Genomic DNA, 144179 nt, shown 5'->3' with positions numbered 1-144179 from the left:
ACTTCCCAGGTCTGAGGCTGGGGCACCCTTGCCCCGCTCTACCAAAACCAGCTCTTCTCTGCTGCTGCTGCTACTAAGTTGCTTCAGTCGTGTCCGACTCTGTGCGACCCCATAGACGGCAGCCCACCAGGCTCCCCCATCCCTGGGATTCTCCAGGCAAGAACACTGGAGTGTGTTGCCATTTCCTTCTCCAATGCATGAAAGTGAAAAGTGAAAGTGAAGTCGTTGAGTCTTGTCCGACTCTTAGCGACCCCATGGACTATAGCCCACCAAGCTCCTCCGTCCATGGGATTTTCCAGGCAAGAGTGCTGGAGTGGGGTGCCATTGCCTTCTCCAAGCTCTTCTCTGAGGCGATGGCATTTTAATAGGTCTACTTAAAGTTCATTCAAATTAAACAAAACTAAAAACTCAGTTACGTAGTTGAAGGAGCCACAGTTCAAGTACTCCATAGCTGATCAAGCAGCTTCCATACTGGACAGGGCAGATCGAACATGCCCATCACATGGATTCTGTTGGACAGCCCTGGTCTGAAAGGGTGAGAGAGCTCCAGGATGGGAGTCAGGACAGCTGGGTTCTACTCCAGCTTAGCTCCTAGGTCATGCTGAGCTTAGACAACTCCTTTGCCTCTCGAAGCCTCAGTTTCCGTGTTTGGCAACCTATCTCACCCTCTATGCAAGACAGAGCACAGTCAGTGCTTGACGAGGACCTCTTGGTTGACTCTATTGGCTTGGCTTAGGACCACGTGGAAACAGGCCGTGGGTGGAGCCCTGCCCACGTGGAGGCGGAGGGACCCACCTGCCCTTCCCATGCTCTGGCAGAAAACACCCTGGAGCCACAAGCTGGTAGGGCCAGCCTCTCCAAGTCTCAGGGTCTCAGATGGTTCTCTCCAGGCCAGGCTAGAGCCAGGAGGCAGGCCATGCAGAGGGCCAGGGTTTCTCTCTCCATAGGCTTCCACAGGCCTGAAGGCCCCCAAAACTCACCCCTCCCAAACTCAGAGAGAGGCCCAGGCAGCCAGGGCCCTGGCCAGGAGGCAGCCGCAGAGGCTGGTCCAAAGGAGAGGGGAGGGGAGGCGCGGAGAGTGGAGAGTCAGAGCCCCGCTATCAGCACTGCCCGTCCTCCCCACTTCCTCTCTTCGAACGGATCACATCCTGTTATTGTGTGGACAGCGAAGGCCAGGAGCTGGGGAGGGAGGCAGGGCTTGGACCAACCAGTGGGGAGAGAAAGGAGGAGCCAGAGGAAATGTCCTGGTGGCCATGGGTAGCTCAGCTGCCCAGCCCTGCCCCAGGTGGCCTGGACAGGGAGTAGGCCCTCCCTCCTCCCCCGGCCTGGATGAAGGAGCAGCTTGCATCTGCCACTGAGAGAAGATGCTGGGGTTCAGGACAGGCTGTGCCGACCTGCAAAGGTACCTAGAAGAATAGAAATGACACCTCCTCCAGGAAGCCTTCCCCAGCCTCCTCCTCTGGCTCCTTCAATTCAGCAGACATTTACTCTGGGCCTCCTCTGCCAAAGCCACGTCTCCCACACCTACTGGGCCTCTCTCACACAGCACTTGTCTCCAGAGTTATCATATTCTGGATCTATTCCCCTCCATCCCACTTCCACCCAGCCGAAGATCCCTGGCCAGCTCCCCAGCACTGCCCAGCATGGAGTAGGTCCAGAAGAATTCCTGCTACTGTGGATGATGAAGGTCGCCACTTCCCCTCTGCTTTCTTCCCCTGACCTGTCATTCCAAATACAGCCCTGTCCCAACCCCATTTTCAGCAATAGTAATGGTTCTTTCTACAAAGCATAAGCACTTTACATATATGGCTTTGAAATCCCATGACAGCCCTGTAAGATAGGTGTGAATATCTTCATTGAACAGATGAGTAAACTGAGACTCAGAGAGGTTAAGTGATTTACCCAAAGTCACACAGCAGGTGCAAACAGTGGCAATCCTGGAACTTAACCCAGATAAGTCTGACCCCAAAGGCAAGGTTCTGTCTGTGGCCCAGCTGCCTTTCCTGCTTAACCCCACCCATGTCCTGGCCTCTCCCTCCCTGAGCTGCTATCACATCAACTGTCCTCACTGCCCACGAGCCTGTCCTTGAGCCATGCCTGTTGCTATGGGCAAGCTCTCCAGCGCCGTCATGATTGCTCACGGTCCTGGGTAGATTACTGGACAAGCCAAGCTGCTAACTGCTCCCAGCATAGCGCAAGCCCATCTGCTGTAAGAGTACCAACTACCTCGTGGTTGTTTTGTCTTCCTCTCCTGAGGGGCCATGAGCACTGGATCCAGATCAGACTTGAATTCAAATCCCGTGTGACCTTGGTGAAGTCCGTGTCCTCTCTAGGCCTCATTCCCTCCTCTGGACGACAGAGAGGGTGCCTGGTGATCTTGACTGACTCCTCTCCTTACTCTGAGTCATGACAGCTGAGCCTCTACTGCTGGACACTGTACCCAGCACCACCGCCTGTCCCCAGTGGACTGGTCACATGGGCCATAAAGCCAGAGGTAGAGAGCTGGCTCCTGGGGAGCAATCAATTGTTTTGCAAGCTTGGAAGAGGGGAATGGGCAGCAAGATGGAGGGTGGGTAAGGCTGCTCTGAGTGAACCAGATTATCAGCTTCCTCATCTTCATTACCCCAACCATACTCCAACCCAGGTCCAGCCATGGGGACCCAGCCTGAGAAAGCTCATACCCCACCTCGCTATTTACCAACCAAAGCAGCCCAAGGCCCTCTGCCAGCCCAAGGGGCAAAGTCGTCCGTCTACCTCTGACCAGCCCAGGACTGTGGTTTTAGGCGGAGGGCATTTTTTTTTTTTTTTTTCCTGCAGGAATGACCCAGCCTCCCACTCATCCACCCCTCTACCCTTTTATTCCACACTGGCCTCAACACCAAGCTGGGAGATTCCATGCAGGAGAACTTCTTCATTCAATAAATATTGAAAGGGCCCCATGCCAGGTCTGACGCAGGGCACCGGAGGTGAACAGACAAATCAGACATGACCTCAACCTCAAGGAGCTTGTGTTTTAGTGGGAAAGCGGACAGCAGAGTGGAGGAAGGCCTGTGGGATCACAAAGTGGGCAGCTGACCCCAGAGAGTCGGGACCATCTCCTGATGCTGAGGACAAATTAACAGGATGAAAGGAGGGTGGGAACCGAGGGCGGATAGAAACCCAAAGTGGAGAAACTGGACTTTTTTTTTTTTAATTGCAGCCAGAACAGAAAGGCTAGTGCAATAAGGGCAGAGAGAACGAAGGGTGGGGTGGTGAGAAACAAGCCTGGAGAGACCATTTGGGCGAGCTTCCGCGACCGTCCTTCCCCTTCACGGGCTCAGCCCTATCCTGCCTGCCAGTGTTCAGTGAGACATGTAGCCCTGGGAAGATTCGTCTCTGGCCTCAGTCTCCCCATCTGGAGATGGGGCACCAGGCTAGCTGATCCCCAAGGGCCTGGCCAGCCTGGGCAGTCGCTAGCCTCGTCATCTCTGCCTGGTGGCCACAGAGCTGATGGGCTGTTCCTGAGCTCTCTGGATGTGGACTGCCTTGCCCTCTCCTGGGAAAGGTCTGTCCGGAAGTGGGTGCTCCTCCCTTCCGCTTCTGTATCCATGACAGTCACACTGCGGCCTCCGCCCCTCCCCTGCGGCTGTTCTCACCAAGTCCACTTGCCAAATCCAGTCAACACTCTCAGACCTTTTCTTACTTGCCCTCTCGTTTGCCTTGGGCTTGGCTAACCACTTCCTCTACCCCCCACCCCAACACCCTTTGGCCTCAGCCTCTTGAAACACCGTACTCACCCTCTCCTGGTGGTTCTCTTCCTACTCTGAGCACCCTGCCCTGTCTGTCTGCCTCTCATGTCCCCTTCACTGTGCTGTTCCTCAGGTGGTGAATGGCCGCACCCACCCTCACCAGTCACCCCATCCTATGACAGAGTCTCACCGTATCTCTGCCCAGAGACCTCCTTGCTCTGGGCCGAAAAGAGGCACAATTGGCGTCTTTCAAAAGCCAAGGAGCTTCCCTGCAGACTAGAGCAGTATCCCCAAACCCTGCATGCCTTTGCCCTCCTAGCAACAGTTGGAAGCACCCCAAGACAGGGGACGCCAAGATCAGAGCCTGGCGGGATGGGCAACGCTCACCTCCAAAGGGCCAAACTGTGGGTCCTTTGAGTTCCCCTCTTGGCATATCTTTTTCCCTTAATACTAACCACCTTCTAACTTTCTGTACAATCCACATAGTTGTTAGGGTAAACATTGACTGAAACCATCCACCCTGGTGGAGCACCATTGTAACCATTCTTGTGAGTTTCACGACAGGAGGTCCTGGTAAGGACAGGGACCTAACAAGCCACCACCAACCAGAATTCGGTAGAGGTTAAAAGGAGATGCCACTGGTCCTACCACATCCCAGAATCCTTCTCGCTGGCACCCATCTTGGCCGAACAATGTGTGTGCTACCAGGAAGGACCCTGAGTCAGACTAATTGGCCAGAGACAACCTGGAAATCAATCCCATCACCATAAAAGCCAAGCCATGTGGCAGAGCAGTCCTCCTGGGTCCCCTGATCCTCCTGCTCTCTGCCCGGGCGCCCCACCACAATAACGTCTCTTGCTTTGTCAGCACACGTGTCTCCTCCAACGATCCATTTCCAAGTGTTAGACAAGTACCCCCTTTCCTGCCCTGGAAGGGGTACCCCTTCCTGGAATATATTCATTATGGTTGTGTGTGTCTGTGGGGTTACCACGGGAATTTAAGCAACAGGGATCTCCGTTTTCTTCACTGCTAGCTCTCCAACACCTAGAACAATACCTGGCCTATGATAGGGTCTCAATAAATATTTGTTAAATGAACAAAGGAAAAAAGGGTAAGTACTTTGTTGGAAATACCTACCAGACTGCTGAGGTTCCTGAAGATCCAGCAGTCTACACGCAGAGGCCTCCCCAGAACCCAGAGTCCCTGCCTCTGTATGGCAGTCTTATCCTGAGCCTTCACTCACTGCTCCCTCAGCCTCAACCTCTGTCCCTGAGCCCCCCATAAGACTTGCACCCCCAGTCAATCTTGAGGGCAATCAAGAGCAAGTATACAAGCATCAGCCTCCTTTGAGTCACTGGGGAACCTGGGACCCTTCTCTGGTGGGACCTTAATCTGTCCTGAACCTACGAAAAAACCACTGCCCCAGCCATGGAGCTGAACCCAACACACGGAGGGAATTCTCCACCCCAAGGCCTGGTGCCCAAAGCATAGGTACACAGTGCTGAGAAGAGCCCCCCACCTCCGTGGGGCCTGGCAGAAGGAAAAGATCAGAAACCCTAAGTGGGGACCCCCGGGATAGAAGGTGGGATCGCACCCTGGGAGGACAGCTGAGTCCTGGAACCTTCATTCCAAGGGAGACAGGTTCATGCCATGGCTTTACTTTAATGTCCCAACTCTCATCCTGGGGATGCAACACGCAAGCATGGAGTCCAGAGCCCTCTGTAAAACTTTTATTTAGAAATCTTCCCAATATATCCTTATATATATACACACATCATCACCACATGGGTTTTGTCGCTAAGAGTCACACGCCCACAGTGTTGGCCTCTGGGCTGTACAAAGGTCAAGGTACCTGGAGCGGTTACTCCTCTTCTGCAGAAAAATGCAGAGACCAACGCAACGCATCACGTACAGTACAACATTGACGGAAAGTGCTGGGCCCGCCCACGGGAATGATGCGCTATGTACATGGGCTGGGGACAAGCCTTCGGTGGGGGCCACGTACCATTGAAATCACAAGTACGACGAGACCACCCCCAAAGGCCAGGACAGTCGTGGGCTGACTACAGATGCTGTGCCCTTTGTTTTGCTTTCAGAAAAGGATAAAGGTTGTACCATCTTGTCGTTTGCCACTACAAATAAAATATGAATGTTTCTTAAAAGACATGATTCCCTCCGGTCACTTAAAATCATCTTTATCCTCCTCGTGTTTTTTACCATTTTTCCTTCTTTGACAAATATTATTCTTGGATGGGGAATATTCATGGGTGAAAAGGAGGCAGAGGAAGAAGAGCATGGTGGGGAGAGATGCTGGAAATGAAGGTGAAAATGATGGATCTTCTCTGGTTCTTAACAAAGTCACAAAGCTTTGCCTATCTCTCCCTAGGCCTGTTTTGTACTACATTTTACACATTCTGCCCACAATCCCGTATTTCTCTTGTAGACTCCCTTCTATGCCTTGCTTTGGGATGAGACTGAAATGAGGTCAATCTGGAAAGATGAGGATAATCTAGAAAATCCTGAAGTGGGCTAAAGTGGTTTAGAAGCTAAATTATCCAAATACTGCACAGAGAAGCAGTCTGGCCCACTGTCTAGGTCCTGGTCTCTGGGTGAGAAATCTCACTGCAGGAATGATACCGAGAGCAACAGAGTTCCTTATGGTCTCAAAATGCTTCTACTTCCATGATTCCATTCAGTCCATACCACAGCGATAGGAGACAGGCCAAGCCAGGGTATTTATGAGAAAGACATCCAGAGAGAGAACTTTACCAGGTCACACTGCAAGTCTGAGAGAAGAGGGAACCAGAAGCTCAAGCTCCTGTTAGAATGTATAATCCATCTCCTAAAACCCATCCACCACGCTCACTGTGGCCACTTTTCACTCCCAGGTAAATTAATCCACTGGAAGCAGACACAGCCTTAAGACCTAGAAGAGGTGTTCCATCTTTGGACAGATGGGATTCCTACAGGAGCTTCCAAGTATTGGAAAAGAACCCATCCAAATGTTTGTCAAAATATAATGGGGGTTGGTGCTGAAATGGGAGAGAGTGCTACAAGGGTTAACCATGCGGCTTCCATTCCCACGAACTGGACCTCACAACTTAAAAGGAAGAGGGGGAGTGCAGGGATCATCTCTGTGTGCACGTGACTGTCCCCGAGGCCCTGCCACAGTAAGGGCAAACCACCAAGCTGGAGCCCACAAGGCGTGAGGACCTTTCCCGACAGCTGCAGCGATGGTTCTTCCACGTCGCTATGGACAGGGTAAAGCCGGAGCGTCAGAGCCGGCCGGGGTGACTTGAGGACACAGTGACAGGTATACAGGACTCGTGTGCAGCTTGCTCCATGGGCCTGGGATGTGGGTCACAGGCAGGCCTCACCTGAAGAAAATCACATCCCACCATCTGGATTGACACAGGAGATCAATGAGGGGGCAGAGGTCCACTCTACAAAAGGATTCTCCACATTACCAAGGGACTTGCAGTAGAATTTCTTTAAAAGATGAAGGATAAGGATTTGATTTACAAAAATGTCATGTACAACTTCTGGCGGGGAGCACTCCTCATGTGTTACGCCAGCCTCCCATACACACTCGTGATGCCTGAAATTTGCAGACTCAGGGATGTTGAAGGTTCTGCTAAGTGAAAGTGAATGTGCGTGGGTCTCAACTGGTCTCTCACTGGGCTCCTCAGGGCCTAGAGGTGGGGCTGGATCCTGGCTCATATCAAGACCCTGAGGTCCCAAAGTAACTGAAGTCAAGCAAAATCCCAATACCAGGAATTCATAGGACAGAATTTGTCATCGATTCGGTTTCAGAACACAGCCCAGACCATTGGACAACAGACATCCTGCAACAGGGAGGTCCCTCTGCACAGCCAGAACACCAGACGGGGCTGCACATCTCCTGTCAAGACCAGCACAGAGCCCATCAGCACACTGACATCCATGCCCCCAACAAACAGCAACGTGTCACTGGGAATACAGGCAGGTAGCTCTGAGACACCGCCACGATTTGAAGCCCATGTGCCCCAAACAGCTTTTGCTCTATTTCACTATTTCTCCTTTGTCTGCCTTCAAACGAAACCTACAGGGCACTCTCACAGCTTCAGCCTCGGTCCCCACAGCCACAAGCATGAGGAAGGCAAATCTCAGTGGGAAGAAAGCAGAGCTTAGATCCCCAGGGCAAGAAGTAAGGGCTACTGGGTTTTCTGACCCTCTGGCCCAGCTAGGTGAGAGCAGGCTGTCCACTGGCCATCTTCTTCAGCCAGGCCCTGAAGAAGGCACCTCAGGGCTTGTGACTCTCTGCAGCAGCTGGCAAGCTGGATGGACCAATGTGGGCCTGGGTGAAGATGAGGCTCAAGAAATGGGGAGCTATTGGGTACCTATATATTTGGACAGTGTGGCCACAAAAGCCACCCCAGCCAGCTTGGGAGGGGCTAAAGGCAAGGCAGAGGCTGCCGGACGCCTCGGAGAGAGCTGACAAGCCCAGGTCTCAGCGAAGACAGGGCTCCTGTGCTCCAGGCCAAAAGCAATGCCCCTTGAGCCTCTTACTTGAAAAGTCTTAGGGAACTGGAAAAAGGGGAAGACTGTGCCGTCTTCATAAAAAGTACCTACCACTTTGCTCCATTTTACTGGTCTCCTACTGAGGCAGGAAACAGGAAAACCAGCCCCAGAGGGGCTGGGACTCCCCAGAGTTCAGACATCAAGGAAAGCTCATCAAGTCCATGTCCTACTTCAGAGCTGCCCAACACTCACCCCACCTGCCCTAAAGCCCATGGTCCCAGCAGCCTGAGGGCACCTGCCCGGCTGATCCCGCGTGGCCCCAGACCCATCACCGAGGACCGGCTCCATCCGCAGCAGGCAGCATGGCAGGATGGAGGCTGCGGGCTGTGTGCTTGGGCGCTGGCTCTTCTGTGTAGCTGTCCGGGCTGGCTGCCCCGTCCAGGGAGCTGCCACAGCTGGAGTTCGGGGAGAGCACGTCCTGCAGGAGATCCTCAGGAGGCGCGCTGCCCCCTCCTCCCCCACCCCCTCCGCCAGCCCCCACTACAGGGTCCTTGCCAGGCTTGGCCCGCTGGGTGCCTTCCTCCTCCTGGTCATTGAGCAGCTTGGCCAGGAAGTTGATGTACTTCATGGCCAGGCGGAGGATCTCATTCTTGCTGAGCTTCTTGTCTGGGGGATGTGTGGGGATCAGCTTGCGGAGCTCAGCGAAGGCCCCGTTCACATTCTGCTGCCGCCATCGCTCCCGGCTGTTGGTGAAGATGCGCCGCACAACTTTGGTGTGGGGACCTGGGGGCAGGAGGACAGGTTAGGAGAGTGGGTTGGAGATCCCCCAGGGCATATTCTTCTGTGGGGAAGAAGAGAAACCATCCATTGGAAAGCTTGGTAAACCCTGAATGCCTTCTATCCTTTTGCTCAGAAAACTCTTACTCATCCTTCAAAGCCCTCAGCTGTCTTCTCCCTCTCTGGGAATTTTCCCTAACCCCTCAGACAAGTCCAACCAACCACCATGGCCCTATAATCCCGAATCTCCATCACCCTTGACCATGACTGTATGTTTCCAAACTTGACTTCCCTGGTGGCTCAGATGGTAAAGCGTCTGCCTATAATGCCGGAGACCCAGGTTCAATCCCTGGGTTGGGAAGATCTCCTGGAGAAGGAAATGGCAACCCACTCCAGTATTCTTGCCTGGAAAATCCCATGGACGGAGGAGCCTGTAGGCTACAGTCCATGGGGTTGCAAAGAGTTGGATACAACTCAGTGACTTCACTTCTTCTTTCCTCTGTGAGCTGTGAGACATTTTAGGACAGGAACCTTTTATCACTAATTCATTCATTCATTCACTTGAGCCAAAAGGCCATATAGCACTAGTTAGATAAACTCTGGAGACAGACTTTCTAGGTTCAATTTCTAACTATTACTCCCTAGACCGTAACTCTGGGCAAATTACCTAAACTCTCTGTGCTTTACCTTCATCACCTGCAAAATGGAGAGAGTACCAGAGAACCAAGTTATAAGATTGTCATGTGTATCTAACAACTAACACAGGCAAAGTACTTAAGATGATACTTGCCTCCAGTTAAACCTTCACTAAATGTTAGTTTTATCCATTCATCAGTTATTTACTGACAACCAGGCACTGTGCATCAAAACTCAACATTCAGAAAACTAAGATTATGGCACCTGGTCCCATAACTTCATGGCAAATACATGGGGAAACAATGGAAACAGTGACAGACTTTATTTTGGGGGGCTCCAAAATCACTGCAGATGGTGATTGCAGCCATGAAATTAAAAGACACTTGCTCCTGGGAAGAAAAGCTATGATCAACCTAGACAACCAATTAAAAAGCAGAGATATTACTTTGCCAACAAAGGTCCATATAGTCAAAGCTATGGTTTTTCCAGTAGTCATGTATGGATATGAGAGTTGGACCATAAAGAAAGCTGAGTGCCAAAGAATTGATGATTTTGAACTGTGGTGTTGTTGAAGACTCTTGAGAGTTCCTTGGACAGCAAGGAGATCAAACCAGTCAATCCTAAAGGAAATCAGTCCTGAATATTTTGGAAGGGCTGGGGCTGAAACTGAAGCTCCAATACTTTGGCCACCTGATGTGAAGAACTGACTCATTGGAAAAGACCCTGATGCTGGGAAAGATTGAGGGCAGGAGGAGATGGGGACGACAGAGGATGAGATGGCTGGATGGCATCACTGGCTCAATGGATGTGAGTTTGGATAAACTCTGGGAGTTGGTGAGGGACAGGGAGGCCTGGCGTGCTGCAGTCCATGGGGTCGCAAAGTCGGACATGACTGAGCGACTGAACTGAGAGGCACTGTGCTAGGCATTAAGAAATAAAGGTGAAGAGGAGACAGTCCCTCCCCTCATGGAGCTCACACGTTAATGAGGATGACAGATAATAAACAAGCAGCAAACAAATAACAAACAGGCAGGAAGCTGAATGTAAATGAAAAGATGGAAAGGAGCTGCATGTTTTAGCTGAGGTGGCTGGAGACAGCCTTTTGGAAGAGGTGATGTCTGTAAGTGAAGTGAAAGTTGTTCAGTCGTGTCTGACTCTTGGTGGTCTCATGGACTGTAGCCCACCAGGCTCCTCTGTCCATGGAGGAGGAATTCTCCAGGCAAGAATTCTGGAGTGGATTGTCATTTCCTTCTCCAAGGGATCTTCCCGACCCAGGGAGGGAACCCAGGTCTTCTGCATTGCAGGCAGATTCTTTAGCGTCTGAGCCACCCTATAACGGAAGAACTTAAAGTCAAAGAAGAGCCAGCCAGACACAGGAAGGGAAGCTGGAAGTGCAAAGGCCCTGAGTTGAAAAACAGTGAAAGCTAGCCTGGCTAGATTAGTGTGGGTGAGATCAGAGTAGTCTAGGTCCAGATTCCACAGGGCCCTGCAGTAAGATACAGGGATTTTCTTCTAAGGGTGCAGAAAAGCACAGAATAAGAGCTTACTAAATATGTGCTGACTAACTGATCATGCTGACAGGTGGGGAATGGAGGAGACAGCAGTGGGAAAATGACTTCACTGGGGGCTCTCTCCCCCCTAGGACAGGAGTGGAGAGACAGCCATGCCCAGGCTAGGCCTGAGGCTCTGGGCAGGTGTCTGAGGGCTGCCTCCGTCTCCCATGTCTAGAGTGCACTGAATACACACTGGACCAGTATTCACTAGTGCTCGTGTACTAAGACTTGCAGAGCAGGTGCAGACACGAGTGTGCATGTATCGAGCACCTATGGTATACAAAGTACTGCACTAAGTGTCCCAGCCTGACCAGGGTGGACTTTCAGGGATCCCCAAATCCAAGAATGGCAGAGGATGGCCCCACTAGCTCCCAGGTCCCGGGGCTGAGGCAGCAACTGCCCTCCCAAACACTGAGGCACAGTGCTAGCTCCTGGCAGTCCTCAGGATGCTCTGTGCCCTGAAGGAACTGCCAGTCCTGGGATAGTTGTTTGCTTTCCTCTGATGACCCTGGAACCAGACCTCAGAACATGGAAAGTTAGGTAGAGAGAATGGGTCACCTAAGACCCATTACTCATTTCACAGCTAGGGAGACTGCGGCCAGAACAGAGGCAGACCTTGCCCCTGCAAACGAACTCATCAGTGCCAACACTTCCTGCTTGATCATCTCTTTCCTACAATCACACACACACACATACATGCACACACACACACACACACACACGCACGCACGCACGCACACCATGTGCCCAATCATTCATCTCTGCCTGCAGTGTCTTAGAAGCTGTCTTTCCAAACCCCAGCAGGCCCCCGCCCAGCTGAAAGTGTTCGTCACTCTTTTGTGACCCCGTGGACTATAGCCTGCCAGGCTCCTCTCTCCATGGGATTCACCAGGCAAGAACACGGGAGTGCGTTGCCATTTCCTTCTCCAGGGGAACTTCCTGACCCAGGGATCGAATGCACATCTCTTATGTCTCCTGCAATGGCAGGCGGGTTCTTTACCAAAAGCACCACCTGGGAAGCTGATTCTTCACCAAAGGTCAGACCCAGGCTGGGAAAAATACAACACTCCTGCTGGGCAATCCTACCCTGGCCTCCAGGCCAGACAGAGGGGAGTCCCTCAGCTGCGCTGTCAGAAGGATTGGTCCCTGCCCGTAGCTGACGACGAGGCGGGGAGAGGAGCGTTATGGCTGCCATCACAGCTAGAGCTACACAGACTCCAGAGGCAGCACCCTTCCCAAGGCAGGTCCTAAAAGCACTTTACCCCACTGGCTCAACAACCTGTGAGGAAGCTCTTATTCTCCCTAGTTTACAAATGAGAAAACCAAGGCCCAGAAAATTTCAGCAACAGGAATCCACATAAAGTCCTGACTTTAGACCTTATGTTATTAACAGCTCCACTTTATGGACTCCTTTTGGTTAAGTCTCTGATTTCAAAATCCTGTGGACATATCTTACACCCTCATCCTTCCCTTCACCTCCATCTCTGTCTATTCCTCTCAGGTCTTTTTCAGAGAACTACCAACCTCTCCACAGCTTCCTCTTGCCTGAGTCTATCCCTTGCTCCATGTCTTCTGTCTCATTCTCTCTGGGCACAGAGTAGGTGCTTGGTAAACCCTGGGCATCCAGAGTGCGCTGGCAACTGCAGAAAATCCTTGGGCTTTGAAGAGCCTGCTCTCCTGCCTCCTGGTGCTGGGGCCCCTCAACTACATCTGGTCAACCCTGGGAAGAGGGAGGGGGGGTCCTTCAAATGTCCCCCTCCTCCAGCTGCTTCTTGAAAGTTTGGGGCCAAAGACTACTCAGGTAGTTCACATTAAAAGTGCTGAAGCCCCTGGGATGGGGGAAGGGAGGGAGTAGGGTAGAATCTATGGTATCAGGAAGGGAACAGGGACAAGAGGGCCCCACTTTGCATGGACCTGGGACAAGACCTTTAAAGGTACAATTCCAGGCAAGGAGGAGACTCCAGACTCCAGACTCTTCTCCCAAGAGGACTTTGGAGAAGGTGCAGATAATCCCCGGAGGTTGGTGCTTAGAGTCAGGGGCACCATGTGTTTCTGCCCTCCCCAGGGATCCTTGGTGTTGGAGAAGACTCTTGAGAGTCCCTTGGACTGCAAGGAGATCCAACCAGTCCATTCTAAAGGAGATCAGCCCTGGGTGTTCTTTGGAAGGAATGGTGCTAAAGCTGAAACTCCAGTACTTTGGCCACCTCATGTGAAGAGTTGACTCGTTGGAAAAAACTCTGATGGTGGAAGGGATTGGGGGCAGGAGGAGAAGGGGACAACAGAGGATGAGTTGGCTGGATGGCATCACCGACTCAATGGACGTGAGTCTGAGTGAACTCCGGGAGTTGGTGATGGACAGGGAGGCCTGGCGTGCTGCGATTCATGGGGTTGCAAAGACTGAGCGACTGAACTGAACTGAACTGAGGGATCCTTGCCGAGTGGAGGATTGGAGCTAGAATGGAGACAACAACTAACAGTGGAGGTTTGAGCTAAGCACCACAGTGTGTCCCTCACTCCCATGGCCTCTATTCCCAGGACTGTGTGGCAACCCCCAGCTCCACCCATGACCTCCCCTAGTCCCAGGCCAACAGGGCAAGGACTTTGACAGTTAGGGGCTCCAAGACAGCTCGCCCATCCCTGTGAGACACCTAGGAGTTGTCCCTGATGGTCCCGCCTTCAGGGGCTCTAGCAGCTTGAGGGACTGAGTGCACAAGTTGGGGGTGGGAGTAAACTCACCATCAGTAATCTCCATTTCATAAGGGGAGGGCCTCCTCTTCACTCGGTTGTTGGTGGCGAACATAGGGAAGGCATCTGGCTCCCCAAAGAAGCCACTGTAAGAGGGAGCAGGCAGACCACCAGATCACAGACCCTCCCCACCTGTTCTTGAGCCCCCCAACCCCCGGAAAAACAAGGGCAATCCTGGTCCCTTCGCACCAGAATGGGGGCTACAAGGAACATAAAACAAGCACACACACACCCCTCATCCAGCTTTTCTCTATGGTTAGACAAGCAAGGGGAGGGGGGCCACATACCTGCACACCCTAAACACACACACACACACACACACTCAATGGCGAACACAGGGAGCAAACACGAAAATGAACACACATCCTGCACAGACATACTCCCCTCCCCCATACAAGTGCACAATCCATAGACACCTCTGCTCCCAAACAGGTGCTCACACAGACAGCCTTCACAGCTGGGACTGTGCAATTCCTGCGTCTCATAACAGCACCCTGTTCCCTACCCTCAGCCTCCCCTCACGTTCACCCCAGCCCCATGGGGCACATGGACAGACAACAGACAGGAAACCCTGAGCAGTCCTGCTGACATGCTCCCCCATCACCCACTCTACTGGACTCTGCCTAGCTTCTTTCTCTGGCATCCGGCAGACTCCCACTGCCCTGCACTGTCTCTCCCCTCATCTTCCCGTCTCCACCCCAACCCTGCCTCGGGCTCTCCACCACCTCAGTGGTCCCACCAGGGAAACGGACACCTTCACACCAAAGGAAGCACAGGGTCCAGGCCAGAGATGGCAGCTAGGAGAGGAGGGGCTCAGGAGAGGAGGGAGGGATCCATTCCCCAGGTGGAGGGGAGATTAGCAGGAGGGATCCCTCTCCAGCCACTCTCAGATGCTCGTCTCTCACCTGTCCACTGAGGGCTGCAGAATCCAGAAGAATTTCACACCGGAGCGCACTGAGACACACTCCTGCCCGGTACTCACACTCACAAGACTCCTCCAGTCCACCCCGCCACCACCACCACGCAGAACCCCGCACTTCTGCTCACACCCAGCCGCATGCCTGCACTCCCCCTCCTCAGCTTCTGCGCTCCCTGCATGCCGCAGACACAAACCATCCGCACACTCCCCCCTGCGTGCACACCCACGCACACACATACACAAACACATTTGCTGAGGGCTCCTTCCTCACTTGCACGGGGTCTCCAGCCTAGGCTTTTCCGTCTCCGGGTGTAAACCCCCTCTCCCCCTCTCTCCGCGAGCTCAGCCACTCGGCCTGGCCGGGAGGGGATGGCTGGCTCCCCACGTGCGGAAGGGGAGTCCCAGGGCCCGCGCCGCCTGCCCACCCGCCCTTTCCCGCGGCCCTGACCTGCCGAGCGAGGCCAACGGCTGGCTGAGGCTGTAGAGCAGCGCGCGGCCGGGGGCGGCGGGGGCCGCCAGCGCGGGCGGGCTCAGCTGCACCATGCGGCCGTCGCCTGGCAGTTCCGCGGGGGCCGAGGCGGGCGCGGGCCCGGGTGGTCTGCACAGCTCTGTGGTGGGCACCCGATGGCGCGCTTCGGCCGCCGCAGCCTCGCGGCCCTTTAAGTCCCGCGCGGCGCCGCCCCCACCGGCGGGGCCGCCCCCCGGGCCGCCGCCGCGCGTGCCCAGCTCGATGACCGGGGGCTCCGCCGGGGTCGCGCGGCTCGTCTCCTTGGCGACGCCGTTCAGCAGGACCAGGTGCGGGGGGGCCATGCGGGCCTCGGCCGCGTCCCGTCCCTCTAGCGGGGGGTCACTGTGTGCCGCCTCGCTCGGCGGCTGCTCCGTCATCCTGCGGGTAGACAGACAGACAGACAAGCGGACGCCCGCTCAGACCATGGCCCCCGGCCCACCCACACTGGGGGGCGGGATGGGGCGGGGGTGGGCAGCTGAGGGAGGGGGTGAAGAGCGGAGGGAAACTCACGCACGGAGACGTGAGAAAACGCGGACCAACTTAACGCCACGTGGACACACACGAGCCCGGGGTGCTGGGGCCGAAGAGAAAGGGGGGTCTCCGGTTTGGGAGAAGAGAGGAGGATACCTGGGAGACGGAGACTGAGGGCCGAAGGGACAGAGGTGGATAAGAACCACAGAGACATTGGAAGAAAAGGAATACAAATACAGCCAGCGCAAGAAAAACAGAGTTGGGGGGCGGGGGGAGGAGGAAGGAAATGCAGAAAGAGGCGAGAAAGAAATATCACCCGTGCCCCTTCTCGGGCCGCACGGGAAGAGGAGGGAACAAATCCCCGACCGACTGTGCTCTTCCCGCCCCCCCTTTTGGTTTTGGCGGGGAACCTGTCGCGCGGAGGTGGGGTGCTTTTTGCAATCCCCCTCTTCTTTCAACAATACGTGCCCCCAGCCTACCGCCACGTACGTACACCTGGAAATCTGGTGGGGGTGGGGGTGCGGGAGTGATCAGAGCTGGCAGAGAATTATCCAAAGGAACTCAGCTCTCCCTTTCAACACACATTCACCCCGCTGCGGGGGTGTCGGTCTACACCCAGCAAATCCACCTGTGTTCTGTGGAGCCGCTGGAATACCCAGTGACCCTTTACTGCCACCAGGACTGGAGATGGGTCATCAGGGAGGGAAGAAGATGATCCAGGCCCTACCTCCCTGCACACTGTGTTCTTCCTTTTGCTCAGATGGACTCAGAAGTGAGGTGGGGTCTAGAAGGGAGGCCTGGCTGAGGCGGTGTGGAGCCCGGACATTCGAAGAGTAGTGTTCTTAAGGCCACTGGGCTCTGGGCTCCCATCCACGAATGTGAGGAAGGGGTGTAAAGATGGCTGGGGAACTCCTCCAGCACTCACCCATCTCCCTTTCACACTTCGGTGTTGTCTTCTGGGGAACAAGAGGAATACCTCATATATGCATTTAAAAGCCCTGTGCAAATGCTCAAGTAAACATTATTATAGACAGAGAGACTGGGCCAGAAAGGAGACTGCCTTGCCCAAGGTCTTGTGACTCTTTGTAGAGTGGGACTAGAACTCCAGTCTCTTTGTAATCCTCCCGTGCATGCATGCATGCTAAGTCGCTTATCCTCGCATACACATATATCCATATATCCCATATATCCCCCATATATATCCCTCCCATATATCCCCCCATCTCCAACCAAGGACATTGCTCTCCTCCTCAACCATACTCCAGGGTGATTGCAGGCAGGGTGACTCCCCACTTCCATTCTCTCCCAGTTCTTCCATAACATGTGACAAACACACCCCCCCTACACACACACACACACACACAAACCAAAAACAGAAAAACTATGAGACTCTGGGTCCGGAGTGTGAAAATACTTGTCACTTTTAATAAAACAACAAAAACATAATCAACTCGACAGGCTTTGTAAGATGTTCAAAATAAAGTTTCTGCTATCGGAATTATATAAGTAGGGTATTTTATAACATAAAACAAATACACAAAAGTCCAACTCAGCCTCAAGCAGAGAATTCATTCCTGGCAGCCATTCTGCCCCTGCACCGCTCTGGACTAGATGGCCTGGGAGCCATCCTCCCACCCCAGAGGAAAGACGGGACCTTCTGAAACTTCCAGAGCTCACTCAGCTTAGTTGCCACCAGACACAGCTGACGAAGAATCACCATTCCGATTATGCTCCTGCCCTAAGTCTGCCAGCCCCATGGGCAGGACCCCGAAACGACAAAATTCCCCTAGACTTGGTATACCCTGGCTGCAAAGGCAGTAGGTCCGCAACACTTCATTGGAAGCGAGTTTATGATTATGGTGGAAACAATAGGTCTATATCCACAGAATGGGACTGCCAAGACATTTCAGTCACTAGAAATGCACCAGAGGTATACCACTAGAGACTTCCTGGCTCCCCTCAACAGTGAAATGCATTGGAAATATACAGTCCTCTGGCAAAACATACAAGCCCCAAGAGGCTGGCTCCCTACCTTACTATCCCCAGGCAGTGCACCCAGTGACACGTGCTTCAGTCTCAGCTTCTAAATGAGTGACGAACAATTCACTCTGCAATCGCCAAAATGAGCCCAAGCTCTCCTATTTATGCCTTCTGATTAATTCTGAGGCTCTGAGTATGATCAGATCTCAGGGGGTGGGGGTGGTGGGAACAAGTATTTCAGATGAGTTGACTCTGGCCCCGAATGCTCTCTCCAGATGCCTATAAATATCTGTATCTCTCAGACTCCCCCTGAGAAACCTATAATTGGTCCCCTGGGCTTTGTGGCCAACCTCTCCCCGGCCCTCCTGGGACCTCAGGAAAACCCTGCTTGCTCTCTGCAACCAGGAATCACCCAAGGCCAGGGATCCCGACTCTTTTAAGGAAGCCACCAGAGAATTCACTTTCTTTTTAGTGATCGGTGACTAAACCTGATCACTTGGCTTCGGTTAAGATTATCAAAATGAAAGCCTAGTGGTTTTTACTTGTTTTTATTAGGGAAAATGAAGAAGGGGAGTGCGAAGATTGCAGATTTTGAACTGAACAGCACTGGACTATTCGACCGTTACAACTCCTCTTTGTGCGACCAAATCCCAGCTCCAAGTCCCCTACCTCGGCTCATCTCCTGTTGCCAGGCTGGCAGCTGGATCATTTCCATATGTGTCTGAACAAGACCGGGGAACCTGAGAGATCTAGGGGCAGACACCTGGTCTCTGGCAGTTCCCCATCCCCAGCAGGGAAAATTTTTTGTGTAAAAGCAGCCTCCGCCATGCCCTGGGCTAGAGCCACTGCCTTAGACTCGGCCTCCAGTCCCTCATACTGCATCCACACACACCCCACCCCGGCATGACCCCCTGGGGGAGCCCCAAGCCTGCACACAAACTACAATCACCCCAGAACAGAACCACTTTCCCGCTGCTACTGGTATGGAGGGGTGTTCAAATGTAGCCCCACCCTAGGCCTGAGGCCCCTGCCTGGGCCCACCCAAGTTAGGACTGCATTAGCCAGGATGGCTGCGGCCTTCTTCCTGCCAGAGCCCCCCCACTCCCCACTGCACGCAACCTGACCTATCCGAATACAGCCGTCCCAAAGTTATGAGCCTTGTGAAACATCTACGGAACCATGGAGCATTAGGGGGACTACAGTCCAACTAACTGTTCTTACTCGGGGAAGGGCCCTCTGGAAGCCACAGTAGCAGAGGCCGCAGTCAGTGGCAGAGTCAGATCTCAGGATTCCCAGCTCTGGGTTCGTCCTCCTCCCCCTCTCCCCAATCTGAAACTGGACTGTCCTCTGTCCCCAGCTTTCCCCACCTCAGGCCAGATCCCAAGGCCTTCCTGGTGACTGTTTCCATCAGCCCTGTCATCCCCGCAAAAAACTCACCTGGGGCATATTTAGAGAGACGGGCCCCTCTGAATAGGATCTCCACTCCTCCGGCCAGAGAGAGGTGGGAGTCGAGGTCCAGGTTGTGGACGGGGGTCTTTGCTCTCCCCCTCTCTCACCGAGAGCCCGGCAGTTAGGCCGCGGTGTGGTCCTGGGCGGTCTGCCGCGCCCAAAGCGAGTTTCCAGGAAAGATGGGGGTGGAGAGAAAGGGAGGGCAAGAGGGAGGGAGAGAGAGAAATGGGGGTCAATGGCTGGGAATTACCTCATGTCCTCCTCAACCAACCCTGGGGATCGCCAGCAGCTTTCCACCCCCGACCTGCAGGTGTTTGAAGCCTCCCCCGCACCCCCAGAAAAAAGAACCCTACACCTGACCAATCAGGAATAACTACATAGTCCAACAACAACAGCTTGCCGCAGACTGCCCTGAACATTATCGGACCCTCCAACCGGGAGGGTTCAGTGTGGCCCGTTTGTTTTCTAAGCACTGACTGGTCTACAGCGGTTGGTTCGGTTGGCTCTGGAACCGAAGTCAGGCGGATCAGAGCTGCGGCCACAGCACCGGAGTCGTCCGCAGCCTGGCGTGGATGGGTAGGGGGATGTGTGTACCAAAAGGGGGATCCAGTCTTTAGACCGTGGAAGGTGGGACAGAACCTCTGAGAAGCCCCATTCTCTCTCTGACTCTCACCGCCCCACCTCCAGGCTAAACCGAAACCAGAACCCAATTCCAAAGACTACTTTCCCGAAGGGATACAACACAGTCTGAACCGCAAAAATCCAAGAGAATAGGGGGAAGGGGGCAGAGAATCTGATGTATCCAGGTCCCCCCTTTTTTTTTCTTCCTACCGATTAAGGGAAACAAACAGACAAACAAACAAAAAAGGCTGAGGAAGGGGAAAATAAGGAAAGCAATCAAAAAAAAAAAAAGAGAGAAGGAAGGTCCTTGCCTCTCCCTCGAACCATCCCTACACAAGATTTTCGATTCTTCCGTATTCAGGTCGGCAGACTACAAGAGAATTCTAGTAATTCTTTGCAGCAATAAACAAGGAAAGGGGAAAGGAGAGAGGGTAAAAATAAATCAAATATTGCTTCCCAGGGTGTAGTGGCAGGGAAATTTAGTTCGCCTTTTTTCTTTTTTCCCTCCCTCTGGAAGGTTTTATTTAATTCGTTTTGCTGAAATCGTTCAGTTTATGGCCACACATCGAAGTCTTGGATTAATAGCTAAGGCCACCTCTTTTTTTGCCCTGGCTTTAGTGGAAATACAGTAATAATTGTTCCCTGTAGTTTCAATCCAATGCAGGAGATTTTCTTTCTCCTCTTCTAATTCAAAAGGGGGGAGGGGTGAGAACAAGGGGAAATCCAGTTGTGCCCGGTGTCTTAGGTCGGGGTTAATTTTTGCTTTAGGATGGAGTCTCTGTGCTCCTCCCTCTCTCCATTTCTCTCCTAGTCACAAACCCAGCAACTTAAAAAACAGAGCGCTGGTGGGAGGAAACCCCCGCTGCTTTGTTATCGCCCCAAAGAAGCTAAAAGGGACTAGTAGCTCCTACATGATTATTTTAATTAAAATATGATGGTGATGACGATGACTGTGATGGTGATGATGACATTAGCAACCACAACCATTGGCAAAACAAAATCCTTTCTTTCGGAGCTAGGGCAGCACTGACCCCGTCCCTCCTTGAAGCCCGGCCCTGGTCATCGATGTGACGGGCTACCTGACCCACGCGGGAATGTCGCTCACCCGGGGAAGGGGTGGGAAAATGTTCCTTGGAGATGATCCCGAAGTCCCCACCCGAGGCGCGAGGCCTGGAGAATGCGCCCATTGTCTTTTCCGGGCCTCTCCCGCAGACCCCGGCGGCCGTACCCGTGAAACTGACCAGAAATGGACGAAGCCTGAGTGCCGCGGGAACCGAAGCTGGCGGCTACCGGCTTGCAGGCGCGGGCCTCCGCGAACGCTGCTCAGCTTCCAGCCTGGAAGAGGCTCCCACTCACTAACAAACCCCTCCAACACTGAGGCACAGACTGGCCCCCGGACAGAGCAGCCGCTGATCCAGCTGCTCATCCAAGCCAACACTGGCTTCCGAATACATCATAAATTGGAATAAAATGTGAAATCCCTCACCCCGCCCCCATGCCGCCTCCTCAACTTGCGCATCCATCCCTCGCTCGTTCGCCCTCCCCTCCACCCCCCAGCGATTTACAAATGCACTTCCAAAGGACACTAGCACACAGCCACACAACCCAGGGTGGACAAGGCCACTCGCGGACCAGCCGCATAGAGGGGAAGCAAAGTAAGCACAGCCCAACACTGCCCCACAAGCCGACTCGGTCAGGCCCAAACATTGTCCAGCAGGACACAACGAAACCGATCAAATGCAATCGCTCCTAGGCGCACGACCCAAGGTAGTCAGGATCACGCACGACCGACACAACAACGAGACCATCCAAACACAATCGAGAAGATCAAGCAACCCAACATACATGTCGAGAAGGCAAACGAGCATAATTGTATATACAACGATGAAAACGTAGAAGGGCCTCGGAGAATCCAAATCTATACACCGAACAGCACAAGCACCATCACACACAACCTGTCGCCTAGAAGACCACACTCAGAAGAAGTCAACACTGTCCATAGCTCACACACGCACTCTCAACAATTCCACTGCATGCCCACAACCACCAAGAAGAAACGAAAACCAACCACCGCCTCGCGCATTTCTGTATATTGCGTAAGAAAAAAGGGAAGGAAGGAAGAGAGTCTCCGAGACGGGAGGGGCGGCGACGGCGGCGGCGAGCGCAAGGGCGTCCCTGGAAAATGCCCCCCTATCGAAAGAAACTGAGGGAAAAGGAGCGAAACCTTGTTTTTGCGAGCGGGCAAAAAGAGAGAAGAAATTGACGGGGAATTCCGTGAGAGGCTGCAGGTTGCCTTCCCCTAGAAAAAGGCCAGAATGCTCACGTTTTGCCGCTACTGGGGGACGCGTGTGGCCATTTTGAGGCCTGGTCCTTAGTGCCGAGCCCTCCCCTCCCCCCGGCCCCGTCCCCGTTCCCCCGCCCGCCCGCGCCGCGCCGCGCCGCGCCCGGCTCCTCCACCGCCGTGCTCTAATCCCGCTCACGTTCTAGGCCTCGTTAGCATGGGCCGAGGCGCGCGGGGGCCGTGTGCGCCGCGGAGATAAGGCACTGCCGCGGGTCCGCTCGCCCCCGATAAGCGCCTCGGCCATTATGGGCCAAATGATTCATTTTAATTTGGCAATTTCACCGGAGGGGAGTGGGGACGCTTTGGGACCGGCCCCGGAATGCGCCACGGAGAGAGCTGGGCGCTCTGTGTAGGACCCGGCTGGTGCAGCCTCATTACAGATCCCGAGGCCTCCCGGGATCCCCCGGCTCCCCACAACCTCAGTCCCTCCTCTTCCAGACACATTTCTCCAACGACTCGCAACCCAGCCAGACCACAGCACCCAAACGGTCACATCTAACCCTTCCTTCCCTGACATCCATTCATTCTAGTGTCCTAGATACCCGAATTTCAAGGGACAGTTCCTCTTATCCCAGTAAGCTCCCCAGCTCCCACCTCTCCCACTCCCATCCCCCTTCAACCTTGTCTTTTTTCTGCTCTAAAATGGAGCCTGCTTGCCTGAATGTCTGGACTGAGGTCTCTCCAACGGGCTCTAGGGAGGAGGAACTGGTGTCAACGAAGAGTTTAAAATATCCATTCTACTGAGTTTCAGGCTGAGCCCAGAGCTCGGGAACATTTAACATTTTAATCTCACTACTGAAGCACTGTGGGCTTCCCTGGTGGTTCAATTGGTAAAGAACTAGAGACCCTGGATTGCAGGGTTCAGGTTGAGACCCTGGTTCAATCCCTGGGTCCGGAGGATCTCCTGGAGCACGAAATGGCAACCCACTCCAGTATTCTTGCCTGGAGAATTTCTTGGACAGAGGAGCCTAGCAGACTACAGTCCGTGGGGTCGCAAAGAGTCAGACAGGACTGAGCCACTAACACACACGGAAGCACTGTACAAATACTAACTTATTTAGTTCTCACAAACAATTCTAAGAGGTTGATGCTATGATCTTCACCTAACAGATAGGGAAACTGAAGCACAGAGAGTAAAAGTAATTTCCCCAGTGTTACAGATTTATTGAGTGGTGAAACCTGAGTTTGAAGCAAATTTGACATCAGAGTCCTCCAGAGCCCATCCAGAGCCTAGGCTTGGAGGACAGATCTGGGCTCAACTCATTGCAAGAACCCAAATCTGTACTGTGGCCTAGAAATCTGGGTTCTGTGAGAGGGTAGGCAGTGAAAAATCTGGCTTAAAACTCAACATTCAAAGAAACGAAGATGATGGCATCTAGTCCGATCACTTCATGGCAAATGGGGAAAGAATGGAAACAGTGACATATTTTATTTTCTTGGGCTCCAAAATCACTGTGGATGGTGACTGTAGCCATGAAATTAAAAGACTCTTGCCCCTTGGAAGAAAAGCTGTGACAAACCTTGACAGCATGTTAAAAAGCAGAGACATTACTTTGCTGACAAAGGTCCGTATAGTCAAAGCTATGATTTTTAAATAGTCATGTATGGATGAGAGTTGGACCATAAAGAAAGCTGAGTGACGAAGAATTGATGCTTTTGAACTGTGGTGTTGGAGAAGACTCTTGAGAGTCCCTTGGACTGCAAGATCAAACCAGTCAATCTTAAAGGAAATCAACCTTGAATATTCATTGGAAGGACTGAGGCCAAAGCTGAACTGCCAATCCTTTGGCCACCTGCTGGGAAGAACTGACTCATTAGAAAATACCCTGATTCTGGGAAAGATTGAAAGCAAGAGGAGACAGGGACAACAGAGGATGAGATGGTTGGATGGCATCACTGACATCCAGCTTGCTCAAGCTCTGTGAGATGGTGAAGAACAGGAAAGCCTGGCATGCTGCAGTCCATGGATTCGCAAAGAGTCGGACACGACTGAGCGACTGAACAACCACAAGGCAGTGGGCTCAGCCTATGGAAGGTATATGGATTCATTGTTTTACTGTGGAAGCTCAAATACTACAAGTCATGTAGATCTGAACCTCAGCTTTCTTATCTGTAAAATGGGAGGATAACAACCCCAGAGAACCGTTATGAGGATTATATAAGATGATTTTTAAAAGGTGGTGAGGGCAATAATTTATGGAACCTTGCCTAGGCTGACATCCTACGCACTTGCACATAGGAGTTCTGATTATCATTATAGAGAAGGAAATTAGGTCGTGAGGAGATACGACTTTATCAAAGCTTTCAGTGACCTAGAGGAAAAGCCAAGACCCAAACTCAGTTACCCAGTTCCCAGTCCTCAACTCTACCCACCAGGCCAGGCTTCTTTGTCCTTGTAGCATCTTGGTTGTGAGCTCCTTTTGGAACCTGAGAATTCACAGAACAAGTCCCATTCAAAGTCCAGAGTGTGTCCAAAGCCTGAGTCCAGCTCCTCCATGGCTATCAGGTAACTCTCTATGAAGATACAGTTAATTCAGTGCAGCCTGTTCCCTCTGTTCCTCTTGTGCTCTCTGGTGGAAGTCAGGATACCATGTGGACATGGGTAACTTTACAGAATCCTATGGAAGAGAGGCTACCCATGTCCTGGGGAAAACTCTTAATTCCTGGACTTGCCACAAGGGCTCTTCTGGCCCAGCCACACCAACTGCTGGGCAAGGGACTCAGGGGAGAGGTCTCTGTGGTTCACTCAGCCCCAACTCCCCAGGGCTCTAGCCCCGCTTCACCCATTGTTAGTTACCAAATTCTACCCCTTTATTCTTCTTCTCCTTCTTTTAAATATTTATTTACTTGACCACACTAGGTATTAGTTGTGGCATTGCAAGATCTAGTTCCCTGACCAGGGATTGAACCCGGGGCTCCCTGCTTTGGGAGCAAGGAGTCTTAGCCACTGGACCACCAGGGAAGTCCCTGCCCTTTTCTTCTTGAAGCCTCTCTGCAATGGGGGTGAGCTATCATCTCTCCCTTCTCTGGTTCCTGTTGCCTTTGCTTGGCTGCACCACTAAATAGAAAGGGTGGGATTCAAGTAATTCTGAATTTAAAGCCCAGCACTACCACCCTTGGGCTGTGGCACCATTGGGCAAATCATTTCACATCTCTGAGCAACTGCAAAAAGGGAGAGCCCAGCCAGGGAATGCTTTCTGAGAACTGATGCCTGGACTGAGATGGGAGAGTGGGCTGAGGGGTAGCTTAGAGGACTAAGCATTGAGAGCCTTCCAGGTAAACCAAGGGCTGGAGGAGAAGAACTTGAGGTTCATAAAAGAAACAGAAAATAGTCCAGTAATGGCTGGAGCAAGGCTATGGACAATTCAAAGGATTGAGGAGGGGACCATTTTGTTTATTTGGTTGGGTGTAGGAGCGTAATGTCCTATACAGGATCAGATTTGCATTTCTGGAAAGCTGTTTGGCTGCAAGGTGGAGAAAGGGTGTGCAGGGGTGGGAAGGACGTGGGGAGGTCAGTTCTGAAGACAATGCAGTGATCCAAGGAAGGGGGATTGGAGAGGGGACTAGGGTGTTGCCCGGAAAATGGCAAGAGGCAGATGTAAATGACATGTATTTAGAACACAAATCAGGTCTGTAAGAATTGGGTTGGCAGGGTGAGTGGCAAGGAGAGATCCGAGTTTCTGGCTGTATTTGCCTCGATGGGTGTGTTATTCCTGGTGATGGAGGTTTGGAAGCCAAAGGGAACGGGAAGGGATTCTGCATTTGGTTTTAAATGTCTCCAGTTTAGGTGTCTTGGAGGAACCGCCAGGCTGTTGGATTATTTTACCGGGCATTATACGACCCCGTCTGGCACCCCAAGGGCTGTGAGCAAGGAACAGGAACAGGTACGGCTTTTGTCAGCTCTGCTGCGCGGGGAGAGAGACGCGTGGTGAGGTGACGTTTCCCCATCCCCCTCTATTCGCGAAGCTCCAGATTCTGACCGTCTGGCAGCCATCGCCACCCGGCCCCCAGCCCCTCGCCTGGGGCTGGGGGCTCGTGACGTCTACACTCTCCCCCCTTCCCGGTTTCCGACGGTCGATGGAAAAACGGAAACGGCGCGCTGAACGGAGCGCCGCCCGAAATAGCATCTGGTGCCTGTCGGTCAGCTCACTGTCCGAGTGTCCGGGAGCGAGTGACGCTACCCGCGGCCCCGCCAGGAAATGCCACCCCTCCTCCGCCCGCCCCGAGCAGGGGCCTCGCGCGGGCGGGCAGGAAACCCGGAGCTCCTGGGCTGGGGATGTCGAGGTGGAGGGGACGTAAGGACCCAGACTTCTGCGTCTGGAGTCTGGTCCTGAGAAAAGGCCTGGAGTGAACAGCGAGCCCGGCCTTGGGCCTCAGGGCGTCGTCGTCGCCACTCTCTGACCTGTCCCCCACCCCCACCAAAGGCCGGGTTCCCCAAACTTGAGGCTTTAAATTTTTTGGAAGTGTTTCTGCCTACCCCTGTCTCTGGGTACAAGAGGCAGTCTCTGAGCTTTCTCCCCAGAGCTCGTTCCTTGGAGGGATGTGGTGTGTGTGTGTGCACTGTGGTGAGCAGCCAGTTTATTTTCAACACATGCACATGGGGTACTGTGTGTCAGGTGCCGGCCTTAGCACTTCAGAACTATTAATTCAGTTGATCCTTAAAACAGCCCAGTGAGGTAGGGCCTACCAGGACCTCCATTATCGTAGGTAGCCAACTGAGGCCCAGAGAGGTTTGAGCAACTTGCAGAAAACACCCATCTGCCAAGTGGTGGAGCCAGATTTCACACTTAGGACCATCTGCCTTCAGGCTCTGCTGCTTCCAAGGGCAGCAGAGCAAGTTCAAGAGTAAGGCAGTCTTGAGTTCCTGCCCTGCTCCCTCACTGGTCAGCTGTATGTTTCCAGGTAAATTACCTACTCTCTGAGTTTCACTTTTTCACTTCTTCTGTGGAATGGAGATGATAATTGTCTATACATCATCATACTGTTCTTCAATTCAGTTCAGTTCAGTTGGTCAGTCGTGACCCCATGGACTGCAGCACTCCAGGCCTCCCTGTCCATCACCAACTCCCGGAGTTTACCCAAACTCATGTCCATTGAGTCGGTGATGACATCCAACCATCTCATCCTCTGTCGTCCTCTTCTCCTGCCTTAAATCTTTCCCAGCATCAGGGTCTTTTCCAATGAGTCAGTTCTTCACACTGTTCTTAGGGTTTTACTTTTAACAGTGAAAAATCCAATTTGAGATGTCACTGTTTTCCTCTTTCACTTCCATATGACTATTGTCTCTATTTTGGTCCCCACTCCTTGCCTTGGAAGAACCCTGGCCTCTGCCCCCCAGTAAGCACATCTGAGCCCAGAATTCCAAGCTTGAGATGTGGGGAGAGTCATCTCTGTGCTTCCAAACCCAGTGCTGCCATCAGAATGCAAATGGAAAAGACCTCACTCATTCATTCAGTAGTTCTCAAAGTGGACCATCACCACAACCTGGGAACTTGTTAGAAGAGCAAATTCTCAGGCCTACCCTCATGCCTACTAAAGCAGAAACTCTGAGAGTGAGGCCCAGAAATCCGTGTTCTAACAGAATGTCCAGGGGATTTCTGATGAGCACCAAAATGTGAGGACCCTTGCTCTGGTTTATAAGCTTCATCTATCTCAAAGGCCGATGTGAAAGAACTGAATGTATCAAGAGAGCACTGTGTTTCCTGATGTTTTGAAGCCATTTCCCTTTCCCTGAACCCATGCTTCTTATGGGAGCATCCAGAAGACCAGAAGTGCTCCCCAAAATTATAGAGCCAGTAGTGCCTGAGTGGTGTCTGTCCTCATGAGGAGAGAATCCCACAGAGCTTTGTTAAGTGGTTTTGCTCCCAGAACTGTCAGAAAAGGACAGAACAAGTGTGTGGCCACCAGCTCTCTGACCAGCAAACAGTTGTTCTTGGTCACCCAGACAGGGCCCCAGCCTTCGTGTAACATAAATACTTATGGGTGGGACCCTTGGACAGATGAGAAGGACTTTAGGTGTTGAGCACCTGCTGTGTGTGCCTGTACAGCTCCTTGCTTCTGCTTCCCTTCTATTACTTCATCCTCCACAATAACCCTGGTGGGCCGCTAGCGTGACCCAACTTTAGAGATGGGAAAAACAGGCTCATCTTATCCAAGATGATTCAGCTAGGCATTTCAGCTTGGGTCCCATGTCAGCTTGGACCCAACATCCTTTCCATTCCTGCTGACTATAAGGAAATATTTGCTACATTGGGAGAACTACTTCAAAATCTTGTGATACGTCCTAGTTTAAATCCTTTGTGACACTAAAGAAGATAAACAAATAGCCAAAAATGTCATGGAAAGACGCTCAGGGCCAGCATATGAGGCACTGGTACATATCCGGGGACACAAGAGAAACTAAATTGATGGTGTTTAGGAAGTGGCAGACACATCTGCCAGGAAGTAGGGTCATTTCCTCTGACCCTCAGTTTCTCCATCTGTAATGGGAATGTAATGGGGTGAGGAAACCACAGAATTCCTCTCTCCATTTATCTCATCATTTCTGTCACTCTGCCTCTCATCCCTGCCACCTCTGTCTCAAGCTTGTTCTCTCTCTGTCCCTGTATCTCTCCCTGGGGCTGCTCTTTTTTTTTTCTGCCCCGATCCTTACTCCCCTATCACTTCATGGCACATAGACGGGGAAACAGTGGAAACGGTGGCTGACTTTATTTTTCTGGGCTCCAAAATCACTGCAGATGGTGACTGCAGCCATGAAATTAAAAGATGCTTACTCATTGGAAGGAAAGTTATGACCAACCTAGACAGCATATTAAAAAGCAGAGACATTACTTTGTCAATAAAGGTCCATCTAGTCAAGACTATGGTTTTTCCAGTGGTCATGTATGGATGTGAGAGTTGGACTGTAAAGAAAGCTGAGCACCGAAGAATCGATGCTTTCGAACTGTGGTGTTGGAGAAGACTCTTGAGAGTCCCTTGGACTGCAAGGAGATCCAACCAGTCCATCCTAAAGGAGATCAGTCCTGGGTGTTCATTGGAAGGACTGATGTTGAAGCTGAAACTCCCATATTTTGGCCACCTGACGCAAAGAGCTGACTCATCTGAAAAGACCGTGATGCTGGGAAAGATTGAGGGCAGGAGGAGAAGGGGACGACAGAGGATGAGATGGTTGGATGGCATCACCAACTCAATGGACATGGGTTTGGGTGGACTCCGGGAGTTGGTGATGGACAGGGAGGCCTGGCGTGCTGTGGTTCATGCGGTCACAAAGAGTCGAACACAACTGAGCAGCTTAACTGAACTGATCCTTACTCTCTGTCTCTGTGCTTCTCATCTTTGCCTCCTTCCTCTTTTTCAGTCTCTGCTCCAGCTCCCGATGAGAACTCCAGTTTCCCACAGGTACCTATACTAGCAGAGCATCCTGGGTCCCTTGTCATGTTTCTAACAAGTCAGCCCTGACAGTTATAAGCAGGTCTGTGAGCTCTCCAGGGCCAGGGTGATGGGGTGATGGAAAGGAGGATAGAAAGTGAAGGGGAAAGTTTGTAAACCCACCATTTAAAGACACACATGGTCCTACTAGACTCTGTCACCAGCTCCTGAGTCACCAGGAAACACCATGGCAGGAGCCCTCTGTACACATGGGCTGGGTCCTGTATGTCAGCTCAGAATGCCTCCCACACACAGGACAGAGCCTGATGGTGTGGTTAATTATGTGACTGATTGTTAGACCACCCTAAGCTAGACTTACTCCTCTGCTCCTCAGTAGGTGTTACTATGAAAGTTACATTACTTTTCTGTAACTCAGTTTCCTCATGTCTAAAGTGGAGGCAAAAATAACACATGATTCACAGGATTGTTGGAAAGATTATGAGATGTATATAAAAAGCTTTGCAAAGAGCTTACCACCATTTAATAAATAGAAGCTATTATTTTTTATGAGGAGTCTCTAGTCCACATCAGCTCTGTATTCATGCCTAGAGATCTTAAGATAGAGGCAAAGAATTACAGTGCAGTTTAATCGGTGCACTACTAGGGTGGGGTGTGCAAAGTGTGCTGGGAGCAGACTGTGTGTGTGTGTTGATTCAGCCTGGAAGGATCAGACTGCACATCTAGTTTGTGCCAAGCAATGTCTTAGGTATACTAATACTTTGACCACCTGTTGTAAAGAACTGACTCATTGGAAAAGACCCTGATGCTGGGAAAGTTTGAAGGCAGGAGGAGAAGGGGACGACAGACGATGAGATAGTTGGATGGTATCATCGATTAGATGGACAGGAGTTTGAGCAAGCTCCAGGAGTTGGTGATGGACAGGGAAGCCTGGTGTGCTACAGTCCATGGGGTCGCAAAGAGTCAGACACGACTGAGCAACTAAACTGAATGTCTTCGGTGTCTGGGTGACAAAAAGACATGCTCCCCTTTCTTGGACAGCAAGTCCCTGTACTAGGTTAAGAAACCTGGGTTCTTTCTCATTCTGTTATTAAAAGCTATGGTGGCGGAGCAAGTACCTTCCTTGTCTGGAACTCAGTTTTCTCATCTGCACAGTGGGCATAGCCTCTGCTCGTTTGTCCATCTTAAGTGAACACTTGTGGAGCAGTAGTCCTGGGCCCTGTGCTGGCTGCCAGGGATGGGAGAGGAGGCATACCCCACCTGGGCTACCCTCAAGGAGCCAAGGCTCACTCTTCAGAGAATGGAGAGGCATTGAATGAAATCACACCCATGACCGAGGGCCTTTGGTGGCATACAGCTGGGTGCTTTGCTTCTCCTGGATTTGTGCCTCCGCTGTCTTCTTTTCCCGGGACTGGGCCCTGGGGCCCTGCTGCACGGAGTGGCAGGGGGAGAGGAGACGTGGGTAAATTTACTTGGTGGGTAAAAACACCAAGTAAATTTCCCCGAGGGAGACAGGGAGAGCCAGGGACCCTGGTTGGCCTGGGATTTCCAGCAGACCAGGGGTTCCTGCCTCAGCTCTTTCTCCTATGGTCCTTAAACATCCCTTCATTGTGGTTCTGACCACACATGTCTGGGTTTCTGTGTTTCCTACTGAGGCCCCCAAAGACAGGGACCTTGTCTGGCTTGTCCACGTCCCAGCTTATCATGGAGACAGAGCAGGAGGCACACAAATGTATGCTGAAGAAACAAGAGCAACAGAAATGGAGCTGGAGGAAGAAATTGAGGGAGGGGGCGATGAGCTTAGAGCACGGAGAACTGACCAGTCCTCCTGGTTCTAGAAACCAATGCCAGAAAACGTGCAAGTGAGTCCTATACGGCCCTTGTAGGAGAGAGAAATTGTTCCGTGATTACGCAAGCTGTGGCTCGCAGCCCCTTCCTGGGTGGCCCAGGGAATGCTGGCCTTGATGGGGGTGGGGTGCTGGACTCTCCCTGGCTCCAAGGTACTGTCCATGCTGGGGAAGGGGAGGGGAGGGAAGAGTCACAGCACACCCAACCCCTGGGGTGATTCTGGGGGTTTGGAGCAAGCCACTTATCGGGAGTGACTCAGCTGTGGTCCATGGACCTGATCCCCTCCCAGCCAGCATCCATCAGCTAGTATCACCATATCAAGGTAGGAACTAGAGCTTTAGGGAAAGGAAACACAGGCTTCCTTCAATCAACCCTCTGCTCTTCGGGAGAAGGAGGAGAAAAAGGAGAGAAGGCAACATGTGCTCTGAAGCCAGACAGGCCCAAGTTTAAACCCTGGCTTCACCTGTGTGCCCTCAGCCACAGCACTTTAGCACCAAGTCTAGTCCCACATAATGCTTGCGTGAAGAGCGATTGTCAGGCTTCGAATCCTGGTTCTTCACATTGGCCGTGTGACCTCGGGGGAAATTTCTTAACCTCCCTGTTCTTATTTCCCACTCCCTAAAATGGGGGATACTAGGAGTATCTACCTCACACTGTTGTTGTTGTGAGGAAGAAGTAAGCTAACAATGTAAAAGGGCTTAGAACACAGCAGATGTAGTCAGTAAATGTTAACTATTGTTCTTCAGTCTCTGAGTCATTATGGTGATTAGATGAGAAAACAAATATAATTGTGCTTTCGTCTGTGACCTGAAGGATCGGCCAGGCAGCAGGCGAACTGTACTGACTCTGCAACAAGCAGTCTCTGATTTTCAGAAGGATCTCTAAGGATAATCCTGTCATCCTTTCCCCCTTCCCACAGCCCTGAAGCAGGATCTTGTCACTCGGGGCAGTCTTTTCCTCTGCTTTGATCCCACTTTTCTGTGATCCCGAGAACCTCTGTGAGTGTTTGTGTGTGAAGCTGCGGCCTTGGCCGCTGTTACCTTGCAGGGCTGGGTGAGGCCTGATGAGACTCTGAGTAGGACGAAGATAAATGTTTGATGAGTGTGATGCGGCACGCGCAGAGGCATGTTTACCATGGTGGGGTCTGCCAGAACTTTCTCTTTTTTTCCTTTTGTTTCCAGTAGTCCAGCACAAGGCCCCAGACAGAGCGGGGACATTCAGCAGACCTGGATAAGGCTAGCATACGTGGTCCTGGTCCTTAAGAACCTCCCAGCCCTGGGTACTCCCAACCAGCGTTCAAGCTGGCTGTCATCATTTGCAAGAGGACAAAAGGAAGACTAGAGAAAGGGGAATGGGAAGTCAAAAGGGGGGAAAAAACTCACTTTCCTGCAGGGTGGGGAGGAGTTGTGGGGCAGGGGTGCCTCTAAGCTGCGTTTTATGAGTTCATAGGGCTTTAAGCTCCTGGAGGGTGTAGCGGCAAAGGGAGCAGTTGGAGTGTGTGTGTGTTTGTGCACGTTCCCATGTGCACACATAGCCTTTTCCTTCCTTTATGGTATAAAGGGTAATGGGGCGGGGGAGGGGAAGCTAGGTTTGATTGTCTGGCACCTGATTTACTGACTCAAATACCACAGCATATGATGTGAACTCAGGCCGGAGTCCCGTGTTCCAGCCCAAGCACTGTGCTTCCTAAGCTGTGTGAACTTGAGCGAGTCCCTTTTCTTGGAGCCCCTGTGTCCTCATTTGTACAGTGAGGACCAAGTGGTTTCTGAGGGCCCCAGCAGCTCTGAAAACCTGACATTGCCGTTTCCATTGTGTTTTTAATTAGTTCCTCCTGTCCTCCTGGTCCCAGACCTCCCGTGAAGAGGCAGGACACAGGGCTCTTCCCCAAATCCATCCTTTTCCTGGAGCTCAGCCTCTTACCAGGAGGTGGGAAAGCAGGATTTCCTGTGAGGATGTTTTTTGTGATCCAAACAGTTCCGGTTTGGGGAGCAGAGAGGAGACAGGGAACATCTCCCAGGCTTCCAAACCCTTAAACCCCTTTCCCTGGGTTTGATGTTTTCACACTGGAATTTGAGCTCCTTAAAGGCAAGGAATGTGTTAATTCAGAACTGGAGGAAGACACATTAGTACCTCTTCAAACAGATATTATTACTCGACATTTTGTTGGTGAAAACAGGATTCTTTTTCTTTTTAAATTGTTAAATAGTAGGTATTATTAATAGTAAGGAAATCTTTTCCTCATCGACGATTGTAGAAACCCTTTGAAATACTTCAAGGCCTGGTTCTAACACTCTGTCTTTCCCTCCTTTCCCTCCTCTGGACTTCTATTTCTTTTTCTGCATCAACGCTTATAATCACAGCATGTTAGAGATACACAGCTAACCCCTTCACCTCAATAATTCTCGGAAACTAAAGCCTAGTGATGTGAGGTGACTTGCCCATGTCATGGAATTTGGAGCAGAGGGACAAGAGGAACCCAATTGTTGCTGACTTCTAATTCAGTGTTCTTTTTACACGTATATTTTTTTCCTTTCCTATCTTTGGTTTCCTGCCTCAGCCCCCTCTTCCAATGCCATACCTATTCAGATCTCCATGCTTTCCAACAAGCTGTTCCCTCTTTCAGAAACAGCACATCTTCCCCTACTCTTCCATATTGCTCCTGCAAGATTCTGGAAAAACCTGGAGCATTCTCAAGATAACCATCCCCCCAGCTTCTCTTAATATATCCTCACACATCATATAGTTTTATTATAAACTCTACGTCTCTGTATGGCTAATGGTTGCATGTGTCTCCCCATTAGATCAAGATCTTACAGGACAAGCTGTCTTGTTCATCACATTAGACTTGGCATCCAGCTCAGAGCCCAGCAGAATCAACATTAAACACCTGCTGAATGATGAGGGGTAAAAGAAGTGCAGGTGAGGAGAGGAAGAACAGACGGAAAGGCTGATGCTGGACTGGATGCTATGGAAGGACCAGGTTAACTCTCAAGGTGTGATCTTGGCCCAGTTATACCTCATTTGTGTTTTGTCTCATCATGTGTACAAAGAGGTAAATGATGTCAGCCACACATACTCCCGTTGGGTTTTGGTTGTGAGGATTATATGAGGAAATGTGTGGGAAAGCACTTTGAAGAGTGTGAAGCAGTCTGCAAACCTAAGACATTACCATTAAATTTATTTTGCAAGCATAAAGGTCTCTCGGTTAAACTAGGTTATGCTCACAAGAGTAACGTCTAGAAAACAAGGGCACAGAAAAGTCTTGCTCCTCTAACTTCCTGGGGCCCTGATAGTAGTACCATGATGTAAAATCATCGAACTCCTTATAACATTAACAGTGCTGGGGTTGCCTACTTGAGGACTTTGTCGATAAAAGCAGTGGTTTCTGGTCTTGGCTAAAGGGCAGGGGGACTTTTGGGGGCGGGGGGTGGGAAAATAAGGCCAGTAGCTTGGAGGTCAGCACATATCTGAAATAGCACTGGCTGTAGTATTTAAAAGCATTCATTCAAGATCTGGGTCTCGTAGGAAGCTCTTCCTGCAGTCCTCAGGCCTCAGATAAGTTGCATTTCTCAGTGGCTTAATAGGAGTTTGAGCTTGAATCTGATTACAGTTTACTTGTGTAATTTACTTCCCTAAGGTCAGTCCCTCAAGTATTGAGGGTTACCAGCTGGGGTCAGCCAGAAGGCTTAAATGCACTAAGGTGTGAAGTGCTCTGCACAGTGCCCTGTGAGCACGTGGTTAAGTCTTAAAAGATGGAAGCTATCGCGATCGCTCCACTGTGTCTCCTCAGTCTGGGTCACTGGTTATGGCATTTCATCATACGCTGTCTCATACTGTTGTGCCACTGTTTCCAGTGTGTATCTATTTTCTCTGAAGCCTTTACAGCTGGCAAAGGCAAGGCTTATGTCTCATATGTCTACATCCACTTCTGTGGAGCTTATTTAGCACGGGCAGGGCAGGTAGAGGACAAGAGAGCATGAAGCGTAGAGGGGGCTCAGAGATTGAGTGAAGGGACATTGGATGAAGGGGGGTGGAGGTGCCAATCGGCTAGGACCTAGACTAATAGGTTCCTTTCCCAGGTAATAGAAACTCCATTGTTTCCTTATTCCATTTGACGTAACACCCATATATCTATACACAGTGTTGTGTGGGACTGAATCAAAGAAATTCAGACAAATGTCACTTGAGAGGCAATCATCTCGTCCTTAATCCAATTTTTCCAGTACTAATACTTCTTCCAAAGATGCCAAAAAGCTATCATAGATACTAATTTGTCAAATAGCTTGCGAAGTGAAACATCTTCTTAGAGAACTTCTAGAGAGGCTTCAGTAATGGTCCCTCTTCTCTAGATGTGTTTTTAGTTTTTATTGTTGTTTAGGCGCTAAGTCATGTCCAACTCTTTTTGCAGCCCATGGACTGTAGCCCACCAGACTCCTCTATCCATGGGATTTCCCAGTCAAGAATACTGGAGTGGGTTGCCATTTCCTTCTCCAGGGGATCTTCCCAACCCAGGGATAGAAGTCACATCTCCTGCATTGGTAAGCAATTCTTTACCACTGAGCTACCTGGGAAGCCCATTTAGTTAGTATTTTGAATTAATCTTCAGTCTAAATTCAATCTCCAAAACTGCTAAAGTGTCTTATCAGAAATCCTAAATTAAATGTGGTAACAGAAGTGATAGAATTAGATTTTGCCTAAAAAGTCTCAGCTTCAGGACTTCCCTGCTGGTGCAGTGGTTAGGAATCCACTTGCCAATGCAGGGACACAGATTTGATCCCTGGTCCAGAAAGATTCTACATGCCGTGGAGCAACTAAACCCACGTGCCACAACTATGGAGCCTGAGCTCTAGAGCCCGTGAGCTGCAACTACTGAAGCCGGCCTGGAAGCCAACAGCCTGTGCTGCAAAACAAGAGGCACCACCTCAACGAGAAGCTCGAGCACCACAATGAAGAGTAGACCCCGCTCACTGCGACTAGAGAAAGCCCACACAAAGCAGTGAAACCTGGTTCAGCCAAAAATAAATTATTTTAAAAATAAAGTCTCAGCTTCAGTTTTCATTGTTCGGATAGTTTCTTGTTTCATGTGACAATTACAGGATTCCCAGTGATAATGGTAGAGTTAATGAGGCTGTCATAAATTAGCATTCTCTCAGATTTTAAAAAATAATATGCAATATAAATTGTACTTACACTCACTTCTTAGGTGAAACACTGATGGCTAAAATGAAACAATGCACTTGAAGTGGTGATCACAATTCCATTACTTAAAATTTTACTCTAGTGAAACCTATAAGTGGATTTTGAAAATATTTATTAAAATAACCGAAGTCCCAAATGATGACCAATGGGGACAAAACACTGAGAATCACGTGACATTTCTACATCTGAATTTTAACCTCAAAGAGCAATGCAACAGGAAAATGTGCACTAACTGGTCCCTGGCTCCTGTTGAGAGCAGCAGACAGCTGTCATGCTACCACACTTCTGCTGGCTAGCTAAACTGGCTCATCAGATTATCATCTCAGAGGGCCCAAGCTGGGTATTTAGAGACCGAAAGTCCATTTCTTTGCAGTTAACATCTCAAATTTTTATACAAGGCTATGATGTCTTAATTTAACTTTAGCAGAAGAATTTTCTCACTCAAGTGAATGAGGACATTTTTCATTTATATTCAGAAATAATTTAAAATTTATTTTGAAAGAAGGTGGGGGAAGGAAGCAACTATTGATGTACTCAAAAAGTTGGATGGATCTCAAGGACATTATGCTAAGTGAAAACCACCTTCAAGAAATTACATACTCTGATTCCATTTTTATTAGCATTCTCCAAATGACACAGCTCCGGTGATGGAGAACAGATCATTGGTTGTCAGGAGTTAGAGTTGGAGGCAGGCTGTATTTTAAGGGTAGAACTAAGGAATTTCTTTGTGATGATGGGATGGTTCTATATGTTGATTGTGGTGGTGGTTATGTAAATCTATGTGATAAAATTTCATAGTTATACACCAAAATGTAAATAAATGAGTGCAACAACTTGTGAAACCTGAAAGGTCTGTGGTTTAGTTACTGATATTGCACCAAATGTCAATTTCTTGGTTTTGATCATTTACTATGGTTGTGTAAGATAGCATTATTGGGCGTTGCTAGATGAAGGATACACCGGAATTCTGTGTATCATGTTTGGAATTTTAGGGGAGTCTACAAAGTTTTTGGTTTTTTTTTTAAGTGGACAAGGATATGCTATAACGGAGGACGAAGGAAAGCAGTCAATCTAGACATTTTTATTAAGTTCCATTAAAAAAATAGTAAAACATTTGAAAAACTCACAAAGTTTATAAAACACACTCATACTCATAATTTTCTTATTCTGTGACAGCTAGTGCTACATGTTGAAATGTTACATTAACATCAACCCACAAGAGTGCAAAAGTTTACTTCCACAGTATTTAACAAATGTGCATCTGAAGAGAATATATATATATACACCTTGTATAAAAGATTGCAAGTTATTTAAAAAAAACAAAACTTTTCCCCCCTTAAATTCAATAAGGGTTGTTTAGCTAATTTAGTCAGGGTCATGATAACTTTATGTTCTTTTAGGTGGTACTGGGTAGATGCAAAATGCTAGGAAAACACTTTTCAAAATGTACAGTATAAAAGGGCAACTCCGATTCATAGCTGGATAGCATCTGCTTATCTAAATTTCTTGAAATAACTGATCTCAGGATTTTTTTTTTAAAGATCCAGTGATGCTTAACAACTCTATCTGAACAAAGAACACTTAGGCCTCCTACCAGTTAGCCATCTCAGTCAGGCCACTTGTTCAGCTCTTTGCCATAAGCTGCTATCAACAGAGTGATCCCTAGAGTGATTAGGAATTCCAAAACTGTCAAAAGGCTCTGACTTCTGTAAGTATCTTCAGATGTCTCATCCTCTTATCAGGAGGGTGGGGAGTTAAAAGTTTAAAATAATTTTGGCAACTGCCTAAGACGCTTTACATCTAAGAAGGTGCCTACTGAATTCATACTATTCATTTGCTTTAAGGTTTCAGAAGGTTTCAAACTTTCAGGAAAAATTGGAGTGTCCCTTACATTTTCTTTCTCAGGATGCTGGGTAAATTCTGCTTTTCCAATTCGGAGATTCATTGCAGGGCTTGGTTTAAGGTTCTTTAATAAGAAAGTGGGGTTTTCATTCAACTGCTGTGTTGCTTTTGGCTGAACAGCTTCATTTGTGATGTTTCTCAATACTGGCGTACCTGTGTGGGTGCCCATGGAGTCACAGTTAGAGCAATCAGTTATCTCACCAGCATTCCTGGAAGGCTCTTTCTGACAATCAAGTTGTTCAGCTATGTATGTGAGGTTTTGATTCACTAAATGTTCACTCTTGCCATCTGTATTGTTTGGAGGCTCCTCTTCATCTTCACTATTGTCGCTGCTTTGTATGAGTCCGTATCTCTTCATGTATTTTTTGGTTGCAAATGACATGTTGTTTGGTGAAATTAAACTAAGCCCCACTGTGCTTCTGTCTGTATTAATATGTAGAAGGCTAAAAGGTGAATCACCATTATTTTGGCTTGATCGTGTGAGAGACAGTTGTGACAGCTGATTTTCATTTAAATATTTCAGAGCTATAGCATTTGCTTCCATGCTCAAGTCCACACCACTGGGGCTTAAGCCACTCATGCCAACATTAGCAAATGACATGTAGTTTAATCCAGAGATCACTGCTTCAGGGCTGATGCATGCCAACACACTGAAAGACAGAACAGGGCAGGCCATCATTTATCTTATTCCGAGTACTAAACAGTATTATTGTAAATATGTTTCACTTTATGAAAGTAACAAAAGGTCTTCAGCTTTAAGCTGGATGGTGCTTTTTTATCTGAGTGCTCGACATCTAAGTCTTGATGATACAGATACATTCAAGGGATAAATACAATAATCTAGAAGGTAATCTATGATTCAAAGACTAAAAGTGGAACACAAATTAATTTTCCTAAATTAACATGTTACGGTTTTAAGACCATATATAAGACCTTACAATGTAAAGCTTTTTAATATTGGTAAAGTAAAACAAAAATAAAATCAAACAGAAAACACAATTGACAATGTAACATTACAAGATTTGATGTAGCTCAGAATATTACATTTTCATAGAAGAGATTCCATTTGTAATGAATGAAAAATATTAACCAGTCTCTGGATATGAAGGTGTATGCACGCGTGCATGCATGCGTGTATGTGTGTACACGGTAATTTTCATTAGATATAATCCTCACTCTCTTTGGTTGGTGTTATTTTATTAACAGTAATTAACTGACTTGCCTTTTCCTTCATATCATTTATACTATAATAGCTGCTAGTTTTTTATTGGTGCCTTATGTGCCAGGCACTCTGCTAAACATTTAGTGCCTCATTTAGTCCTCTGGGAGGTTAATCATGTATTTCAACCTTATTCACCATTACAACAATTCACATTCCCCTTCCTCAACTTCTCTGTTTTCTCCTGGGCCCTTATGGCTATCTATATATTTAACTCACATTTTTTGTTTATTGTCTAGCTCCCTCATGAAACCCCGTGAGGACAAGGGATTTCTGTTTCTCCTGCCATTGCAGCATCTGTGGTGCCTGGCACAAGGCAGGCATTCAATAAATATTTACTGAATGAGTAAATAGGTATTATTATTATCATCTTTATTTTACAGTTGAGAAAACTAAGCAATAGAGACTTTAACAAATTTCCCTAAGTTGAACAGTTAGTAACTGGCAAGCTGAGACCAGGTCTGCCTTATTCTCTTGGCCTCTATGACCACTGGTTCACTGTACTGTATTCAGCAACTTGTATTTTGCTATCAGAGTTTTTCTATTCCCTTGAGTCTTCTGTGCACTATTATATGTTATAATATACTATATTATTATTATACCCTAGTCAGTGAATACGCTATGACTTTCCATAGCACCCAACGAAGCAGTTCGGCTGTTTTACATAAGTCAGACACTGCCTGCATCTCTCCTTTTGTTGTTGTTTCGTTCCTCAGTCACGTCTGACTCTGTGACCCCAAGGACTGTGCCCCACCAGGCTCCTCTGTCCATGCATGGGATTTCCCAGGCAAGCACAATGGAGCGGATCGCCATTTCCTTCTCCAGGGGAATCTTCCTGACCCAGGGATTGAACCTGCATTTCCCACCTTGGAAGCATGGAGTCTTAACCACTGGACAGCTAGGGAAGTCTGGAGACTGTCTTACTAAGATGGAAGAGGTACTACCAATCTATCTAGACATGTTCTTTTATGATACATTCATAGCATTAATATGAATATAAAGTCTTTTTTCTACTTTCTTTGCCCATTTCCTTTAAATTATAAGCTATTTGCAATATTAAATCAGATTTGTACATATTAAAAATATCTAAGTATAATATCTATAGATATCATTAATGTAAATACATGAAAAGGCAAATAAAAAGTTCTAATTCAGGCTTCCCTGCTGGCTCAGTGGTAAAGAACCTGCCTGCCAAGTCTGCAGGAGACACAGATTCAGTCCCTGGTCCAGGAAGACCCCACATGCCGTGGAGTAACTAAGTCTGTGTGCCGTAACTACTGAGCCTGGGAGCCGCGGTACTGAGCCCACGTGTCACAGCTGCTGAAGCCTGTGCGCCTACAGTCTGTGCTCCACAACAAAGGAAGCCACTGCAATAAGCCCGCACACCACACTAGAGAGCAGCCCCCGCCTGACACAGCTGAAGGAAAGCCTGAGCAGCAGGGAAGGCCCAGTGCCGCCAAAAATAAACACATCAAATTAAAACAAATTTCTAATTCAAAATGTTAATTATTGAGAGATTTCTCTGGTGGTCCAGCAGTTGGGCCTCCACACTTTCACTGTGGGGGGAATGGTTTGATCCGTGGTTGGGGAACTAGTCTCGCATGCTGCATGGCACGGCCAAAAAAAAAAAAAGTTAAATACTGAGAAATAGTAGATCTAATTTGAATGAAATCTTTTTTAAAAAATCATTTTCAAACTCAAGTATAGTTAATTTACAATGTTGTGCTAGTTTCAGGTGTACAGCAAAGTGATTCAGTTTTTACATATTTATATTCTTTTTCAGATTCTTTTCTATTATAGGTTATCACAAGATACTGAATATAGTTCCCTGTGCTGTACAGTAGATCCTTGTTGTTTATCTGCTTTATATATAGTAATGTGTATACATCAATGCCAAACTCCTAAATTCCAATTTCCTTCCCCCATCCCCTTTGGTAATCATACGTTTATTTCCTATGTCTGTGAGTCTGTTACACAAATAAGTTCCTTTCTCTTATTTTTTTAGATCCCACATATAAATGATACCATATGATGCCCGTCTTCCTCTGTCTGACCTTCCTTAATATGATAATCCCTTGGTCCATCCATGCTGCTACAAATGGTGGTATTTCACTCTTTTTTTAAAAAAACATTTATTTGGCTGTCAGGTTTTAGTTGCAGCCTGTGGGGTCTTCACTGTGTCACGCAGGACCTTTTGGGGTGACGCACAGACTTTATTTGCAGCATGAGGGCTCAGTAGTTTCGGCATAAGAGCTTAGTTGCCCCACGTGGAATGTGGGATCTTAGTTCCGCAATCAGGGATCGAACCTGTGCCCCCTGCATTGCAAGGCACATTCTTAACCATTGGACCGCCAGGGAAGTTTCTTCATTGCTTTTTTATGGCTGAGTAATAACAGATCTTCTTTTATAGAATGGTTAAAAGATCTATATAAATCCATGAAAACAATTGATATCAGTTTACAAGTTTCTTCAAGCTTCACTAACACAGCCAGCTAGTTTCAATTTGGGGGCTGGGGGAAACACCTTGACTTTGAAAACAAATCAATAATACGTGGAACCAACGCATAGAAATGCTAGGGTAATTAAGACGAAAAGCAAAAGTAAGACACTCCACTGATAAGTCCTAAAAGCCCTGATCACAGATATACTATATTAAGAATCTCAATAGATGTGCAGTTACAAAAGGATAAAGTCCATTTATGTTTGAGTATGAGAGTCACATGCCAACAATTAAGGGAATTATTCCAACTTACTTAAGGATGAAAACCAACCCTGACTTATTGTCCTATTTGAATCCCGATTAGTTATCTCCTACTTACCCTGTGTAGGGTATTCCACTAGAGAACACATATGGTTTCCAAGTAGAGAGCAAAGAAGTAACTACAGAGACTGCTTAAGATCTATTTTGAATTCAAAACGTCACTCCGGTTGGGAATATGCCCATAGAGCTGCTGCTGGTCCTCCATCTTCCCTACAATTTCTAGGTGGGTCTGGGACCCTCTTTTGTTTCCCTGCTTTTGGACCTTCTTAATCTGCAGTGTTCTGGATCTGGAAAGCTGAAAGGAAATCTTGCTTCCCCTGTCTCAGCTACTCTTGTGGCTGGAGGGTAATGCTCCTGGGGTCCAGAACTGGAACGTGAAGTAAGTTTTCACATAGGTACAATGACAAAGGCTAGCTGGTTTACGGAATCAGAAAAACAATGGGCATACAAGGATTCTAAGATTACTTTCCTGGAATACTAAACTACAATTTATACACGATTTCATAGGAAAAATCTATTGAACAACTGCCTTTTGAACTTTTCGCACATCAGCTATAGTACACCAATATGTGTTAAAAGATAACACAAGAAAAAAAAAAAGAAAAGATAACACAAGGCCGTAAATGCTGACAGTAAGTATTACAGAGGTATTAAGAGTAAAGCATTCATTGTAAACTTCAGTGATGACCCCAGTAGGTGGGATTTCATTCCTTTGGCAATCCACGAAGGCCCACCAAGTGTGACAGAGGCAATGAGGATTCACAGATAGATAAAAAACTCACCATCTCGCTGGAAAGGCGATCACAAGAACAGGCTGTATAATCTATTAGAAACTAGGTATTCTGAGATACAAACCATCAATAATCTGGTGAGAGGTCCTGGATACATTGACAAAGAAGGTGACATCTGAGTTCCACTTTAGTTTTTATTTTTTTTTGAGTTCCACTTTAAAGGATAAGGAGGACTGTGGCAAGCAGTAAGATGAAAAAGAACATCCCAGGTGAAAGTAATAGCAAGGAATTTTGCAGATGCTAAAGGTGGGTAAACTGGAATGTGGTAGGAGATTACACTAAAAAACTAAGCTCAAGACAGACCGTGAAACAGGAATTAATTAGGCGGGTTTTAGACAGTCTTACACCTGGAGTCTCCTCTCAGCCCAAGACTATCGACAATAAAATATGACGTATATGTTAGAGACATAGTTTCAGTGCAGTTTATTTTTAATCACAATAATATATAGAACCCACTTATAATCAATAAAATATAAATTAAAGATAATTTAATAATTATTGGTCTAAATTAGCACAAATCTTTAAAAATCATCAGTTTTAATATAGGATAATTATAAAACAGTATGAAAATATGCTAGGTACCTCTCCTATCAGAGTATGTTATAATTGACTATTTACCTATGCATCTTCTCTACTGAACTTTAAGGTCTTTGAGGGGAAAGACAGTTTTCCTAGGTTATCTTATATACTATGATATTTCTTATAGCTGGCTCACAGTACAAGCTATATATATATATATGTATATATATATATATATATTTACTGAAGTAAAATGAGTAAAATATAAAATATATTTACTAAAGTAAAATGAGTGAAAGTACTGCTGAACTGCTGCTGCTGCTAAGTCGCTTCAGTCGTGTCCGACTCTGTGTGACCCCACAGACGGCAGCCCACCAGGCTCCCCCGTCCCTGGGATTCTCCAGGCAAGAACACTGGAGTGGGTTGCCATTTCCTTCTCCAATGCATAAAAGTGAAAAGTGAAAGGGAAGTCGCTCAGTCGTGTCCAACTCTTAGCAACCCCATGGACTGCAGCCCACCAGGCTCCTCCATCCATGGGATTTTCCAGGCAAGAGTACCGGAGTGGGGTGCCATTGCCTTCTCCGATTGCTGAACTACTAATACATATATAGCTGATAGGACTGTAAATCTTACTCTTTCAGAATGCAGTATAGTGACAGCCTTAAAATTTTCCTACTATTTGGCTTAATCTTTCCATTTCTGAGATTCTATTCTGAAAAAATAATACTAAACCTAAAAAATGCAATCTTTACAAAAAGATGTTTATCATAGCAATATTTAATACAGTAAGACACTGAAAACACTTTGACTCAGTTCTGACAAGAGGGAAAGGGTGAAGTAAACAAATACTATGTTCCACTTACTGGTTTATTAAATCCCCATTAAAGATGATGCTTAGAAAACATTATAACAACTTTGAAAACATGCTTATTTTCCAATATAAGACCAATTTTTTTGGGGGGGCAGTATATACAGTATGGTCAAAACACAAAGCAGTAAAATGTACATACTGTAAGATCCTACCAAAGACTTAAACAAGCAGTAAGCATAGAGCAAAACAGTAAAAAAACAAAAACAAAACTATGGACTTTGGAGTTAGAAGAGGAGGTTTAAAATTACAGGTGTTGGGCCTTGAATAAATTGGTGCTTAATTTTTTCATTGATGTCTGTGTGTATGTGTGTTAGTTGGTCAGTCGTGTCCGACTCTTTGCGACCCCATGGGCTGTAGCCCACCAGGCTCCTCTGTCCATGGAATTCTCCAGCCAAGAATACTGGAGTGAGTTGCCATTGCCTTCTCCCGACCGAGGAATCCAATTCGGGTCTCCCACATTGCAGGCAGATTCTTTACCATCTGAGCCACCAGGGAAGGCCCTCTTCATTCATAAAACATGTATAATAAGAGTATCTATCATATAGATTATTGCAAGGATCAACTGAAATAATGCTGCATAAACCTTTAGCACAGTTCCTCACACTTTATGTGCACTCAATAAATGACTGCTGTTAAAATAATTTTAGAAAAATAAAAAGAAATACAAGAACAAATTCTTTAATAATAAATTACGTTGGTTGGTATGAATATGTTTTTTTGTTTGTTTGTTTTTTAGCCTCGAGGCTTGTGGGATCTTAGTTCCGCCATCAGGGAAGGAACCCAGGCCCTCAGCAGTGAAAGCAGAGTCCTAACCACTGGACTGCCAAGGACTTTCTCTGAATATGGTTTGTTGATTTGTTTTGGTCTACTTTTCTAAATTTTCTAAGGTGTCCAAAATAAACTTACATTACTTTGGTAATGGAAACAAAACAAATATCAAACTCTATTCCCTAAGCTCTATAATATTTTACCCAATTTATATAATAAAATAAAGTTTTGGAAAAAAAGTTTTCATGTGAAGATATAACTATGTTATTCTAACATTTAGCCAGCTTACCCCTCTATGGAAATAATTAATTTAACATATTGCTTTTGAAAACAATTTTTTTTCACCTTAGCTTTCATTTCCTTGAGAAAATCATCTTACATGAAACTAAAATCCTATCTATGGGTGTATATGGATTTTTCAAATCATATAGATAAATGAATTTCAAAAATGGGGATAGCCCACAATACTAAATGAAAATGTCTATTTTATAATGGTAAGTAAAGAAAAATAAACAAAATTATATATACAGTAAAACTTCAACTATGTTTCCTAATTTCCTTTGGGTGTTATTGGTTCAAATGACATTTTCTTCATTTTCTAAAATTCCAACCCTGAGTTTGTATCATTTTTATAGTATAAATTTATAATATGAATTTTCATTTAAGTAAAGGACAGAAGAATTGATTAAAACAATCTGACCACCCCATACTGATAGAGCAAATGGCTTTACTTTCCATTTCATTCTAGGCATGTAAAAACTGTATCAAGTTTATTGTATACTGAAAATTCATTAATTTCAATGTTTGACACTTAAGACATTAAAATAGGGTGGCCACTATGAAGAAATACATTACTTAAAAACTATTCCTCACAAGCAGCCATACCAAATGTTAAGGGTTCCACAAAGATAGCAGGTTGATTTAAGCATTCTAATCGATGTAATAAAGCCTCTATCCTAAGAGTACTGAAATAAGACCTTCAAAAATGCTAGCCTCACTTCACTGGTGGCAGGAATATAAACTTGTACAGCTATTTTGGGGGGCAATGGCAACATCTGCCAGACTTTCAGATGCATACATCCTTTGATCCCACCACTTATAGGAATTCACCCTACAAAAACACTTGTACAAGTGCCTATAGAATGATGTTCACTTAGCACTGTTTGAGATAAGGAATAAGAGATTCGGCCTAAAAACCCATTAGTAGAGAACTGGGGTTCACTGTATCATAGTACATGGGCACAACAGAATATTGTAGTCGTTTAAATGCCTGAGGAAGAATTGCATATACCCAGAAAGTATCTATGTTATGCAAAAAAAAACCCATAAATTGCAACACATCACACAGATACATACTTGAACATGCCTAGAGCATTTCTAGAAGAATACCAAAGAAATAGTTAAGAGAAATAACTTAGAAGGAGTCAGACTGAGGAGTTTGGGAAGTGGGTTTTTTTGCATTTTATTTGATATTCATGCATTTTATTTGATTTTTTAAAATCATGCTGCTGCTGCTGCTGAGACTGTATTAAAAAACACCAAAAATAATTAATAGAAAACATACTAGCCTTATTTTGGGTTCCCTGGTGGCTCAGATGGTAAAGAATCCTCCTGCAATCCAGGAAACCTGGGATCAATCCTTGGGTTGGGAAGATCCCCTGGAGGAGGGTGTGGCAACCCACTCCAGTATTCTTGTCTGGAGAATCCCCATGGACAGAGGAGCCTGGTGGGCTACAGTCCATGGGGTCACAAAGAATTGGACATGACTGAGTGACTAAGCACAGCACTAGCCCTAATTACTGGAGAAGGCAATGGCACCCCACTCCGGTACTCTTGCCTGGAAAATCCCATGGATGGAGGAGCCTGGTAGGCTGAAGTCCATGGGGTCACAAAGAGTCGGACACAACTGAGCGACTTCACTTTCACTTTTCACTTTCCTGCATTGGAGAAGGAAATGGCAACCCACTCCAGTGTTCTTGCCTGGAGAATCCCAGGGATGGGGGAGGCTGGTGGGCTGCCGTCTATGGGGTCACACAAAGTTGGACATGACTGAAGCGACTTAGCAGCAGCAGCAGCAGGCTTAATTACAGAATTTCCAGATTTTATGTTCTTTAAAAGCAAGTGTATATTGAGCTGATCTTTGATGAAGAGAAATCTGAACAGAAGAACATGGCCAGTTGGAACTGGTGAGAAATAAGTAAGGTTCACATAACTATAGTCTTCAAAACACAGTCCTACAAAAAGGAAGGGTTTTGCCTTCTAGATGACAACTGCATTAACTGTACGTCCAGTAGTTGACACAGACCCCGTCACTCCAGGAAAACTTTTCTAGACACCAAAAGTAACTAACAGCTCATTTCTCTTTCTCTAAGACTCCTAGAGCATTTTGTTGGCATCTTTACTCAGGAGCTATCCCTATGTCTCTCAAATTACTTAAGTATATAACCTACTCTTCTACTAAAATGGAACCTCTATAGGGTAGATATGATTTCTTCTTATTCACTACATACATATTAATATAGACCCTGAATAAATCATAAGCCAGTTGAATTGAATGGCAAGCTTATACCTTTTCTCAAGAGGAAGCTGCAATGCATTTACATTTTTTTAAAAATCTTTTAAAACAAATTTTAAACTTACCTTGCATGATCCACTTTATGTGCATTTTTCTTCACTTTAGTTGGAGAATCAATTTTTACTCCAAAGCTTCTAAGTTGCTTAAGAGTTGCATTAAGAACACATTCTTTGTCCACTGATCCTGGATCATGTTTTTTTTTCTTAGTATGGTAAACATTCTGGTTTTTGGTGCACTCATCACTGATAATTACTGCTTTGGTAGATGGCTCCTCAGTTACTTTGGGGGAGTTATTCAGTAGGTGGTTCCCTTGACTCTGATGAAAGAAGAAAAAGGACGTATTTGAAAATCACTATTAGGAAACAAAAATAGAAATAATACTGTTAAGTAATGCCAGAGTAAAAAATTATCGTGCTAAATTCTACAAAGTATCAAGTACATTTCCCAAGTTTTATGGAATTTTTATAAAAGAAGTCCATTCTAATGAATGAAGATCCTAGAGAAAACTTAGAATGTTTGTTCAGAACTTGTTCATTTTAAAGCCAACAGATTTAAAACCATTTGAGTAATATTTCAAGTATTTTCAAGGATTTATTGTGAAATCTTTATAAACAAAAGTTTAAAATCATGCTTTCATTTGAAAAAGGATAATGTTTTAGAGTTATAAGTGTAACCTTTATGTTACTTTCAGAATTTGACTCCTCTTTTCTCACTCTGAATGAGAATGACCTGTAATTCTGCCTTCCTGACATTAAAGCATATTTCATTCCCTTGAGCACATGGCTGCCAGCACCAGTGTAGGACCTAGCAGGCAAACAACAAATCTGAGTTAACTGATAAATACTTAGGGGCCTAAGTATGTTTAATTAGTCTTCAATTATAAATGGAGAAATCAAGTGTTCTAAAATCTACAATTTGATTGTAAGTGACAGCCACAGTCATTTGACCTCCAAGTCCCAGTCTACATTTTACAATATTGTGCGGGTTTCTGCCACACATCAACTCCTTTTTACTGTGTGCTGCTTTTGCTTACAGTACTATTCACTTTAGTCGTTTGTTACTGGTATGCATGTGTTATCTCCCTTAAGTTTTCAAAGGCAGAGACTGTCATGTTCATCTTTATATTACCCACTTTACTCAGTTCATTTTCTTAGACTAAGCTAAGTATTCCATAAAAATCTGCTTATATGAGCTGAAATCAGCAAAAATTATCATAAATATTCTATTACTTTCCAATTTTCAAACCTCCTGCAAGCTCTTGCTTATTTTTTCTGGTACTAACTTCGAACTTGAATTAGGGGAAAATCTTTTCCTAGCAAGGTCCCCATCAGTTTAAAGATGGGAAAGGCTTAACTAGTGTACCTTAGACTAAATCACCATCTCACAAAAGACAGAATGCTTTACATTTTCTTACCAACACGTCCTGGAATAGTTGCTGGTTATCTGATGGTTGATGAGGCAAGGGTTGCATTACTTGCTCGGTTTGGGGTTCCCCTGATGTTCCAGAGCTATTAGTGGCACCCTCTGTTGGTCCACTCTGGAAGCACATGCTTCCACACTCCGCTTGCAGGGGATTCGGAAAGAATACGGGTACATCAGGTTCTTTTCTCTCAAGTGGAGAAGAGCTGCTTGAAAGGACATAAAGTAACTGTTAGTTAATTCTGTTATTTTGTTTTACAACAACAAAACAAACAAATCGTAAATGGTTTATTAAAACAAAAACAATTCCTTATTATGCCAGTCAAAGCTCTCTGAAATTTGATAGTCAACCTGGCTTTTCAGCCAGTCCCTTTCAATCGGTGCTCCCTGTTTTATCTTCTGAACAAATTGGATTACGAACAATACTCTGAGTTCTTCTGCCCATAAATTTTGTCTACTATGCAATAGTTCTCAATCTTAATTACACCATCAATATTACTTGTAAAGTTTTTAAAAACACAACTGTTTGGACTTCTCCCCACACAGATTCTCAACTGGTGGAGCGCCCCAATTTATTGTATTTTCAAATGCCCTGGAGCCAAGAGTTACTGTTCTAATGCTTTTAAATTGACATACTCTTATCAAAATCCTATCCACTGTTCAAGGGACATTTTAAAAGTTTACTTCCTCTATGATGTTCTAAAACGTTAATTGGATATGTCCTCTTGCTTCTTTCAACCTCCATTAGCACTTTCTTTTATCTCTTAAAGTGAAAGTGAAAGTGAAGTCGCTTAGTCGTGCCTGATTCTTTGCGACCCATGGACTGTAGCCCACCAAGCTCCTCTGTCCATGGGATTCTCCAGGCAAGAATACTGGAGTGGGTTGCCATTTCCTTCTCCAGGGGATCTTCCCGACCCAGGGATCAAACCCAGGTCTCCCACATTGCAGACGCTTTAACCTCTGCGCCACCAGGGAAGCCTATACACATATAAAAACGTGAAGTCGCTCAGTCATGTCCGACTCTTTGCGACCCCATGGACTGTAGTCCACCAAGCTCCTCCGTCCATGGGGATCCTCCAGACAAGAATATTGGAGTGGGTTGCCATTTCCTTCTCCAGGGGATCTTCCCGACTCAAGGACTGAACTTGGGTCTCCCACGTTGCAGGCAGACTCTTTATCCTCTGCACCACCAGGGAAGATATACTCTCATTTATAATAAAGGTATCTGTGTGTTCATTATATCTTGGGCAAATATCTTAATCTCTCTTGGCCTCAGCTTCCTCATTCATAAAATGGGAAAAACAGCATCTACCACCCTGGGTTGAAAAACATGAGACAGGACTAAAGGAGATACAAAGTGCCTAGCACGGTACCAGATAAACCTAGTGGGGGTCTGTAATTGCTAGTTTTCTTCATCTCCTGCTGCTATCCCCTTACTTCCTAAATAGCACATTGAACCTTTATCTTCAATCATGTTAACTGATTGCACTTTAATGAAGACATCAAAACTCAAATGTAGAAGCAGAAAGCCAGGCTTCAGAGATTGTATGGCTTCTGGGGAAAGTACTTGTACCGAGCAGGATTTTTATCATGCAAACATCTGCAAAGCTCTTTATTTTTTAAAGAGAGTTCACGTCAGTCACTGAGTTAGACTTATTCTACCTTTAGCTAAATGATGACAATTAATTTTTAAGGTACTAATCTGGTACTATTCTATGTGTTTTACATATATTAACTCATCTAATCTTTACAACAATCCTGAGATAGGTACTTTCACTGTCTCCATATATAGAAAACAGAAGCATTCAGAAATTATGAGACCTGCCCATGGTCACACAGTTGTGATTTGAATCCAGGCAGTTTGGCTCCATGCTCTTAATCACTCTGCTATATTGCCTTTTCAAGAATTTAAAAATACCTGTTTTGGTGTCTAACCTACCAAACAAAAATAAAAGCTAAAAATTCCAGAAGAAAAGAACTAAAACATTAACAATTTCAAATTTTAAAAATTGTTTAAAGATGATTCTAATATGGCAAGTATTAGCAGGCATGTCCAAAGCCTGACTTCGTAAAAAAAGGGAAAAAGTATTGTGTCAAAAGAAAATCTATGGATATCACACATGGTTCTTCCCTGGGAAAAAGCAACCGATTACCATATATGCTGCAAGTCAAATCTACCTTTCACAAACTGCTTTAACATTAGACTAACCCAGCAACACATCCAAAGGGGACAGGGGACTCAGGTGGCCAGGTGCCATGTATGAATACTCAGCAGCACGAACCACAGCAGGAATCAGACCAGATGTTTGGGAAGAATCCTAGAAAAGCACTGAAACCACCGTACACAACACTGGAGATACTATTTAATCCGAATCATAATCTATGCAGAACAAAGATCAGATCTTTGTTATAGTTATATGTTGGAATCCACAGAGTTGGTTAATCACCCTGAAAAAGCAATTAATTGCATTCTATCAGTTAACTCAGATCTGTTTCTGAAATTAAGAACCACAATGGATAGGAGATTTTTAAAGTTCTACTTTCAGAGGGAAAAACTAATCCTTGAAAGTAGTCTACAATTTACAAAAGGAAATACAATAGAATAAATGTGGATAACCACAGGGAGAACAAGTAAGGATAACCACGGTTCATGTCTCTTTGTTCTCATTTTCTGTAACTATTCCAAGTGAAATGTGAACTTATCTTGGGGGCTTACCCCAAACTGCTCTTCCTATCACCAAACATCTGTGAAGTAGCTGATGTGGGGAACTAGACACTTGTTCAAGTCCTAAAGGTACAGAAATGAGTATGATCCACAACCGGAAGGAATTCAGTCTAGTGGGGGTTGAGACAGGTATACAGATCTTTTTAATATACTGTGGTACATATTATGAATACTTAATTGAATTTTAAGGTTAAAACATACTCTCTACTGAGCAAAGCAGATAAATATTTCTGGTTTTCTAGATGGGTGTGTTTCTTGTTCTAATCATTATTGTAATCAGATAATTTAAAATATCAAATATTACCAAAAGGCTTAAAATTTTAAAAAGTAATCAACTGCCTGCCCATGCCACCCCTACCACTGAATTCACCTCTTTTAAAACTATTTCATGTGATATTACACTGTGGTATTTTAACCCACCTTACTCCTTTACATTCAAAATTTATCCTATACCTGATCCCTGCCACCACTTCTAATTCCCAGGCACCTTCATCTCACTTGGTCTTCAGTCTACTAACCAGTCTCCTTACTTCTAATCTTAACCCCCTCAGTTCACTTGCCACAAAACAGCTGGAATGGCCTTTAAGAAACAAAAATGATCATACCACTATGTCATTTAAAAATCCTCCCTGATGTTAATGAATGCAGAATATATTCAGAACTTCTACATCCTCCAAAGCCCTACGTAATCTGAAGGCTTCTTTCACCATCTTACTTAATATACCCACTTCACTCCCATGCCACTCTCCTAGTTACACTCCACTTGGTCACCCTGGTTTATTTTCTTCAGGCAGTGGTCTTTATATGAAATTATGTTTCCTGCTGATGCGGTTATTGTCTCCAGAACTCATGGAAATTCCATGAAGTTAGGAGCTTTGTCTGACCTACTGCTCAATTTCTAGGGCTTAGTTTTTTGGCAGCATATACCAGAAGCTCAAAGAATATTTGCTGAATTTGTTTACAAATTTGCAAATGATCTGAATTACTTCAGAATCCTTATTTTTTTAATAGAAAATTTCAGAATGAAAAATTTCAAACACAAGAGAGTTTAACAAACCACTATGTACAATCAGTTTTAAAAATTATCTACTCAGAGCCTATCTTACTTCAGCTCTACCCTTTACCATTTCATCCCCATTAGCTTACCGAGTATATCTTGAATAACAGGTTACATCTCTCAGAAATAAAGACTCTGTTATTATACACATATAATTGCAGTATGTATCTTTATAAAAATTTAAAAAATTCAGGACCCTGGCTCCATCTGGGACCTAGTGTCAGACTCTCCAGTGAGGCCTGACATACATATTTCTGATCTTCAACTGTTCTGATTCAGTCAGACTGTTTCATACATCCAATGACTGACATCTGGGAATGGTCACAGAAGGCTCAGAATTGTCTTTTACAGGGAATTCCCTGGCATTTCAGTGGTTAGAAGTCTAGTGGTTAGGACTCCATGGTTCCACTGCAGGGGGCATAGGTTAGATCCCTGGTCAGGGAAACTAAGATCCCGTATGACGAGTGGTGCAGCCAAAGAACTGTCTGTTACATAGGAATCGCATTAGGAAAGACACCATGAAATACTTTTACAAAACAAACTTGTTTCTGAGTTAGAATACCAGAGGAATATTAGAATTTAAAAAGAAAAAAAGAAGATGAATACTGAATTGAAGAGATCTTACTTGGATATACAAAGTTGCTGATTAAATTCTTCTTCCACAGCAACGTTACTCTCTTCAAAACTGGGAATATCAACAGCTTTTAGCGAAGATGCACTACCTGGCGTACTTGTGACTTCATTATTAATATCGACAGAAAAATTCATGTCCTCACTGGAAATCTTGGTGTCATCTTGCCTCAGCTGAGATTCAGGCTCTTGATGGTCACCTGCCGCATTCCAAAACAAGCTGGCACCTGGAGAACAGATGATTTAACAGATGCAGAAACAGACACTCAATTATAGAAAATAATTCTCTGACAAACTTTTGTAAGTAACATTAGCTATATTATTTTAACACAATTACCTAGAACTGTTTTCAGATTATATTTTCTCAGAAATGCCATGAAGAAATAAATGACAAGTAAAGAGAGGAAACTGAGTACAAAGGGAAAGAGGACCTCTCAGGCCCTGACTCTCTAAGAGGTGTAGCTCTCAGGACGGGTTTTACCTGTCAAGGTTCTGAATATGATTTGGAGTATATGTGTGTTTTGAAAACTGCTGTTCTGAAAAACAGGAGAAAATATATAAAATGCAAATCCCTGGGCTCTTTGATTTTGATTCTTAAACACAATATGTATGAGACTATATCAGGGTTATATCAGATATATGTAATATAAGGCAAGTAAAAACCAAATATTTCCCAAATTTTATAGATCATTTGCACAATTATTTGCATGTATTATTATTTGCTTACTGATTTTCTTTAAATCAACTCACTGTTTTACTGAGCTGCATCATTTCTGTGAAATCATAGATTTTTATGTGCTGCTACTGCTGCTAAGTCACTTAGGTCGTGTCCAACTCTGTGTGACCCCATAGATGGCAGCCCACCAGGCTCCCCCGTCCCTGGGATTCTCCAGGCAAGAACACTGGAGTGGGTTGCCATTCCCCTCTCCAATGCATGAAAGTGAAAAGTGAAAGTGAAGTCGCTCAGTCGTGTCTGACCCTCAGCAACCCCTGCAGCCTTCCAGGCTCCTCCATCAATGGGACTTTCCAGGCAAGAGTACTGGAGTGGGGTGCCATTGCCTTCTCCATTTTATGTGCTAGTTATGTTTTTTTCTAATACTTATGGGAACAAACAAATCTACACAGTACAAAATAGTAATCTGTATACTACACCAAATCATCTTTTGAATCTGAGCAATATGCATTCTACATTTTGAGAGATATTGCAATACATACATGATTTAAAGAAATAAAGTTAAAACCAAAGACTAAATTCAAGTCAAAATTGTTTCCACTTTGAGCATCAACTCGGGTGATTTTATAAACATAAATTAATAAAAGGATGATTTATTTTTGTATTCACTAAGCATTTAAAAAAATCCCTGGTCAGGGATCCAAGATCCTGCAAGCCACACAGCACAGCCCACCCAAAAATAAAAGGACAATTTCGAAAAGTTATGTGAGTGCTGCCACTCTTCCTGAATGCCCACCAGTGTACACCCTTAGGAATTAAGTATTATCATAGAGAGCCTCTTAATTCAAATGACTAATAATTCATTTTTCTGCATGTAAGTCAAAGCTCTAAATATGACTCTATGAGGTTTCAAAATATTTGAAATATACATCATGCTTGAAAACTTGTTTCAAATAACTTCAGGATATCAGTTTGATTTAGGCATCAGGTTAGGTAATGAGATACAACAGTCAATAAAAGTTTACAGTCCAGTGACAGATACAGATGATGAACAACTGGAATATAGTAAGTACAGCACTTCACAAGAGGACATAGAAGGAAACTGTACTTTTTGGTTTGTTTATCTCCTAATACTCCTTTACCACCACCCTCTACAACACACATATGCAGGAAATTGTCATCCTTGCAATTAACAAAGACGAGACTCCAACAGATATGCCCCTATTACATGCTTCTCAATCCCCTTATCCCTGAACCAGGGATTAAAATCTAATCCAAACTAGACCATTCAGGTTCTCTGCATTTTGAAGTTGAGACTGAAGGATCATAATGTGTTTGTGTACATGGGTAGAACTGCGTAACAGAAACTCTGAGGCTCTGGGTGAGCTGTATTTTAAAATGTAAAGCAGTGAAGGCTCCAGATAGAGTTGATAAAACAGCCATGTGTAATAACTGGATACTCCAGTGATTTTCTAGTTTCTACGTCTAGTTTTTCTCTGAAGTCCAGCCCAATTCTTGGCCTTGGTTTTCATGAAACATCCCCATATCCTTCCAGTAAATTCCCCCTCCTTGCTTAGTTCAAAGTTGCTTATGTTACTTGCTGCTAAAAAATCTTAATATTGAGTAATACCTGAATTTAATAAACGTACATGAGGTTCCCGCTACCCTCCCTCATTGCTGCCCTCTTCATGAAGTTTAGATAACATCTGGGTACAGATAAAGAATACAGCAATCTTTCTTCCTTGTTAATGCTCTCTCTCAAATTTGTATTCTCCAGGTTCAAACCTTCATCTGTTACTTTCACAACTCTTATGTCATCAATCCACTCCCCTCTCCTAACATTTGAGTATTACTATCTACATTTCCAAAAGTAGCTCAATCTGAACAGATATTTAGACTGAACTCATCTCCTCTCCTCTGCTTCTCTAACTTGCCTCCCTCTGTCATCCAAGCTCAAAATCATGAAGTAACTTTTATTTTCACCTTTAATAAATGTTTAATTTTGGAATAATTCTAGATTCACAGAGAAGATAAAACAGAGAGTTACTGTGTATTCCTCACCCAGTTCTCCCTGTTGTTAACATCTTACATTATCATGGTACATTTTTCAAAATCAAGAAAACAGTGTTGGTACATTACTATTAACTAAAACTCCAGACTTTGTTTGGATTTCACCAATTTTTCCACTAATATCCTTTTTCTGTTTCAGGATCCAATCCAGGATAATAACACGGCATTTAACTAAAGTAACTTGAATCTTCCCTCTTCCAACTGCCATATCCAATTAGTTTTCAAATTTTATCAACACTGTACATGACTCTTCCTCTTCAGTCTTATAACTACCACCCTATATTCTAAACATCTTGTTAGATACTAAACACACGAAAATGTTCTGAAAGATCTCATAGTCTGATTGTGAGGAAATATGTAAACACATAGATGTCATTTATATTATTGTTTTTAAAAAGGCCTTCTATTTTGCTTATAAGATGAAACAGACACAGCTTTGTGAAAGATGTAGTAATGGCTCTCTGTGACATAGTAATGGGTAGAGTACTAGACAACTCAGAACTCTGTGTTGTTTCTCTGAGCCTGTATTTTCTCTACTTAATCTGTTCTGCCATCTCTCAATTCCACCAAGATCCTACATTCCCTTCAAGGCCCAGAATCAGTAACACTGCATGGATGAAATCTTCCCTGATCCCCTAAACCACAGATGACTTCTCTCATTAGAACTGGGTCCAGCTTGGAAAAGCAGCAAAAACAAACAACACATTACGTTATGTGGTTTCCAATCTGTTTACAGGTAGAGTTTTATTTCATAAAGAGTAAAATCACACACAGAGTTAAGTTACATACTCATCACCTTGGTTTAAATTCTATGTGTACTATGTACAAATTAAGAAAAATGAAATTACCTGTGCTCACAGCAATGCTTACACTTTTTCTCATGTGCAAAGCAGGGGGAGACTGTGCTTCCATGGAAACCAACTCCATTTGTCTTGCAGCTTGCGTTGTGTCTTCAACAGTGGTTGTCTTAGGGGAACAGGGCTGCAGAGACTGTGCTTCTAACAAACGCTGAATCTGTATCAATTAAAAACACCTTTTTATGTATGTTTATGACAGTGAAGTAAACAACCAAACTGACAGAAGAGTTTAAAAATGAATTACAGAGTGCCCCAGTTATAAATAACTGACTTTTAACTGCATTTTCTCACATTTCAACTAGATTATATCATAAAACTTATTCAATGCTGAAAATCATTGTCATTAGTTATTAAGAAGCATTTAAATGGGCTACCTATTAAAAGTAAAAACATTGGTGCTTAGATTAACATTCATAAATTGACACTCATGTAGAAAAGCCTTAATGTTAATACTCTGACATTTTATTTCTATTTCACTTATGAATCAAAAGTAAGATAGAGATTCTCTAATTCTACATACCAAATGTGAACAATTTTTTTACACAAGATTCATTTTATAAAGGTCACCCAGAATTGTCCATGTTTGGTCATGCTGAAACTGGAAATATTAATAACAATCTCTAACACTGAGTGTTTCCTGTTTACAAGACATTACAATAAGAGCTTTTATGTATGATTTTTACAACAACCCTGTGAATATGTACTACTAGTAAGCACAGTTTACAGAGAAAAAACCTGAGGCAATATAAATAAAGTTACTTGCCCAGGTCACATAATTAACAAGTAGCAAAGCTGAAGTTCAAGCACTAAAAGCTTCCCTTCCTACCATAAAACTTACCCCTTTATAGGGGGTGGGAGGGATGCTCAAGAGGAAAGGAATATATAGCTATGACCGATTCATGATGTTGTATGGCAGAAACCAACACAACATTGTAAAGCAATTAGCCTCCAATTTAAAAGAAAAAAAAAAAACCAACTTATTCCTGTATACAATTCCATAGTTTTTAGTATATTCTCAAAGTCTGCATCCATCACCACCATCTAACTTTACAAAATTTTCATTAACCTTTGCAAAATCTTTGGACCAACTAGCTGTCACTCTCCATGGCTCCACAATTTAGCCTCTGGCAACCACTAATCTACTTTCTATCTCTATACGTGTGTGTGTGTGTGTGTGTGTGTGTGTGTGCTAAGTCACCTCAGTCATGTCCAACTCTTTGCAACCCTATGGACTGTAGCCTACCAGTCTCCTCTGTCCAAGGGATTCTCCAGAGAATACTGGAGTTTTCCATGCTCTCCTCCGGGGGATCTTCCCAACCAAGGGATCGAACTCACATCTCTTATGTCTCCTGCTTTGACAAGGCAGGTTCTTTACCTCTAGTGCCACCTGAGAAGCCACTGTATCTCTATAGATGTGCCTATTCTGGACATTTGATAGAAATGAAACCAAACAACACGTGGCCTTATATCTTGCTTTTTTCATTTAGCATAACATTTTCAAAGTTCATCTGTACCTATCAGTACCTATAAGTACTTCATTCCTTTTGATGACTGAAATACTCCATTGTATATATAATGTCACATTTGTGTTCATCTATTCATCAGTTGATGGACCCTGGATTGTTCTCACCCTTGGCTATTGTAAACAATGTTGCTACAAACACGTGTGTAAAAGCTTTTGTGTGATCATATTTTTTCATTTCTCTTGCATATACACCTAGGAGTGGAAAAGCCTCCTTTTTTAAACACTGTAATCTTGTTTCCCTATAAGTTACACTTTATATTCAACTCATCTCATTAATTTTAGCAGATTAATTTCCTTCTCCAGGGGATCTTCCCAACCCAAGGATCGAACCTGGGTCTCCTGCATTGCAGGCAGATGTTTTACCATCTGAGCCACTAGGGAAGCCCATAAGTTACACTGCTGAATTCAACTCACCTCATTAATTTTACCAGATTAACTTTATTAATATAGGAAAATAAGTATTATCAATAAATTATTGACATCAGTAGAAATACAACCTGCATTAATAATACAAAAAGGAATATGTACTTATAGTGGTTCAGAGCATGGACTTTAGTGTCATGAGGACATAACTTAACTCCTACTCTGTTACCTTTTGGAAAAGCTATTTAGCCACTGTGAGATTCAATATTACCTAAAACTAAGGTAGTTGTAAGGACTAAGAGACAAATAAGATAATTGTAATTTGCTGACTGTTTACTAAAGCTTCATCCTACACTATGCACTTTAGATAGATAGACAGATGTATGTGTGTGTGTGTGTGTGTGTGTGTGTGTGTGTGTATACACATATAAATTCATTTAACTATCAGAGCTACATATATTAGTAACACCGATCATTATTCCCAATTTCAGAGAAGGCAATGGCACCCCACTCCAATACTCTTGCCTGGAAAATCCCATGGATGGAGGAGTCTGGTAGGCTACAATCCATGGGGTCGCGAAGAGTTGGACACGACTGAGCGACTCCACTTTCCCTTTTCACTTTCATGCACTGGAGAAGGAAATGGCAACCCACTCCAGTGTTCTTGCCTGGAGAATCCCAGGGATGGCAGAGCCTGGTGGGCTGCCATCTATGGGATAGCACAGAGTCAGACACGACTGACACGACTTAGCAGCAACAGCAGCATTCCCAATTTACGGCTGAGAAAAGTGAGGTTTAGAGAAATTGCATATGAAATACTTGATAAGACATTTACTACAAAGTTATAGAGATTAAACTAAATGGTAGTAGTGCTGGAATAGATAGGCAGATCAATGGAGAGTGCGGTATAGAAATAGATACAAACACAGGATACTGTCATTATAAAATAAAAAATACATGTTTAAATCATTAACAAAAAGATACATTATTCAGTAAATATATGGAGTCAGTCATCTAAGGATAAAAAGAAAAAAATATTTTATCTGGTATAACAAAATAAAATAAAGCAACAAATAAAACCCTGATTGTTGTTGTTCAGTCGCTAAGTCGTGTCTGACTCTTTTGCAACTCCATGGACTGTAGCCTGACAGGCTCCTTCCATCCATGGGGTTTCCCAGGCAAGAGTAATGGAGTAGGTTGCCATTTCCTTATTCAAATCCGCATTTCCCTAATGTGTAAAACATCAGGGACTAGAATCCAGTTTCCAGGGTCTCTTCTAATTCTGACATTCTGCAATTCCACTTCATAAACTATAGTTACTGAAGAGTTGCCAGTTACTTTTTAAAAATTCAAGAATTTAACAGAAGAAAGCTAGCAAACCTGTGCTTGAAGTAGTCGCAGCTGTCTGTCTTGCTCTGTGATGAACCTATACGCATCTGGAGACAGTCCCATCATCCCATCATCTGACCCAGTCTTGGGTGTGTGCATACATACTGCACAAGGCCATGGGCTACAGAAGTCCACGTGTGGAGGCAGTCTTGCCGCAGGTGATGGTTCTACATTGCTGTCGGAAGAACAACCCCTCATGTTTCCCTGAGGTCTCAAGGCTATAGGACTACTTGAAGAAAAGAATGCATTATGGTACTGAGCTGGACATCCACTTGGATGAAATAATGAATGTTTGTGCAGGGTTTCAGACTTGAGGTCTTGAACAGATCCTACTGTATTCATTCCCTGCCAAGAATTTATTGGACTATACTGAATATGGCCATGATGCTGGCAACAACTGCAAACATTCGTGGAATAGTAAGAGGGTGGCTGGGGAGTAGGTATTTGAAATTCCATCGGTCTTCCTGAATTATGGAGTGAAAAAACAAAATTGTGTGGGTGGGACTGTGGGGCAAGAGAAGACTGCTTGGAATTAAACGTGGAGGATCTTACAGGATACTCTTCTTTGTGTACATTTGCAGCAGAAACTGTTTGAAGCTTTTCAGATGTATCTGAAGACAGTCCATTAAAAGAGGGCTTACTACTGTTCCTGATATGAGAGTTCCCTTTCTTACAGGTAGACAGCTGTCTTACTTTGCAGTGTCTCAAAGGAGCAGTGTCTTGGTTTAATGGATTTGGTAGCCCTCTGAAGGAAGGCTCTCCAGCTTCTGCTTCTGGTCTGTGTTTCTCATCACAAAGCTGGGGTTGTGACTGCTCAAGGTGCTCAGCATGGTTAATCAACAAAGGAGGATTTTCATTATTCACCATTTCCAATGGGTTAGGCACAGGGGTTGGTTCTATGGAGTTTTCATCCAACACAAGTGAAAGTTCAGGAACTGATGGCTGGATCTTAGAAACCTATAAGTGGGAAAGAAATGAAAGAAGAAAAAGTGCCTTTCAGGAGAATGATATATGCTTCATTTTCCTTTAAGCTAGTATTTTCCAAATTGTATCCAGTTATTAATTAAAAAGTATTGATTATTTAGACAATTGACAAATATTTGCTGGGCATCTTCTATGTGCTAGTACCAGGAACACAACTGTGAACAAAATAAATAAGGTCCTTGCCCTCACAAACTTGTTTACCAATGAAACTCTTTTCACTGGAACACCGATTGACGTTGCTTAGGTTACAGAACTCGACATGGGAAACAGACTTTTTTTACCCTCTCTGCAAAAACAAAAAATCATCAGGCCAGATGCTTCAATACATCTAGCAAAGAATAGTGTTTTTTCATCTTAATAAGAAAGGGTCTTCCAGTAAGTATTTAAAAATATCATACTAAGTGAAATTATTCACTGCTATTCTTTTTATTGATATCTAGTAAAAGAGCTGGAGGAGAGCCAAATAGAGTAAGTAAAGTACTCGCTGTGGTGAATTTGGTTATAATATTAATTTAAGAAAACTTTCCCATTCCTTTTTCTTGTAATAAGTAATTAGTCCAATTAAAACAGAAAAATTCTAAAATAACCCACTAGTTTGCCTCAATAAAAAAAATAATGATGGGTTGCTAGCAATCTCCAAAAGCAAGTAGAATGTTTTCTCAAAATATGGTGATAAGAACAATGTCAAGTGCCGGTGATAGTATAGAATGTTGATTCTACATGGGTTAAAAGCACCAGATTCTGAAACTAAACCTCTTAAACTACTAGTCTACCAAATCCTAAACTTCCTGAATTCCAGCTTTACTACTTCCTAGTTATATAATCCTAGGGAGCTAACTTAACCTCTTTTCCTTGGTTTTCTCTGGAAATACTATACTTACTTATTACAATATGTGTACATATTAATATTATTACATATAATAATTAAATGTACCTGTGAGGAATATATGATATTTATCTTTATATATTATTGAGTGCTTTAACATGAAGAGACTTTTAGGTTTCTAATTACAAAGGTGAGTTCTAAGACCAGTGATACCTTCTGACTCACTGGATGAGGACTAGGAATTGGTCTTGGAGAAACATCTTCATCTTCAACACCAGAGTCATGATCATTCGTTGGCATTTTCCCTGGAGGTAACTTCTGGGAAGAGCTAAAGAACAGATGGGAGAAAAAGTAAGTCTTCAGTAATCAGTATTCATTTGTTCTTTCTATTTTTTAAAAAAATCTGGAACACTTCATGAATTTGCATGTCACAATTGTGCAGAGGCCATGCTAATCTTCTCTGTATCATTCCAATTTTAGTATATGTGCTGCTGAAGTGAGCACTCTTCTTTCATTTTGAAGCTGAATAAGGCATCCGGTCCCATCACTTCATGGGAAATAGATGGGGAAACAGTGGAAACAGTGTCAGACTTTATTTTTCTGGGCTCCAAAATCACTGCAGATGGTGACTGCAGCCATAAAATTAAAAGACACTTACTCCTTGGAAGGAAAGTTATGACCAACCTAGATAGCATATTCAAAAGCAGAGACATCACTTTGCCAACTAAAGTCCCTCTAGTCAAGGCTATAGTTTTTCCAGTGGTCATGTATGGATGTGAGAGTTGGACTGTGAAGAAAGCTGAACACCGAAGAATTGATGCTTTTGAACTGTGGTGTTGGAGAAGACTCTTGAGAGTCCCTTGGACTGCAAGGAGATCCAACCACTCCATTCTGAAGGAGATCAGCCCTGGGATTTCTTTGGAAGGAATGATGCTAAAGCTGAAACTCCAGTACTTTGGCCACCTCATGCGAAGAGTTGACTCATTGGAAAAGACTCTGATGCTGGGAGGGATTGGGGGCAGGAGGAGAAGGGGACGACAGAGGATGAGATGGCTGGATGGCATCACTGACTCGATGGACATGAATCTGAGTGAACTCCAGGAGTTGGTAATGGACAGGGAGGCCTGGCGTGCTACAATTCATGGGGTCGCAAAGAGTCGGACACGACTGAGCGACTGATCTGATCTGATCTGATCCGAAGGTACTTTATCACTTAATTTAGTATCTGACAACCACAAATTATTTTATTTTTCAAGCCAGGGTCAGATGATCAGGAAAGTTGAGCCAGTCAGACTCATGCTTAATAATGTATCCCCTTCTCCTGACCATGGCAAGTTTAACCCACTTATTCTTTTTTTTAACTTATTTTTTTTATTAAAGTGTAGTTGAATTACAATGTTGTGTTAATTACTGCTGTACAGCAGTGACTCAGTTATACATACATATATACATAGACATACATACACATTCTTTTCCATATTCTTTTTCACTATAGTTTAATCACAGGATATTGAATATATTTCCCAGTGCTATACAGTAGGACTGTGTTGTTTACCCATTCTGTATATACCTGTTTGCTCCTGCTAATCCCAAACTCCCAATTCAGCCCTCTCCAACCCACCTGCGCCTTGGCGAGCACCAGTCTATTCTCTATGTCCCTGATTCTGTTTCTGTTTCACAGACAGATTCATCTATTTCATATTTTAGATTCCACATATATCATACGGTATGTGCCTTTCTCTTTTTGATTTACTTCACTTAGTATGATCATCTCTAGTTGCATCCATAACCCAGTTATTCTTAAGCAAATTACTGAGCATTTTCTGATTAACCACTTTAAGGAGCATAGAAATACATAAGATACAGAATTTACCATAAAAAAAAATCTATCATCTGATGAAAGAGATGTATACTCACTATATTAAACATATTACATTAAACACTCACTGTGTTATAAAGAAAAATCAAGTAAGGAATTACCTTTTCCTATGTACTTATATCTGTGATGGTAATCTACTCTGAGACTAACTGAAGTACCTCCTCCATTTAGTCAGTTGTAGTTACTGCGTCACAAGTATCATGCCTCAATAGAACACAGAAAAAGTTTTGAGTGTTGGTACTGAATTTCAAATGCTGAAATTAGAGTTTAAGACTACGATTTGAAAGACTATATACATCAAGCTTTTGTGCATCTTAAACTAAATAAAATCTCAATAGGATGAGGTAGGGAAGATGACAGAAAAGCTAGAAGGAAGCTAAGAGAGCTTAGACATTAATGGAATTTTGAAGAAAGGGTCCTGTCTCTGTAGTAGGCTGAACAACAGAAACCCTTAGGCAGATGTGGAAGATCTGACAGCGAACAGACCTTTGTCCCAAACCCTGGCAGTCTGGAGAGGCAAACACAGAGTTCTTTCTGTGCCAAGGGGCTGCAGTGAAACAATCCCACAAAGCTCTCCTGCCATACCCGAGAAGGACATGGAGAATACAGAATGATATTCCATATGCCTCCGCACAGCATGGACAAGACACAGAGAACCAGTGACCTGAACAGGTTAAAGAGGCTGCGGCAGGAACCTGCACAAACCAACTGCCAAAGACCAGATGCAAAAGAAAACATCTCAGCAGGTGGCCGAGTGGTGTGGGTGGATGAGAATCACGTCACCCCACACCACCAGTAGTGGCACAGGGTTGGTGAAAATGTTAGTCACTCAGTCATGTCCGACTCTGTGACCACACAGAAGGTAGTCTGCCTATAGGGGAGCCTGGTGGGCTACAGTCCATGGAATTCTCTAGGCAAGAATATTGGAGTGGGTTGCCATTCCCTTCTCCAGGGGATCTTCCCAACCCAGGGATTGAACCCAGGTCTTCTGCACTGGCAGGCGGATTCTTTATCATCTGAGCCACCAGAGAAGCATAGGGCATAGCATTGAAAGTCAAAGTGAAGTCGCTCAGTCCTGTCTGACTCTTTGCGACCCCATGGACTGTAGCCCACCAGGCTCCTCCCTCCATGGGATTCTCCAGGCAAGAGTACTGGAGTGGGTTGCCATTTCCTTCTCCAGGGAATCTTCCCAACCCAGGGATCGAACCCAGGTCTCCCGCATTCCAGGCAGACGCTTTAACCTCTGAGCCACGAGGGAAGCCAGGGCATAGCATTAGTCCCCTCTAAATTACATGAAACCTCAGAGGAAACAGGATAAACAGACCTTGAATTGATTGAAATTTGGCTTCCATAACTGCGCATAATGAAGAGGGGCTCAAAATGGAAATTAAGTACATTACTTTTTTAATTTTGGCCATGCCATATGGCTTGTGGATCTTAGTTCCCTGATCAGGGATCAAACCCAGGCCTCAGCGGTGAAAGTGCTGAGTCCTAACCACTGGAACACCAGGGAATTCCCCCAATTACTTTTAAAAAGAAAACAAGTGGGCACAGTTTCGGTCCCTGGTTGGGGAACTAAGATCCCATATCCTGTGTGGTGCAGCCAAAAATAAAAAAAGATTCACTGTGAGCTTTTTTTAGCACTCAAACAAAAAATAAAAAAACTTAATGTATAATTTCAACAAAAGTTATCTAGGGATAAACATTTCACTAACATTCAAATCTAAAAATGACTGATCCTTATCAAAGCTTTGGTCAGAGCTGAAAACAGACATTGTTTTTCAACAATGTTAAAGAAATTACCAAGCGTCCCCTTAACTTGTCTTTTTCTTTCACAAATATTCAATAAAATCTTGAAAAAAGCCTTAAACCTTCAGTCAATGGTGGTGTTCCTGCAAGTCTATAAGAATATAGTTTTCTGGTGACCTAGCCTGTTTCAAGGATAACTTAAATGCCCAAAGATAGAGTTTACTTCAGACATCTTTCTAATCCCCAGAATCTGTGAATATGTTAGTGAACAAGGGAAAAGGGAGTTTACAGATGTCCTTAAGGTAAGAATCTTGAGATGTGGAAATTATCCTAGACGATCAGATAAGCTCAATGTAAACACAATTGAGTCCTTATAAGATGGAGTCAAGATAAGAGTCAGGGAAGGAGATGTGAGGAAAGAAACAGAAGTCAGAGAGAGATGTGAAGATGCTATGCTTCTAGCTTTGAAGGTGCAGTAAGGGACCACCAGACAACAAGGAATGCAGGCGGCCTCTAGAAGCTGGAAGAAGGAACATGGATTTACCACTAAAACTTCCAAAGAGAATGCAGCCCTACCATCACTTTTTTTTTTTTTACTAAGCAGGCCCAACCCTGCTTAGCTTCCAAGATCAGATGAGATCGGGCGCCTTCAGGCTGATATGGCCAGAGCCCCCACCATCACTTTTAATTTTAGCAGCAAAGGCCCATTGTGGACTCCTGACTCCTAGAACTAGAAGGTAATAAATCCGTATTGTTTGTCGTCACTAGGTGTGTGGTAATCTGTTAGAATAGCAACAGACTCCAATAACCAATCTCTCTATGCACTAGTTAGTTCTATTTCTTTGGAGAACCCTAATACAAAGGGAATATTTAGTTTATCACAAAAGTAGATATTGGACCCAAAAAGTCACAAGCCATTATTTAATATTCTCCTAGTACATTTGCTTTAAAAGTTTTCTGTTTTAGGTAGAAGAGTTATTTTTATAGTAGGAGTTATTTTTATAGTAGTTTATCTGATAGCCCTAGGTTTAATACTACAAGGAAGGGAAGACAGAAGGCAAACTAAACAAAAACAGGATGTTTCTTCTTAAGTAAGATAATTTCTTGACAAATACTTTTGTTCCCCTATGTAATAAATCAAGTCAAATGAGAACCACATTAGAGTTGTCACTTCATTAAAATTATCATCCAACTTACAAATATGAAGGAATGCATTTATAGTAAGGACACCTGTGGTATAAGATTTACCAACAGTTCCCTCAGAAATAACTGGGGACTTACTTTAATTATTAAAAACTAATGAAAGTAATAAAAAAAGTATGATAATAAAAATATCTTTTACCTCTTAATTGAAAGATTCTTAGAAACTTTTTTAAAAAACTCTCTTTCTGCATTCTGGTCTTCAGCGCTCAGTTCAAAACAGACTGGATTTTTGTCAGAAGGTTCAACATTCTGAAATAAAGTAGGTCATACTTTGAGATGTGACTTAAATAAACACCAGAGAACACTATATAGATGAAAAGTAGCTCTGAAACACTGGGTGGAAAGGGGAATTATGATTTCTGTAACTGTAATCTTTCTTTAAAAAAATATTTTTTAATTGAGATATAATTGACATACCATTATAATACTTTGAGGTATACAACATGATTTGATATTTGAATATATTGTTAAACATCCACCACAATTAAGTCTAGTTAACATTCACCACCATACAGATGATAAATTTTTTCTTATGATAAGAATTTTCAAAATATAATATAGTATTGTTAACTATATTCACCATGCTGTATATTACATCTCCATGACTCACTACTTTAAAACTGCAAGTCTGTGTCTTTGGACCACCTTTGGCCATTCTGGCCGCCCTCAAACCTTCCCTAACCCTTGTCACTCTCTTGCAAATCACCAATTTGTTCTCTGTCCGTGAGTTCAATAAAATGTTTTAATTTTTTTTAAATATTCCACATACAAGTGACATACGGTGTTTGTCTATGTTTTACTAATTTCACTTAGCATAATGCCCTCAAAGTCCATCTATGTTGTCACAAATGGCAAGATTTCCTTTCTTTTTTATGGTTGAATAGTTTTCCATTATATAAACGTGATATAATATAAATCATATTTTCTTTATCCATCCATCCATGGACACTTAGGTTATTTGAAGCCTTGGCTATTGTAAATACTGTTGCAATTAACATGGTGGTGTGGGTATCTTTTTGAGTTAGTGTTTTTGTTTCCTTTGGATAAACACCCAGAAGTGGAATTACTGAATCATATGGTAATTCTATTTTTATTCAACCTTTTAAAAAACTATCTGCTTACTATATAAATGAAAGTGAAAACTTAATTTTGCTATATAACTTACAACTTAATAACCAGGATTCAGTTAAATAGTAACTTTAAACTGAGGATACAATCTGAAGAATAAAATGAGTGAATGATATATGTCTCTAAAATGGAAATAAGTAATTATACCTCAAAGATGATTATGCTTATAATTAAAATACAAAAACTTGATTCATGAATCAATACAACCTATAAATGAAATTAAAGGCACAAAATAAGATCTGAGTAGAAACACACTGTTATTTAGGGATTGTCAATATTTTTGTAAAAAGATACATAATTTTTTTTTAGAATTATTTTTTATTGGCCTTAGAATGTTTTTCTTAAAAGAATATATTTCATTTAAAAAAACATTATATTTTTATTTATTCATTTATTTGGCTATACTGTGTCTTAGCTGTGGCATGTGGGATCTAGTTCCCTGACCAGGAAGGAGCACAGAGTCTTAGCCAATGGACCACGAGGCAATTCCCAGCCTTAGAATGCTTTTACATAATGATACTTATGGTTTCAAAGACCTACTTTTTCTGGGACTGTCACCTAAATGTATTTTTATGTATGTTATTGGATACAGCAACAATCCACTCTGAATCCAAGGATTACATATTATAGATGCTGATTTTTAACTATGAGAAATCATTTTTTATACCCATAATTAAAAAAGTAACTTTCAGGACAAAGGAAACACTAAGATCACAAATTAACTCTCAACATCATAAAATGAAACAATACATAAATTCTTGATATAGCCTTAAAAGGTTTTAGAAAAACAGGGAAAAGTTACTCTGTGGATAACATTTGATCCTGTATTAGAATTTGGTTCTGGAGGTATGTCCTAAAATTTACAAAATGAAATTAACCATAAATGAATAAAATTAATATTAAGTAAGACTGATCAAAAATAAAGAAAGCCTAACACTTTGAGTTACTATTTTAAAGGGTAGAGACCACTGGGTTTAAAAGGCCAATATACAGTAACATATAACTAAGTAGTCATTAGTGTGCTAGGTGGTCCAATCACACTTACTTTGAAAAGGCGTAATGTTTCCTTGCTGGTTAGTAGCTGGAATCGAAGGTCAGGTAACCTGCCATCACAAGGGAGGCATTCATAAAATTCAGGGTCCTTATGTGTCACAGAATAGAGAACTATGATGAAATTTCCAGATTCTGAAAAAACCCTGGACAAAAAAAAAATGCCATTTACTTAAAATTTATTGAAAATAACAAAAGCACATCAAAGAATTCTATTTGAGTCTCTCAACTTAGTTAACAGACTAAACAGTCCAATTTTTGGAAAAAAACTGAAGAGCACACCTATGCTTACTTTTCTCTGACCAGGTATTGAATCCACACCCCCTGCAATTAATTTTTACTGGAGTATAGTTGATTTACAATGTTGTGTTAGTTTCTGCTGTACAGCAAATTGCATCAGTTACACAACATACAACCCCTCATTTTCAGATTTCCTCCCATTTAGGCCACCACAAGCATTAAGTAGAGTTCCATGTGCTCTGCAGTAGATTCTCATTAGTTATCTATTTTATACATAGTAGTATATATATGTCAATCCCAATCTCCCAATCCATCCTACCCACCACTCCCCTTGATATCCAGAGGTTTGTTCTCCACATCTGTCTATTTCTGCTTTGCAAATAAATTAATCTGTATCATTTTCCTAAATTCCACATATAAGTAATATTATTTGATATCTGCTTTTCTCTTTCTGACTTACTTCACTCAGTATGACAATCTCTAGGTCTATCCACATCTCTGCAAATGGCCCAATTCTGTTCCTTTTAATGGCTGAGTAATATTCCATTATATTATATATATGTACCATGTCTTCTTTATCCATTCCTCTATTGATGGACATTTAGGTTGCTTCCATGTCCTGGCTATTGTAAATAGGGCTACACTGAACATTGGGGTGCATAAATCTTTGGGAATTACAATTTTTTTCCAGGTATATGCCCAGGAGTGGGATTGCTGGGTAATATGGTAGTTCTAATTTTAATTTTTTAAGGAACCTCCATACTGTTCTCCACAGTGGCTGTACCAATTTATAATACATCCGCACCAACAGCGTGGAGTTCCCTTTGCTCCACATCTTCTCCATCATCTATTGTTTGTAGGTTTTTTGATGATGACCATTCTGACCTGTGTGAGGTAATACCTCATTGTAGCTTTGATTTGCATTTCTTTAATAAGTGATGCTGAGCATCTTTTCAAGTGTTTGTTGGTCTGTATGTTTTCTTTGGAGAAATGTCTATATAGGTCTTCTGCCCATTTTTCCACTGGGTTACTTGGTCAATCCTAAAGGAAATCAGTCCTGAATATTCATTGGAAGGACTGATACTGAAGCTCCAATACTTTGGCCACCTGACGAGAACTGACTCATTGGAAAAAACCCCTCATTTTGGGAAAGATTGAAGGCAGGAGAAGGGGACGACAGAGGATGAGATGGTTGGATGGCATCACCGACTCCATGGATGTGAGTCTGGGCAAGCTCCAGGAGTTGGTGATGGACAGGGAAACCTGGCGTGCTGCAGTCCACAGGGTTGCAAAGAGTCAGACACAACTAGAGACTAACTGATACTGACTGCTTGGTTCCGATATTGAGCTGCATGAACTGTTTATATATTTTGGGGATTAATCCCTTGTCAGTCACTTCATTTGCAAATATTTTCTTCCATTCTAGGGGTTGTCTTTTTGTTTGGTCTATGGTTTCCTTTGCTGTGCAAGAGCTTTTGAGTTTAATTTGGTCCCACCTATTTATTTTTGTTTTTATTTTCATAACTCTAAGAGGTGGGTCAGAAAAGATCTTGCTACAATATATGTCAGTGAGTGGTCTGCCTATATTTTCTTCTAAGTTTTACAGTGTCCGCCCTTACATTTAGGTCTTTATTTTGAGTTTATTTTTGTGTATGCTGTTAGTTGTTGTTGTTTACTCAATCAGTCAGGTCTGATTCTTTGCGACTCCATGGACTGTGGCTAGCCAGGCTCCTCTGTTCATGGGATTTCCCAGGCAAGAATATTGGAGTAGGTTGCCATTTCCTTCTCCAGGTATGGTGTTAGGGAGCATTCTAATTTCAGTCTTTTACATGTAGCTGTTCAGTTGTCCCAGCACCACTTATTAAAGAAGGTTGTCCTTTCTCCACTGTATACTCTTCTCTTTGTCATAGATTAGATGACTATAGGTGTATGGGTTCATCTCTGGGCTTTCTATCCTATTCCACTGGCTGATATTTCCGTTTCTGTGCCAGTACCATATTTTTTCACACTGTCTTGATTAATGTAGCTTTGTAGCACAGTCTGAAGACAAGGGACCTGATTCCCCCAGATCAGTTTTTCTTTTTCAAGATTGCTTTGGCTATTTGGGGTCTTCTGTGTTTCCATAAAATTTGTATAATTTTTTGGCTCTATAATTTTTTGGTTCTAATTCTGTGAAAAATGCCACTGGTAATCTGAGAGGGATTACACTGAATCTGTAGATTGCTTTGGGTAGTACAGCCATTTTACCAATACTGATTTTTCCTGTCTAAGAACATAGCACATCTCTCTGTTTGCATCATATTCAATTTCTTTCACCAGTATCTTATAATTTTCTGAGTACAGGTCAGGTTAGACAGGTTTATTCCTAGGTATTTTGTTCTTTTTGCTGCAATGGTAAATGGAACTGTTTCCTTAATTGCATTTGCTAGTTCTTATTTGACAATCTTGGATTTCTTTCCATGTCACTATATTCTATACTATTCTATACTATACAGTATATTCTATACTATACCTTTGATATTCTGATTCTTTGCTAGTTACTATCCAGTAATATAACATATAGATGTGCTATTACTGATTCATGTAGACTTCTAAAAGTGGATATTTAAATTATTTATAGTATTTCACTATTGTAAACAATGATAAAATGAATATTCATTTTGTTCACTACATGACTCAACAAATATTTGTAAAGTAATCAAGAGTCCTTAAAACACACACCAAAACCCAGCATTTAAAAATACTTTTAGTAATTCTCTACTCTGTAAAATGTTGAATGAAAATGATTTGGGATATATTATACTATTAACAAAATAAGGCAGTGGGGATTCAGGAGGCAGAATGCCCATTCTGTTCAATTCCTCGCTTGAGAGTCAGATAAGACCACTGATCAGAATGCTGTTAAGTATCAACCTAAGCTATGTCAAGCAATACTGATGCCTCTTTGGTTAAAGGGTGGCATTACAGTCCAGGTATCAAAGAAATTGCCTAATGCTTCAGACTAACAGAGAGAGCTTCAAAACTAACTTTACCGAGCATTTACTATCAATAAGTAATTAAAGCAAGACCAGTCACTGATAATAAAACTTAATTGTACTAATATGCCAAAATGAAAATTTACTTTCCATTTTATTGCAAGGAAAACTAATTTTATTTTACAATTAAAATAAAATGTAAAAAGTAGAATTGTAAAAGCTTCTAAGGAGATTTTTAATAAAAATCCTTTCTAACCAAAGCAGAAAAAGGAAGGATAAATCTGACTTTAAAAAAACATCTATTTGGGAAAAAATATTAACCAAAGTCAAATAAAATGACATTCTGGGGGAAATAAACTTGTGCCTATGTATCTATAGAGAGCTCAGTCATATCTAACTCTTTGTGACTCCCACAGACTGGACTGTTGCCCACCAGGCTCCTCTGTCCATGGGATTTCCCAGGCAAGAATACTTGAGTGGGTTCTATTTCCTTCTCCAGAGGATATTCCCAACCCAGGGATTGAACCTGTGTCTCCTGCACTGGAGGCAGCTTCTTTACCACTAAGTCACCTGAGAATCCCACCAATACATATATACATATGCACTTTTTTGTAACACATTTATATGCATATATAAAATCTTTGTAGCGTATAACACATATATTTTAATAAATACATAGATCTCTGTGTGTGCATGTGTGGTTAGTTGCTTCACTAGTGTCTGACTCTTTGCAACCCTAGGGACTCTAGCCCGCCAGGCTCTTCTGTCCATGGGACTTTCCAGGCAAGAATACTGGAGTAGGTTACATGCCCTCCTCCAGGGGATCTCCCCAAGCCAGGGATCGAACCCATGTCTCCTGCACTGCAGGCGGATTCTTTACTGCTGAGCCACCAGAGAAGCCCATTTTCTCTGTATACTTTACATATTGTATAAATGCATACATACAGAGAATAAGAAAAAGAGCTGTTGTAAAGCAATGTGAAAAAGATGTACAATCCAATAGAATAAAGGCAAGAGACATGATTAGGAAGTTCCAAGAAGCTGATGTGATAAAACATCAGAAAAGGCCATTTTTCCTCTGTCAGTTCTGCAAAGATCAAAGTCCAATGACGGCCCTCCAGTTACCTCTCTGAGGTCTTATTGTTTTTCCCTTTCCTCACTCCTCTCCAGCCACACTACCTCCTTTCTGTGCCTTAAAGATGCAAGGTGATCTTTCACGCACAGCCTTTGCACCCATCTGTCTGGGACGCTGCCCCCGACAGCCACACGGCTTACTTCCTCATTTCAGGTCTTCGCCTGCCTGACTGCCTGTTTAAAACTGCAACCCTACCTGCCAGTGTATCAACACAACATCTGCCTCCCCTGCTTGTTTTTCTTCACAGCACTTATCACCTTGTAAACTACTATTTATTTTACTTTTCCTATTTAATGCTTTTCTCTATAGGGTCTTTATTTTGTGTACTGCTTACTGCCAATATCACAAATAGTGCTTGATACATAGTAGGCGCTCAACAAATACTTGTTCCACAGTGTTAGTGAGGGGATGGAGAAAACAGGCACTCTCAAATACGGTCAGAAAGATTATAAATTGGTAGCCTTTGAAGGGCAAATTGGCAATATCTACCAAAGCTTCCCAGGTGGCGCTAGTGGTAAAGAATCTGCCTGCCAACGCAGGAGATGCAAGAGACATAGGTTCCGTCACTGGGTTGGGAAGATTCCTTGGATAAGGGCATGATAACTCACTCCAGTATTCTTCCCTGGAGAATCCCATGGACAGAGAAGCCTGGAAGGGTCTCACACAGTGGGACATGACTGAAGCGACTTAGCACGCACCAAAACTTAAAATTATATGCTATTTCACCCAGAAAAAAAAAAAAAACACGTTTAGGTATTTATTCTACAAATATACTAGTATCTGCACACAAAGATGTATAACACAAAGTTATCTGCAAGCAAAAGGAGCAGTTTTAAAAATGTAGTATCTATTATTTACTATTCAGTTGTAAAACATACGTCTTAAATCTATATGTGCCAAGATTTAGTAATGATCTCTAAGTTGTAATGACATAAAGAAAAAAGCAACAGAGAAAAGGGTAAACAGTGTGATCTCATTTTTGATTTAACTTTTATAGGTCAGGAAGGGTGATATTTGTCTATGCTTCAAGAAGGAAGCAATCCTTGAACTGTGGTTGTCTCTGGGGATGGGGTATCTGGGGAAATGGGGTGGAAGAGACATTTTTATTATGCATCTTTATGTATGTCTGATTTATTGTCATGTACTTGCACTGGCTTTCCATTAAATTTTCTTTTAAGTGCATTATAGCCACCAAAGCAGACAGAAAGAGAATATGGGATTTTCATTTAATAGACGAAGAAAGTAAGAGGCAAACAGTGGTATCATGTACAAAATAAAATGAGGAAGTGAGGTCAGAAAGTTTATTACTTCCAAAGCTTATACTTTAGTTCCAAGAACATTAAACTTCAAGTGTTTCTTAGGGTACTATCAGTAGCACTGAGTAAATAAAACACTTGTAAGGTAAAAAAATTCTAACTTATTTTCAGTCACATCAGTGAAAATTAATCTTTTTTATAAAATAGAATGCTAGAGTAGATGATCCCAAGGGTTTTTTTCCCTCCACTCATTAAAAATGTATCTTTTGTGTTACAGTACTGTTGTTAGACAAGTGAATTTCTTGATATTTCCAAGTTTAGCACAACATCATCTTTTTTGTCTGGTTTTATTCCTACTTAATGTAAGGCTTGTTTTCCTTGGTGTGTTTGTTCTTCTGGTTTGTAAATAATATAAAAGGTTAAGGCATTGCATGAATCTTAAATGATACCAATTAAACATGAGTAGAGGAAAAGATCAAAATAAAACCCTATCAAAATAAAAACATCACCTACCTTTCTTGAATAGAAGAACTGAACATGTATCGCAAGCAGCAGGCCCATACCTGAGGACTATAGATATGTATAATTCCAGACAGCCAGCTAAAACAAAAAATAGAAATTAAGAACTATAGTCATTTACAAATTAGTATTTAACATCCTTTAGATTATGTTCTTCTCAAGGTAATGTGGCAGAGATTCTTGGCATTCACGAGGAATAAATTAAAGGGCTCATAATTAAGAAATCTATGAACATTAAACCATGGTGATAATTAAGGGGAAGACTATAGATATAGCTATAACTATAGATGGATACTTATAGAGAGAGCACTACTTTCTGTCCTTTTCCACCTGACATGGTAGTCAAATGGTGAGAGAGAAAATGGTTAACAACAGAGGTGAAAACAAGAATTAATCAATTAGCCTGCACTAGAAAGAATATTCTAAAATAAGGGAGGATGAAGTTAGCAGCCTAAAACCATAGTTATTGAAAGGACTGAATTCTATAAATATACAGGGTAGCCTGAAACACAGAAAATTCTTAACAAATACTCACTTAGCAGGACTAACACACAGCCACTGCCAAGACCAGAGTGAACAGACAGTAAATAGATTTCATAGTCCACAAAACATTTGTGCACTCTTATTTTTTAACTCTGCACATACCATTCCCACACATGGGTTCCTTACCTCATCAGTCCTTCCTTCTATTGGCCACACACGTAAGGTCCAGCTCAAGTTTGCCTTTCCCCATCATCTCTCTTAAAAACAGCAATAGTGCTCACTCTAAACTGTTTATTTCATAGTAAATTATAAATTCCTTGAGCTTTAAATCCCAACACAAGACTATGTATAGGGTAAGCACTCAATAAATACTGAATTAAGATAAATTTCTGACTGAATAATCTGCCAAAATGTCATTAGCCACTAACTTGAAAGAGACAGCCATAAATACTGAGAATTTCTGGAAAATTGTCTGGCATTTTAAACAAGGTTATATTCTGAGTCCTGGATTCTTCAAATTGCCTTAAGGACTGGAATAGTGAGTAAGATTAAAGAAACAGGGCTCTAGGGCTTCAGCTTCAACCAGAAGAATTCAGCTTTTCTTTATATACTAGAATTCTTCCTAAGATTGGACAAAAATCTTGCTTTAATTGGTTCAGCTATTAAAATAAGAAAGCTTAAGCATCATTGGCATTCACGATTTTATAAGGTAAAAGTGAAAGTCGCTCAGTTGTGTCCGATCCTTTGCGACCCCATGGACTGTCCATGGAATTCTCCAGGCCAGAATACTGGAGTGGGTAGCCTTTCCCTTGATCCAAGTATTAATGACATATTTATAGTACAAATGATTCACATGTTTATCATATATATTTAAATACATATATGGCTGAAAAGGTTTTTATAAATAATGCAATACTTACATTCCCACTAATGGTAGAGAATAGACCTTGGGATCAGATTCCAGCAAAAGTAACAGCTTGCGTGTCTCATCCATGGTGAGATATCTAAACAAGAGACATTCATATAAAAACAATTGGAACTATGTACTTTACCTAAAAGAGAATCATCTGAATGCTAAAGAAGTATATTTCAGGCAGAGAAAAGGATTCAAATGAATAATTTCTCTCACATACACACAAAGAAAAGAGTTCAAAGTGTAGAAAAAGACTCCAGCAATTCCAAGGACAAAATAGAACAGATTTAATATCTTAAAATTTCTATCTATCTATTAAAATGGTCAATGAAGATTACACATCTTTTGAAAAAGCTTGCTCTGAAAGTGTCAACTTTTTAAAAATCAAAAGTATTAAAATCAAGGCTGACAATTTCAGAACCAAATAGATTTCCTTGAGAGAAATGAACTTCCTGTTGCTGGAAGTGATCAAGCATCCAGGTGACTTGACAAGATTACAACAGATGTGACTTGTCAACGAAGGACACTGAATTAGGTGAGCGGTATTCAATCTTCCTTGTACTATATTCCTCCAACTGCTATCAAAGAATTTTGCAAATCATGATAGAACCCCAAAGCTCACTTTTCCCTAAAAGGACATTATACTACATTTATACTTCATTATTGTACTTATTTACTGACAATAAGTTTGAAGAATATGATAACTACAGTACAACTGTCAAGAGTTAACTTTATCAGGTACCATTTCACACCAGTCAGAATGGCTGCGATCCAAAAGTCTACAAGCAATAAATGCTGGAGAGGGTGTGGAGAAAAGGGAACCCTCTTACACTGTTGGTGGGAATGCAAACTAGTACAGCCACTATGGAGAACAGTGTGGAGATTCCTTAAAAAACTGGAAATAGAACTGCCTTATGATCCAGCAATCCCACTGCTGGGCATACACACTGAGGAAACCAGAAGGGAAAGAGACACGTGTACCCCAATGTTCATCGCAGCACTGTTTATAATAGCCAAGACATGGAAGCAACCTAGATACCCATCAGCAGATGAATGGATAAGAAAGCTGTGGTACATATACACAATGGAGTATTACTCAGCCATTAAAAAGAATACATTTGAATCAGTTCTAATGAAGTGGATGAAACTGGAGCCTATTATACAGAGTGAAGTAAGCCAGAAAGAAAAACACCAATACAGTATACTAACGCATATATATGGAATTTAGAAAGATGCTAACAATAACCCTGTGTACGAGACAGCAAAAGAGACACTGATGTATGGACCAGTCTTATGGACTCTGTGGGAGAGGGAGAGGGTGGGGAGATTTGGGAGAATGGCATTGAAACATGTATAATATCACGTATGAAACGAGTCACCAGTCCAGGTTCGATGCATGATACTGGATGCTTGGGGCTGGTGCACTGGGACGACCCGGAGGGAGGGTATGGGGAGGGAGGAGGGAGGAGGGTTCAGGATGGGGAACACAGGTATACCTGTGGCGGATTCATTTCGATATTTGGCAAAACTAATACAATATTGTAAAGTTTAAAAATAAAATAAAATTAAAAAAAAAAAAAAAAGAGTTAACTTTACTGTTATGGCTTTAAAACACCAAAGTAAAAACAATTCCATTTGTGATGTAAAGCCTTGACAATACCACAAAAGATACATTTTATTGCTATGCTGCTAAGTCGCTTCAGTCGTATCTGACTCTGTGCAACCCCACAGACAGCAGCCCACCAGGCTCCCCCCGTCCCTGGGGTTCTCCAGGCAAGAATACTGGAGTGGGTTTTATTGCTATAATAACCTTAAAACACAAAGATGATGAATGTATCAAACCATGATGATTAAGCCAGAGTTGGCAAGAGTTTTACATTAGTAAAATGACACTTACACCTGCTTTGAGAGCTCTTCTGCCTTGACAACCTGATAAATTTCTGCTTCACTACTAGATGGACACAGATATTAAAGAAAATAAACTAATTTTTTGGTTAATTTTAACACACATTTCTGTGTCCCCATTGAGAAGTACTTTATTCCTCCAAGAGAATTTAAATGTTCAATTTAGTTCAAACACTTAAAAATCACTTTGTCTTTTGACCATTCCATCATTTTGGAACACTTTTTCCTTTGTGCCACTACAACCAGAAAGGTGCTCTGATCAGTATGTAGGCATTTTCTTGCTATTTCAGGGACACTCAGAGAAGAAAAACCTTTTTCTTATCTTTTTTTGAAGAGGCATTTTGGTAGACAAGACTTGGAGTTGAGTTTACCTTGCCGAACAGTTTCAGCTCTGGAGACCTAACAGGAACTAGGGTGGAGTCAGTGGGAAAGGAAGCCAGAAAGGAATTGCTTAGACTTTAAAGCAGTGGGTGCTTACATTGTCTGACCTAGGTCAGCAGACAATGGTTAAAGAAAGTGGATGAGGATTCAGGGAAGCAGCCCTGCTGAGGACCAGAAAGCTAGCAATTTGGCATGCATTTCCTAAGAAACCAAGAGTGGCGGATAGGAGGCTGGAGAGGATGCTGCTGCAGCAATGTGAGGAAACTCCACCCTCAAGTGGTTGACAATTTAGTAGGCAAGAGTATGTAACATTTTAATTTAATTATCTCCTTTATCTGCTGTGCTCATTATCCACAAGTAAAACTGCATATTACAAATAATTCTCTAGCCTCCGTTAGGCTCATTATCAGAAAAATAATTAATTCAGCAAAAATTAACAATTTTAGGGACTTCCCTGGTGGTCTAGAAGCTAAGACTCTAAACTTCCAATGCAGGGAGCCTGGGTTTGATCCCTCCTCAGGGAACTAGATCCCACAAACTGCAACTAAGAGTTCGCGTGACTCAACTAAAGATCCTTCCTCCCGCAACAAAGATCGGAGGTCCCATACGCCAAAACTACCACCCGGTGTAGCCAAATAAACAAGCAAAAAAATTAGCAATTTTTAAAAAAATAACCACTTTATCACCTTCCTTGGTTATTTCTCTAGCCATCACATATCAGGCATGTAAAGTGACTGAACAATTATTTCATATTACATGAATAACATGAAAATATACTAATGTGACCAATATTTAAAATTCTGGATGAATATGTCTTTTACTTACCCATATTTATAGGTACCTTGAACTTGAGAAATATTCAGATTACTGCTCAAATTTCTTGCTAGAGCTGTTGGAATGATGGAGATGGGTTTCACAGGTGTGCACTTAAAGGTGTTTGCTAGAGTTACTGCTGCCCAATCCAAGTCGAAATCCACAGTGTCCAAACTCTCCTTGGAAGTGATATGAGCTCTCAGGGCAAGCAGTTTTCCACAGTCCAAGGGCTCTTTGCTACACACATGATGCTGCAGAGCCTGAGGAATCAACACCACACGATTATTTTAAAATTTTGAAATCTGTACACATCTCTAAAGTATTTGTTTCATATATCTTGCATTAACAAAAAAATTTCTGATTTGCAATATTTCAATTCTCTTATTTCTTCCATGTGACCAGAAGGTTACATGAAAAATGATGTTAAATCAAATAAGATTTACTATACTGTACAAGATTTTCTATACTCCATCTATATAAAGAAGTCCCATTCCTCTTTGATTATGTTCTTATTACCCCATATGGTCAAGTTAGTTCTTCCTCTGTAGTTGCTCATGTACACTGTCCTTTCTGGTCTCACTGCCACCACTCTACTTAGGCAAATACATCCCTGACTATTGCAAGGCCTAACTATTCTGACTCTATTCAGCCTGCCCTATCACATTAATCATCCTTGATTTAACAGTATCTCCTTTTCAGAAATTGTCAATGAAAAACACAGCCCATTAGACAAAGTTAAAATTCCTTAGCTTGGCAGACAGGGCTCTCTCTGATCTAGACACACTAGTTCTGAAGTCTGACTGCCCACAAATCCAGCAAAAATCTCCACCCTCAATGTTACCCTTGTACTTTGCTATCTTAGTCATGTTGCTTCCTCTTCCAGAATGCTACCCATGTTATCCACCTACAATTTCCATCCTCAGAAACTACAGTTAATTGCACTTTAGGTCAACAATCATTTAGTCAGAAATTTTTATGAATATCTATTAAATATGGGTTTATTAAAATACAACACAGTACACATAATTTGATTCTTTGCTGAATTAGGAATAATCACATTATCAACAAATCTTACCTTGAAAGATGAATTAAAGTCATCTGCGTTGTGAGTTATTATTTCTCTTGAACAAAGTCCTTGAGTATGAATTTTGCATGGGATTACAAAGTCCCCAGGAAGAGAAGCAGTAGGGATTCTTTCCAATAATTCAGGTACCTCTCGACCAGGATCAAAACGATCTACTGTCAATGTCATACTTTCTTCATCTGTAGAACAAAACAGCAGTTATTATGTGTGCATGCATGCTCAGTCACTAAGTCGCGTCTGACTCTTTGTGACCCCATGAACTGTAGCCTGCTAGAGTTCATGGGATTTCCCAGGCAAGAATACTGGCGTGGGTTGCCATTTCCTCCTCCAGGGCATTTTCCTGACCCAAGGACTGAACCCATGTCTCCTGCATTGGCAGGTGGGTTCTTTACCACTGAGCCACTAGGGAAGCCCAGCAGTTATTATTTAGAACGCCAATTATGAAATGTGAAATCAACCAAGCAAGCCCAGATTATAGGAAAGCATTTTGTTCATACTAACAGTACATTAAACTCTCATTTTAAATTAAAAAAAATTTTTTTTTTAACTTTTTATTTTGTATTGTGGTATAGCCCATTAACAAGTAATATGATAGTTTCAGGTGAATAGCATAGGGACTCAGCCATACATATATATATGTAAACTTGCATTTAAAAAAAATAACTTGCATATATATTCATCAACATGACCAGACTGCAACATCTATGATAAGCAGTGTCAACTTTAACTCATCTTCCTAACATTGCTATACAGCAAAAAAAGAAAAAATGGTCAAAGTGTATTACAATAATTGGCTGAAGCAGTAAACACAGAGTCTATTATAGTCATAAAAATAATTTTTCAAAGTATGTTACCTTCATCTACTGTGAGAGAACCAAGTAAAAAGCATGGCAAGTTGTTTTTATTCTGTTTAGCATGACGACAAGCAAGTCGAATGGTCTTTTCAGTTACCACAAGCCTTGGATTTCTGAAAAATAACAAGCCTTTTATGAATGTGATGGATCTGATACCTAAAAAATCCTTCTGTAGTGAAATGTTGCCTAAGGTACTTTATATATCTTTTAAAATGTACAGAAAGATCACTGCTGGGAAATCCTAGGGTCAAAGGCAAGGTGTAAGGAGGGCTGCCTGGAAAGCAAAACTGCAATAAGCAGACACTGAGGTTACAGTTATTCTTGAGGCATTTGCTTAATTTTATGAACCACAGCAGAGATCAAGAAACTATGAGGTCTCCTATTTTTGTAAATAAACTTTGATTGAAATAAGTCACATCCATTTGTTTACATATTATCTATGAACGTCAGTTACCAGCATTGCTGAATACAAAATGTAAATACAATTCACATGCTTAAATATCAAAAGGACTCTAAAATATGAACAAGGAACAAGATGCTATTAAAAAAGACCAAATTTATTATTCTATAAACTATGTATATATATTATATATTACCTTTGGCATGTATAGTATATACATTTAAAAACCTAAATGAACAGGTTAGACGGCAACTAATAAGTAGCACATCTAAAGAGTAAATTAGGAGAGCTGAAGAACAAAAGAAATACCCAAAATGTAGCACAGAAAGATAGCAATAGAAAACATAGGTTAAGAGACATGTAGAAAAGAATCAACAGGTCTAACAAATATTTAACGGAACTTCCACAAGATATTGTTTAAAAAATTATTTACAGTAATCATTGCCTTACATATTCAATGATATCACCCTTCTCTGCCAACTAGTTTAAAACTTAAAAACTTTTTGACATGTAATTTCCTTTAGTTCCTCTATTCAGTTGATCACCAAATGCTATAAAACGTTTCTTCAAAACACCTTGTTTCATCCTTTCCTCTTGGTCTCAATGCTGCTACACTGCTCTAAACCCTTATAATACCTAACATTTATTGACTACCTCTTATGCCCAAGCATTGTGCCAACTGCTGCTTTAAAACCTGTCTCATTTAATACTTATAAGAGTACTGTGAAACAAGTGTCACAGTCCCATTTTATTTTAGTTTAGTTTTGGCTGCAATGGTTTTTGTTGTTTTTTGCACTGGCTTTCTCTAGTTGTGGTGAGCAGAGACCACTCTGCTTGGAGTACCTGGGCTTCTCGCTGCGGCAGCTTCTCTTTGTCGCAGAGCACAGGCTCCAGGCATGCGGGCTGCAGTTGCTGCAGCACACAGACTTGCGGGCCCGAGAGCCTGGGTTCAGTGGTTGCGGCGCACAGGCTTAGTTGTTCCATGGCATATCGAATCTTCCCGGATTAGGGATCGAACCCTGTCCCCTGCATTGGCAGGCAGATGCCTATCCACTGAGCTACCAGGGAAGCCCCCCATTTTATAAATAAGGAAACTGATCCTTGGCTACTTTACTGAGGTCACTTAATAAGAAAGGGTAAATCAGGATCTGACCCTCCAGAAGTCTGGCTCTAGTTTAACACCTTAAATCACTATTGTATAAATCTATCACTTAGATTACAGAAAACCATCTCCCGCTTAGGGCTGACTCTAAGCTCTCCCCACTATGATCTATCCTTCTTAGAACTCTGCTTTTAACAAGTAACTCTCTTATATACAATATTTCAATGGATCTCTATTTTCTACTACTTGAAGCCTAAGCTTCTATGTCTTTCTTTCACAATCCTGGTCATAACTCTAATATTTTACATTCCTTTTAAATGGTTTATCCACTCAAAATTAGTTCAATTTTCTCAATGTTATTCAAATACCATGCTGAAGTATGATGAAAAACTCAGTTTTTATTATATTTTGCTTCTTGAAGTCCTATAATACTTAGTACCTTAGATTTACAGAATATTTTAACTGTGAAATTAGGACTACTTCTCAAAATCATAAGGAACAGGTTTAAGAAGAAGTAGAAAGAATATTTTGCCTCAGGGGAGCCTAGATGGAAACGTTAAAAAAATAATTATTCATAGTAACCACTGCCTTACATATTCTTTAGATTCCTGTTTATACTGGTTTAATTTGAAAATAGAAGCATCTTATACCTGTAGTAACGGAGATGTAAGTAGATGAAATCTCCAATTGGCACTGGGTTCCAAAGTGCACATTTTGATGGAGGAAAATAGAAAGGCACCATCCTGCTTGAAGAAAACCTTAAAAAAAACCAAAGCACAATGAGAAACAGACAAATCTTACAAGAAACAGTTTAAATAACAGGGCTTTTCTGATTACTTTTTTAACTTTAGAAGATTTGAAAAACATTTTTAAAAAGTAAAAGAAAAATCTCTTCTAACTCTACTATCAAGTGAATAAACACTCAAAAGTTATGTCCTTTTTTTCCTATTCACATATACATTTATATACACATGAGCCTTTTAAAAAAGAACTGAGTATAAATTCTATAAAATCTTCTTTAAGTAACAGAAAATGAATATAAACCGTGAATTTAAATTTTAAATTAATATCTGTCTTTCTGAACTAATTTCAGGGTAACACTTAAAAAATTATGAAAAACACAAAACCTTTTCAGGGCTTTCAAACTTGGTATTTTAGGCCCTGTCACATGAGGTCTTTTCTTTTTGCAGCATCACATGGCATGCGTGATCTTAGTTCCCTGACCAGTGATTGAACCTGTGCCTCCTACAGTGGAGTCTCAACCACTGGACTTCCAGGGAAGTCCCACACATATGTTTAATTACCGAAGCATCAGAAAAACATCAATAATTCCTCAACAAAGATCATGCAAGCAACATAAAGCAATGTTAAATCATATGGAGTACCATCACAGAGTTTTTATTTTGTATAAGTGAGTAATTTGAGAAAACTACAATAAGAAAAATAATGCAAAGAAAGCACTAGGAGAAAATATCAGCTAAAGTCACATGTAATTAAAGCAAGAAAGCTCTGACAGTGAGCTATGTACAAAAGTGCATTTGCATGGTGGTAGACTATTAAATAGTTGAATTGAAAAACTATTTATCATATCACACACTAAGAATATCTTGTTCTAGATCTTACTTTCAGGTATCACCTGATAAAACTCACCAACTAAAATACTGGCCCCAGTCATCTACTATGATGATCCATAGATCATCACAGATCCACAGATCATCTGCTATGTACCAGGCATCCTACTAGGCACTTTACATGTACAATATTTCTCACTAAAACTTTCTCAGACACTTTATTGTCCACTTTAGAGATAACAAACTCCAACTTCTACAACTTGATACAACAACTAAGTAGCAGAGCTGGAATGTGTATCTAAGTGTGGCTGATTTCAAAGCTTGTACTACTAGAAACTGAATGATGTAATGCTTTAGACCATGGTTCAGTCTAGCTCTACCACGATCTTAGCTGCTGCTAAGTCACTTCAGTCGTGTCCAACTCTGTGCGACCCCATAGACGGCAGCCCACCAGGCTCCCCCGTCCCTGGGATTCTCCAGGCAAAAACACTGGAGTGGGTTGCCATTTCCTTCTGCAATGCATGAAAGTGAAAAGTCAAAGAGAAGTCGCTCAGTCGTGTCTGACTCTTAGTGATCTCATGGACTGCAGCCTATCAGGCTCCTCCGTCTATGGGATTTTCCAGGCAAAAGTACTGGAGTGGGATGCCATCGATCTTAGCTATGTGCTTGCAAATCTTTATAAGGATTTTTAATCTCTCTTTATTTGAAATAAAGACACAATCTGAAATTAAGAAATTTGTTTAGGGACTTCCCTGCTGGTCCAGTGGTTAAGACTCTCAGCTCCCAATGCAGGAGGCCCAGGTTCAATCCCTGGTCAGGGAACTAGATCCCATATGCTGCAACTAAGACCTGGTGCAGCCAAATAAATGAATAAATATTTAAAAAAAAAAAAAAAAAGAAATTTGTTCAAAGTCACAAAGGTAGTTAAGTGACAAACTGTCAATTTATCTATGTCTCTACATCTAATATGTTTATTATTTACCAGTTGGAGAGAGGAAGAATGATTTAAGGGTTAAAAGCAAAGCCTGGCTATCAGCTGCTTAGGTCTTTGATTTTCGAACCTGGCTTCAAAATTTGCTGGCTCTGTGACCATGATCCAATCAATGTCTCTGTGCCTGAGTTTCTTCAACTGTTAAACAAAATAATATCAGTATCTCCTGGGAGAGTTATAGTGAATACTTATTAAATGAGTCAATATATATAAAATGCTCAGAAAAAATCCTGGCTTACAGTAAGTGCTCAAGGTTAGCTATTTCTTTTTGTTGTAAGTAGTCCATTTCTTTTCACTGTAAGCAGTAGTGCAGGTTTAAAATCCAACCTGCACTACTTCAGGTTTACTTCTTTATAGTGCACAGTAGAAATCATTTCAGCTGTAAATACTGGCTATACCAGTTACCAACTGTATAACTTTGGGTTGGTTAAGATCTCTATGCTAGTTTCTTCATTGAAAAAAAAAAAAAGAGGGGGATAATAATAGTACCCATTCCTCATGGGTTTGTTGTGAGGATTAAATAAAAATAATGTATGCAAAGTGCCTATTAGCACAGAACCTGGTTGTTATTAATTTTTTCCTTAATCTAAAGTATACAGGGAGACAGACTTGAGAGGCAAGAAAGATAAAAACACCTTGAAATTGGGTGCAAAGTTCTGCATGTATGTATAAAAGTACTTTTCCTTAGGGAATGAAATTCATGGCTATTAGACATTCAAAGGGGTTTGTAAACAAAAATAATTCAAAACTGCTGCCCTAAAAGCCCACAGATTACTGAAAACCAGAGTTCAATAAATGAATTATTTTCCCTAGAATGTAAGGAATGGATTTGACCCAATAATAAAATTAAAGAGAAGAACAAAGGCTGATAAAGTTTCAAAGAGTAAGAGGTAGCAACAGGAGAGAACAGAAGGGCCAAAATTAAGCAAAAGAATATGATAGCCTCTTTGGGTCATGTTTCCCATTGTCTTCATCAAGAACATCTGGCACAAAGAAAAATAACACAGAGAATAAAGGTAACTCATGGATGCAATTCTAGTTTAGAAGAAAAGAAATTTACATGTCAGCAATAATTGTTCTTCTCAAGGGGGAAAAAAGAACAATAAATGATCCAAAGAGCCAAATAACTCAAGCCATTTTGTCTGCTCCTCAAAGTAGTGACAGACTGAGAAAATTAGGGGACAGGTGGCAAGCTCCTCCTCCTCACACCACACTGAGTGGGAAAAGGCTTAGGTACATTCAGTGTGAAATTTTTCCGATCAAATAATTAGAGTTTATAAGAGGGAAGGAACTCAACCGTTTTCCCATTTGTCTAGGATGTAAATAAATATGTATGTGATCTTTAGCCTCAAAAGTTCAGGTATTATTTTTCATCAATACAAAGACCCTCTGTGAAACTAAAATAAGGAAAGGAGGAAATGAGACTAAGATTTACTGAATGTCTACAATGTCCCAGACCCTTTAGTTTAGTAGTCTTATTTAACCCTTCACAATAACCTTCTGATAGAGATTACTGTCCCCAATTTACAGATGAGGAAATTGAAGCTTAGAGAAGTTAAATAACTTAATCATGGTCACCCACCTAATAAATGGTAAAGCTGGGATATGGACCCAGATTTTCCTGATTCTAAAGATTATTTTTTTCTCCTCTCTTCCAACCCAAATTATGTGAGTAACTGTGAAAAGCACATTCTGTAAAAATATTTCTATACCTGGTATTTATCTGGGGCCCTGCAAGAGGATATGTAGACTCCATGATAGTTGGTGAATGATTTATTCAATTTCACATGCTCAGGAACCTAAAGAAATAAATAGAATATTACTAATGAGTGACAAAAAATAAAAAGAAACATGATTTAACCACATATTAGCAAAATAACAGACAAAATTAGGTTACTTATATGAAGTGTCTTCATCCATAGATGAATAAGATAAAGTGCTTATGAATTCGGATCACTACTTTGTAGTATTTGGCCTATAAATTAATGTTAATATTTATTCTAGGCAGCAAATCCCACCAACTATCTATTTATTAAGATTCTGCACCAAGATCCTTGTATTAATTTAGTGAGCTGGGTAGGGCAGGTAGTATTTAATACATGAGACTTTAACCAAAAGCTTCATAATAGTCAGAAAACCACAAAACAGCAAATAGGAACAATTTGGGCTAGATATTTATTTGGTCTATAATAAAGTCAACAAATTTTCAAGTTTGTGGAGATAGGAGACAAATACTGCATACCCACAAACTAACCTGTATTAGTGCCAAGTCAGTGGTCTTTTCTTGGCTCCTCATACATTCTCTGGGCAATCTCATCCACTCCCATTGCTTCCGAAGCAAACATACCAAACTCTGTCTGCCTCTCTTCCAAGTTTCACATCTGTATTTCTAATTGCCTACTGGATTCTTATTGCTGTTTAGTCACTAAGTCAAGTCTGACGCTGCAACCCTGTAGACTCTAGCCCACAAGCCTCCTCTGTCCATGAGATTTCCCAGGCAAGAACACTGGAGTGGGTCCCCATTTCCTTCTCCAGGGGATCTTCCCCACTCAGGAATCAGACCCTAGGTCTCCTGCATTGCAGGCAGATTCTTTACCACTGAGCCGCTGGGAAGTCCTACCCATTGGATATCGACATCTAAATATTATAAAAGCAAAACACAGACCCCAAAGTCCTTTCTTCACAGCTCATTATTTGCTATGTTTTTTTATCAAATCTTAGAGTTAGAATCTTTAGGCCCTGTGTATTCTACTTCAATCCTAACAAGAATTGTTTAAAAGCAAGGTAAGGAAGGAGAGAGTTATTCATTCTGGTGCAGAAGTCATTCAGAAAATTTTTTAAGTTAAAGTCAGAATCTGGAAATATTTACAAAAACCAAATCCTATTTAAAGTGCCCTTGTAAGGTTGATAAAATGTCCCTCTTAGAGGTATCTGGACTTCATGCAGCTTCTATGGAATGCATGTTTTAAACTTTAAAGTCCTTCTATGCTACTTGGTTGTCATGGACAACAATATTCAGATTGATAGTTGTAACTTTCAGAAGTAATAAAGTGCCGTTTTTCTTTATTAAACAAGAGTCTTAAAACTCCTTATCTGTCTCTTCTTCCTTTATGCATTAAGATAAATAAAAAATGTTGACCTATTATTTCTCATTTCAAAAAAAAACCCATAGGAGACAGTTAATTGATAGTAACACACAAGCAATTAAAGCTAATGTAGTGAAAGTAATATCATGTAACACTTATACCTAGCAAAACATATTCTCCCTGGATAATGGCATAGTTGTGTATCAAATGGAAACCATCAAGTCATCCTTATCTCTCCTTTCTCCCTCTTCCCCAATATAAACTGTCCATCTCCACTGCCTCAGTTCCTGACTTTATTAGCTCTCACCAGATTTACTGAAAAGTCTCCACAGTGCTACCAGAAGGGCTGCCTTTGTGCTCAGTCAAAAAGGGTTGAAAAGCATTAGTTGCTTAGTCGTGTCCAACTCTTTGTGACCCTAAGGACTGTAGCCAGCCAGGCTCCTCTGTCTATGGAATTCTCCGGGCAAGAAAACTGGAGTGGGTAGCCATTCCCGACCCAGGGATGGAACCTGGATCTCCTGCACTGCTGGCAGATTCTTTACCATTTGAGCCACCGGGGAATTATTGCTATATAAATCTGACCAAGTTATTCTCTGGCTTAAAGAGTTGATGGCTCTTCTTTCAATTCAGTTCAGTTCAATCATTCAGTCTGTCCAACTCTGTGCAACCCCATGAACTGCAGCACGCCAGGCCTCCCTGTCCATCACCAACTCCCGGAGTTCACCCAAACCCATGTCCATTGAGTCGGTGATGCCATCCAACCATCTCATCCCCTGTCTTCCCCTTCTCCTCCTGCCCTCAATCTTTCTCAGCATCAGGGTTTTTTCAAATGAGTCAGCTCTTCACATCAGGTGGCCAAAATATTGGAGTTTCAGCTTCAACATCAGTCCTTCCAATGAATATTCAGGACTGATTTCCTTTAGGATGGACTGGCTGGATCTCCTTACAGTCCAAGGGACTCTCAAAGAGTTTTCTCCAACACCACAATTCAAAAGCATCAATTCTTCAGCATTCAGCTTTCTTTACGTCTTCTTTCAATGTCCATCCAATTACTCAGTCGTGTCCGACTCTGTCACCCCCATGGACTAGCCCGCCAGGCTCTTTTGTCCATGGAATTCTTCAGGCAAGAACACTGGAGTGGGTTGCCATTCCCTTCTCCAGGGGATCCTCCTTGACCCTGGGGTTGAACCAGGTCTCCTGATTTGCAGGCAGACTTTTTACAGTCTGAGCCACCAGGGAAGCTCCGGCTCTTCTTCAGAATAAAGGACTTTCAGAACCTGGCCCCATCCTATTATCCCACACATCCCTTCACTCCTACATCACATTCAGTGGATACTGGCAGTATCCACGCACACCTACTGTCCCTTTTATTGGGAAAGCCCTGGTAAACTCTCATCATCCTTCACAATCCAATCCGAATATCAACTCCTCTGTGAAACCGTCTCCTAGATACCATGGTGGTGTTACTACCGACTGTGTTCACACCCACAGCATTTTCACGCTTTGTTATTTATAAATCACTTCCAGCCGACCACGAACTTTAAACGTTAACCGATCCCTTACTATGTAGCTGGAGAAGGAAATGGCAACCCACTCCAGCAATCTTGCTTGGAGAATTCCATGGACAGAGGAGCCTGGCAGGCTACAGTCCATGGGGTTGCAAAGAGTCAGGCAAGATTGAGCAACTATCACTCATTACTATGTAGCTGTCCGAGCATACTGGGCTTCCGTCCAGACATTTTTACAGTAAAAAATTAATATGATAGCATGTTATCGATTGAAAACTTTGTTCACATACCTAAGTACAAATGATTCCCAAGGAATTCATCGTCCCGATTCCCTTTGCGTCATTAGTCCAGGCTCCTAGTCCGCTGAACCCAAAACAGGCAGCAGAGGGTTGCCCACCCTCGTCCCCCAGGCTCGCAGAGGCCCCCGGGGGAACTGAAGCACAAAAATACTCACCGCAATCTCCGCCGAGTTGAGGTTTGTTTGCTGGGCCGGAACAGAGTCCAAGGAGAACCTCTGCCAACTCGCCCCGCCTCTGGGACGTTGAGGGTCGCGGGAACCGGGGCGGCAAATACAAGCTCGCGAAACCGAAGCCCGCGCCACGCCTGCTGACTGGTCGGAAGCCCAACCCATCAGGGAGAAGGGGCGGTGCCGGACTTGACACTCCCGGTCTCCGCGACGCTATGGTGCAACAGCCAATCAGAGCCCTGCACCGGTCCGACGCCGACCAATCCTAAACCTCCGTGGAGAAAGAAGGGCGCCACCCGCGCTCCTGGATCAGATTCCGGAGGATTTAAACACTTCAATTTCGTCAACGGTTAAGTTCCGGGGTGGGGCGGGACTTGCGCACGCGCAATGAAAAAGCCCCGCCGGGCGGATGAGATGGCAGAGGAAGCCGGAAGTACTGGCTTCTCTGGTTCACTCTCGGCGGCTAGAAGCGAACCAAACGCCTTGATTAAATGCACAAAAAGAGGGGAAGTTCCGACTTCTTCCAATTTCTTTCCTAAGAATCATACTCGCCTCTCAACATAAAAGATTTTAATTCCTTCCTGTTTGAACCGAAAAGAACGTGGCCATTTGTAAGCTATTTATACTTACCTTCACAATGAATGGGCTTCTCTGATGGCTCGGTTGGTAAGGAATGTGTCAGCAATGCAGGAGTCCCTGGGTTGGGAAGATCCCCTGAAGAAGGAAATGGCCACTTACTCCAGTAGTCTTGCCTGGGAAATCCCATGGACAGAGGAGCCTGGCAGTCCACAGTCCATAGGGTTGCAAGAGTTGGACACAAGTGACTAAACCACCACCCTCCATAATGAATATTGGTATTAGGTATGGTATTGGTATTGTATATATGACATATGATATTAGTATTAGTGTGATGATTTATAGTTATCTTCACAAGTGTTGATAATCGCGCCTTCACCGCCATTATCTTAATCGATTGTCTGAATAGCAGAAGTAGGTATTATTGTCCCTATTTAACAAGGGAGGACATGTAGAAGATCACACAGGTAGATAGTGCAGAGTCCAGATTTGAAATGTCACTTACATTTCTCTAGACTTTTGTTAGTTTCCTGAGCAATGTGGGAGTGTCTTAATGTCTGAACTGCACTTGTAGGCTGTTTTGTATGACTGTGCATCCACCCTTTTGAGAGAGTGAAAACACTATCTTGAAAAATGTATCAAACAAGCCAAGAAATATGTGCTCCAGTGTCAATCTCTGCTTTCCTGGAAAAATTCCTAGAATCTAGGGAACACATTTTAAGAGAAATGCTGGTGAGTTCCTCAGATCTGGTGTATGAGCAGGAAGAGCCTCAGACAGTGATGCATGTCTGACAAAGCCTTGGATGACCCAGTGGAGAACTCTACAGCAAAGATTGCCCATGAGAGGAATCCCACATTAGGCAGAAATGACCAGAACCCTTGCTGTACCCAGTCATTGCCTGGAACTTACCATAAAGAGCAAGCACCATCGTTAAGGCAGATCTGGAAGACCACAACAAGAGGCTGCCAGCCAAGTGTATTGTTTGCTGCTAATTGTCACGTTCTTTCTAGAGATAGATCCAAGTGACACACTTTGATGGCTGCCATGGTTTACATTAAGTGCAAAGGCCCTGGGGTGAGCATTTTCTGACATCTTCAAGGGAGGGTAGGAGACCAGTCTGTGCTGAGCAAAATGGGTTAGAAGACTGTCAACAGTTGAAGGACAGGAGGTGTTGGTAGATCATGGGGCATTTCAAGGACTTAGCTACAGTCTTGAGTTCTACAGGAAGCCAAAGGAAGATTTGAAATAGGGGACTGTCAAGATCTGATTTTAGGTTTTAAAAGCATCACTATGGAAGGGGACGAAAGAGGATGAAATGGCTGGATGGCATCACTGACTCGATGGATGTGAGTCTGGGTGAACTCCGGGAGTTGGTGATGGACAGGGAGGCCTGGCGCGCTGGGATTCATGGGGTCGCAAAGAGTCGGACACGACTGAGCGACTGAACTGAACTGAACTGATGGTTGCCACATAGAGAATAAACTGTAGGGGGCAAAGGCAGAAGCAAGGAGACTAGTTAGCTGCTGCAATGACATAAAGGAGAGATTGACAGCTTGAACTGGAATGGTGGCAATGGAGGTGGTGAGAGGTTACTGGATTCTGCATATATTTTGAAGGCAGATTCAAAATTTGATTAGAGATTGAACTTAGGATGTAAAAAATAACTTTGTGTGGGCTCCTTATGATTTATGTTTTTTTTTTTAAGAACTACTTTAAAATATCTGAAAGAGAAACGTAAGATGATATGAATTAAACAAAAAGGAAGGGGCAAGCATAACACACAACTCCCTATTCCTTAGGTGTAGGCTGGACATAGTGACATCTTTCCAAAGTGGACAGTATGTTAAGGAGTGGAGGAAAGAGTAACTTAACAATGGAGAAACCTGACCATTAGTATTTCAGCCATGTGATCAAGGTCAATATTAATAGTCATGCTGATACTGTATATACTTGATATGGTATGATGAAAATGGCACTTTACCTGTGTGGTCTTCCTTCCAATAACCTATAAATCCAAACTTATCTTGAGAAAAACATCATACAAATTTCAACAGTGAGGAACCCTAATAAATGTCTGACCTGTACTTCTCAAAACTCAAGGTTATCAAAACAAGGAAAGTCTGAGAAACTAACTAAGAGGAGCCTAAAGAGATAACTAAATGTAATGTGGTATCAAGACTGGAATCATGAAAGAGAAAAAGCAGACCAGGTTGAAAACTAAGAAAATGTAAATAAATTCTGGACCTTAAGTAATAATAGTGACCAATATTGGATAGGTAACTGTAACACATGTACCATACTACATATGACCTGTTAATAACAGGGGACTCTCAGGGTCGGTAATGAGAATCTGTACTATATTCTCAAGTTTCCTGTTAATCTAAAACTGTTCTTAGAAATAAAGTCTGTTTAAAAAGAAGAAAGGGGCCGCCACACTCGCCCTCTGTGATGGCCCACATTCTGTGGAGTGTGTTTCTCTCTAAACAAATCCACTTCTTACCTATCAAAAAAAAAAACTAAGAAAGGAATGGGCAAGAGGAGAATTGAAGTATATGCTAATTTTTTGAACAACAGCAATAAATAAATGCCTTCTTATATGCTTAATAATAACTCAGTTCAGTTCAGTTCAGTCACTCAGTCGTGTCTGACTCTTTGCGACCCCATGAATTGCAGCACGCCAGGCCTCCCTGTCTATCACCAACTCCTGGAGTTCACCCAGACTCACATCCATCGAGTCAGTGATGCCATCCAGCCATCTCATCCTCTGTCGTACCCTTCTCCTCCTGCCCCTAATCCCTTCCAGCATCAGAGTCTTTTCCAATGAGTCAACTCTTCGCATGAGGTGGCCAAAGTACTGGAGTTTCAGCTTTAGCATCATTCCTTCCAAAGAAATCCCAGGGCTGATCTCCTTCAGAATGGACTGATTGGATCTCCTTGCAGTCCAAGGGACTCTCAAGAGTCTTCTCCAACACCACAGTTCAAAAGCATCAATTCTTCAGTGCTCAGCCTTCTTCACAGTCCAACTCACATCCATACGTGACCACTGGAAAAACCATAGCCTTGACTAGACGGACCTTTGTTGGCAAAGTAATGTCTCTGCTTTTCAATATGCTATCTAGGTTGGTCATAACTTTCCTTCCAAGGACTAAGCATCTTTTAATTTCATGGCTGCAGTCACCATCTGCAGTGATTTTGGAGCCCAAAAAAACAAAGTCTGACACTGTTTCCACTGTTTCCCCATCTATTTCCCATGAAGTGATGGGACCAGATGCCATGATCTTCGTTTTCTGAATGTTGAGTTTTAAGCCAACTTTTTCACTCTCCTCTCTCACTTTCATCAAGAGGCTTTTTAGTTCCTCTTCACTTTCCGCCATAAGGCTGGTGTCATCTGCGTATCTGAGGTTATTGATATTTCTCCTGGCAATCTTGATTCCAGCTTGTGCTTCTTCCAGCCCAGCATTTCTCATGATATAATAACTCAGACTTCAATTAAACATTTTATTACCACTGGACTTCTAAGCAGGATATACATTCAATGCTATAGATTAAAAAAAATGCTATGGCTAGAGTGCTGCTGCTGCTGCTAAGTTGCTTCAGTCGTGTCCGACTCTGTGTGACCCCATAGACGGCAGCCCACCAGGCTCTGCTGTCCCTGGGATTCTCCAGGCAAGAACACTGGAGTGGGTTGCCATTTCCTTCTCCAATGCATGAAAGTGAAAAGTGAAAGTGAAGTCGCTCAGTCATGTCCAACTCTTCACGACCCCATGGACTGCAGCCTACCAGGCTCCTCTGTCCATGGGAGTTTCCAGGCAAGAGTACTGAAGTGGAGTGCCATTGCCTTCTCTGATGGATAGAGTAGATATTCTTAAAACTGAATTACAAGTAATTACTGACTTCATTTTTGAATTGGAATGATTCAGCTTCCTATTTAGGACAAGCTGGAGGAATCCAAAGGGCTTATTCCTTAGGTATTAAAAATTTTTTGGAATATGATACAATGTAACAAGCATTGACCCTGGGCATCTGGCCCCAGTTCTGTCATTTAAACTCTTTAAGATTGATTTTCCTTTTTTGCATATTGTACATCATCATAAAAAAGAGTTAAATCATAATAGTGTGAAAATTAATTAAAAGACTACCTATATATATTAAGTGTACCAGCTGTACTAACAACTGACAGTGTTAATAAATAAGCAACACATTGCTGTACATACATAAAGATGAAAGGAGTAATTTGTTAAATTAGAGAATAAGCTTAGTGAACTCAAATCTACAGATGCTCTACCAAGGATCTACTACAAATTAAGCTTTGTGCTAAATGGCATGGGGGATTGGAAGGATGTGTTCTTAAGCAAAGAACAAGGAAAGCCCAATTTTATAGGGGCGTGTAATAAGAGGTAATTATCCAAAGCAAATATGAATTATTGTTAGATTGCAGCCTATTAGATAGACTGAATACATACCGTGGTATTCTTTGATCCTTGTTTATATAGGCTGCTGCTGCTGTTTAGTGGCTAAGTCACGTCCAAGTCTTTGCAACTCCATGGACTGTAGCCTGCCAGGCTCCTCTGTCCATAGGATTCCCCAGGCAAGAATGCTGGAGTAGGCTGCCATTTCCTTCTCCCAGGGATCTTCCTGACCGAGGGATCAAACAAGTATCTCCTACTTGGCAGGCGGATTCTTTACCACTGATCCACCTGTTTTATGTCATTTCAGGACACCATGGAATTGCTACGGCTACTGGCCCCTACACAGAAAATCTATCAGTCTTATTTTTCAAATTTTAAGAGCTTTAATTTGCTTCACAGAGAATCATTTCCAGTATGTCATGCTTTTTTAAAAATGTGTTTTTTAAAGTTGTTGCACAAACAACACTATAAATTAAAAAAAAAATGTAAAGGGAAAAATTAATCCAAAGTTCTACATTCTAACATAACAATTGTTTTCATTTTTCCTATTCCCTTACAGTCCCTGAACATATGACATGGTCTTTAAGATTAGACCTGGTAAATGTTCAGTGTTATAAACCCTGATGTGCCTGCTAACAGGCTCGTCATGGGAATTAAAGAGCTATTGTTATCACCAGGAACAGGGAAGCTGGAATCAGTTACCAGTTCTGCCCTTATTTACAAAACACCCAACTTTCCCTGTCTCTATTTACACTTCTAAGCTAAGCTGGACTGGTGCTTTTAGAAAATGACTACAGCTTTGCTTTTAAGGAACATCATATTTTTAAGGAGGATTGTTAATCTGTCAATTTATGTAGAATTTCTTTGAGACTCAAACCTCTTGGGAGAGGTAATAATAACAATGTGTCAAGTCATGTTGACTCATTTTACTTATTTTTTGAAAGCTTGAAGTGTTTTGGAATAAAGACAAGAAAGATCAAATAACATATTGGTAAATTCTCTGTAAATAATGGCTCAGCTGATTTTTTTTTTAATCATCATCCTGATTTTGCAGGCAAAGAAACTGTGGGTATAAGCAAACTACCTAGGCTTGCAAAGTTGTAATAGGCAAAAAATGCTGGAAGACCTGCTGAAGACCATCATTTCCCTTCACTGGTTAGCCTGCCATTCTGCAGTATGCAGACTGAGCTCAGCTGACAGCATCACTCCCAGGAGGGTAGGTGAATTGTCTGTTGCCACATTTGGCACATCAGCTTTTAAAAAATCATGTTTCTTTTAACCAGTGCTCTCAGAATCTTTGATAAAAGGTACTTTGATAAAACATTACAGCAATAAGTGCAAATCTGAATAACATCGAGTCTTCCTTTTAGAACCTCCATTAAGCATCAGGTTATGTAATGGGCTAAGCATCCCTCCAGGAAATAGATCACAATGTAATAGATGGCTATGAAGGCCTCAGGGCAAAGCATATGGCCTGCCACCTACCCACCTGTGCCACCCACAACCTGCCCTGTCTTTGCTCCATCACCCAAACTGATCCTAGAAACCAGTTCCTAGCTATACTCAAGAAAGGAATTACAGGGCAGCAGTTGTCAAAGACCATTGTAGATAGAACTTGAGTGGCAAGAGCCAAGTTACATACTCTAAATTTTCCAAGAACCTTGGAGTTTCCTTAAGAGAGTAAATCACGTTGTAACAGTAACACGTTTGTTATGTTGTATAGAATCATCAGACATAGTCTCTGCCTTCAAGGAGCTCTAAACCAAGTGTGTGGATACACAGTACACCACAGTGCTACAACAGAAGTAAACATGGGATGGAGTAAGTGTGGGCCGGGTGGTGGTAGTGGGTGTAGAAACACAAAAGAGGGGCACCTAACCCAGTCTTGGGAATTTAGACAGCGCTTCCCAAAGGAGGTAAAATCTGAGCTGAATCCTGAAAAATGAATAGCACGTCAAACAGATGTTGTCAAAAATGGAAAAATCAAAGTATGGAACAGATATTTAAAGTGCAAGTATGATAAATAGGACATAAGTGGTGAAAAGGCCCTACTTCTTAAGACCCTTGAGAGTTCCCTATGAACACAGCTATACTCTGGTAATAGTATGCACATACTGAATATATGTTCCAAAGACTTAATGTACTTGATAAATAAACACATATGGGTAGGAGTGAGTTTTGAGGATAGCTCTTATTTTTACATCTTTCGAGATCAGTCTTCACATCTGTTACAGAACTTACTTTGAATGGATTTTGTGCCTATGGAACTTTTTACCTCCTAAAGGTTCAGTACTGTATAGGATGAATGCATATTTTGAAGCTGTACATTCTAAGTTTGAATTTGACTTTGCTAGCTAACTGCCTCTGTGTCTTTAAATAAAGTACTTCCACTTCCTGGCTCTTTTTCCATCTGCAAAATGACAGCACTAACTTCATTATGTGTATTTTATAAGGCAAGGCCAATATTCAGCCAACACACAACTGGTAATATTGTGTTGGTGGTTAAAAGTGAATTATTTCCATGTGAGTTGGATGTAGCTACTTCCCTGAGAACTTGGGACACCTAGGACTTCCTCATGATCCCACAACTAGAGGACTGACGCCAGCATAGCAAATCCTGGCACAGAAATCGCAACAAATATTCTGATTGTATTAATTATTGAAAAGTTTGAATGTCATCCCAAAACTAAGTAATAGAGTGAAATGCTTGGCACATAGTGGATATTCAATAGATATTAATCGAATGTATTTAATCTATGGATTCAATCTATGGATTTAAGTAGAGAATAGCTTCTATTAGGTGATAGCCATTTATTCAATATATACTCACTGGCACATTCCTATTGGGGGTCTGATTGTTTGCATCGAGGGGGAACTCACTGAATCTCTGCCACCTCCACAGATTAAGAGCACTGATATAAGGCTAAAGCAAAATGAATTCTTTGGGGACAAATTCAGGACTAAGGTGCCAAGAATTAGACCTTTCACTGTGGACAAGCAGACAGGTTAAATGTTCGAGCATCAGAGTAGCACAGTGTCTTTTATGAATGCTTGCCTCCTTGGCTTGGCTCCATGGGACCACCTGGTGTAATAAACAGGTGTTTTGGAAAACCTCTTCCATGTGTCTCCTCTCTACCCACAGCACTACTCACACTGAACACTCTGGTCACCAAAAGTGTGTGATATTTGGGCTGGGGGCAGGGTTCCCATACCAAACATTCCTTGTAATCCATTAACGTTTGTTATATAGCAAAAGATAACCAGAGTAGGCCCAAAGAGACAACAAATAATACGTTGTTTTCTGCTTAGCCCTGATCTTTCTGGAAAACCCTTGGTAGAGATGGGTATCTAGGTTTCACTTTTTTAATATCTTTCTTCTTTAGTTAATTTTCCTTAGTTGCCTAACATGGTTGGCAGGAGATGGGCACAGTGCAAGACACTAAGTACTGAGCCCTTGTAGTCAAATTCTCCAGGGAGTCAAAGAAAAGTTACTACAAATTGCTATAAGTATACAATGAAGTTTTGTACCCAGACTCCTTCCTATGTGGAATCCTTAGTTCTGGTGGTCTCTATCATGGGAGCTAGAATGATTATCTTTTTGTCTCTTTCCTAATTTATGTAAAAAGGGCACAAGGCCTTCATCAAAAACCAAAGAATAGCCTCCTAGACCCTTTTCCACAGATCCCATCCCTGTAACATCTTTCAGCTCTGGCAATTATACCAGATGAGATAGAGAAAAGTCATGCCCAAAAGAAAAGAGGCACATTTGCTTCAATATGGCCTTTTTTTGTACTCCTACCACCTCATAATAATATGACCAGTCATTCTCATTTCCAGCTGACATATATCCTACATCCTCCTCCCTGGCAGGTGGAAGATTGGGAGACTTCCTCTGAGCTTGAATTGGACTTTTACCACCAGGCATTCTGCCAGGCCAGAGGGCAGCAACTATAGCCTGTGGGCACCTGTTTTGGTATAGACTTACACCCTAGCAGTGGTTTTTACATTTTTAAGTGGATTTAAAAAATGAGAGAATAACATTTTGAGGCAGGTGCAAATTCAAATTTCAGTGTCCATAAAAAAAGTTTTTTGGAACATTATCACGTTCATTTGTTTATGTATGATCTGAGGCTGCTTTTTACTATAATGGCAAAGTTGTGTAGCTGAATGGAGATGCTAAGCCACCCAAGACCTAAAATATTTATTGTCTGGCTTTTTACAGAAAAAGTTCGCAGATCCCTATGCTAAGTACCAGGACGTACCTTCAAGAGGCACAGTAGCAGCAATTGGATAACTGTCCTTCTTCTCATCAAAAAACTAAACACAGTAGGATGGTGTGAGGTCATCTATACCAATGCTTTCATTTCACCCTTCTCTCCATTTCCTAGTTGGAAGATGAAAAACTGAAGTTCCAAGATTAGCAGGAGTTTCCTAAGGTTACAGTGATTTATTGGTAGCATAGAGACTAAAACTTAGGTCTCCCTATTCTAAGTCAGATGTCCTTGCCTATTAATCCTCCTTGAGTCCTAATATTTACTGTACTAAGTGGGAAAAGATCTTGGACCAGGAATGTACTTTGTTACCTGGCACCATATGGTAACATGAAGACTTTGGACTTAACAACTCTACCATTCCTTTCAGCCTTGATGTTCTCTGCTTTTAAAGGAGATAATGCTGACTCTATAGCAACAACAATGAAAACATCCAGCTGAATTCCAGCTCCTGCTGCTTACTGGCCAGCTGTCTTCAGACAACTTTTGGCTTTGGTTTCATTTGCAAAATGAGTATAATAGTAACATCTATGTCATTAAATCAATACAATAGTAACTATGATAGGGCTCAATAAACAAGGGAAAAACAAGGGACTGAAGGGAGAAGGGATTAGAGAGGCAAAGAAAGAGGGTGGAGAGAAGAAATGGAAAAGAGAAGTAGATAGGGAGAAGGAAGGGAAGTCAGAAATGGGAAAAGAAGGGGAGGAGGATTGGAAATAAGTAAAAAAAAAAAAAAAAGTGGACAAGATGGGGGAAAAGATGAAAAGAGGCCGAAAATAGTGTGTGAGGGAAGAGGAAAAGGGTTGTACAGGGAGAAAGAGAGTGGTGGTAGCCAGATAAGGCTGTGCCACCATCCTCCCCTCCTGTCTGTATCCCTTCCTGGCACTCTGCCCTCAAGAACTTAATTTCACTCTTGTAGTCCCTCTCTTCAAGCCAGTACTATCTCACTTAAACTTCTACCTGGATGATAAATTGAACACCCTGGCCTCTCAATTCTAATAACAGGGTGTGTATCTGCTTCAGTCTTCCACTCCCATGGGCTCATCCCAGATATCATCAGCAGCAGAAACTCACAACCTTTGATACTTCAGTTCCAAACATTCCACTCAGATCACCAGCTCATGTGCTCAAGTACTCCACTGCCACCATTCTTTGACATCAGTACTTCTAATATCTTCCCTGGTTCCTGTCCACTTCTCCATTGTTAGCCCTCACATGCCACCATTTGCTTTTCTGCCTGATTTTGATTCTGCATGTGCTGTGCTGGCTCAGTCGCTCAGTCGTATCCAACTCTTTACAACCCCATGGACTGTAGCCTGCCAGGCTCCTGGGTCCATGGGGATTCTCCAGGTAAGAATTACTGGAGTGGGTAGCCTATCACTTCTCCAGGGGAATTTCGAGACCCAGGAATTGATTCGGGGTCTCCTGCATTGTAGGTGGATTCTTCACCATCTGAGCTACCAGGAAGGTCCTTGATTCTGCATAAACCATCATAAACATTCTTTTGCAAACATTCCCTTAGTCTTCTCTCTTTCTGTTTTACTTGCCTAGCAAAACCCCAATCCTGGATTAGCCCAACTGTTTGCCTGCCCTTCTCTCTGCCTGTGCCTGAATAGTCTAATGTCTTTAATGATTTTAAATCCATGATCTCAAAAACCAAATGAGCTTTTAATACTTCCCAGAAGTCCTATTGATTAGTTTTCTTTAGAAAAACACACTTTATACTATCAAAGATGTCTATTTCATACCTTTTCTCTCCTCAGATATCCTAGTCCCTTCCCCTTCCCCTCAGGTAATATTGCCCTTTCATTACAAGAAAAAGAAAGTTATCAGACAGGAACCCTTCCTACCTTCAAATCTTCCTGAACTCTACTCTTCTTGTTATTCCTGTTACAAATGAACATCTTCCTATCTAGGACTTTCAAGTCATCTAAGGTCCTCCAGGTGTCTTAGATGTGTCCAAGTCCTTTGGACTTGCTCATCTGATTTTTCTCCTCAAGGGATTACCTCTCTTTCTTTCAAATCATTCCTAACCCCTTAAGCATGAGCTTGAGTATAGCATTGACCAGCAGAACTTTTTGTGATGACAGGGTTGGTATGTATGCTGTTCAATACAATTTCCACTAAACAAACACATGTGATTACTGAGCTGTTAAAATGTTGTTATTACAACTGAAGAACTGAATTTTTAATTATTTTTAATGTAATTAATTTAAATACCCATATGTGGGTAAGGGCTACCATATTAGACAGCATGGCTGCTATAACCCATCCTAAATAAACTTTGTCTTGACCCTTATTTTCTCTATTATTTTCATTTACTCATCTCCTATCCACTCCATTTTCAATCAGGCTTCAAATTAGATATAATGTATGACTTGCTTCGGGCAGAACTCTTTGTAAGTCCCCCTGTTGCCAAATGCTGTTTTATCTGTACTCATTTGTGTTTAACACAGTGTTGACTACTACACCACCACAATCCCACCCCATACACTCTCTTTGCTGGAACAACCTATTCTGGTTTTCTTCTTACCTTTCTGGCTCTGCCTTCTTGGGTTCCTCCTCCTCTCTCCAACATTTAAAGGTCTATTCACTAAGACTCATTCACTGAACTCTTTTTCTTCTCGAAAATGTTTCCTAATGCAAGGGGCAGGGAAATGGAGTTATAGTTAGAAGGACTTCCCACTGCAATTAGCATATAATTCAAACTCCTTTCCTTAACCAAAGGGACTGACTGACCGGTCATCAGCCAAACTCTACCACCTTTCATTCCCTCCCTCGTTTCACAGAGCACTGATCGTATGGGCCTTTCAAGTGCTCTCAGTTTCAAGTCTTAGGGGTTTTGCAAAAACTAGCCTTTTTTCTCTTTGTGGGACCCTCTGTCTCAGTGTTTGCTTAGCTTTGCTCTTTCCTATCCTTACGTCTTGGCTTATATATCATCTCTTCAGAAGTCTGACTACCATAGCCAAATTACATTCATCTCTTGTTATTCCTCCGTTTGGTTCCTTCAAAGCCAATATTGCTATTTGCATTTATTTATTCGTGTCGATTTGTTCAGGTCGGCTGCCTACCCTCTGGAATTTAAACTTGAGAGCAGATACAATGGATCGTGCTCTCCCGTAGGCCATGTGCCAGGCGCCAGCACAGGCCCTACACTAGCTGGCTCAACACCCGCGGACAGAACGAATGAATGAGCCCTCAGAGGGGCGGGGAGGACTCGGGCGCGGCCAACGAAAGAGCAGCGGAAGCCCCGCCCCTTCCGTCTGCAGGGCGGACGCCTCGGCAGCTAAGGCGGCGGGGCCGCGGCAGGAGCCGGCTCGGCCCGCCCCCTTCTCCGCGCCCCGCCCCGCGCCAACGCCGGCCCGGCTGCTGTCAGCTCTCTCAGCGTCCAACACAGCCGCGGTGCATGCTTAACCGCTGCGGCCGCCGGCTGCTGCACGTCCTAGGCCTTAGCTTTCCGCTGCTGACCGGCCGGCCACTTTTCCTCTTCCCGCATCGCTTCATGAAGCCGCAGGTCGTGTTCGTTCTTGGCGGTCCCGGCGCCGGCAAGGGGACCCAGTGCGCCCGCATCGTTGAGGTGAGGCCCGGGCAGCCAGCAGGCTCCCTGGGCTTGACCGGACACCGGGCTGGCCCGTCCCGCCGCGCGTGGCTGGCCGCGCCACCCCCCACCCCACCCCCGAACCGCAGACTACGAGTCCCGGCGGCCGATGCACCGCGGACTTGGCGGTGGTCGAGGGTCCGCTGGCGCGCTGCATGTCGGGACTGGTAGTCCACGTCCGCCCGCCCCGGGGGCGCCCAGAAAGGAAGGGGATCGCTTGGGGTTGCTTTGTTCCTGCACCCCTCTTCCCTTACATTTTGGGGGCCAAGTTCGTCTCGAGAGTGGGCTGGGAGAGGGATCCCAGGAGGGTCCGCTTCCATGGACCCCGAGCGCGTAGAAGGTCGGAGTACCACTGGTTGTGGGGCGGGTGGAGGCGGCAGCTGTGTCGATTTGGGTTAGAGGTCGGGGTGTGCCCACAGCTGCCTCAGGAGAGACCGGTTTTTTCAGCCCTCCCCTTCCCACAGGCCCTCTGAACTCTAAACAGGTAACTATACTGGTCTTTACTCTAGAAAGGAGCCCGGGCGACAGGGCTTTAGGTGTTCTGGGATCTGCTGATTGCTTTTTCTAAACCCGTCATGGCTAGTACCCAGCCCTAAAGCCCAACCCGCTTTCGTGAGGTTGGAAAAGCGTGGAGTATGAGATGAAACTTCAACCTCTGGCCCAGCTGCCAACTCACGCCTAGTCTGTGGCCAGGTCACTTCCTCTCTCCGAGTCTCCGTTGCCCCCACTAGAATAGTAGAGGCTGTGCACGCAGATTTAAACTCAATGTGAAATGCCTCCCAACTCTAAAATGGTGTTATTCTCCCCCTCCCCCCCAAAGTGTGATAAGGTTACCGGTTCAATTCCGTTAACAATTTTCGAATAGATATGTGGTTAGCTGCAGTGTGGGTGAAAGACTTACTGGAGAATCCGGGGAATGTTTGGGAGAGGAGGAAGACAAGAGATATCTAGAAACAGAAGAGGGGACCAGTCGTGCTGTAAAACACCAGAGAATTTTTGTGAAACTCAGACCAAAAGATTTTGACCCAGAACTTCTAAAATTATTCCCTCCTCTGTTCCAGGAAATGGCTTTTATTCAATTCGGTTCAGTTGCTCAGTCGTATCCATGGACTGCAGCACGCGGGGCTTCCCTGTCCATCACCAACTGCCCGAGCTTGCTCAAACTCATGGCTTTTATTAGCTTTGGGATTTTACTCCTCTCTCAGGTTCATACAACCCACTCCTGTACTATATTTTATTCTCTAAAGAGCATCCAGAAATAGTCAGATGGTAACATAAATATCTTCATTGTGTGTTTTATAGCTGTATTGATAATTGTTGATCAGTTGTAGAAATATAAGTGGAACTAAATCAACCAAGAAATAGATAAAAAAAACTTTCTCCTTATTTTTGTTGGTTCTTTTCACTTTTTAAAAGACATGACAATTTATTTCAAGTTTTTGTTGTATGTATGAAATAACTCACATGTAAATGGCATGATAGGGGAAGGAGAAAAGACTTTATTTTTGTTTGTTTTTGTTTTAATTTTTCCTGGAGTATAGTTGATTTACAGTGTTGTGACAGTTTCAGGTATAGAGCAATGTGAGTCAGTTTTACATGAAGGACTGATCCTGAAGCTGAAACTCCAATATTTGGCCACCTGATGTGAAGAACTGACTCACTGGAAGAGACCCTGATGCTGGGAAAGATTGAAGGCAGGAGAAGGGGACGACAGAGGATGAGATGGTTGGATGGCATCACCGACACGATGGTCATGAGTTTGAGGAGGCTTCGGGAGTTGGTGATGGACACGGAGGCCTGGTATGCTGCAGTCCATGGAGTCACAAAGAGTCAGACACGACTGAGCAACTGAACTGATACATATATCCACCTATTTAAAGATTCTTTTCCCATACAGATCATCACAGAGTATTGAGTAGAGTTTCCTATAGTATACAGTATGTCCCTTTCGGTTATCTGTTCTATATACGTTAGTGTCTAGCTTAGTTGCTCAGTCCTGTCTGACTCTTTGGGACCCCATGGACCATAGCCCACCAGGCTCCTCTGTCCATGGGGATTCTCCAGGCAAGAATACTGGAGTGGGTTGCCATGCTCTCCTCCAGGGGATCTTCCCAACCCAGGTCTCCCACATTGCAGGCTGATTCTTTACTGTCTGAGCCACCAGGGAAGCCCAAGAATACTGGAGTGGGTAGCCTATCCCTCCCTTCTCTAGGGTATCTTCCTGATCCAGGAATCGAACCAGGGTCTTCTGCATTGTAAGTGGATTCTTTACCAGCTGAGCTACCAGGGAAGCATTCTATACACAGTAGTGTGTGTATGTCAATCCTAATATCTCAATTTATCCCTCCCTCATTTCCTTCCCCATTGGTAAGTTTGTTTTCTATATCTGTGACTCTCTGTTTTGTACCAAATTTTTTGGATTCCACATGTAAGTGATATTATATGATTCTCATTTTTCTCTGACTTCCTTCACTCAGTGTGACAGTTTTTAGGTCCATTCATGTTGTGGCAAATGACACTGTTTCCTTCTTTATTATGGTGGATTAATACTGCATTGTATATATGTATCACATCTTTTTCATCCATTCCTCTGTGAATGGTTAGTTTATTTCCATATCCTGGTGATTGTAAATAGTGCTGCAGTAAACGTTGAGGTGCATGTGTTTCTGAATGATGGTTCTCTCCAGATATGCCCAGGAGTGGGATTGCTGGATCATATGGTAGCTTTATTTTTAGTTTTTTAAGGAGCTTCTGTGCTGTTCTCCATAGTGGCTGTACCAGATTACATTTCACCAACAATGAAGGAGGATTCCCTTTTCTCCACACCGTCTCCAGCATTTATTGTTTGTAGATTTATTGATGGCCATTCTGACTGGTGTGAGGCGACACCTCATTGTAGCTTTGATTTCCATTTCTCTAACAGTTTGTGATGATGTAGTGATGCCTTTCAGCCATCTGATGTTTTCTTTGGAGAAATGTCTGTTTAGATCTTCTACCCATTTTTTGATTGGAATTTTTGTTGTTGTTTTTTTTTTATATTGAGCTGCATGAGCTATTTGTATATTTAGGAGATTAATCCCTTGTTACTTTGTTTGCAAATATTTTCTTGAATTCTGATGAGCCATTTACTAGAATTAAAACAAATGTAGGTTCAGACTATAACCCTAACTATTCCATTTGCTATCGCTTTAGTCCCAGAGAAATTGTTACTTTTAGCTTGGTTCCTCTGTAAAAGGGAGAAATAATACCTATCTGGTATGGCATTTGTGAATATAAAATGAGATAAAATATCTGGTATAAGTAGATACAAATAACTTTTTACCTCTATTTTAGAGTTCCTGTTCTGAATTTATGAGATTGGTTATTTTTACTTCAAAGTACACTGTAGTATTACTTTTAAAAATTGGTTTATGATTGATGTATTTGAAAGCATTTAAATATTTTGTTTCTGACTCATGATGTGACTTTTAAGTGTTCACACCCAAGCTAATGATACCCATATTACTCCACTGGATTAAACATTATCTCTACATTCTGTAACTAGTATTTATTCTTTACTCTGTTTGATAATGGCTGGCAAGATTTTAAACCTTAATTAGAAGAATTAGAAGATTTCCGTGATGAAATATGTTCTATACTATATTATCCTATTCTTTAAAATTTCAACAATTATATGAACTTAAACTCTTTTAAACTGTTACTTTTTATTCCAAATAGTTTATAATTTAGTAATTGCTGTCTTCTAGGAGATTAAACAGTGGAATGTCTATGGTCAGTCAAGTCAGAGGTTTTTTGTTTTTGTTTTTTCTTTTATGAGTCTATTGCATTTTGACTCAATGCTTTATTATACAGGCAAATGTAAGCTGAATCCCAAACAATATAATTTTTGGAACTAATTATTTTTCTGTAGGGAAAAAGTTATATAATAAAGGTTGAAGTCCCCAACTATCATGCCATTGCTAATTCAGCTCACAGGGTACCTGAAATGTGGCTGAAATAGAATTATTCCTTTGGGAAAATTAAATTGATTTCCAACTCAGGCCACCAGAAGTACTTCTTTGGGCCCTGGCCACAGAACCTGAGACTGTCTGGCTCTCTAATGTCCTGGGACTTTGGGATTGTGGTTGTGTCACAGAGGGAAGCTGTTGCTTGTTAGTTGTTGTTTTGTTTTTCTGGCTGTGAATTCTACCTCTGCTTCTTGCTCTCCCAGACCTTGAGGAAGAAAAGGCAAATCTGATACAGTATCTTCTGAAAGTGTTGTGAACTGGGAAGGAAAGATTGGAAGGAGGCTTTGAGGTTAAATTTTGCCCATTATTTGAACTGATCTTTTTCAGTTTCCGGAGAAGGCAATGGCACCCCACTCCAGTACTCTTGCCTGGAAAATCAGTTTCATTTTATAACTAATTGTTTTAAGTCTGTTTTCTCATCCTCATTTTGTTTATGAAGATTAACCATTTCCTAAATCAGTGCAATCAAGACTCAAGTTCTCAGAGTGGAGTTATTATTATTGTGACTAAAGGGGACAAGAGAGGATGAGATACTTGGATAGCATCACTGACTCAATGGACATGAGTTTGAGCAAACTCTGGAAGATGGTGAAGCACAGGGAAGCCTGGTGTGTGGCAGTCCATGGGGTCACAAAGAGTGGGACATGACTTAAAGACTGAACAACAACAACAACAAAAATCTGATGTTAGGATACCATGTCAGTTTTTAATTTTTTAAATTAAGCTTTGTTTGTATTGTTTTGGCCCAAGAAAAATCATGATGCCATAACCTAAACTTGTCCAAAAACAATAACCACAATTTTGCATCTGTTATCTGAGATGTTTAAATCTACTGTCTTTTAAAGATGGTGAACATTTTGGTTAAATGAACAAATTATGCTAAAGCTTATATTCATGCCAAATTCCTTTTTGAAGCACCCCAACAGCATTTTTATCATCTTCTGTGTTATAATTTCCTCCAGGACCTCTATGAGTAGTTTATATTTTGTATTCTACATGCTGATCAGTTCAGTCGCTCAGTTGTGTCTGACTCTGCAACCCCACGGACTGCAGCACGCCAGGCCTCCCTGTCCATCACCAGCTCCCAGAGTTTACTCAAACTCCTGTTCATCTAGTCGGCAATGCCATCCAACCATATCATCCTCTGTCGTCCACTTCTCCTCCTGCCTTCAATCCTTCTCAGCATCAGGGTCTTTTCCAGTGAGTCAGTTCTTTACATCAGGTGGCCAAAGTATTGGAGCTTCAGCTTCAACATCAGTCCTCCCAATGAACATTCAAGGTTGATTTCCAGGATTGACTGGCTTAATCTCCTTGCTTTCCAGGGGACTCTCAAGAGTCTTTTTCCAACACCACAGTTCAAAAGCATCAGTTCTTCGGCGCTCAGCTTTCCTTATGGTCCAACGTCTCACATTCATATGTGACTACTGGAAAAACCATAGCTTTGACTATATGGACTTTTGTTGGGAAAGTAACGTGTCTGCTTTTTAATATGCTGTCTAGGTTTGTCATAGCTTTTCTTCCAAGGAGCAAGTGTCTTTTAATTTAATGGCTACAGTCACCATCTGCAGTGATTTTGGAGCCCAAGAAAATAAAGTCTGACACTGTTTCCATTGTTTCCTGCTGTACTTAGAAAGTTTTGGGTGATACTTTAAGTATGCATTATAGAAATCAGAAACTCTATTTTATTTATCTTTTTGTCTCTAGTGTTGAACATTGTGCCTGGTACATAATAGGTGCTTAGTAAGTGTTCTTTGAACGAAGTTATATAGCACACCAGTTTGTCTTGAGGATGTAAAAAAATTTAAAACTCAGTCCCCAGGGGGCGCCCAAGTAGCAGTGCTTCCAGTTTCAGGATCCTGTTTGAAACCTCCTCTGATTTCTCATGTTAACACTTCAGTTTACTCTCAGTGAGTAAATGGTATAGTTGTAAAAATCTGATGAGCATTCTAAAATTATCAAACTCCTGATTACAAATCCCCAAAGCAAACTATCACTCATTAAAGAAACTAGGAAGATCCACTGGACAACTAGATTTTAAGTTTATTTAAAGAAAAGTTTAAATCGTCTCTAAAAAGAGAGTCCATAGAATCCTCAACTCTCCCAGATCACTGTCATCTCATTAAAGGTAACTGTATTGTGGAGTTTTTGTTGTCCTTAAGAATTTGGAGGAGGGAAAGTATATTCAGATTATTTACTCTTCTTACTTTTGAAAACTCTTTTTTTTTTCTTTCCGTTTTAAGTTACAATTGTAATACATAGTTGTTACAATTGTAATACATAGTTGTTGTTGGCTCTAACCTGAGGTCACCAGTATTAACTGTCTGGTATTAACTCTTTCTCAGTACTTTTACAAATAAAAGTGCATATGTTTACCTTTTTTACTTCCAAGTGGGATTATTCTGTTTTTTATGGAATGTACCATGGCTCTCCTCTTAACTCATTTTTATCAGTAGCTACAGAACAGTCCATAATATGGATGTTACCGTAGCATAGTTGTACCATTCCCCCACTATTGCTAGGCATTTAGCATACTTTTCAGGAATTATTTTGCTGTTGCAAACAGTGCTTCAGTAAACTTCCTTGTAAATATAATATTGCATATGGATGCTTTTATTTTTGCAAGCAAGATTCCTAAAAATAGGATTGCTAAGTCAGAAGATAAATGCATTTTTAATTTTAATTGATAATAGTTTGATTACTTTTCAAAAACATTGTACTTAATTACATTTCTACAGCGGTGTATGATTTTTTTTTTTTTACTAGCACTGGATAGTTATCAGTCATTTTAATTTTTGCATATTTGTTAATCTCCTCCTCAGAGTTTTCCTGAATAACTCATTTTTTCCCCAAGAAGTCCATTAAGGTGAAAGGCATAATTAGACTTAAAAAAAATTTCCCTGTACTTGTCATTTATTCAGAAAACAGTCTTTGAGAGCTGGGCACTATGATAGTTGCTAAGGTGAATAAGGCATGGACCCTGCTGTCAAAAGTTTACAATGAGCTGGGACATATGAAAGTTAAACAGTGACTACTACAGGAAAAGAGTGGTAAATCCTATGATGGAAAGAAACCAAATAGACCGTTTAGATAAGGGACATTTAAATTATAGTTCATTTGGTCAGGGAAAGCTTCCTGGGGGGCAGTGAATATGTATGAGCTGACTTTTGAAGGACAGTAGGAAAGAAGCAGCCAGGAGATGTGTTGTAGTGGAGAACACTTGAAGCAGAGTTACCCTTGCACAGAGGAGTTGGAGCTTTCAATTCTGAGAAAAGCCTAAGGAGAGTAAACTGATGCAAGTGAGACTGACCCAGAAAACACTTCCTAAACGCAAACTATTTTGCTCTGTGTTGGGAAATACTAACCTCTCAGTTCAGTTCAGTTCAGTCGCTCAGTCATGTCCGACTCTTTGCAACCCCATGAATCACAGCTCTCCAGGCCTCCGTGTCCATCAACTCCCGGAGTTCATTCAGACTCAAGTCCGTCGAGTCAGTGATGCCATCCAGCCATCTCATCCTCTGTCATCCCCTTCTCCTCCTGCCCCCAATCCCTCCCAGCATCAGAGTCTTTTCCAATGAGTCAACTCTTCGCATGAGGTGGCCAAAGTACTGGAGCTTCAGCTTCAGCATCAGTCCTTCCAATGAACACCCAGGACTGATCTCCTTTAGGATGGACTGGTTGGATCTCCTTGCAGTCCAAGGGACTCTCAAGAGTCTTCTCCAACACCACAGTTCAAAAGCATCAATTCTTCGACGCTCGGCTTTCTTCACAGTCCAACTCTCACATCCATACATGACCATTGGAAAAACCATAGCCTTGACTAGACGGACCTTTGTTGGCAAAGTAATGTCTCTGCTTTTTAATATGCTATCTAGGTTGGTCATAACTTTCCTTCCAAGGAGTAAGGGGCTCTTAATTTACAGTGAAGATAGACACGTACTTAATATAATTTCATGAGAAAGCATATGAAAGATTTTTGCAAATATTAAAGTTTAACAAATTGTTTTAAAATTGTTTATTGGGGGTTCCCTGGTGATCTAGTGGTTAGGATTCTGGACTTTTCACTGCTGTAGCCTGGGTTCAGTCTCTGGCCAGGGAACTGAGATCCCTCAAGCCATGCAGTGTGGCCAAAAACAAAACAAACGAAAAATTATTTATCTTTTAGTTCTGCCTCCCAAACTAGATTGTAATGTCTTCAAGGATACGGACCCTGTCTTTTGCCGTTGCTCATTCTACTGCATGGTGTTTGAAAAGCCTACTTATTCTTCAGTTCTTAGCGTAATACGAAGATTCCCAAACATTCACAGTTCATAGTGTCCTTCGTGTCTCTGTACTTTTTTTCACAAACAGCTTAGTTCAAAATAAATATATTTATTAAGTAATTATATTTATTTATTAATTATATTTATCCAGTAATTAGATCCAAACAATGCTTAAGTATTTTCTAACAATCTAGTAGCTGTTTAAAGAAAAAGTACATATAAGCTAAAAGAAAAATAAAGCAGCTAAATAAATTTTAGCTAAATAAGCTAAATAAAGCAGCTTTATTTCATTCTTGATCACTTACTAATATATGCCTGTTAGGCACTGTCCAGTTTCTCATACCTTGGAATCAGATTGGCCACTTCCATCCTCATTTCCTTTTCCACTTTAATTTTCATGTGGTATTTATTTTTATTACAGCAACTGCCCACCAAAAAGTCAGCATCACAAAGATGTGTCTTCAAAAAGAATGTGCATGATCTAAAGTTGAAATTGTGAGCTACCCTGAGCTAATAGTTCACATGATATCTAATAGATGTTCAGTGTTGCTCTATTTCCCTTAAAAATGTAAATCCAGGGCACTCTTGTGAATTCGCTGCAGTGCTCCAGGGTACTGTGGCATACAGTTTGGGAACCATGAGCTAAAAATGACTTGCTCAGTGAAACTAGCCCTCAATTTTTAGACTAGGTCAGATTTCTCAATTATGGGCTCTATCAGTTGTAATTATTTTGTCCTTTATGATAGTTACCAGTTTTTAATTATGTTGTCCTTTATAACATATATCAGTTTGCAGACCACCTTTAACTTTATAATTATTGGATTGTCTCCTCCATTAGACCATAAGCTCCATAAGGGTGAGAGCTTAAGATTTCTAAATTTACTCTCACATCTTTAGTGTATAGTACAATGTCTGGCATAAGTTGATGCTCAATAAACATTTGTTAAGTAGATTTTAAAGCCAGTCATAAAAGATTTTTGCCATTTTGTGAGTTATTTAAATTTTTGGCTCTTTGGTTTTCTCCTCTGGACATTTGTGATACTAATCTACTCTTAGGGTGATTATGAGGATTAACCAAGAGAATCCATGTAGTAAAATGTCTGGCACAGTGCCTGCTTTGTATTAGTCACTTCTCATAACGTGGGCATCTCTCTCCTTTCCTGTTCTGTGCTTGCCTGTCCATAGTCAGTGAAGGAAGTGTCTTGAGCAATGTAAGTAGCTACACTTTGGTTGGCATTCTTAGTTGTTAGACTGAAGAAAAATGGATTTGAAAGGACATAAACAAACGTCAAACTGTCACACTAGTGTATTGTCTACTAGGCAGTATGTAGAGTTGAGACTCGAGAGTTAGACTGTCCAGGTATGAATCTTGATCATAACACATGCTGTGTGTGAGATCTTAGCAAAGGTTTAGTTTCTGTGCCTCAATTTCCTCACTTGTAAAATGGGAGTATTAATAATATATACTGTCTACCTCGGAATGGTTTGTGAGGAGTATATAAGCTAATGTACATATAGTACTTAGAGCAGTGCCTGGTACATGGTAAGTCCTTTATAAATATGTTTATTATTATCATCATCATTTTACTTTTCCTGTGTTAGTTTTACCTACTCTTCTGCCACCCCTACTTCCTCAACCTTCTTTTGAGTTGCTTAAGATTTTTTTCCCTCGTGATTTATTCCTTCCTACTTTGGAAGCTATACAGTCTCTTTTTAGTGGTTACACTAGAAATTTTAAGCACACATATTATTTAACTTGAGTCTAATATTAATATTTTTACTCTTCTCGAAACAATAGACCTTAGGACACTTGACTCTATTTTCTATCTTATTCTGTTTTCTCCTTTTTTTAGGATTTTAATTCTATATTGACTTTTTTTTTTAATCCCTACAAATGACCTGTTAATGTTTTATACAAATGTTTGTTTGGAATAATATGCATGCTGCTGCTGCTGCTGCTAAGTCGCTTCAGTCATGTCTGACTCTGTACGACCCCATAAACGGCAGCCCACCAGGCTCCCCCGTCCCTGGGATTCTCCAGGCAAGAACACTGGAGTGGGTTGCCATGTCCTTCTCCAATGCGTGAAAGTGAAACGTGAAAGTGAAGTCGCTCAGTTGTGTCCGACCCTTCACGACTCCATGGACTGCAGCCTACCAGGCTCCTCCGTCCATGGGATTTTCCAGGCAAGAGTATTGGAGGGGGTACTATCGCCTTCTCCGGGAATAATATGCATAATTATAATAATAATAAATTGTTATAATAATAAAAATACATACCACTTTCTTTATTAACAATTTATTTTTGCACCTCAGACCTTCTCACTGAGATCATTTTCTTTCTTGAAGTATATCCTTTAGAAGTTTCTTTAATCAGTATAGGCTTGTGGTTAGGAAATTTTGCTGTTTTCTCTGCATGGTAGGTTCTCTTTTCCTAGGTCAAGCACCTGACTTTATGTGGAACTCATTGATCTGAACTCCAATCCTACTTAGGCCTCAGTCTTTGTCTCTTCTCCCTTCTTTGTGGCCTATTAAATCCTAGGCTCCAGCCACTTGTGATTTGGGGATGGGGACATCCCCAGGGCAGCCACAAATCCAGCACTCTCTGATTCCTCTGGACTTGTGCTTTCTTATTTATATGAAGTTGAATTAGTCTTTTTTGGCCAGCTCAGTCATGCTTTGAAAGGTAATAATAATAACATTATATGTTAATAACTACATGAGTGTGCTGTGCTCGGAGGGATTTTGAATGAATATTCCAGCCCCATCAAAATTAGACACCTCTACCTGTCTGCCCTAGCTCAGAACAGCTCTTTAGTTCTGGTTCTTCCCCATATCCTTGTTCCCACTGAAATCTACTTCATTGACATCCTTCGGGTTAATGTTTTTAGTGATGGTAGTCAAGTAAACACCACATTCTAGTTAAGATGCTAATTGGAGAGGACTGCAATCTGAAAGCTCTCTGAAAGTCACAACGGAGTACAGTATTTTTTTTTTTTTTTTTTTTTAGGATTATAGTATTTGTAACCGTGTCCTTCTGAATTGAAATTCAGAGCATTTCAGAGAAACTTCTCTTGTCGTGAGACTTTTAGACCAGATAAGGGAAAAAGGGTGGAAGCAGGGGTTATTGTTCAGTCTTTAGGTCATGTCCTACACTTTGCAACCCTGCAGCACCAGGCTTCCCTGTCCTTCGCTATCTCCCTGAGTTTGCTCAAACTCACATCCATTGAGTCAGTGACATCATCCAGCCATCTCATCCTCTGTCACCCCCTTCTCCTCTTGCTCTCCGTCTTTCCCAGCATCAGGGTCTTTTCCAATGAGTTGGCCCTTTGCATCAGGTGGCCAGAATATTAGAGATTCAGCTTCGGCATCAGTCCCTCCAATGAATATGCAGGGTTGATTTCCTTTAAGATTCACTGATTTGATCTTCTTGCAGTCCAACAGACTCTAAAGAGTCTTCTCCAACACTGCAGTTCAAAAGCATCATTTCTTCAGCGTTCAGCCTTCCTTATGGTCCAACTCCTACATCCTTACATGACTACTGGAAAAACCATAGCAGGGGGCAGGGGATAACTGTCTTATTCTTTGTGTCATATTAACTTGATCACACTGACTCTTCTTAGCTTTAAAGCTAGTACTTTTAGCCCAGTTACCATATGAAAATGTATTGACTCTAACATTTCAGTTAAATTAAGAACATATTTACAGACTAAACATGTGATAAGAGCGTTTAGAATTTAATAGAGAACAGGTGTGACTGGACATACTGTTTGCTGACAGGTTGTTACTGCTTGTTGAACTTTGGTAAAGGAAGAACTCCCAGTTACTATGTTCCATTCTCAGAAACTTTGAGGGACTGGGTCCCCAAAAAATACAGGGTTCCATGCTTGGTTTCCATCAGCCATCTCCAGAAGACCAGTAAGTTGGTTCTATTCATCATTAGGGTGTATTCTATACCAACAAGCAATTAAATATGCTCAGTTTGGGACTTCACAAAAAGGCTCCTTCCTTGCTCACTTTTTGTTTGGAACTTCCATGATGTAAGTAGTAGTCATTGGTGTTTGTCACTGGAAAGTTCTGTGTATTTAATTTGGCCTATAGGACTTACCTTTATAATTAAGTATAGTTTAGGTAGATATTGATAATAACATGAATTTTTTCCTCTTGGTGTCTACTGGGAGTAAAGAGACAGCCCAGATAATATGTAATTGGGAATTGACTTGATGGCTAATTTAGTTTTTTATTTTAAAAATAATTTTCATTTATTTATTTTTGGCTATTCAGGGTCTTCATTGCTTTGCATGTACTTCCTCTAGTTGTGGTGAGCCGGGACTACTCTTCGTTGCGGAGCACAGGCTCTAGGCATGGATTTCAATAATTACAGCTCCCAGGCTCTAGAGCTCAATAGTTGTGGCACATAGGCTCTGTTGCTCCAAAGCATGTGAAATCTTCCTGGACCAGGGATCCAACCCTTGTCCCCTGCCTTGGTAGGTAGGTTCTTATCCACTGTGTTACTAGGGAAGTCCTAATTTAGGTTTTTAAATTGGAAATTTTTATTTGCTACTTATTGAATGATTATTGGATGAGGCAAGTGGAAATGGTGTCAAGAGTGGGAAAAGGCAAGAATGAAGCAAATGAAGCAAGGATGGTCAGAATCTGGCTGAGTGGTGGGTCAGATATGCCTGACTCTGTATGTGGATAAAGTTCCTGATCTCATCTCCTTGCTAGGATACAACAAAATGATAAAGTCCATCAACTTGAAGTCTCCGTTTTAGTTTCCACTAGCAGATTCTGTGGAGAAGGCAATGGCAACCCACTCCAGTACTCTTGCCTGGAAAATCCCATGGGCGGAGGAGCCTCGTATGCTGCAGTCCATGGGGTCATGAAGAGTCGGACACAACTGAGTGACTTCACTTTCACTTTTCACTTTCACACATTGGAGAAGGAAATGGCAACCCACTCCAGTGTTCTTGCCTGGAGAATCCCAGGGACGAGGGAGCCTGGTGGGCTGCCGTCTCTGGGGTCCCACAGAGTCGGACACAACTGAAGCGACTTAGTATCAGCAGCAGCAGCAGATTCTGCATGCAAAGACTACAGTAGCTTGATGGCAAGATTCTGTCTCCTTGTCTGTCACCTAGGAATTACCTCAGAGGTCCACTGTGGAGTAATAGTCACTGAAAGTCACAAGACCTGGGTTCAAGTGCCAGTTTCCGCTAATTAGCAAGTCAGCTTATCTCAGTTTCCCCTTTTGTAAAATGAGGAGTTTGAAAGTAAATGGTCTGGAAAGCCCCAAAACAGATCTCTATACCGAGACTTCAATGTTAGATAGTAATCCTGTAATCCTATGTAGTCACATTCAGGAAGTATATTATTCAGTCACTATGAATAGGTATATATTCTTTGCCATTGTATGCTATATGAATGGGAGCACCAAGGAATTGTACTTAATAAATTCCCACTGAATTTCATATTTACATAGAACTTCAGAGTGGTAACAAAGTATGTGTAAAGGCGGGAAAAGGAATAGCTTTTTGAAATGGAACAATTGTGTGTATGAATTTTTTTAATTAAAAATATTTAAGAAATGGGATGTTGAGCCAACTTTGTTACAATATAGTATAGTATTAGAAAGAATGTAGACTTTGAAATCAGATGTTGGCTCAAATCTCAGTCTGCCACTTATGGCCATATTGCTTAACTTTTCTGATTCTGTGTCTTCATTTGTAAAGTGATGATAATAATGCCAGCTTCATGGGTTGTTATAAAGATGAAATGCCATAATGCATCTACTGTGTTCAGCACAGTACATGGCCCTCAGTAAAATGTGTAAAGAGTAACATTATTTTAGAAAAGGTCTGTGGTAAAGAGATCAAAGAGTAATTTAGATTAAAGTAGTTTAAGGAAGCATTGTATTCCCATTGTTTATTATGGCATAAGGAAATGATTACCCACACTAGTCAGTTTACAGATTTTTAAAAACTCGAGGTGGTATTTTAGAGTCTACCAAATATGAAAGGTCTTTCTACTTAGAGAAAATATTTGGAGTTAGCTTAGATTAAAAATCTTAGAATGGGCAACTAGATTTAGGGAAAAGCTTATAGTATAAATGCTCTTTATATTCAAAATAGGTTACTCGATGCCAAATGGAGCAAATGACCTAATGATTGGGTGTCTAAGCTAAGCCTGGATATATACCTTAACTGTCTTCTTATTAACTATGCAAGTGCTTTTACTTTTGGTTACTTTTTAATTATACAAATAGTACACATACATTATAGAAAAATTAGAAAATACAGATGAGTAAAACAACAGTGTAAAAATCACCAGGAATCTTACCACCCAGAAAATACCACCATTAATGAATATTTGGGGACATATATTTCCAGAGATTTTTTTTTTTAGTAGGTTCATGCTCTGGAAATCTGCTTTTTACTTATAATATCACAAGCATATTATCATGTTAGTAAATGTACTTTTACCACATAATCTATATGATGATATCATATTCTATAGATTACATACATTAATTAATTGGTTCTTTGTTTTAGACATTTTGTTTCTGACTTTTCAAAAATCATATTCTGTGTTTTTAAAAAAAATAACTTGGAAATATAATTTACATACCACACAACTCATCCACTTGAAGTGTACAATTCAAAGGTTTTGATATGTTATTATGTTACTAATTTTTTTTAAATTGTGATAAAATATATCAACGGTTTCCCTGATGGCTCAAATGGTTAAGAATCTGCCTGAAATACCGAAGATCTGGGTTCAGTCTCTGGGTTGGGAAGATTGGCCTGGAGAAGGGCATGGCAACCCACTCCAGTATCCGTGCCTGGAGAATCCCCATGGACAGCGGAGCCTGGCTGGGCTATAGTCTATGGGTTCGCAAAGAGTCAGACACCACTGAGCGACTAAGCACACACACAAAATATATCATGAAATTTGCTATTTCAACCACTTCAAGTGTGTAATTCAGTGGTATAAATTGCATTTATAATGTTGTGCAACCATCACCACGATTTCTAAAACTTTCTCTTCACACCAAAGACTCTACCTTTAGGCAATAATTTCCCATTCATCCCTTCCCCTAGCCGCTAGTAACTTCTAGTCTAATTTTTCCTCTGAATTTGCCTGTTTTTGGTACGTTGTGTGAGTAGAATCATACAGTATTTGTTCCCCCCTGTTTTTTTTTTTTTTTTTTACAGCTTATTTCACTTAGCATAATGTTTTTAAGTTTCATCCATTCCTTTTTATGGCTGTATGATGGTTCACTGTATATGTATATTACGTATTGTTTATCCATTCATCTGTCGTTGGATGAGCGCTTGCACCTTTGCACTATTTTGAGTCGTGCTGCAGTGAACACTGACATGCAAGCGTCTGTTTCAGTCGTTTGGTTATATAGCTAGGAGTGGAATTGTCGGATCATATAATTCTGTTTAACTTGTTTGAGGAACTGCCAAACTATTTTCCCCAGCAGCTGTGCCGTTTTTCCTTCCTACCAATGATGTGTGGTTTCTTTATCTTCACCAACACTTATCATGTTATATTTGTTTGATTGATTATCACCACTCCAGTAGGTGTACAGTGGTATCTTATTGTGGTTTTGACTTGCATTTCCCTAATGCCTTAATGCTGTGAGCATCTTTCATGTCTCACATGGCCTTTTTTTTTTTTCAATAGCCATCCGAAATGAAATTTCTGCAGTGACCACATAGGGAGAGGAAATTCACATGAATAAATTGCTTGAATCAAGGCATAAGGAAAATAAATAAATAGCCATCCTAATGGGTGTGAATTGGTGTCTCATTATGGTTTTGATTTGCATTTCCCTGATGACTGATGATGTTGAGCAACTTTCCCATACTTATTGGCCATTTCTTTATCTTCTTTGGAGAAATGTATGTTTGGATCATTTGTCCTTTTTCTTCCCTGCAGAATATTGCATTTTAAAAACTGTCTTTTGTAACTTTTAAAGCTGGGTTGTTTTTATTACTAAATTGTAAAGTTTTAAAAATATATTTTTGGTATAAGTCCCTTATCCAGATATATTATTTATAAATGTTTTTTTGTATCCTGTGGGTCATATTTTCATTTTCGTGGTAGTGCCCTTGAAAGCACAGAAATTTTAACTTTGATGAAGTCTGATGTCTTGCACTTTAGAACATACAGTATGCTTTCTATTGCCTATGGAGCAGAGATTAAAAGATTGATAGTGAGGCCAAAACTGTAAAAGAGGTATAATTGGTGAGTGTCTGTATTGTGCCTGAGACTGAGAGTTGAGGGTGGAAGAGAGAGGGGATAGTGTAGGCGGAAAGGAAGAGTGGGAGTAATAGATTTGTGTTACTTCCTTGACTGATTCCAGGGCATAATTGGGTCTAACCTCAGTTGGTAAAAAATCTGCCTGCAATGCCAGAGACCCCTGCATTCAATTCCTGGGTTGGGAAGATCCGCTGGAGAAGGGATAGGCTACCCACTCCAGTATTCTTGGGCTTCCCTTGTGGCTCAGCTGCAGAAGAATCCGCCTGCATTGTGGGAGACCTGGTTCCATCCCTGGGTTGGGAAGATGCTCTGGAGAAGGGAAAGGCAGGCTATGGCTCATGGGGTCATAAGAGTCGGACACGACTTAGCGACTAAACCACTACCCACTCCAGTGTTCTGGCCTGAGAATTCCATGGACTGTATAGTCCATGGGGTCTCAAAGAGTCGGGCACAACTGAGCAACTTTCACCAAGTCAGACTAGAGAGATGGGAGAGGTTGTCCATTTTTCACAGTGGTTTCCAGCATTCTTCCTGTTGTGTAGTTACATCAGGGAAGAAAGTTTTCCATAAAAATTACCCATAAGCTTATCACTTACTAGGACATTTCCTGCATGTGAGAAAGTCAGATTCTCATCAAGAAACAAGAATCCCTTATATTCTGGTCTACATTATATAAATGGGTATAGTTGTCTGTTTAGTTCAGTTCAGTCACTCAGTCGTGTCCAACTCTTTGCGACCCCATGAACTGCAGCACGCCAGGCTTCCCTGTCCATCACCAACTCCCGGAGTTTACTCAAACTCAGGTCCATCGAGGCGGTGATGCCATCCAGCCATCTCATCCTCTGTCGTACCCTTCTCCTCCTGCCCCCAATCCCTCCCAGCATCAGAGTCTTTTCCAATGAGTCAACTCTTCGCATGAGGTGGCCAAAGTACTGGAGTTTCAGCTTTAGCATCACTCCTTCCAAAGAACACCCAGGGCTGATCTCCTTTAGAATGGGCTGGTTAGATCTCCTTGCAGTCCAAGGGACTCTCAAGAGTCTTCTCCAACACCACAGTTCAAAAGCATCAATTCTTCTGCACTCAGCTTTCTTCACAGTGCAACTCTCACATCCATACATGACCACTGGAAAAACCATAGCCTTGACTAGACGGACCTTTGTTGGCAAAGTAATGTCTCTGCTTTTTAATATGCTATCTAGGTCGGTCGTAACTCTCCTTCCAAGGAGTAAGCGTCTTTTAATTTGTCTGTAGTCAATGTTAAATCCCAGGCCGGGCTAGAATTTGATAGCTATACCATCAAAAATATGTATTCGTAGACTGACTTTAATTTTCGATTAAGAAAAATGTAATCATAAAGGTAAATTTTATACCAAAGTTTTTTTAAAAACGTACTACTTTTTGAAGCTAAATATTGATTTTCTTCACACCTCCTATTAGCACAGGTTGATGAACTAAAAATGAAGATGATTCTTTGTTGTCTAAGCTAGATTAATTTTCTCTTTCTTAAAAAAAAAAAGAAAAAACAGTTGAGAGAGGTTGGCACAGTAAAGTTCTGAAAATGCGCCAAGGGGTCATTTTGGAGACTAGAAGTAGTGTGGTTACATTGTCTGCCATGGCGGTGTCATTTCCAGAACATCCTGCTTATAATTTTGAACTCAAGTGCCTAGTGTAAGGCTTCACTGAAATATGTTTCCTTTTAAAATTCTGCTGCTGTGCCTTTTGGATCCTCAACTCAGTGTGTCTCTAAATTTCCATCTGTTTCTAGGCTATAAAACTGGACTGTTTTCTGTCTCCTTCTATAACTCTTGACTTCATGCCCATGCAGTGTGTTTCTGTGTTGCTATATTATACTTTGTTTCTCCTTTGTTTGAGGAATGGATCACTTTCCAAGGAAATTTTTATCCAAACATTTGAATTGATTTTTGCTGCTATTCTCAACAGTGATTTAGTTTTAAATTCTAAATAAGTTTGTGATTGTGCAGGTACTGTTTTTCTTTTTTCATGGAATTGGATAACTTTTTATGTAGAAATATTTATTCCTAATGTTAGGCTATTTATTTTGCTGTTCTCTTAGGATCTGGTATTAATAAAACACTTAAATCATCAGTCTTACTTTGTGATATTTGCCATTTAGAGACGTGTAGATAGAATATAACCTTTTTTAAATTAAAAAATTTTAAAGTTTATATGTATACATGTACTTTGAGATTCAAACAATTTGAAAGTACATAAAGTAAAAACTGAAAGTTCTCTAATTAACCTTAGCTTCCTTATTCTCCTTATGTAATCACCTATCAGCATTTTTATGTGTGGCTTTCTGGTCCTTTTTTGGTATATTTATACACAGATAAAAATGCATGCACAAATATTGCCTTTTGTTCCGTGCCATGCATTTCTTGGCTTAACAGTATATCTTGGATAGCTTTCCATATCAGCACATGTAGATAGCTCTACTCTATTCATAATATATACAATAATCTATTTAACTATTCATATATTTGTGGGCATTTAGATTTTCTGTTTACAAATGATGCTAACATAAACTGCCATGTACATGTGTCTTTATGCACATGCACAACTGTTTCAGTAGCTCAACTCCTAGAAATGGCATCACTGAGCCAAAGGGTATACAGACTTAAATTTTGTTAGACTACCGAATTGCCCTCTAAAACTGCTTAGGCAGTTTATACCCTGGTCCTTGCCATAGCCAGATACATCTTTTTATTTTAACCAATCTGATGTGTGAAAAATGAAATTGCTTTAATTTGCATTTTCGTGATTACCGGTAAGGTTGAGCATCTATTCTCTCCTTTTCTTTGAATTGTTTGTTCTTATCCTTTGCCCACTTTTGTATTGAGCATTTTTCTTTGTTAGTAGGACGTCTTTACATACAGTGTATATTACCCTGTCACCTTTGTATGGTGAAAGTATTTTCTCCCAGTCTGTTGCTTATCATTTGGTTATATCTATGTTGTCTTTCTTTGTTCAGAAGTTTTTATTATTTATATGGTCAAACATGCCGTTTTGATTCTTATTTAGGAGTGTCTTTCTCACAATCTTATTTCCCCCTGGTACTGTCCTGTGATTGGGTTTTGTTGTTGTTTTGTTTTGCTTGTATTGTGTTGTTTTAGAACTTTAATTTACCTGAAATTTAGTTTTGCATATGATGTGCAAGAATCTAATTTTTTTTTCAGATGGTAGCCAGTTGCATAGTATCATTTATTAAATAGTTCATCTTTTCTCTGTTGATCTTTAGATAATAACTATCATTTATTGAATTCCCATTTATACTTAGGTCTGTTTTTGGACTCTGTTGAGTTTCATTGTTATGTTTGTCTATTTTTAGACCAGTATCATACTGTTTTATTTATTTTAAATTCATGTCCATTTAAAATTAAAAAAATTTTTTTCATACTGCTTTAATTACTATAGCTTTATAATATTTTATGTCACCTGGTAGGACAAGTTCACATTTGTGTTTGTTAATATTTTTTAATTTGGTCATGATCTCACATTTACCCCTTCTATTAAACTTGAGAATCAACTCATCAAGTTTCATTAAAAAGTAAATAATCCCAGTTGAATTTTGATTGAGGTTGCTATCAATTTATAGATTAATTTGTGGAAAATTTATATATCTACTGTATTGAATCTTTCTATCCATTATCTATGCCTTCTTTTTATGATACTGATTTTAAGTGTTTCTAGTTTCTCCATATAATTCTTACATATTAGTATCCCTAAATTTAAGTTTTTAGTACTGTTTAGTACTGTGTAGGATTTTTTAAACTGAGGTAAGTTGACTTGAATAGGATCTTTTAAAATGTACATCTTCTAATTAGCCATCGCTAGTTGATTGGAAGGCTATTGACCTATTTGTTTATAAGAAGAAAGTAAACAAGATAAACACATTGTTGTAGGTTCTCATAAGTTTTTAGTGTACTTAAATACATCTATGATGCCAGGTTTTGGAGCCTGTGTGTTTGAGGATATTTGCATAGTGAATTGGATTCATGTATCATACTTTTCTTATTCTGTAGTTACTCTTTGACTTTGCACCTTTATTGGTATGTAATTTGTAGTTTAGCCACTGGTTATTGGTTATCTTGGAGTTTGCTCCAAGAATAGCCTATACAAATTACTATAACTCTTCCCTGATCTGAGTACTCTCATGGTAGGTCTTGAATCTAGTAGTGTAGACCACATTTTTAGGAGTGTGTTCTTCAGGAGAGGCTTCTGATTTTAACAGCTGACAATGATGTTTGGCTGTGGCTGATTGTGTAGTACAGTATAGGTATGATTTCTGGTAGTATAGATATTATTTCTATTTTAGAAATGAAGAAACTGAGATCTAAGAAAAGTTAAATAAATTTCCTGAATTCTAGGCTCTTAGACCACCTGCAACAATATTTGTGTTGTGCTGATGTGAGTGTGTTGTTTGTAGGCTCTGCAGTGACTTTAAGAATTGATCATTTAGTTAATAAGATAAATGGTTAAGATTAATAAGACCTCTGTGCCTATCCATTAATGTTGGAAATTTTCAAAATATTACCCCTAATCTCCTGGAACCACTGAAGGTTTCTGGGCCTCACCTTCCTTCATCTTCGACTGTTTTCCATCCCTTTCTGATATAGGGACTGTGGATTAAGCCATTAATTAATTAATGGCTGAAATGACTTAAAAGAAATAAAAATACTGGAAATGACCAACTAGAATGAAATTGGAATGTGAAAATTCCAATTCACAGTTGCTGTAGGGGCCGTTTGGTATGTAAATCAGATGCCAAAGTCCTCAGTGTTCTGAGAAGCTGCCTGCAAAATGCAGAGGAATATTGAGGCCTACACAAATGAAAGAACAGTCTGTTTCATAGCTTCTAAATCAACCATTCTTTAAGTTTTATTTATTGTTCTGTTAGATTGGTGCAAAAGTAATTGTGGTTTTTGCATTTTTGAAGTTTGCTTTTTGATATTGAAATACATTCTTAAATGTGGTTATGTTATACATCATTTAAATGCATATTTCTTTGCTAATGACTTATTACTTGTTTTATATTTATTTTAGACTAGGGAAATGATTTAAACAAAAAGCAAATTTGAATGATTTTCTTATTTGAGTTCAAAGTGGGTCGTAAAGCAGTGGAGACAACTCACAACATCAACAACGCATTTGGCGCAGGAACTGATAATGAACATATAGTACAGTGGTGGTTCAAGAAGTTTCACAAAGAGACGAGAGCCTTGAAGATGAGGAGCACAGTGGCTGGCCATCAAAAGTTGACAGTGACCAATTGAGAGCCATCATTGAAGCTGATCCTCTTAAAACTACACAAGAAATTACTGAAGAACTCAACGTCGACCATTCTACAATCATTTGGTATTTGAAACAGATTGGAAAGGTGAAAAAACTTGGTAAGTGGGTGCCTCATGAGCTGACTGCAAATCAAAAAAATCGTCATTTTGAAGTGTTCTTTGAAGTCTTCTCTTACTCTGTGCAGCAACAATGAACCATTTCTCAATCGGGTTGTGCTGTGCAATGAAAAGTGGATTTTATTCAACAACCAGCGATGACCAGCTCAGTGGTTGGACTGGCAAACAGCTCCAAAGCACTTCTCACAGCCAAACTTGCACCAAAAAAGGGTCATAGTCACTGTTTGATGGTCTGCTGCCTGACTGATCTACTACGGGTTTCTGAATCCTGGCAAAACCATTACATATGAGAAGTATGCTCAGCAAATCGATGAGATGCACCGAAAATTGCAGTGCCTGCAGCTGGCATTAGTCAACAGAAAGGGCCCAGTTCTTCTCCACAACAGTGCCTGAGTGCACGTTGCACAGCCAACGCTTCAGAAGTTGAATGAATTGGACTACGAAGTTTTGCATCATCCACCGTATTCCCCTGACCTCTTGCCAACTGACTACTGCTACATCAAGCATTTCAACAACATTTTGCAGGGAAAATGCTTCCACAACCAGCAGGAGACAGAAAATGCTTTCCAAGAGTTCTTCGAATCCCTAAGCATGGATTTTTATGCTACAGGAATAAACATTTCTCATTGGCGAGATTGTGTTGATTGTAATGGTTCCTATTTTGATTAATAAAGATATTTAAGCCTAGTTATAATGATTTAAAAGTCACAGTTCAAAGCCGCAATTACATTTGCACCAACCTGCTAACCTTCTTATCATTCCCCAAGCAGACAGTGCTGGTAGAGACTGAATTCCTTGGGGAAAGTTAATGCAAATATGAAAAATTGACTCTATTAATTAATAGTAGAGTTCAACTCACTTTAAATATGTAGATCACTATTACATCCTTTGTGAGTATAACCTAAATATCTCCCCAAATTAGCGTTTTTGCCTGGCACTTTGTAGAGACTCAGTAAATACTTGTGGATTTAAAATAAGTTCCACGTATTGCCTGAATTAAGGTTTTCTTACATGAGTAGCAAACATTGAGGAAAATGAAATAGTGCTTTAATTGTCTACAGTTGAATGGGTTATATCCCTCCTCTTTTCTCTTTTGCAGGATGTAAGCTTTTAAAATAGCACTCTTTAATTAGAGAAAGAAATATGCTTCATGTTAATTTGGAGTCTGTCTGCTAAAGATTTTGCCTAAGAAAAGATTTAGCTTGGTTTATAACTTTCATAGTTTGTAGTTAATATGCCGCTTTGTAATTAAATAGGCATGGTCAAATGTGATGTACATATTTGGAAATACAGTGAGGGCGAACTAAAAATGAGATTGGAAATCCACTGGCAATTTGAATCAGATATTCTTTTTAGCCTTTCTCCCACTGGATAGTCGCTCTGTCTTCTTTCCTTCCTTTCATCCCTCCTTCCTTCCTCTTTTCTACCCCCTCCCTTTCTCTCTCTCTATCCACACCTCTTTCTCTCTTTCCTAACCTCCATATAATGGTGATGATAAGAAAAATCCTTTTTTTAACCCTCTCTGGGTAAAACTGGAAGGAGCCCTAAACAGTTGACCAGTTTTAAGCATCTGGGCACTGTATAGCAGTTCTTACAGTCAAAAGAAAGTTCTCCAAGACTGGCAGATAAAGTTACTGAAAACTGCTAGTCATACATTTCAGCAATTGGAAGAAGTTCTATTGGAAAAGCCTTTGAAGTAAATGACAGCCTTACACGAAATGTTGCTGGGATGCCCTAAGCTCTAAAGCTATTGTTTGCAACAAGTGCCAAACCGATGAGTCTGAATGGCCCCAGGTAGCATTTCTAGGCGTTATGCTGAAGGTGCATTGTTGACAGTACAGAATCAGAACTAGATTTTGAAAGTTCAGGAATCTTACAGGGAGTGCAAAGTAAACTTAGATGCTTCATACATGTGTCAGCTGTTTAAAGGACACCAACAGTTTTAACTCACTTGGTTGCTTTAAAAATATATCTGTATCTGCTATCTCTGCTGCGTTCCTTCTACTTTCTAATTGCCATACTCACAAGAGGAATTGCCTGGCATCTGGATTTCTTCCTGCCCCAAGGACTTGCCATTTATGCATCATTTGTACCTTGAACTTGTTTTTTTTTCCTTTGGTTTTGGTCTTGATTGTTTTTCTTGTTATTTCTATTCACGTAGAATGACATTACCTGAATTTAGAAAGATGGAAAGAGAAGTTATTGAGATAATTTGAAATTTGATACTATGAAGTTGTCAACATTTGTCTAGTTGTAGTAACATAGGGTGCTATTCTGTACTTGTTGAGAAGTAGTGCTTTTTTCCTCTCTCCTAATCTTAGTGCCTGATTTGTAGAAGTCATTGAGTTGTTTCTCAGTATCTTAAAGGAGAAAATGAAAGTAAAAATTTTGATGATTACTCTAATAAATGAATTGTTTATGCATTTGTCACTAGAAAACTACTATTTTTAGCTGAACGGTAGCTTGTAATTGCAGTTATTATAGTTTATAGTATTTATAACCTGCTGTGGTTTGAATGTTGCTTTTAAGGCTATAATTAGTAACCTACTAGATTTTAATTACTAGGAAATTTCAGAGAATGTGAAAACGTTTTGATTAAACCTGAGAAACAGCCATTCTTGCTTTCCTCAAAATTGGCATCAGTGACTACTTAATGACAGCAGAATGCTTTGAAAACATGCTGTTTAAAGTCTACCTATTATTAGATACCATAATAACTAGTGTGTAAGTGATAGTTGCTTTTTTGTTGTAGAAACTCTGTGGTAAGAGGAAAGCTTCAGCAAAATCCTTAAGAAAAATATAGTATAAAAAAGTAACTGGTAGATAGAATAGTTTTTATAAATGAATGTAGATGAGAAATAGAAAGATATATATACAGATTTGACATGATTATATTTATTTAAATTCCTTGTCTCCTTGAACTTTGCCAATAAGGTTGTTTTTTATGTAATTTTTAACAAAACATTATTTGTACACTTATACAATGTACAGCTAGTCTCTCTTTTTAAAAAGTGACATGCCAAAACCCATTGTAATGTAATATAAGCTTGCAAATTTGAGCTCTTCAGTGTTAGGAAACAAAAAGTGTGTATACTAATTTCTAAATTACTAGCTGGGTTTCTAAATGTATGTGTTGTTCCTCCATCCAAGGCAGTCTGTACAGAGCGGTCTGTATCGGTGGTGTTTCACTGAGTGTTTGCCATCGGGTAGTCCTGTTTGTCTCTGCATTTATTCAATATAACCATATGCTATAATCTCTAGACCAGATGAAAGCATCCGGCAAGCAGAGACTTCCAAGTAGGAGCCAAAGTAAGCAGTGGGAAATGAAGCTGCTATAAAGTTTTGTGGACAGTAGTTGCAAAATGCTTTCTGAAATTTGTACATAGTAAATGGCAAAGTAGGTCACATCTCATTTTTCTCAATAGTCTTTTCCATACTCGTTTTTCAAAAGTATACTTGGTATAGCTTATACTTGGTGATAAAAAATCGGCATTTTAAAATGGTGTGGTGTGAAGATAATTTTAAAATAACAGTTTAAATAATTAGGTACTTTTGTATTTCCATTTTCTGTAAATGATGGGAGTGTTTTTAAAAGCCTGTTACAACAACTGAATACACTTTGGATCATTTCTTCTATTGCAACGAGCTATATGCCTAAGAGAGACATGAGCAATGCTGTGGTTTTATTTACTCTCATCAAACTTTATATCCAATTTTAGTCAGCAAATAAACTATTTAGAGTTTGTTTTCCTTTGCTGACTACCTTATTGTTAGCTTACTTTTAGTAAACAAGAGCAAGTTTAGCCAGCGATTTTTGGAAATGGAAAAGGGGTAAAGAATGTTTGGCTTCTGCAGTCCAAAAAAAGAGAAAAACACAGAGAGAAAACTCACTATAGCATGAATAATTGAGAGAGTTATTTTTTTTGTAAAATGTATGATTGAAACATTCTGTTTTGGAAGGAGAATGGTGGGAGTGTGAACTGTCTCAAATCTTAACATTGAAATTAAAGATAAAATTTATCAAATGTTTACTGTACATTTAATATGGATGAGATAAAAACTCATTTAGGGAGTTCTAAGAGTTTGGGATGTGATGACTGTTGTAACTGAACATTGAATATAGATCTCAATATCCTGATATTTGAGAGTAAAAATAGATTTTAAAAATAGATTTTATAGCTCTTTTGATTTAATAAAAGAAAACATGCAAGTTCATGTGGGGGAAGAAGCTTTTCAGTAATTGTCTCTCAGATCTGTATTGGTTTCACTTTCTAACCATGCAGAAGTGGCAGAATAACACTATATCGTTTTATGTAATAGTTCAACTATTAACCTATACCCTGACCTAATACATCATTTGTAAACCTCAGTAATACAGTCATCACAGTCATACTACTAGCCATACTACTAATGTACTACTGACCTTTTGCAATATATTCATATCTATTATCACTCTTAAGTCCTTTTATTGGTCTTTCTATCTGAACCTCTAAAGTGAATACATATACATGCATACAAACATATATATAATAATATAAGATGGTGTGTATATACAGTACAAAAATGTTTCCAAATTATTTAAGTATCTTCATGATGGCAAGGAGATAATTGTTGGCTTTTATCTCCTACTATATATCAGGCTCTTTGGTAGGCATTTTACATACATTATCTTATTTAATCATCACTACTAAATTGTAAAATAGGTATCTGTATTCCCATTTTACAGATGAGACCTCTCTAGTCACACCTAGAGAGGTAGGAAATGGACTTTGAGAATGATAAGGAAAATACTGATCTAGATGGAGAGACAGTGATATTCTAAGACTATTTAATTGTGTGTCCACTCTCCAGAGTGGTCAGGAAAGCTAATTTTGTGGCGGGGGTAGGACTTGCACTATTTACTGAGAAAGGGAACAAAGCAGAAGAATGGGGTTTGTGTAAGTGCTGACAAGTTCAATTTAGATGTGTTGAATTTAAGGAAGGAAAGGAAAGATTTTACAGAAGGTGGGTACAGCCAACTGGGGTAAGATTTGGGTGGGTGGGGGGGCTTTGCCTTGAATTATATAGATTTTTTTAGGCCTTTCTTTGAATATTCTTGATTACATTTAAACTTTGTATTTGTGAAGGTATATAATGAGTATTAATCCTTAAATAGTTATATAAATTTTGGGATGATTGCATGATTTTGAACATTATAGCTACCATGCCCTATGTAGGTTAAGGATATTTTTTAAGCAAATGGGATTGTATGAAATCTCTCTAAAATTTTTCCTTATTATTTATTTTATTATATAAGCAAAGCTTGTTCGTTGTAGAAAAATTAGAATATAGAAATTTCCCTGAAGGGAAAAAAGCAATAGTCCTATCACTGGGTTGAATGTATTTTTATTTTTTTCTATGTGTTTTTTCTTTCAGAAATATGGCTACACACACCTTTCTGCAGGAGAACTTCTCCGTGATGAAAGGAAAAACCCAGATTCACAGTATGGTGAACTCATTGAAAAGTACATTAAAGATGGAAAGATTGTGCCAGTTGAGATAACCATCAGTTTGTTAAGGAGGGTAAGAAGTGTGAATGCCAACCAATTTAAACCAACAAGGAAATGAGAAATTAAATCTTCCCTTTCTTTGTAATGGAAAAATTAGAGTATTGAATTTCTTGCTTGTGGAGGGTGGTCATGGTATTCAAGAATGGCAGAACTGGAAATTCCACTTTCGCCTGGGAAGCAGTTGGACAGAAGGAAGCATTCTCTGCCTTGGTCTAGGATCAGCTACAACTCAACATTCATTTGTGTGCACTTGACCCTTCCCAGTGTGCAGACAGTCCATCCTCCTGTTTCTGTTTCTTCTTCCTTTTCTCCTCCTCTTCTCCCCCTCCTCCTTTCTCTTTTCTGTTTCCTTCCTTCCTTTCTTCCTTCCCCCTGTCCCTCCCTCCCACTATTGCCATTCTCTCAGTCGTGATGTTTCCTTTTCTGGTATATTCATCCCCATCTTCAGTGCGAAATGCTGAGACTAACAGCTATCAGACTAAAATAGGTCCCATCTGAAAACCAGATACCTTGGGTCTACATGACTCTCCACTAAAGATTCTCAAGATTATAATCATTAATAGGCATTTTCACGTACAAGAAATGTGAAGGAGAAATGGATAAGTGGGAACAGCAAGAAATAGTTGAAAGTTGATGGAAAAGAGATGTATGAGCTTCTGACTGGAACCAGAGAAACTTGAAGAGTGGCTCATTCACACACATTCTTACCTCTTGTCTCAGAGATTAGAGTAACCTGCTACCATTCAGACTAACAAAATCCTCTCTCCTTATCCTCTGAATGTAATGCCCTTTCTCCACTTTTATACCTAGTTGTGAAAGAGTAATCTATATTTTTTACTTTTTCCGTTTCTGCTCTTCAGCTCTTGGCACCAAGATTCTATTTCCCTTTTCACCTAAACTATTCTGATGTTACCAGTGATCTTCTCTTATCAAATCTAGGGGATATTTTCAGTCATTTTTCTTTTAACTTACTGTCTTTTTGAAACTTGTTCCTCCTTGTTCTCTGTGACACAATGTCTCTTGATTCTCTTCCTCCTTCAGTGACTGCTATTTCTTAAGTCTCCTTTAATATGTCTTCTGCAAACCATGATGCTTCTCAGGTTTCATCCTGGGTGCGCCTCTTATTTTATACATTTCTTGCTGGATGGTGTTATCCATGCCCAAGGTTTTCACTGTGCTAATGATGCCAAAATCTGTAACTCTAGCACAGATCTTTTTTTTCTGAACCAGACCTATGTTTCTAACTATTAGGCATCCATCTGACTGTCTCAACAAGTGTCTCAAAATCATCATGCCAAAGGCTGACTGTATCATCTAAAATGTGATCACCCTTTATTTCGTATCCTGGTTAATACCATCTACCCAGCTGTGCAGGCCAGCAATCTGGGATCCATCCTTTATTTCTACCTTTTCCTCACTTTCCCAAATCTGTTCAGTGAGTAGATCCTTTCAATTATCTTTCTCTTTACCCTCTTCTATTTAGCATTTTTTCTTTATTGCTACTATCATCTTAATTCAAATCTTCTCTTTTTCTTACTTGGACTATCACTAGAGCCTTATCATTAGTCTTTTGCCCTTGATCCATCTTTGTCCCTTTATTCATCCTTTATGGTGTGGTCAGAGGTTTTTTTTTTTAAAGGTGATGGGAACATGTTCTCCTACTGCTTAAAATCTCTCAGTGGTCCTGTATTGTTTGCAGAATAAAAACCAAAAGCTTAGTGTGGTACAAGTTCTTCATTAATTTTGGCCCTACCCACTTTCTAGTCTAGCTTGCTTCTTGGAAGGAAGGCTATGACAAATCTAGACACCGTATTAAAAAGCAAAGACATCACTTTGCCAACATAGGTCCATATAGTCAAAGCTATGGTTTTTCCAGTAATCATATATGGATGTGAGAGTTGGACCATAAAGAAGGCTGAACACGAAAGAATTGATGCTTTCAAATTGTGATGCTGGAGAAGACTCTTTGAGAGTCCCTTGGACTGCAAGGAGATCAAACCAGTCAATCCTAAGGGAAATCAACTCTGAATACTCATTGTAAGAACTGATGCTGAAGCTGAAACTCCAATAGTCTGGCCACATGATGCAAACAGTCGACTCGTTGGAAAAGACCCTGATGCTGGAAAAGATTGAAGGCAAAAGGAGAAGAGGGCAGCAGAGGAAGAGATGGTTGGATGGCATCACCAGTTCAGTGGACATGAACTTGGGAAAACTTGAAATAGTGAGGGAGAGGGAGGCCTGGTGTGCTACAGGCCATGGGGTCTCATGGAGTCGACATGATTTAGTGACTGAAAAAACAACTTTCTAGTCATATCTCCTGCCACTCTCTACATGCATCCTAAGGTTCACCTCTACCAGCTTATTTCAGATTCATCAAAGCTGTTATGCTTCCTCATTTCTGAGCCTTTAACATCCAGTTGACACATTCTGGAGTACCTTGATCCCTGCCTGCCTGCCATTTTACTATTCAGAATTCAGCTTCACTGCCATCACTTCAGTAAAACTCTTTCTGGTGGTTCCACAGGTAGTTTGTGCTGGCTTCTTGGTTTTATCACAGCATCCTTGCATACCTCAGTATAGAACTTAGCACACTGAGTTACACATATTTGTTAACCACTGGACTATAAGCCTTCCAGAGGCCATGACCTTGCTCTTCATGTTCCGTGATGGTTAGACCTTGAATGAGTGTATGTTGAGTGAGTAGAGTATCAGTGTGCCTCTTCAGATATCTTCTACTACCATAATTGGGATAGAAATGCTATAGCAGGGACACAAAAGCATTCTGTGAAAGTTTTGTGAATATTGGAGATGCTAGATACTAGGATAAAGCCAACCCCCAGATAAAGGAATTTACGTCCTGACAGCCATTGTTCTTCTTGAGGAACCAGGATTGTTTGAGCACTGAGGGAACTGGTTGTTGGTTTGCTTTAGAATAGAAACTCCTCTGGAGTTTGCCAAAGTCATACATCTGTGCTTATCCCATGGTGGTTGATAGTGAAAAGAATTAGAGACTCAAGATCTGTATCTCCCATTCACAGATTTCCACATTCTACCTGAATTCAGACTTGGGAAGAGGATGGTGAAATAATTCTTGCTATCTTTCTGAATGTATTGTTTCTCTTGCTACCTGTGTTTTGGGGTAGCCAGTGGCATTTAGGTTTATTTATTTATTTTTTAATATTTCTTTATTTTACTGCACTAGGTCTTAGTTGCAGCATGTGGGATCTAGTTCCCTGACCAGGGATCAAACCAGGGCCCCCTGCATTGGGAGCTCGGAGTCCTTAGCCCCTGGATCACCAGGGAAGTCCGGCATTTAGGTTTAAATTAGCTTCAGTTATGAAAAAAAAAGTATTTACTCCTACACTAATAGCATTGCTAACAGTTTATATGTCCAAAGTTTTTTGCAGTTGTACTTGAATTACTGCAGAGAATCTGAGTACCTATAGAAGCAGTGTACTCCCTACCATAGCTAAATGACTTGGGAAGAGGAAAAGGAAAGTAAGATATGGGTCTCTAGTAGCTGGAGCAAGAATATTGATTAATGCTTATTTTTCTTTTCTTGCTGTTAATAATTTTATGAAAATAATATATGCTTACTATAGAAAATTTTTAAACTATAGAAAAAAAATTGTGTGTGTATGTGTATAAAATGGGAGAGGGATACATATCCATAACTCTTGTCGGCTGGAGGCAAACATGTTATTTCCTTTAAATTTTTTTTTCCTGTGTACTCTCCACATTTACGATATAAAGAATAATAATAAAACATACTCTGCTTAAGAAATTGCATTTTGTTAATGTAGCATTGAATTCAAATCTTCCTTTTTTTTTAGGAAATGGATCAGACAATGGCAGCCAATGCTCAGAAGAATAAATTCTTGATTGATGGGTTTCCAAGAAATCAGGACAACCTTCAAGGCTGGAATAAGACCATGGATGGGAAAGCTGATGTATCTTTTGTTTTATTTTTTGACTGTAATAATGAGGTAATGAAAATCTTCATCTGCCAACATGGGCATTTAAACAGCTGATGGTCAACTATTAGAGAAAAAGAAAGTGATTTATTTTACTTACATTTACATTTTATATTGGCAACAGTATTTTTTGAACTGGTAAGTTGGATGGACAGAACAGCATTGTCTTACTGTTGAATTATTGAAAGCTGTTTGGCATCAGCAACCTTGTGGGCCTAAAATTTGCCTTATTTTCAAAATAACAAGAGCTTGTTTTGTTTTGAATTAAGAATTGACTCATAATAATATTAGGTAATGAAGCTGCACTGTTACTTCTTGAGTAGACACTATTTTCAGAGAGTATCTTGCCTTAGAGTGTTGCTTAGTGGAAAAGAAACACATTTTGGGGAAGTTGGGAAATCTTTCTTTTTTAAAGAAACATCTAAGATAGCCTGATTTGTCTTTTAAGAGTGAAATGATATTGAAAAAAGCAGGAAAGAAGACTTTCTTTCTGGCATTTCTAATAACGTACTCAGACGTACTTTTGAATAGCTGAATGAATTTCTTGGAATCCTTTTTTGGGGCGGGGGGAATCATTTAATTAAAAGACCTGACTCTGTTTGACAGCTGTAATATAAACTTTATTAAATTAATGCCAACAGCCTGAAAGAATAAGAATCAGCAGTAGTGCCTTGAAGGAGGTTGACTCTTCTTAGGTTGAATTGCAAATGTGCTTGTGGTGGAGAGACTTGCTGCAGCTTTTGAGTTGTTTTAAAACGTAACTCTCTTCTTCCAACTCCCAAAAATATGTTTTCACTTATTCTTCAAAGTTACTTTTAGAATGTTACCACAGCTTTATAACTAAGGAATGTTTATTCACGATGAACAAGGGATACTTTATTCAAATGCAAATATGTTGACTCAAGTATTTAGATATTTATGGAATTATTGAAAATAAGCAAAAATGGAACAAAGTTTGAGGCATGTAATTCATACCTAATAAGTTAATAATATATCCTAGATGGAACCATACACATAGAGATCATCTTTTTATTGCGGTTTGAAAAAAAAGTACACAGGAAAAACTGAGTCATGAATGAATTCTTATTATGCTCTGTACTTATTTAACCTAGTTTATATAAATTGAACCACATGTTTCAACTTTGCATGTTGATTAATGAATTAGACACATTGGGTTTAAAGCAGGGTTTTGTTGGTAATCTCTTCAAACTTTCTTCTCTTTTCAGGTTTAAAAGATTGCCAGAAGACTGCCAAATTAATATCTTTTAAAAAATAACTTTTATACATTTCTGTTTTTAGATCTGTATTGAACGATGTCTTGAGAGGGGAAAGAGTAGTGGTAGAAGTGATGACAACAGAGAGAGCTTGGAAAAGAGGTACTTTGCAGTTTTTACCCACACCCACTGTGCCTCAGTTTGAAACTTGAGTAACAGATTCAACACTTAACGCATTTTGGTCCAGAAATAGAAAATGTCACGCTTAAATAGAGAATGGCTTGTCTAAAAAGATGATAAGGGAGGGTGTCATTTGGGTTTTATTCTGTATTGTCCCCTGATCTATAGCCAGGGAGAGAAGTATACTTAGGACCTTGCAATATTTGCTTCTTTTGCAGAATTCAAACCTATCTTCAGTCAACAAAGCCAATTATTGACTTGTATGAAGAAATGGGGAAAGTCAGGAAAATAGATGCTTCTAAATCTGTTGATGAAGTGAGTACCCCTAACCTGCCTAAAAGTAAAGTAAAATGTGATTTTGGGAGGGGAGGGAAGCAGTATGCAGGAGAAAAAGAAATACAGTGTTATGACAGATTATTTTGCTTTTCAGAACACTGGAGACTGAAGGAAATGCTAAGCTTTTTCTTTTTTTTCTAATTGATATATGTATGTTTTATTGATTTACAATATTGTGTTAGTTTCAGGTATATTTTTGAATAGAATCTAAAGTCGGTTTTACAATTTCAGACTTGTTCTTTGTAAGAAGTAGGTGGTTTATTATTTCTAACCTCTTTTTTTGAGCACTGGAAAATTGGCATCTTCAGAGCTGTGATTTGGACCATGATCATTTTTGAAAAATCTGTAACATGAAATCATCTAGCTGAATCGCCCCAACTGTTTTCACCACTTCCATCCTAGAGTATGTAGCTCCAGAGGTGCAGGGTTTCCACAACTCAACGCTTGTCTCTTCCTTCGTGAATCAGTGGTCTCTGAACTGTGGTTTGCAAGCCCTCAGTGTTCAGTCACTATTTCTAGTTTCTTGTAAGTCCTAGTGTCTCTGATTCCCTGAATCATCTTCCTCCGGACTTTTTTTTTTTTAATTTGCTTATTTTAACTGTGTTGGGTCTTGGTTACTGTGCACAGGATCTTTCACTGGGCATGCAGCATCTCTAGTTGCGGTACATGGCCTCTCTAGATGGAGCTCATGGGCTCAGTAGCTGCAGCGCATGGCTTAGTTGCCCCGTGGCATGTGGGATCTTAGTTCCCCAACCAGGGATCAAACTTATGTCACCTACATTGAAAGGTGGACTCTTAACCCCTGGACCACCAGGGAAGTCCCTGGACCTTTTTTTTTTCTTTACATCATATAGTCATTTCTGACTTATTATCCATGTCCGCTTCCTATAGAGGTGAGGTAATAAAAGCAGAGATATTACTTTGCCAACAAAGGTCTGTCTAGTCAAGGCTATGGTTTTTCCAATGGTTATGTATGGATGTGACAGTTGGACTGTAAAGAAAGCTGAGCGCCGAAGAATTGATGCTTTTGAACTGTGGTGTTGGAGAAGACTCTTGAGAGTCCCTTGGACTGCAAGGAGATCCAACCAGTCCATCCTAAAGGAGATCGGTCCTGGGTGTTCATTGGAAGGACTGATGCTGAAGCTGAAGCTCCAATACTTTGGCCACCTCATGTGAAGAGTTGACTCATTGGAAAAGACCCTGATGCTGGGAGGAATTGGGGGCAGGAGGAGAAGGGGACGACAGAGGATGAGATGGCTGGATGGCATCACCGACTTGATGCACATGAGTTTGAGTGAACTCTGGGAATTGGTGATGGACAGGGAGGCCTGGCATGCTGCAATTCATGGGGTTGCAAAGAGTCGGACACGACTGAGCGACTGAACTGAACTGAATACATTAGAAGACATAGTGTTTTAGAATCAGAACTAGGAAGATAAGCCACTTTACTTTCTATCATGTTATTGGTAGCCTGTTAAGAAGTTTGTTTTGTCCTAAAGCACTAATAAAATTGAAACATCATGTTCATAATTTTATATGTATTGTTTATGATATTGTACTACTGTCTAAAGTAAAGCAGATGAAACTAAGAAATTATGTGTTTTTTAATGATCCATTTTGAAAATTAATATAAAATTTACTGTTTTAACAGAAACTTAGCCATATGATGTTTTAACAATATCTGCTTTTTTAAATTATTATCTTTTTTCCATTTTAGGTTTTTGATGAAGTTGTGAAGATTTTTGACAAAGAAGGCTAACTCTGAACCCGAAAGCATCCTTGAAATCATGCTTGAATATTGCTTTGATAGCTGCTGTCACAACCCCCTTTTAAGGCAATTTTAATGTTTCATAATTATATCTCAGTTAATGGCTGGAAAGTATGTAGTAAGACAAATTAAATTTTTTATCTTCAATTTAAAAAGATTTTTTTTTTGGTCACGGGAGTAGACAGTGAATTTGAGTCTAACTTCATCTTAGCTATGGTGCTCACAAAACAAAGAAGGGTATTAAGTAGTTCTTTGTTTTTATTCAGAAAGAATATCCCTTATATAGTTTGTGCCTTTTGTGAGCAAAACTTTTTAGTATGTGTGAATATCCCTGTAGTAATTGCAATATGTTTGAATTAGGGATACCCCATGTCTTCTTTCCCTTGCAGGTTTTAAATTTCCAACCTGCGTAAGTGAATTTGTGGACCAAATTCCAAAGGAACTTTTTGTGTAGTCAGTTCTTGCACAATGTGTTTGGTAAACAAACTCATAAAATTAAGTCTTAGAAGTGTTTTAGTATTTATCAAATAACTGACTGTTTCCTATAGAAAGGTAAGAAAATTTAGACTTTGTTTTACTACAGCTTGTACAAAGTTGTGTGACAGGGCATAGTCTTTGCTTCCAGGATTGGGATAGGGGCACTAGGGGTTCAAAGCCTGGTGGAATTGTCAGCTTTATTCTGATATAAATTTGAGGGTATTGGTCAGGGATCACATCTAACAACATGTGTTCCTTTTGCTCTATTATATAATGTTATTAATGATTAAACTGATCTTAACAAAATCCGTAGCAGTGGAACCTTGAAATGCATGTACTTAGATTTATAAAAGTGATTCGGTTAGTGTTTTAGTAATACTTCAAAATGTTTTTGTTTATTTTCTAGATTAAGTATAGGGTTTAGTACAAAGCAGAAGAAATTTAATGGTTAAATTTTCCATTTGTATTTTATTGTCTTGAATACTTTTTTTCATAGTTGTTTAAGAAGATTTAAAAATCATTGCACTTTGGCCAGAAAAATAATAAATTTATCTTATAAATGTTTGATTCCCTTCCTGGCTACTTTTATTCAGTAAATTCTTTTTTTTTTTTTGGCATCATGTTGAAGAAAAAGGTAGAGAATTTTTAAAGAGCTATACAATCCAAAGGAATTTTCTCTTAAGTTTATTCTTCCTTTAAAAATCTCTGAAAATTTTGTTTTCTCCTTATCTTTTTCTGCCATCACTAATGCAGAGTGGTATCCAAAGTTCTTAATATGAAATTTATTAAAATATTTCTCATTTTCAGCACTTAACACTATTTGGTATATGGGGTTAAATTGGGCAAGGAATGTAGACTCTGTGTAATTAGATTTTATATTTAAAGTCATTGGGAATAGTGAGGACAGTTTATGAATGTTATATTGGAATAGGTTTATTATTTCTATTATGAAATTTATTAATGATGAATTTGCAACATACCACAGAAAACAAAGTATCCATAAGTACTGTAACATATTGACCACTAAAATCTGTGTTAAGATTACCTTGGTTTCTTGGAAGAGATTGTAAAGAATTCTTATCTAGTGATTCAGTCTAGCCAATACTGAGGATTTTATTGGTAGTTCAGACATCTGTAGTCTGAAGCAAGAGTAAAGACTTAAGATTTTTGAGACCATTCCTACTCACATAAGTGAAGAAATCCCCATCTGATGGGAATCTAAATATTTACATTGATATTGTGAAAGCAAACTAAGGTTTTTAAGAAGACTGCTGAGACTAGGTGCTTTGCTTCCCTTCATTAAATATCTTTCTGTGGCATTTAAGAACAAAAACCTAGAAACATGGTAATTAAATTACTGAGTTATGAAGCTTTGCTTTTCAAGTAGGAAAACATGTTAGCAATATTGAGTTTAGGAGTTGATTGAGATACATCTGACTTCACTAGTTTGGTCGTTCCATTTATTAAAGATAGTTATCAAGAACCTTTTGACTTTAAGGATCCCAAAGAAATCCTTGCTGTTTTTGAAAAAAATTAGCCAACATTATTTTCATTCAGTGATACTGAATGTGTATGAATTATTTAGTGAGTAATCCCAGTAAATTTTGTGCTATGGCCTTTGCCTTTTGCTGGTTCAGATTTCTATTCTCTCAAGCATATTGAAGGTCAAGAAGTATCATATTTAGCATGTGAGTCCTCAAAGGAAAAGCAGAGTTCAGAATCCAAGAGAATTTTCTGCTCTGTGTGTTATGTTTATATGTCTTGAATTAAGCAGAAAGCATGACTTTATCCCGTTCTTTCAAGACGTAATCAAGATTGAGGCACAAGTAGCCTAATTCATTACTGGCCTGCAATATCAATTGCTGTCTCTTTGAGGGGGAAATTGGCAGCAAGCAACATGTATCAGGATGCAGGTTTTTTTGTGGGCCTATAGCTTTGTCCATGTAATTTAAGTGGTTGCCTGACATTCCAGTGGTCCCTGGAGATAATAGTGGCTGACAGTATTGGCCAGACAAGGTCAGCGTCTTGAAGGTTTGGTGCTTCGTCTACAGATATTTACTAATTGCACAGGCCATAGTGCTACAACTTATACTCTGTCTTCCAAGAGTTTTCTGTATGAAACTAAGACTCTGATACGGATAGACCTTCAGATGTTTTCTGTTGGCTAACTTGTCATTCTTATGTAGCTTATTGCAGTTTTCCATAGCCTGCTTTCATACTTCAGCTTAATTAAGTACTTCTTAATTCTGAACACTTTTTTAAATGAAAGAAAGGAAGTTAATTCATTGTACACCAAAGGAAAAGGCAAAAATCGTCTTAATCACTTATCCCTTTATTTCTTCATCTCTGATTTCATACTCTCTTGGATTTAAGTCTACTTTCCTTTGAAAAGGTGTGGCTATTTTGATTGTGATTTTAATTCTGAACCCTAGCTAAGTTCTGCAGGTCACCATCTTTCCTCTTCTGGGGAGAGCTGAAGGAGTAAGTTGAATTTCTGGCTACTATACTATGCTCTATGTCAGCCATGTCAGCTGCAGGCTATCACCAGGACTCAAACTTTTATGGGATCCCTGCCATCTCATTCATTCTTTAAGAGGCTTTTATGACTTTGCCTAAGACCCAGGCATAAGAGAAGAGTGCTCAATTATTTTGTACTATTGAGGGAGACAAGGGTAATAAATCAGCATTTCTCTAGGTGGTGAGGTTCTTGCAGTCACAGGAAATTGTGTTTTTTTGTGTGATACATTTTGAGGTAACTTCATGCAACTTCCTAACACTGGCTTTTGACACCAACCAGAGGAATAGCAGATTACTATATCCTAACACTAATGGGAGATAACCCTAAGAAACTTTAAGAGCTGTCTTCTCCACAGTGAAATCAAGCAGTTAAGCAGCATACTGTGGAAATAGTAGATATATTCTCATTTGGTTGATTAACCACATTTAAATTGAGAAAGTAAAATTCAAAAAAAGCCATGTATGGGACTTTTCTGGTGGTCCAGAGGTTAAAGACTGTGTTCCCACTGCAGCGGGTGAGGATTCAACCCCCGGTCAGGAAATAAAACCCTACATGTCGCACCAACCAAAAAAAAAAAAGCCATGTATGTGAGCTTTGGGAAGACTCATACAGTTAGTTTTAAAAGGCTCCCTGGAAGAAATATACTTTCAGTAGCAGCGTCTATGAAATTAAGGGGGGAAAATTGCTACAGTGGACTCAGGATGGACTTCCAAGAAAACTCCTGAATTGGATAAGTTTCCTTAGTAGTTGGTAAATCCTCGCAACCCTTTGAGGACTACGGGTAGAACTGGCCATCCCACAGCCAGCTGGCTCCAAGGGCTTCCTGAGCCAGAGGAAAAAGACATTGAATCGGTCCAGCAATTAGTGCTGAAAAGCACAAAGCTGTTGTGCATGGCTCACCCTACGTTGTTTATTAGTTTAAGTGGCTCCAAAGCAGCTGCCAGAACTTGGCCAGAGTACCTATGAGCATTACAGAGCTGCATCAAAATGGCTTTGTCAAAATATGCAGAAAAGCACAACCATCATCCTGTCCTCATCTGGGATGGTGGTCAAGATGAACACATTATTTACATTATTTGAGGGGGAATATGCTAAAGTTTCATGGCTAACTTTTAGATTGAGTCAATATTCCCACATCAAGATGACTAAGTTAAAACAACGGTATCAAAAAACCCCTGGCGTCAAATGCTGTGTCAGAATGTCTTTGTCATATTCAATATCAAACATGGTTGAGCAGAGACTGTATCTGGATTCCTTCCTCTGTTCAGGGCCTTTTAGAGAAGGAGCTGACTTGAGGCTGTCGTTGTTACTGTGTGCTAATGGAGGATTCACAAATTTATAGGATGGGCTAGGGTAGGGAGGGTAGGGAGAATAAAACCATTTGTATAGAGAAGTGGAGTTGATTGAGCCCTGTGCTGGGAGAAATATCAATAACCTCAGATATGCAGATGACACCACCCTTATGGCAAAAAGTGAAGAAGAACTAAAGAGCCTCTTGATGAAAGTGAAAGAGGAGAGTGAAAAAGTTGGCTTAAAGCTCAACATTCAGAAAACTAAGATCATGGCATTTGGTCCCATCACTTCATGGCAAATAGATGGGGAAACAGTGGAAACAGTGGCTGACTTGATTTTTCTGGGCTCCAAAATCACTGCAGATGGTGATTGCAGCCATGAAATTAAAAGACGCTTACTCCTTATGACCAACCTAGACAGCATATTGAAAAGCAGAGACATTACTTTGTCAACAAAGGTCAATCTAGTCAAAGCTATGGTTTTTCCAGTGGTCATGTATGGATGTGAGTGTTGGACTGTGAAGAAAGCTGAGCACCGAAGAATTGATGCTTTTGAACTGTGGTGTTGGAGAAGACTCTTGAGAGTCACTTGAACTGCAAGGAGATCCAACCAGTCCATCGTAAAGGAGATCAGCCTGGGTGTTCATTGGAAGGACTGATGCTGAAGCTGAAACTCCAATACTTTGGCCACCTGATGCAACGAGCTGACTCATTGGAAAAGACCCTGATGCTGGGAAAGATTGAGGGCGGGAGGAAAGGGGAACGACAGAGGATGAGATGGTT

General features: G+C 41.5%; 3 protein-coding genes, 1 long non-coding RNA gene and 2 other non-coding genes across 16 annotated transcripts; 3 read left to right on the top strand and 3 right to left on the bottom strand.

Moving 5' to 3' along the window:
* Positions 1-5443: 5443 nt before the first annotated feature.
* TAL1 (TAL bHLH transcription factor 1, erythroid differentiation factor) lies at positions 5444-22355 on the bottom strand. 6 transcript variants are annotated; one of them, XM_005204736.5, is made up of 6 exons: positions 21129-22266; positions 19255-19414; positions 16565-16793; positions 15307-15744; positions 13931-14025; positions 5444-9011 (listed from the first exon to the last, which is right to left on the bottom strand). In XM_005204736.5, the coding sequence occupies exons 4-6, from the start codon at positions 15741-15743 to the stop codon at positions 8557-8559; spliced, it is 987 nt and encodes a 328-aa protein (XP_005204793.1). In that variant the 5' UTR covers position 15744; positions 16565-16793; positions 19255-19414; positions 21129-22266; the 3' UTR covers positions 5444-8556. The 6 variants fall into 6 exon arrangements, with proteins under 6 accessions (XP_005204793.1, XP_059740480.1, XP_005204799.1 ...); XM_059884497.1 differs by having other exon boundaries at positions 16565-16790; XM_005204742.4 differs by lacking the exon at positions 16565-16793 and having other exon boundaries at positions 22211-22355.
* On the top strand, positions 9295-9366 carry TRNAY-AUA (transfer RNA tyrosine (anticodon AUA)). The gene has a single exon. It is a non-coding gene; the product is annotated as a tRNA-Tyr (tRNA).
* Positions 22356-28916: 6561 nt separating the features above from the next.
* LOC132344918 (uncharacterized) lies at positions 28917-36036 on the top strand. The gene is made up of 3 exons (XR_009493994.1): positions 28917-29626; positions 34264-34455; positions 35871-36036. It is a non-coding gene; the product is annotated as an uncharacterized lncRNA (long non-coding RNA).
* Positions 36037-37726: 1690 nt separating this feature from the next.
* STIL (STIL centriolar assembly protein) lies at positions 37727-91436 on the bottom strand. Of its 5 annotated transcripts, none has more exons than XM_024987201.2 (17): positions 91265-91436; positions 87929-88015; positions 84305-84412; positions 82153-82265; positions 81290-81477; positions 80227-80474; positions 77123-77206; positions 75714-75800; positions 69590-69740; positions 67556-67665; positions 62799-62913; positions 60767-61732; positions 57490-57655; positions 53894-54125; positions 49482-49692; positions 48133-48383; positions 37727-39213 (listed from the first exon to the last, which is right to left on the bottom strand). In XM_024987201.2, the coding sequence occupies exons 2-17, from the start codon at positions 87970-87972 to the stop codon at positions 38424-38426; spliced, it is 3864 nt and encodes a 1287-aa protein (XP_024842969.1). In that variant the 5' UTR covers positions 87973-88015; positions 91265-91436; the 3' UTR covers positions 37727-38423. The 5 variants fall into 5 exon arrangements, with proteins under 5 accessions (XP_024842969.1, XP_024842963.1, XP_059739246.1 ...); XM_024987195.2 differs by having other exon boundaries at positions 49482-49695; positions 91265-91430; XM_059883263.1 differs by having other exon boundaries at positions 49482-49695; positions 91101-91413.
* On the bottom strand, positions 62983-63089 carry LOC112446067 (U6 spliceosomal RNA). The gene has a single exon (XR_003034145.1). It is a non-coding gene; the product is annotated as a U6 spliceosomal RNA (small nuclear RNA).
* Positions 91437-103923: 12487 nt separating the features above from the next.
* Positions 103924-140150, top strand: CMPK1 (cytidine/uridine monophosphate kinase 1). Of its 2 annotated transcripts, XM_024987182.2 has the most exons (7): positions 104022-104110; positions 105695-105931; positions 131504-131650; positions 135471-135623; positions 136911-136987; positions 137224-137320; positions 139059-140150. In XM_024987182.2, exons 2-7 carry the CDS (start codon positions 105854-105856, stop codon positions 139098-139100), a joined length of 594 nt encoding a protein of 197 aa, XP_024842950.1. In that variant the 5' UTR covers positions 104022-104110; positions 105695-105853; the 3' UTR covers positions 139101-140150.
* The last annotated feature ends 4029 nt before the right edge of the window (positions 140151-144179 follow it).

Source organism: Bos taurus, chromosome 3 (genome assembly GCF_002263795.3).
Source record: "Bos taurus isolate L1 Dominette 01449 registration number 42190680 breed Hereford chromosome 3, ARS-UCD2.0, whole genome shotgun sequence".
NCBI classification, from domain to species: Eukaryota; Metazoa; Chordata; class Mammalia; order Artiodactyla; family Bovidae; genus Bos; species Bos taurus.
Note: the sequence above shows the minus strand (reverse complement) of the source record. Positions and strands in the feature narration are given on the sequence as shown.

Excerpts from the sequence above, each read along its gene's own strand:
- TAL1 (XM_005204742.4), bottom strand. The coding sequence starts at position 15,743 with ATGACGGAGCAGCCGCCGAGCGAGGCGGCACACAGTGACCCCCCGCTA. Across the intron at positions 14,026-15,306 it reads CCGTTGGCCTCGCTCGGCAG|TGGCTTCTTTGGGGAGCCAG; the intron begins GTCAGGGCCGCG and ends TCCCTCTTACAG. Across the intron at positions 9,012-13,930 it reads TGAAATGGAGATTACTGATG|GTCCCCACACCAAAGTTGTG; the intron begins GTGAGTTTACTC and ends TCCTGCCCCCAG.
- STIL (XM_024987195.2), bottom strand. The coding sequence starts at position 87,972 with ATGGAGTCTACATATCCTCTTGCAGGGCCCCAGATAAATACCAG. Across the intron at positions 80,475-81,289 it reads ACTTTAATTCATCTTTCAAG|GCTCTGCAGCATCATGTGTG; the intron begins GTAAGATTTGTT and ends TTGATTCCTCAG. Across the intron at positions 62,914-67,555 it reads AAGAATCTTTCAATTAAGAG|CTCTTCCCAGAAGTTACCTC; the intron begins GTAAAAGATATT and ends TCTGTTCTTTAG.
- CMPK1 (XM_024987182.2), top strand. The coding sequence starts at position 105,854 with ATGGTTGGATGGCATCACCGACACGATGGTCATGAGTTTGAGGAGGCT. Across the intron at positions 105,932-131,503 it reads GTGATGGACACGGAGGCCTG|AAATATGGCTACACACACCT; the intron begins GTATGCTGCAGT and ends TTTTTCTTTCAG. Across the intron at positions 136,988-137,223 it reads AGAGAGAGCTTGGAAAAGAG|AATTCAAACCTATCTTCAGT; the intron begins GTACTTTGCAGT and ends CTTCTTTTGCAG.